The following is a 144,179-nucleotide window of genomic DNA, read 5'->3' on the forward strand; positions in this document are numbered from 1 at the left end:
TCTGGTCAAACACACCTCATCCAGGATTAATTGGTGTTTGGTAGGATAACCTGAGGGTGCGGTAAGAAGGGAGAAGAAGGGAAGGTGTCTAGAAGAAATGTGGTTGAGGCCAAAGCAAATCCAGAGAAGGTAACTGCCTTCTGCCGAGGGTGTTTACTGACCTGGATCTACCTGTGAGTGGAAATCTCACCTGGGGCCTCAAGCTGTGAAATCAATTTACAGTTTATTTCCTCTAGTCATGAAGCCAAAACAGAAAATGGAGGGGCAATAGCCAGAAGGCCCATCCATGCTGATGATTCATCCACTCTGGAAAGTCTTATAGGCAGAAATAGTATTTTCTCTGTCTGCCCAGACTCACACTGCCCATCACCTACCCTGGTGATGATGATCACTACCATTTAATGAGTATCCACCATGTGCCAGGCATTGACTAAGGAAATTTACATTTAGTTAATGCTCACAGCAGCCCCGTGAAGGAGACATTGTGCTCTCCCTGTCCTCATGCTGTAGATAAGGAAAATGAGGATTAGGGACAATGACATTGTACCACCTGTACTTGTCCAAACTGAGATTAGAACCCAGGTATGTCTGACTCCAATTGCATTAGCTTTTCACTATACCTGCCTCTGCCTCATGTAGTTACTGGGAGCTGTGGGCTCTGGTCCTAGCCTCCCTTTTTGACCTTATCAATCCCCATGCCTGCCCTCCCAGGTGCTATGCTCTGTGGCACTAAACTTCCTGCTGCTCCCTTACACACCATCTTCTTCATCATGCTTCTCAACTTGAATGCCAATGCTGTGGGTCCACAGACCACATTTTGAATAATAAGGACCTAGAAACTCACTGCAAATGCAGAATCTCATTTCTGCCCCACCTCAGACCTACTGAATCAGAATCTTTAACAAGATCCCCAGGGGCTTTATATGTGCATTATAATTTAAGAAGCATTGGTCTCAAACTGAAATACCCTTTCCTTTGTTCTGCACCAGACCACCCTTTACTCTTTTGAGCATTTACTATGTGCTAGGCACTGTGCTTAGAACTGAAGACACAAAGTCAAATTAAATATGAGGCACAAACTTAAGATGATGATAATGTATCCATGAGAAAGACATGTAAATAAATAGTATTTTTTAAAGGGTGAGTGCTATGAACAAGGTAAGGGTAAGAACAGGATGTAGTATTTTCCATACCTCACTATCTCTAAGCACCACCATAATACCAGATACCAAGAAAAGGTCAATGATATTTCTGTAAGAAAGTAAAGGGGGGAAGGTAAGACATAGAAAGGGAAGGAAAGAGAAATGATAGAAGGAATTGCACTAAACTATAATTTCTAGGGACTTCCCTGGAGGTCCAGTGGTTAGGACTCTGTACTTCCACTGCAGGGGGCACGGGTTTGATCCCTGGTCTGGAAGATCCAGCAAGCCACTCAGCGCGGCCTAAAAAAGACAAATAAATAAAATAAACTATAATTTCTAAAATAACAACTCAAACAAGATATACCCATCAGTGACTTCCCCAAGGGGCATCTTCACTTGGACACTTGGATACCCTGATAACGAGATCACTGTAGCCCCCAATCCACCAAACTCTCCTTTACTCATGTGATTCATTTGGACAATGGTGTTATCATTCAGTAAACAATTAGCCTAGAAATCTGGATTTATCCTTGACTCTTCCTTCTCCTTTGATCTTTCTATAAAGCTATTAAAAACTGCTATTATTCTATTCATTCATGTATTAGTTACTCAGTGTCCAAGGAATGTTCTGAGTAGGAGGTCAGGGGTTGAAAAGATCATTTCTAGATGAAGTGCTTACAGAATTTCTCATGAGAGTCAGGAGGTCAGAGCGTGTGGTCAGACAGAGATCTGAATCCTGGCCCAGCCACTTGCTAGTTGTGACGTTAGGGCAGTCCCCTACTCTCTTTGCACCACTGTCTGTAAAAGAGGATAACGATATTACCTCACAGACTTAGGTAAGGAATCAATGAGACATACATCATTGCTATTATTATCATTGTCATGGAGCAGGGTGGGATATGAACATGCAGTTGACGACATAGCTTAAACAAAGAGAAGAGGAAAGGATGGAGACCTGTTAAGGGAATGGTGAGCCATCTGCTTGGCCTGAGGCCCAGGGTATAATAGAAGCAGAGGGAAAAAAGGCTAGAACAGCTGCTTGGGGTCCAATCATGGTGTACTTCACTACCAAGTCAAGAGATCTGTGGTGAATTTGATAGTAACAAAAAAACCCTGAACGTTTCTACAATAGGGGGAATCATGATAAAAATTTGCCCTGCCTTGATGTGTGGGAGGAGAGTGGCAAAGATAGAGATGGAAGAACCTTCAGGTAGAAACAGGGTAGTTGAGATTGGTTCAAAATGGTGGAGTAGAAGGACATGTGCTCACTCCCTCTTGCGAGAGCACCAGAATCACAATGAACTGCTGAACAATCATTGACAGGAAGACATAGGAACTCACAGAAAAGATACCCCACATCCAAAGACAAAGGAGAAGCCACAATGAGATGGTAGGAGGGGTGCAATCACAATAAAATCAAATCCCATAACTGCTGGGTGGGTGACTCACAAACTGGAGAACACTTACACCACAGAAGTCCAACCACTGGAGTGAAGGTTCTGAGCCCCATGTCAGGCTTCCCAACCTGGGGGTCCAGCAACAGGAGGAGGAATTCCTAGAGCATCAGATTTTGAAGGCTAGTGGGATTTGATTGCAGGACTTTGACAGGACTGGGAGAAAGAGAAACTCCACTCTTGGAGAGCACACACAAAGTAAGTGTGCACATCAGGACACAGGGGAAGGAGAAGTGACCCACATAGGAGACTGAACCAGACCTACCTGCTAGTGTTGGAGGGTCTCCTGCAGAGGCAGGGGGTGGCTGTGGCTCACCGCAGGAACAAGGACACTGGCAGCAGAAGTTCTGGGAAGTACTCCTTGTCATGAGCCCTCCCAGAGTCCCCCATTAGCCCAACCAAAGAGCCAAATAGGCTCCAGTGCTGGGTCACCTCAGGGCAAACAACCAAATGGGAGGGAACCCAGCCCCACCCATCAGCAGTCAAGTGGATTAAAGTTTTACTGAGCTCTGCCCAACAGAGCAACACCCAGCTCTACCCACCACCAGTCCCTCCCATCACGAAGCTTGCACAAGCCTCTCAGATAGCCTCATCCACCAGAGGGCAGACAGCAGAAGCAAGAAGAACTACAATTCTGCAGCCTGTGGAATGAAAACCACATTCACAGAAAGATAGACAGAATGAAAAGGCAGAGGACTATGTACCAGATGAAGGAAAAAACTAAAACCCCAGAAAAACAACTAAATGAAGTGGAGATAGGCAACCTTGTAGAAAAAGAATTCAGAATAATGATAGTGAAGATGACCCAGGACCTTGGAAAAAGAATGGAGGCAAAGATTGAGACGATGCAACAAATGTTTAACAAAGACCTAGAAGAATTAAAGAACAAATACCTAGAAGAATTAAAGAACAAACAAACAGAGATGAATAATACAATAACTGAAACAAAAAATACACTAGAAGGAATCAATAGCAGAATAACTGAGGCAGAAGAGCGGATAAGTGACCTGGAAGACAGAATGGTGGAATTCTCTGCCATGGAACAGAATAAAGAAAAAAGAATGAAAAGAAATGAAGAAAGCCTAAGAGACCTCTGGGACAACATTAAATGCACCAGCATTTGCACTATAGGGGTCCCAGAAGGAAAAGAGAGAGATAAAGTACCCAAGAAAATATTTGAAGGGATTATAGTTGAAAACTTCCCTAACATGGGAAAGGAAATAGCCACCCAAGTCCAGGAAGTACAGAGAGTCCCAGGCAGGATAAACCCAATGAGAAACACGCTGAGACACATAGTAATCAAACCGACAAAAATTAAAGACAAAGAAAAATTACTGAAAGCAACAAGGGGAAAAAAACAAATAACATACAAGGGAACTCCCATAAGGTTAACAGCTGATTTCTCAGCAGAATCTCTACAAGCCAGAAGGGACTGGCATGATATGTTTAAAGTGATGAAAGGGAGAACCTACAACCAAAATTACTCTACCCAACAAGAATCTCATTCAGATTTGAAGGAGAAATCAAAAGCTTTACAGGCAAGCAAAACCTAGGAGAATTCAACACCACGAAACCAGCTCTACAACAAATGCTAAAGGAACTTCTCTAAGTGGGAAACACAAGAGAAGAAAAGGACCTACAAAAACAAACCCATAGCAATTAAGAAAATGGTAATAGGAATATACATATCGATAATTACCTTAAATGTGGATGGGTTAAATGCTCCAACCAAAAGACACAGGCTCACTGAATGGATACAAAAACAAGACTCATATATATGCTGTCTACAAGAGACCCACTTTAGACCTGGGGACACATACAGACTGAAAGTGAGGGGATGGAAAAAGATATTCCATGCAAATGGAAATCAAAAGAAAGCTGGAGTAGCTATACTCATATCAGATAAAATAGACTTTAAAATAAAGAATGTTACAAGAGACAAGGAAGGACACTACATAATGATCAAGGGATCAATCCAAGAAGAAGATATAACAATTATAAATATATATGCACCCAACATAGGAGCACCTCAATACATAAGGCAACTGCTAACAGCCATAAAAGAGGAAATTGACAGTAACACAATAATAGTGGGGGACTTTAACACCTCACTTACACCAATGGACAGATCATCCAAAATGAAAATAAATAAGGAAACAGAAGCTTTAAATGACACAATAGACCAGATCGATTTAATTGATATTTATAGGACATTCCATCCCAAAACAGCAGATTACACGTTCTTCTCAAGTGCGCATGGAACATTCTCCAGGATAGATCACATCTTGGGTCACAAATCAAGCCTCAGTAAATTTAAGAAAATTGAAATCATATCAAGCATCTTTTCTGACCACAACGCTATGAGATTAGAAATGAATTACAGGGAAAAAAAATGTAAAAAACACAAACACATGGAGGCTAAACAATATGCTACTAAATAACCAAGAGATCACTGAAGAAATCAAAGAGAAAATCAAAAATTACCTAGAGACAAATTACAGTGAAAACACGATGATCCAAAACCTATGGGATGCAGCAAAAGCAGTTCTAAGAGGGAAGTTTATAGCTATACAAGCCTACCTCAAGAAACAAGAAAAATCTCAAATACACAATCTAACTTTACACCTAAAGGAACTAGAGAAAGAAGAACAAACAAAACCCAAAGTTAGTAGAAGGAAAGAAATCATAAAGATCAGAGTGGAAATAAATGAAATAGAAACAAAGAAAACAATAGCAAAGATCAATAAAACTAAAAGGCGGTTCTTTGAGAAGATAAACAAAATTGATCAACCTTTAGCCAGACTCATGAAGAAAAAGAGGGAGAGGACTCAAATCAATAAAACTAGAAATGAAAAAGGAGAAGTTACAATGGACACTGCAGAAATACAAAACATCATAAGAGACTACTACAAGCAACTCTACGCCAATAAAATGGACAACCTGGAAGAAATGGACAAATTCTTAGAAAGGGATAAACTTCCAAGACTGAACCAGGAAGAAATAGAAAATATGAACAGACCAATCACAAGTAATGAAATTGAAACTGTGATTAAAAATCTTCCAACAAACAAAAGTCCAGGACCAGATGGCTTCACAGGTGAATTCTATCAAACATTTAGAGAAGAGCTAACACCCATCCTTCTCAAACTCTTCCAAAAATTTGTAGAGGAAGGAACACTCCCAATCTCATTCTATGGGGCCACCATCACCCTGATACCAAAACCAGAAAGAGATACTACAAAAAAAGAAAATTACAGACCAATAACACTGATGAATATAGATGCAAAAATCCTCATCAAAATACTAGCAAACAGAATCCAACAGCACATTAAAAGGATCATACACCATGATCAAGTGGGATTTACCCCAGGGATGCAAGGATTCTTCAATACATGCAAATCAATCAATGTGGTACACCATATTAACAAATTGAAGGAGAAAAACCATATGATCATCTCAATAGATGCAGAAAAAGCTTTTGACAAAATTCAACACCCATTTATGATAAATACTTTCCAGAAAGTGGGCACAGAGGGAACCTACCTCAACATAATAAAGACCATATATGACAACCCAACAGCAAACATCATTCTCAATGGTGAAAAACTGAAAGCATTTCCTCTAAGATCAGGAACGAGACAAGGATGTCCACTCTTGCCACTATTATTCAACATAGTTTTGGAAGTCCTAGCCACGGCAATCTGAGAAGAAAAAGAAAGAAAAGGAATACAAATTGGAAAAGAAGAATTAAAACTCTCACTTTTTACATATGATATGATACTATACATAGATAATCCTAAAGATGTCACCAGAAAACTACTAGAGCTAATCAATGAATTTGGTAAAGTTGCAGGATACAAAATTAATGTACAGAAATCTCTTGTATTCCTATACACTAACAACAAAAGATCAGAAAGAGAAGTTAAGGAAACAATTCCATTCACCATTGCAATAAAAAGAATAAAATACCTAGGAGTAAACCTACCTAAGGAGGTAAAAGACCTATACTCAGAAACATATAAGACACTGGTGAAAGAAATCAAAGATGACACAAACAGATGGAGAGATATACCATATGCTTGGACTGGAAGAATTAATATTGTGAAAATGACTATACTACCCAAAGCAATCTACAGATTCAATGCAATCCCTATCAAATTACCAATGGCATTTTTTACAGAACTAGAACAAAAAATCTTAAAAATTTGTATGGAGACACAAAAGACCCCGAATAGCTAAAGCAGTCTTGAGGGAAAAAAACGGAGCTGGAGGAATCAGACTCCCTGACTTCAGACTATGCTACAAAGCTACAGTAATGAAGAGAATATGGTACTGGCACAAAAACAGAAATGTAGATCAATGGAACAGGATAGAATGCCTAGAGATAAACCCATGCACCTACGGTCAACTAATCTATGACAAAGGAGCCAAGGATATACAGTGGAGAAAAGACAGCCTCTTCAATAAGTGGTGCTGGGAAAACTGGACAGCTACATGTAAAAGAATGAAATTAGAACACTCCCTAACACCATACAAAAAAATAAACTCAAAATGGATTAAAGACTTAAATATAAGACCAGACACTATAAAACTCTTAGAGGAAAACATAGGAAGAACACTCTTTGACATAAATCATAGCAAGATCTTTTTTGACCCACCTCCTAGAGTAATGGAAATAAAAACAAAAATAAACAAATGAGACCTAATGAAACTTAAAAGCTTTTGCACAGCAAAGGAAATTATAAACAAAACAAAAAGACAACCCTCAGAATGGGAGAAAGTATTTGCAAATGGATCAACAGACAAAGGATTAATCTCCAAAATATATAAACAGTTCATGCAGCTCAATATTAAAAAAACAAACAATGCAATCAAAAAATGAGCAGAAAAATAGAACTACCATACGACCCAGCAATCCCACTACTGGGCATATACCCTGAGAAAACCATAATTCAAAAAGAGTCATGTACCAAAATGTTCATTGCAGCTCTATTCACAATAGCCAGGACATGGAAGCAACCTAAGTGTCCATCATCGGATGAATGGATAAAGAAGATGTGGCACATATATACAATGGAATGTTACTCAGCCATAAAAAGAAATGAAATGGAGGTATTTGTAGTGAGGTGGATGGAGTTAGAGTCTGTCATACAGAGTGAAGTAAGTCAGAAAGAGAAAAACAAAGTATGCTAACACATATATATGGAATCTAAGGGAAAAAAAAAAAAGGTCATGAAGAACCTAGTGGCAAGACGGGAATAAAGATACAGACCTATTAGAGAATGGACTTGAGGATATGGGGAGGGGGAGGGGTGAGATGTGACAGGGTGAGAGAGTGGCATGGACATATATACACTACCAAATGTAAAATAGATAGCTAGTGGGAAGCAGCCGCATAGCACAGGGAGATCAGCTCGGTGCTTTGTGACCACCTAGAGGGGTGGGATAGGGAGGGTGGGAGGGAGGGAGATGCAAGAGGGAAGAGATATGGGAACATATGTATATGTATAACTGATTCACTTTGTTATAAAGCAGAAACTAACACACCATTGTAAAGCAATTATACTCCAATAAAGATGTTTAAAAAAAAAAAAAAAAAAGAATCCGCCTGCCAATGCAGGGGACACGGCTTCAAGCCCTGGTTGGGGAAGAGCCCACAAAAAAAAAAAAAAAAAAAATGAGCAGAAGACCTAAATAGACATCTCTCCAAAGAAGGCATACAGATGGCCAAGAGGCACATGAAAAGCTGCTCAACATCACTAATTATTAGAGAAATGCAGATCAAAACTACAATGAGGTATCACTTCACACCGGTTAGAATGGGCATCATCAGAAAATCTATAAACAACATATGCTGGAGAGGGTGTGGTGAAAAGGGAACCCTCTTGCACTGTTGGTGGGAATGTAAATTGATACAGCCACTATGGAGAACAGTATGGAGGTTCCTTAAAAAACTAAAAATAGAACTACCATATGACCCAGCAATCCCACTGCTGAGCATATACCCAGAAAAAACCATAATTCAAAAAGACACATGCATCCCAATGTTCATTGCGGTACTAGTTACAATAGCCAGATCATGGAAGCAACATAAATGTCCATCGACAGATGAATGGATAAAGAAGATGTGGTACATATATACAATGGAAGATTACTCAGGTATAAAAACGAACAAAATTGGGTCATTTGTAGAGATGTGGATGGACCTAGAGACTGTCATACAGAGTGAAGTAAGTGAAAGAGGAAAACAAATATCATATATTAACAAATATATGTGGAATCTAGAAAAATGGTACAGATGAACTGGTTTGCAAGTCAGAAAGAGAGACACAGATGTAGAGAACAAACATATGGACACCAAGGGTGGAAAGTGGGGGTGGGCGTAGGATTAATTGGGAGATTGGGATTGACATATATACACTAATAAGTATAAAATAGATAGCTGATAAGAACCTGCTGTATAAAGTAAGTCAGAAAGAGAAAAACAAATACCGTACACTAACACATATATATGGAATCTAAAAAAAAAAAAAATTGGTCATGAAGAACCTAGGGGCAGGATGGGAATAAAAACGCAGACCTACTAGAGAATGGACTTGAGGACATGGGGAGGGGGAAGGGTAAGCTGGGGCAAAGTGAAAGAGTGGCATATACATATATACACTACCAAATGTAAAACCAATAGCTAGTGGGAAGCAGCCGCATAGCACAGGGAGATCAGCTCGGTGCTTTGTGACCATCTAGAGGGGTGGGATAGGGAGGGTGGGAGGGAGGGAGATGCAAGAGGGAAGAGATATGGGGATATATGTATATGCATAGCTGATTTGCTTTGTTATAAAGCAGAAACTAACACACCAGTGTAAAGCAATTTTACTCCAATAAAGATGTTAAAAAAAAAAAAGAACCTGAACCTGCTGTATAAAAAATAAATAAATAAAATAAAATTCAAAAATTCAAAAAAATACTGAACACAAAAAATGAAATAAAAAGAAACAGGGTAGTCAGGGGGCTACATTGGATTGCTGGAAGAGAGGTGTCAACTCACTGAGATGAAGAAACTGGCAGTATGTCTGAACGGAAACATCTAGTAGTAGGCAGATGGACACGCTAGCCTTGAGTTCAGGAAATGTTTGGGCTGGAGGGACAGACTTGGAAGACATCATAGAAAATAATAGTTAAAACCAATATCAACAGTTTATGCCCTGCAGGAGTTCAGACAGGGGAGGAGGGACCCTCAGAAAATACTACCCTGGGGGAACCAGGGAAAGCAAGAGGAATCAGAGAAGCCAACAGGAGAATTAGGATTTGCAGAATCATGGAATAAAAAGAAGAGCATCAAGTCCTGCAGATAAAGACTAAGAAAAGGGGGGGCTTCCCTGGTGGTGCAGTGGTTGAGAATCTGCCTGCCAATGCAGGGCACATGGGTTCGAGCCCTGGTCTGGGAAGATCCCACATGCTGCGGAGCAACTGGGCCCGTGAGCCACAACTACTGAGCCTGCGCATCTGGAGCCTGTGCTCCGCAACAAGAGAGGCCGCGATAGTGAGAGGCCCGCGCACCGCGATGAAGAGTGACCCCCGCTCGCCACAACTAGAGAGAGCCCGTGCACAGAAACGAAGACCCAACACAGCCAAAAATAAATAAATAAATTAATTAATTAATTAAAAAAAAAAGACCAAGAAAAGGACTCTGTGGCAGAGACAGGCACGAGTGACCTTCAACAGGACAGCTCACAGACTAGGGCATTCTTGGTAGTCTCTGCAGCCTACTGTAATGTGAGGCTGGTGGGAAAAGCTTGATAAATATTGGCTACCTGAAGCAGCTGCCATACCTTGGGCTCAACGCATTTAGCAAAGCAGTCAGAGTCCATTGCCAGGGTCCACCTCCTGTGGAGCTTCTTAGCCTAGCCTGGAAGGGAAATTGGTTACTCTGACTTGATGTGATCGTAGGAGGAGTTCACCCCAAAAAGAGTTGTTTCTTTAATCCTGTTCTCTTGGACATTGAGGATTCATTTAACCCGTTGCCTGCCTTCAGACCATATAAGCGAGATAGAAATTATCTCCCTTTTTAGCAGTTCCAGAGGTAATTTCCCAGCAAATTTGGTAGTCTGTTCTACAGTTTCTGAAAACCCTTGCCAAGGTCAACTAGAAAATAGGCCTTTGTGGCCCAAAGTTTCTAAAAAGATCACTTGACAAATTGAGTAATGAGTCAACTGATAGGAAAAATAAAGTCAGAGATTGTCCTGCTTCTGGAAAGATGGAGCATGGGGTCATTGGAGGCTGAGGGAATGGATTGTAAAGGGGGTGCAGAGGCCAGCATCCTGGAGAGTGTGCTCTAGGGCTCTGACTCAGGGATCTGAGGGGCTCTGTCATGCTCAAGAATATCACAAGCATGAAGTACAAAGGAGTATTTGTGCTGTGCCCTGAGAATAAACTCAAATGAAGTTATTCACAAGGAATGATTGTCATCCAGGTCCTGTCATTGAAGTTTTTCCATTTCTTGGTGCCTAGAACTGATAACCCTTGAGAGGAGATTTAGTGCTCAAAGACAAACGGCATCACTTTTACATCTAGGAGGGACGCTGGGGGGAAAGACGGTGGGAAGACAAAGAGGTACCATGCAGAAAGAAGTAGATTAAAAAAATATGCTCATTGTAGGTAAGGAGACAGAGCTTATAGTTAAGTTATGGAAAATAGTATTTTACCAGATTAAAAAAATAAATTTAGTCATTCATATATTTACTGAGTGGCTCCTAGGTGCCAGGCACTAGGCTGGACAACAGGGCATGATGACACATCCCCTTGAGGAGTGTACAGCCTATTGAGGGAGACAAGTGTGAGCAAACAACTGTGAAACAGCTGGAAAGGTGCTCACAGAGGCAGGTACAGGATGCTAATAGAGGCAGGGGAGATTTACTTCACCAGGAGAGAAAGAAACTTAAAAGAGCAGCACAGAGACATTGTTGTACTTCTGAAGACTTTGGTTTGAGCTACATGTAGCGGCCCATTGGCATTTGCAGACTGAATGTTCATGGATGAAAATAGTCTCCATTGAGTGATCTGAAAGGTCCCTGTAGTGAGGTAATTTGCTGAGACACAAATCTGAATGGCCTGCTAGGAGGCCAGAGTGTACTTGCCAGCCACTTAGTTAGTGAATGAACCACACCCAACAGCTGGCATTTGTGCCCCAGCACAGCTTAGCTCTTCTCATTGACATCTATGTAGTAATTCTCATACTTTGACTGACTTTTTTTTTTCTTTGCAGAGTCAGAGGAATATGGAGTTAATAAGGTACAGATGTAATGAAGTAAAGAGTTTATTTTAATGGTAAAATTTATTTAAGTAGCTTTTGAAATTACCTTGGCGCCATATTTATAGAACCATTAAGAGTCTAAAAATGATCCCTTACATTTTTCAGTTACACTTTACTGCTTTTTATAGTGAAAATTATATGTCATGGTGACATTCATGATTCTGGATACTCATGAAGGTCATGGATGAACCCTTTGAGAATGTCAAGGGTCCACGTCTGTGAATGATGAGTTGTATTTTATTGGCACTCTACTGGACATAACATGGTCTCATTTTAAGTTTGAAAAGTAAGATATATTTTCCTTTATATGATTTTCCTACAATTTGGAGAAGGCTACTATTGCCCTTCCCTATTTATGCAGGCATACCATGTATTACCAGAAGACAAAGGATAATATTTATCCACAAAATTGCAGCCTGACAAGCAACTCAAATCAACAAAGATAACTAAATTCCCCCAGTTAAATGCTTTTCTCTTGGTCTATTTCTTGGAACTTAATAACCACTGAAACTCAAACTCTGGCTCCCTACCCAAAATACACTCCATGTACCTCAAACTTAACATGACAACACACAACCTCAATCTGCTTCCACTTTTGTCACCTTGTTTTGGCTATTAGGATCACATGTATTTAATTGAAGCTGGAAAACTCAGAGTTGACCAGACTCTTCCCCCAGCATCTCCTCAGTTACCAAGTAAATCAGTTTTACCTCTTAAATGACTCTCAGAAGCAGTCAGGCCTCTCCAGTCCCATGGCACTGCTCTAGCTCAGGGCCAAATCATCTGTCATCACAATATCCTGACACAGTGCCTCTAACCTGTCCTTCCTCTATCCTCCAAATTGATAGAGAGTAATTTTTCTCAAAATGCAAATCTTGCATTCATTAGTTTCCACTGAAGATCAAAATATGGTCCCATCAATAGCTGGTTCCTGGCCAGTGAGTCTGATGCCAATGGTCTACACATAACACTTTGAGAACTGCATTGACTTGAGCTGTTTATGTCCCTAAACATGCTGTGTTCTTTCATACTTCTGTGCATTTTTGCATTTGTCCAACTCTCGTCCTGCACTGCCCTTTCACTCTTCTACTCTTAGTGAGCCTCTTCTCGGACCTTCCAGATCCAGTTCAAATGCCACTACTTCAAGAGAGCCACATGTAAATCTCTCAGTGGCTCTCCTATCTGGGCTCCTGTGGCCCTGAATACACACTATTAAAGCATGTGTCATAGTTTACAGCGACAAACTGTTCACAAGGTTATCTTCTCCAGTGATCCACAAGCTCTTGTCTTTGAATCCTAGTACTCAGCACAATGCTTGACTGCTTGGCTCCTGCCAGGCGGTCATTGTTTGCTGAATGAAAGGATCAGTGATTGAGATCGGTGGCTAAAATGGTAAAATGAGAAAAGCATGTTATCAAAGGGCAAAACTGCTTTTTTGTTAACTCTAAAGTGAATCAAGGTACCAGGAAAGTTAAAATAAGGATGAAGAGTGCTTTTAGATCTCAACTGACTTTTAAATTACTCATCACATCTGTCCTAGCTAAAGACTAACTCTAGCCAGCCTCCTGTGCAGCCTGTTAAGTCAGAATATTTCACACTTGGACACCAGATCCAGCAAATGCTCAATGATCATGGAAGAAATACTTAAAGAGAAGCTATTGGCTTTGAAAATACAAATGTTAAAAATAACTGCCCAATAAGACCATTTGCTAATTTTTTTTCTTTTTGGCATTTTAAACCACAATATTAGACACAAGGAATCATATTTGTGGTGGCAGTTTCTACAGGACAATTACAGTGAGGCTTTTTCTGTTCACTCATTCATTCATTCACAGACAACTGTTGCACAGCTACTATGTGCCAGTCACCATGCTGTGCCCTGGACAAGCAAAGAAAAGAATAGGTCCTAAGATTCCAGGCTTTCTGTAGGCCATATGGATTACTACAAACGGGCACCCTGGACATGTATCATTAAGCAGTTACTATTTAAATCCAGCCCGGTTCCAAAAATGTTCTCAAGTTCTCCTTGTACTTAACAGGTCACAGGTTACCTTGGGTAACCTCAAGAAGGCTGCTAAGCATTCTAATCCAGCTAGTCGGTTCTGCAAGGCACAACCTGTCTCGGGATGCAGCTACATTCAAAAGGCAGTGTTTAGGGTAAGTCCCTTCCTGCTCTAATTCCCCAATGTGCGGGGGTTTGCTGAAAGAGCGTTTTCTAAGAAGGAAAAGATTTGGATGAAGGCAGGCGATGAGTAAAACTGAGCTCGAGCTTCAGTCAAAACTCTTGGGAGTTTTGGTGACTTGGTGTTAGGGCACGGAAGGATTCTTTGGGTACCTTCCCCATATACAGTGGTGGAAAGAAAAGCTTCCAGAGCAAACCCAGTCAGGGAAAGACGGAAATCCACTGCATGTAGCAACATACTGGAGCCCAGACCTCAGCCTAACTCTAATCTAACAAACTACATTATAAATAACGGGCCCATCTCAGATATAGCTGCTCCCCTAACCCCCAGGCTGCCCCAAAGACTCACTGCCGGGTTCCTTCCTCGACCCTGGACAGCGCCGCACCCTTCTCGGCCCCACCCACCCACCCACCCAATCCACGAGGGGTCCCCACAGCCCCCCACGCCCACCCCCGGAACACCACCCACCGCGGCCCCGCCCCTCCCGGTCCCCACGTGTCGGGCCCCACCCCTGAGCTGGCTGCCCTTTAAACACCCCCACCCTTACACAGTACCCCCCCACGGCAGCCGGACGGCAGCCGGAGAGGGACAAAACTGATGGCGTACAGCCAGTTTCCTCCGCGGATCTCGTCTGGGGTTGCCCAGCCCGTGGGGCCCTCCACCCTGGGCCAGAGTCCCCTGGCGCCCCCCCCAACCCGCGGCGGCCGGGCAGAGGAGTGTCGCCGCGGCCCAGCTGCGGGGCGGGGCCGGCGGGAGCGCAGGTCTCCGCCGCCGCCACTGCTGCCTCCGCCTGCCGCTCGGGCCGCCCGCTCGCCAGCCTCTGGGCGCGCTGCACGCGGGGGGCAGCCGCGGTGCAGAGGTTCATGCAGCGGCGGCGGCGGCGGCGGCTGCTGCTGCTGCTGCTACCGCGGAGGCAGACAGACCCGGCGCTGCCGCCGCCGCCGCCCTCCCCCGGCTACATGCCGCCGCCGCTGCCGCCTCCTCCTCTCCGGCGAGGGGCGGGGGGCTCCGGCCCGGGGTGGGCACCACTCCTCGCAGTGCCGCTCCCTTCCCTGCCCTCCGCGCCGGCCCTGGAGCCGGCGGGGGCGCCCGCCGCCTCCTAGGAGCGCACGCTCCGCGCGCCCTGCCGGAGAGAGGGGGCGGGCGTGGGCAGGGGCGGGCGGGCGTCGGGGCAGCGGAGACCCGGCACGGCGGCGAGAGGAGGGGGCTGCCTCGGAGAATGCCCGGCGCCGGCTCACCGGTCCTAGGCACGGGCTGAGCCGGACCCGAAGCGGGCGGCGCGTCGCCATGCCGGTGTGACGGGCGCCCCCGGCTGCCCGCGCGGTCCCCCGCGCTGCCCCACGCCGCGCCGCGCCGGCGCCGGGCGGCAGGATGGGCTGTATCCAAAGCATTACCTGCAAGGCGCGGATCCGACGCGAGAACATCGTGGTGTACGATGTGTGCGCCACCATCGACCAGTGCCCCACGCGCATCGAGGAGACCTCGCCCATCGTCCTGCGCTACAAGACCCCCTACTTCAAAGCTTCGGCCCGCGTGGTCATGCCCCCCATCCCCCGCCACGAGACCTGGGTGGTGGGCTGGATCCAGGCGTGCAACCAGATGGAGTTCTTCAACACCTACAGCGACCTGGGCATGTAAGCGACCGGCCGCGCGGAGTCGGAACGGGGTCCCTGGCCCCGGTCTCTTCTCCTGATCCCGACCCTCCTCCCCAGCTCCTTCTTACTGCTCTCCCCATCCTCTTTCTAAACCTTCCTCCCGCCTCCTCTTCCATCTCCCTCCTCCCTACGCTTTTGTTTCAGTGACAGGGCGGGTGTGTGTAGGGAGGCTCCTCGCGAAGGCATTTTCTCGTGGTTTGCTTCTGACTCCCCATGAACGCGAGAACGGTGCGATAAGGAGGGTTCGAGAGACGGAGGTGGGGGTGGCTGGCTAGTGCCCTGGGAGTTTCGGGGCGCCGTCTGTGCTTTGTGGGGCTTCCCGGGAAGAGTTTGGGGGGGGACCTGTAGAGAGGAGTGGAGTGGAGTGCCGGGGGCGCGTGGGCTGTGCCGCGCGCGTCCTTTGGAGAAACCCGAGCGGGCTTGGAGGAGAAGGTCCCGGGTGTCCTAGCTGGACTTGGTGGTTCTGCCCTTGTTCCCTCGACAGTTGACTTCGAGCCCTTGTCCCCCGGGCCGGGAAGCCTGGAGGTATTTGCATCCGGAACCGCAAACCCGGGAGAGCCTCTTTTCTGGCTCGGCTCCCTCTAGACGAGTACTGGGGTGGTGGGAACTGGAAGGCACCGGGCGCGTCCCGGTGGAGCAGGGCTGATGGCCTTGTGTGAGCAGCCTCTGGCTGGCGTGGTGCGGTGTGGGTCTTATGCTCAAGGAAAGTATGGGTCTCTTGTCGGTCTAAAGTCTTTACTTACTCCAAAACTTTACTGATTGCGACGCTGGAAGTGATTCCCCAGCGCCCACCGCCGAATTCTGTTGGCGATCTGGGAGCTCTCCAACTTCTTTCAGCAGCGCCGCTCGGTGCGCGCCGGGCTCGGCCGCTGCGGTGGAGACCCGAAATCGCGGCGACTCCTCTGCCGCCAGGGGCCGACAGCCTGCCCCGGAACCACAGGCTACTGACAGTCGCGTCCAGGACTTTTTTATTTACTAAATTTTCATGACTCCCTGCCAGCCTCCTTTCAGAGGTAGACTATGGGCAGTTGGCAACTACAATGGCTAAAAGGTTTGGGGCCTGCGTGCTACCTGCTGTTACAATGTAGGTCTAGAGCACCCTAATTAGCTTGCAGCCTGTAGGGAAACCCTGTTTTGGAAAGGCAGCCTCATTTCATTATTAATATAAAACTCTAGAGTTCCCAAGGTTCATCTTTTGAATATGGATATAAGGTGGGAGAGTTTCCATTTTAAAAGGTCAAACTATCTCTTTAACAGCAGTTTGGAGGCTTTTTATTGCACTCTGAGAGCATGTAAGTTAACACTAGTCGTAGGTGCTAAAAGGAATTTTGACAGGTCGCTTTGTTTCTCCCCCCTCCCATCCCCACCCCAAAGAGTTTGAACTTTTCTCTTTAACCATAAAAGCTAAATGCTGGAGAAAGTTCCTTCCTAGGGAAGATGTGTGACAGCCCAGTTTCTTCTGTGCCTCTGCACATAGAGTGTTCTTGTCTTTCTGTATGGCAGCTGGATATGAGAAATAGGGGACATACTATTTGGGGTGAATCATGCCATTTAAAAACAGACACACCCTCGAAAGAATGATTATATCTGAACACATGTGTCTCTTAAAGATGTTTTTTTAAGAAACTTATTATTTCCAGCCAAGTCAGAGAAAGCCTCAGACAGGGCAAGGGCACCCTCCCTTTTGTCCTGTTGGCCTGGCCCTAATGGCAGTGTGCAGCCTTGCTGGGGGGCTGTAATTGAAGCCTGGGGCCCCTCTGGAGGAGGCTAGGAGGTAGTGAGCCGAAACAGCCTTACCTTTCCCAAGACTGCACAGCCAAGGCTCTCTGTTGCCTCACATCTCTTGTAAATTAGTAATCGGAAAGCAAATAAATCATTCTTTCCATAAAAGAAAATATATTCTACCTCAGGAGAAGCCGAGGTGAGGTATAAACACACATGGTAGTTGAACTTCCTTGACTATGAGAGGATATGCCCTCATGGGAACCTGCTTTAATGGGCATGAGTTGGTGCCCGCCCAGAGGGACACATCTTCCCTGACCCTTCCTTGCTGAATTCTTGCCTTTGGGATTTGGGAAAAAAGTTTTGCCTTTAAACTACCACTTTCTGTATTTTAAGATTCTTGGTTTTCCTGTTGTTGATGCCAGGGAGCAAAAATAGTCCCCAAGAAATCACAAAGCATATTATTTTAGAAATGGGTCAGGGGTCTACCTGTCTCTTCATGGCTGCAATAATTGCTATGTGTCTAAGGCCGCTTTGGAGCCCAGATTTGATTGAACCAATTTCCACAAAATGTTTCTGCCCTGAAAACTTCATCAGTGTAAACTTTTTGATGGAAACTCATATTGCATGAAAGTCACTGAAGTCTATTAGTTACTATGTCCACTTTAGCCAGTACCTTGAGTGGAAAAAACACTGCAGGCTGAATTTTCACCCCTGTGCAATGCTCTTGTTACATGAAGCATGACACGATGAGAGAGTGTAGGTTAGAAAGCTACCTTTTCAACATTTAAAAGGGACTATGCCAGAGGAAACCCGCAACTTAAAATGCCAAGAAACTTCTATCTATAGCTTTAAAAGAAAACATGAGCTTTTGTGGTTTAAATTCGCAACATTTCCAAAAACGAGTAGGCTTCTACAGGAGCATTTGAAATAGTTGATGGTCAGGATGGCCGGAGCTTAATTTGAACTTGAACTCAAATGACTTGGAACTTCCTTCAATAATTCTACAGGAAACAGGCTATAAATGCTTGTGGAATCCACTTATTTCTCATTTGGCCCTGATGAGCCCCGGTCATGCAGCCCTGCTGAGACCACTGCAAGGCTTCATCCTTCAGGGAGGAAGGGCTACTGTATTTTCTCAATCAACCCATCAATAAACAAATATTTACCAAGCGCCTCTGATGTACCAGCGCCAGCAAAGAAAACAAAGGAATAAGCACACAGCGTCACTGATCCTCAGTGTAGGAGGTAGGGGCACACGCAGAAAAAGCCAGTGCTCCCAAGCAGTGTAGGAGGAAGGCCAGAGGGAGGGGCAGGGGACCAGGCCGGGTTTTCTACATGTGTAAGGACTCAAGCTGAATGTGAGAGGTGGATAAGATTCAGTGAGGCAAGGAGGAGGGACTAGTTAGTTCTAAAGGGGAAAAACAGCAAAGGTATGGAGGTAGGAAAATATAAGGTGTCTTAAGGGGGCATGCGTAGGTAGTAGAGGAGCTTTCAGGGGGAAGAACAGTGGGAGATGAGGTCAGAAAGGGTCTGTTGGGGAAGGCCTAGGACAATATGATCTGGAAAAGAGAAGGTTAAGGTCAGGTCTTCTTAACCAGAAGAGTATAAGGAAGCTCTTCATACCTTCTCCATGCCTCTTGGGCATGCAGGAGCTTTTCAGTAGAGGCATGAGACCTTTATGATGGAACAGTTTCTTTTTTTTAATTTATTTTATTGAAGTATAGTTGATTTACAATATTTTGTTAATTTCTGCTGTACAGCAAAGTGATTCGGTTATACATATATATGCATTCTTTTTCATATTCTTTTCTATTATGGTTTATCACAGGATATTGAATATAGTTCCCTGTGCTCTACAGTAAGACTGTTGTTTATCCATTCTATATGTAATACTTTGCATCTGCTAATCTCAGACTCCCAATCCATCCCTCCCCCACCCCATGATGGAACAGTTTTGCATGCTAGAGTACAATACCCAAGAACAAAGAGTGAGGTTCACGTGCCAAGGATGAAGGTGAAGCTGAGGTCAAGGGGAGAGCCGGCAATGGCTGGCTGGAGGCCCTTCCCACTCCCTTTGAGCCCATGTGCGTTGTCTTCTAGAGCCGTAGGGAGCTCTCTGGTCAGCTTAGGGCTGATGGTATAGAATTTGGAGAACCTTGTCCTGGGTGAAGCTTGAGGAGGTCAGAGCTTACTCCTCTCAGGAGACAGCTCCTGCCTGTCTCTCTACTCCTCCTTCAGAGCCAACACTGTTGAGGCTTTGACTTTACCCACCCACCTCTGTTGACTGTTCAGTTCAATCCAAGCTGGTTTCTATCTGTTCCAGATTTGTTCTTGCTCAGTTCGTCTGGGCTTTTCCATGTTGCCAGATCCAGCAGGCACTTTGAGACGCACTCACCTTTTCATCAATATGCCACATAGTTGACAGCTTCCTGTGTCTTGACTCCTTCCATCATTTAGCTTTCATGCTATTTTTCTGGCTGTTCCTCTATCTGACCTCCTAGGACAGTTCATCAGGACATTTCTCATTCCATACTGGAGGGATGGTAATTTCATCCATCCCAATAGCAGCAGATGGTCTCTGTGCTACACAGTCACCTGCAGTGTAGGTGTGTGTGCCTACATACAATTTCTACTTGGCTGTCTGAGAGACATCTTGAACTTAATGTATCCAAACCTGCACTCTTGATCTCTGCTGTAGCTCCCACCCAAAAGCTGCACCTCCACCGTTCTTTCCCATCTTAATAAATAACACCTCCAGTCCCTGGATTGCTCCAGCTGAAAATCTGGGTGTCACTCTGGATACTTCCCCAGACGTCCAGTCCATCATCAAATCCTGCTGATTGCATCTCACAGATAGCTCTAATCCAGCCACCACGTCCACCCCTTCCATCTTAGGACATGTCACCATCACCTATCACTTGCTCCGACGGAGCATTTCTGACCAAACTTGCCACCTCTGTTCTTGCCCTCCCTCTAGTCTATCCCCCATACGATAGCCAGAGTGATATTTTAAAAACATAAATGCTGTCACTTTCCTGCTTAAACCCTTTAATGACTTTCCATTGCAATCAAGATAAAACTTGAAAATCTCTTCCCACTCTTTGGATTTCTGTTCTTAAGCCCCATCAGCCTTTTTCCATTTCTTCAAAGGAACCAGCTTCATCCCAGTTCAGAACTTCTCCATGTGCTGCTCTCTGTCTGAAATGCTCTTCTCGCCCACCCTTGTCTAGCAAATGCCTACTCCTTATTCAGGTCTCAACTGTTACCTGCTCAGAGAGGCAGCCCTGAGTTCATAGTTTAAATTAGGGTTCTCCTGTTCTCTTGAGTAATACACTATTCTTTTAGTTGTTGCAAGTAATTGTTGCAAGTAAGCAAGTAATTATATGTTTATTTAACATCTGACTTATCTACAAGAATATGAGCCCCATTAAAGCAGGTATTACATCCATTTTATTCTCTGTGAACAGTGCTTGACCCATAGCAGATGTTCAATAAACATTGGATAAAAATAAATAAAGGAGACATTTTTCTGACCTCAAATAGTCTGTGTCCTCTTCAACAAATCATGCCTCTGCAGAATTAGCTTTTCATATAAAACCTACGGCAACCCCACAAAGCTGTCCAACTCTTGACATTCCAGCAGTCACTTAGCACATACAGTTTAACTCCGCTGTGCTTCTGTGTCATTTTGACCTGCATCGTCCCACCAGATCCGCTGCTTCTCAGCCCAGGGCTCGTGTCCATCACTTCTTCTGTCGCCCTGAGGTGTTCTGAACACCACGAGTGAGGTTCAGCAAACACTGAAGCCTCACTGTCACGTCACCTACTACAAAGTGGCATTCACTGTCTGCCCAAGGAGATGGGACATAGAAACCTTGTCATAGCACAGTTCCACCTGCATCATTAACTCGCGGCCTGAACCCCAGGACTTCTGGAGGTGATGGCCCTAGCAATCACTTAAGCACCTTGCCTGATAGGGTCATTGCCCACAAAGTGAACACCTCTGCCCTTGTTCACGGCTGCATGTGCGGCATGGCTGTGAGTGTGGCTCTCACTGGTCATAGAGGTGCCTCCTTCGGGCATTTTGCTCTTGAGGGCCAGCTCGGCTTATCTGTCCAGGGAGCCTGATGAGTCTCCAGGTGCATTGTCCTACCAGGTCCAATGCGCCTCAGCACAGGGCTCACATCTGTTACTTCCTCTGTCTCCCCGCGGAGACTTGCATCAACACCCATCCCCCATTCCCATTACACCCCCCAGTCAGGGGCCTCGTGATCTGGAAGTAGCGAGAGCTGCTCCTCATCAGAAACGATGGGGACCCTCAGTCCCAGAGCATCAGATGGGAAAGCAGGATCCAATTCCCTTATTAAAGTCCTGAGTGCCCTTGAAGGGGAGGCGGCCTGACCCTTTGCCTCTAATCTTCTCCATCTCCGCAAAAGAGGAGCAGCAGAGGATTAGCTGGTCTTATCAGGAAGCATTAAGCTCTCTGGAGATAAAGCACAACTCTGGAGCTGGAGGGGAGGTGTAGGAGGAACAGGGGAGGAAACAAATGATTCAGGAAAGAGAAGGGGAGAAATAAATGGGAGTTAACAACGAGATGTGGCTTGTGTAGCCTGGGATGCTGAAATACAGCTGCACGGGATGGAGAAAGCAGGGACGGGTGAGCTGGAAGGTGTTGGACTGCAGGATGTCAGCGACCTTCCACATGACAGCAGAGGCAAATGCTGTTTGCAGGGTTAGGTCTGCAGATGCTTCATGTTCCAGGTTAAAGAAGGCTAGCGATTGAGTAAGGAAATGCAGAATCTGGTGTAAGACGCAAGATCCCAAATATCCCCTTTCCCTCTGATTTGTGTAGCACTCTGATCTTGTCTGACCCTCTCTATTATGGCCCTGGGAGCTAGAAGCTGCTATTATACCTGATGAGGAAACTAAGGCTCAGGGGGGTCAGATGAGACCATACATCTAGTAAGTGGCTGAGCTGAATCTTTGTGAGAGGGTGGAGCCAAGAGGGCAAGGGACCAGGTCCATCCATTGCTGAGAAGCTCATTCCCTGGGAGCAGGGGGATGCCTCCTCAGCTCTCAGGGACCCCAAGCTGGCCAGTCTGGACTGCAGGTTTTAGCCCCGTGCTGTCTTCTCCAGAATCTTCCCTGGGGATCACATGTCAGCTCAGATGGACAGCCCTGGACCCCAGCTGACAGTCACCCAGACCACTCAGTTACTGGACTTGTGAGTCTGTTCATCCCTCCAACTCTCCAGACAATTGCTGTTTGGACAGATGATTAGGAAGAAAAGAGGACCCCCTTCTGGTGGTGGGAAGGACCCCTGGCTCTACCATCAGCTCATCGGACATTCCGCTGGCTCCCAGGAATTCTTATACTATTATTCCTTTTCCAAGGCCCCCTCAGGCCAGTGTGTTAGCTATGTGGACCCTGCTCCCTCGGTGGCTCTGATACAAGCCAGTTGGAACTGTTCACTGTGCCAGTTGAAGGTATAGCAGCTGGCTCCCCAGCACAGGGATTCGAGTCAGAAAACCTGGGTTCGATTTTCAGCCGTGTGACCTTTGGCAGGTTCCTTAACAATCCAGTGTCTAGTTTGTATGCATGTAAATAGACAATGAAAAGATCTGTCTTGTCTCCTTGGCTGGGGGTCAGGAATCAAGTGAGATGAAAAGTGTGAAAGTGCTCTCCAAACTGTAGTGTATTGTGCACATGTTGCTTTTTTATTATTATAGAGTGTGGCTGTTATTATTACTAGAGGTTGTGACCCTGTGGCTTCCCCTGGCAGAGAGAAGCATTCACACTCTGGAGAGGGGTCCCTCATGCATCAGCCACTGCTCTCCCGCAGCCCCACTCAGAGCCAGAGGGGAGGAGAGAGACTCGCTTTGTAGATCCTTCCAAGCCAGGGCTGTTTTCCATTCATACTCAGCGGAGGGTGGTAGCTACTACCTCTTGCCCCGCCCAGAGGTCGCCCTCCCGGATCTGCCCCGGGCTGTGAACTCTGAGCGTCATGCAGGGCCCTGGCCGCTCCCAGTCCTTGGTGCAATGCCTGCAACTCGGCCATGTCCTCATGGGGACTGCCTGCCCCGCCCCCAGGTCCTCCTGAGGTGTACCAGTCAGGCCCCAGATGAGGAGCCGAGGACTTGGGGCTGGGGGGATACTAGAGCGTGTCAGCCATGCTGTCCAGGCTCAGGAAGGTCTGGACTTTCCAGCCTGGGTGGACGATGAGACCCACACCTGAAATAATTTGTGTCCGAAACTATTTCTAATATATTCTTTCCAATATATCTTTAGTATATCTTTAACATATACTTCCATGATTTTGTTTCCTTATAAGAAGAAACCATGAAGAAGAAACCCTTTATAAGGGGACCTCACATAATCCCAAAATAATCATGAAACCTATTTAGGGTAAACATTTTTCCCATTTTAGATAAGCAAGCTGATTAGATAAGTAATGTGCTCAAGGTCACTTGAGGTCACGAGGGCAGGCGCTGGTAGAATCAGGGCTCCCAGCTCCTGCCCTAGTGCCCTCCTGAGCCAAGTGCATGGTCAGCGCCAACCCGGGATAGGAGGTGGGGATGCGAGAGGTCATCTTCAGAGTCACGTGCTCAGAGCCATTGAGCACCCCAGGGTCAGTCGGCACACAGGCACTTTGTGGGGCATCATTTATGGCCTCTGAAGACAAGAGAAGGTAGATAGAAACATCTAAATATGTTCAACAGAAGCAAAGAGAAATTTTCAGGCTGTCTGATTAAGACAAAATAAATAAGGCCATGTGCCACGTGATGGCACCTTGGTGGCTGGCTTCCTCTCTTGAGACCTGACCTTTCCAAGCTGGCTTGTGGGCTGTGTCAGGCCGGGGTGCTCAGAGGCTGTCAGAGGTCTGGCTAATGGGAAGCAATAAATCAGCATCCTCAGTCAGCAAGCTCTGCAGCATCCTGAGGGGGCATGCAGGCCAAGGAGGTCATGGCTTGAGGGCATGAGTGGTGACAGGGACAGCCTTTGGCAAGCCTGGGAACTGCCAGAAACAGACAAATGAGATGTTCCTTTGCCCTAGGCATGGGTGGGAGGAAGGATTCAGGAGCTGGTATGTGTGGGGAGGGAGCGGCTTGAAAGAGAACAGGATGTGGCCTTCTCATTCTTCCCCCTCCCAAGAGCCACCAGCTGAGCCTCCATTCCAAAATGGCAGCCTCCACGGCTGAGCCTGGGGCACTCACTTCAAGACCAGGTTTTAAGTGACTCAAATATTTGAGACTCCCTTTCAAACTTCCATAAATAGCCTTCACCTTGTTTAAGGATGGAGAAGAGATTTGTGCCAAAAAACTAAACCCAAACTCCTGTTGAAGATTTCTTCTTGGCCTTCAGAGCCAGGAGTCTGTCTTGCTGGGACATGTGTACACTTTAAGGAGTGGGCAGGTATCTGCTTATTGTCTGTCTCCCCACGAGGCCATGAACAACATACTCAACTTAATGATGATCAACTTAATGTTGAACACTTATCCAGTGCTAAATGCTTCGTATGCACTGTCTGAGAGACAGGTGCCATGCTTTCCCCATATTAGAGATGATGAAACAGAGGCCCAGAGAGGGTAGGTAACTTGCCAGCATTACCCAGCTCGTAAGTGACAGAGCCAGGATCAGAAACCAGAATTCCAGTGATTCCTTATGATGTTTCACTGCCACATTAAGAACGAATGATTGCACGATAGAGTGATTGAATGAACAAATGGATGAGCAGGGAGCATTCAGGATATTTCCTGAGTGCTTGCTTTTGTCCTTGATGTGGGGACCTGGGGAACAAAGGGTTGAAATCACTTTGGAAACAGCCAGCCTCCTCACCTCCCAGCCGGTTTGCTCAGCTGGTCAGGGCATGTTAATGAGATCAGGGTCTCAGGGTCAGACCCAGGAGACCATCCCAGCACCCAGGTCAGCACTCTGCCCTTCCAGCTGCCTTGCATGTGACTGCTTCCAGCTGCCAGTCATAGCAGAGTCTAGATTACAGGGCAGAGGAACAGCCGGAAAAATGCAAGTGGTGGGTCAGCAGAGCCCTCCTTGACTTGGGGGTGTCAGGGCCCTGTGGGCAATCGTCTGGCCCAGCTGCTCATTTTACAGATGAGGACACTGAAGCCCAGAGAGGACACTGAACTCCAGCGAGGGAGTGCTGGAACTGGGCCTCAGACCCAGGTCCCTCCGACTTCACAGCCAGTGTTCTTCACCACCGGGCCACACCAGACCTGAGGGGGAGCAGGTGGCTCACTCCGTGGGTCAAGGCTGGGGGCACCCCTGGTCTGTAAAGCAGTCACCAGGGGTCACCACCGCCTGTTTTTCCACACACCCCCCCCCCGCCCCCCGTTTGCTGAGGGGCCAAGTCTGTGGGCAGAGATGGCCACGGGCCCAAGGGAGGAAGCAGCACAGCCCTGGGCCGCACAGAGAGGAACTCAGATGGGCCCAGGGGATGTCTACACAGTTGCCAGGAGCAGAGAAACCAGCCTTTTCCCAGTGTCCATAGGCAGTGATTAGCAAGCCAGAAAACAGAGGGGCTCCCCAGAGACGCCCATCACAGATGGCAGGAAATGGGAGGGCTTGGCAGCCCAGGGGAGGAGGGGTTTATGGAAAAATTGGAAATTGAGTTTCAGCATGGATGCCCAACAACCCAGAAATCCTTTTCTTCACCCCTCAACACCACCACCCACCCCAGGCCAGGCGCTGATGCCATCCCTGGTCCCCTGGGCCCTGCCCACAGACAGGCAGGATAGCTCCATGGCCCCTGGCAGCTCCAGAAGAAACGGGATCCAAGTGGTATCAGAGATGACAGATTGTGAGGGGGCCAGGGCCCGCCCCTGACAGCAGGGCTCAGCTGCGCGGCCCCTGTGGAGCAGAGCAGATGGGGGAGTCTGAGAGGGAGATCCTAGCAGCCTGGAGACTCTGTTTCTGTTGTGGCTTTTAGTTGGGTTTTCTCCATTTTTCCCCCCCTTTTATTTTTTGTGAACTCGATACATTTTAGCATAGGGGCATGATCCAATTGTCCTGTGTCTGCTTACTCTAGAGGGGGTGGGAGGTGGGGAGGAGCAGGAGCCAGCGGATCGGGGCTACAATACAATCTGCTTTGCCCTTGTTGGGATCTGAAGGGGCCGAGTTTGTGCCTCCGAGCAGCCTGTCACCTCTGCCTGTCTGGCTGAACCCAAGATCTTTGCACCACTCCAGACTGCCTTTCACGAGGAAGACTCTGGAAATCCAGTGCGATGTCAGGGGGTCTGCCTTCCCCACACACGGTCCCATTCCAGCTTTGGCCCTCCCTCTCAAAACTTGCACTTGGGACCTACCCCTGGCCCTCCCTGGAGGCCTCCCTGGAGGAGGAGGCACCTTTAGGTCTCCTGGCCTCCTTGGGACTCTCCCCATTGTCCCACCAACCTGGCTTGGCCTTTTCAAGTCCTGTAACTCTCAGGGCTCCCTGTACCTGTCTGATCAGCCCTGCTGCCTGATTTTTCAGTATTTGAAGTATATGAAGTATATTTTTCAGTATATGAAGGCTCTGCCTGCCTTTGTCCCTGTCCACCACTTGTGCTGTCTCTGTGTCCATCTCAGTGTCTCCCTGCTTGCTCTCTGACCCTCTGGTTTCCCTGCTCGGGCCAGGCACTCTTCAAGCTGCTGGACCTCAGCCGGACGCCTGCCCCCAGGCCCCCTGTACTCCTGGGTCCTCCCTGTCGGGCTTACCCTCTCCCTCTGAGGTAGGAGACACAAATGCAGAGGGGGCTGCCGCCGGGGGAGCCCATGAGATCCTCTGTCTTCCTTGGACCCTCTGAGACTGCACTGGGCTTCCACTCTCATCTCATGAGTGGGGATGATCTTTATGAGGAAAATTGCTTGTAACTTAAAGGGGCAACTAAACTAGAGTTCCAGAGGTCTGGTGAGGAAGCTGAAACAGCTAGGACCAGAGCGCTGTGGACATCCCCAGAGCGGGTGGGGGCAGGGAGGAGGGGATTCATTGGACAAGCATTCAGGGCTGGTCAGCGCACGGTCTGGAGCAGAGAGACGGAGCACGAAAGGGGGTTCAGAACATGCTCTACTGCCCTTGTCTTCTCAGCAGACATCAGAAAGGCCTGGGTGTCGAGAGCAGACCCTAAGATAAAGAGGACAATTGATGGGGGGTGGATAGGGCCCAGGGAAGCCACATGCAGCCTAGTTCCTGCCCGACAAGTCGGGACAAACTCTTGACCTTTTGTCCTGCTGGGTGTGAAGCTGGGGGCGGGGGAGGTGGGGTCCAAGCAAGGGTGGCAGCTGCTCTCACCGCCCCCCCGCCCCAATGCCAGAGAACAGCCACCCTCCAGAGTCTTCTCTGCAGAAAAGCCCCCTAAGGTAACCATCTCCAGGCAGGTGGCCAAGCTGAGTGGCCCCAGCTGAGAGACTTCTGAGACACAAGGGAGGGTAGGAGCTGGGAATGCCAAAGCGGCCCCTCTGTGGTCGAGGCAGGCATCCTCCTGCGCTGGCCAGTGCCGGCTCCTCTCAAATGTCTCTGGAGAGCTTGTCTTTTCAGGACCTGAATCCCACAGGGAATCTAGAGCAGCTGCGTACCGGTGGGGTTGCTTAGTCACTGTGGAAAAGACTTTCAGAGATGGACCTGCTGCATACTCATACCGAGAGTTGGACCTGGAGAAAGGCTGACGGAAAAGGGTCACGGTGCAGATGTAGCGCTGAGGGCCCGTTTCTCCCGCAGTAACCACCAGGCCTCAGCGCCGAATGGAAGGGGGGAATTTGTCCACATGAGGAAGGTGCATTTGCCGACATGAGAAAGTTTTCTTGGAAACCCTGTCTGTCGACCTTAGGATCTGTGCACCGTTACTTTTTTATTAAGCGGCCAATCTCTTTCGCCAAATGGATGAATAGTGGCGTGGGTCCAGCACTGAAGCCGAGACACTCGGGCACAGCCCCCATGGGGGACTGTTTGTGACCACTTAGCGTTTAAGACAGTTTCCTCTCCACTCACATGGGGCCACAGTTTCTGCGGTTTGTATCAATGTCTTCAGACTCAGGATTGAGGAGTCATAGGCCAGGTACCCCACAACTGGACAAACAACCACCATCGAGCCCAGAAGAGTAGGGATGCTTCTAGGTCAGAACACAGGCATGTTTAGGTGGTTATTCTGAGAAGGAAATCCCCTACTTGGATGCCGAGAGGTTTTTTTTCAAGATTTTCCCTCAGCATCTGGTGCTTCCTGGAATGTCTGGGCATCAGGATTGGGATCTAGAATTACACGCTAGTGTTGATGACTTTCCACGAAAAGGAAAAGCATCTTGGAGTGTTGTCATGCCATTTTGAAAGAACAAAGACATTGAAAAAGTATTCTCTTAGAAACACCTCTGGTTAAATGGAAGCAGAGTAGCCAGAGAAAAAGAAGTGGGTGGAATGGTCGGGCTGTCTTCTCTGGGACAGGTCAAGGGCTAAGTATATATCCAGAGTTCAAGAGCGCAGACCAATTTACAAGGTAACAATGAACTCCTGAGCTGTTACAACTCTACATGCAATCATTTCCAGTCTCAGGTGTTCATTTTCTTCGGGTGCCATACCCGTTTGTCAGCGGTGTGATATATGCATGACCCAGGACAGAACTGAGATGGGTCCCCCTGCGGGAAATCACTTTCCACGTGAGTTCAAAATCCCAGTTCCGGGTCACTCCATCCAACTTCTGAACATTTCTGATTGGCTTCTATGTATGCTTTAAATGAATGTGTTTTCACTATTTCTTATGTCCATAAGCTCAAGTTTGTTAGCTGTGTTATACAAATGTTCTGTATTCTTGCCAAGTTTTATCTGCTTGATCTATCAATTACTGAGAAAGCCTGCTGAAATTTCTCCCTCTTGCTTGTGTGTTCGTGACTCTTCCTGCAGGGCTGTCCACTGTTTCTTTAAACATTTTGAGGCTGAGCCTGTTTACCTCTTTGGTTTTCAGTTTCCTCTTCTTTTCTGACCCCTGGGGGTTTATTTTGCAAAGCTCAACTGTGGATTCAGTAAGAAATTTGTAAAGGAGGGTTTTTCAAGATATTTAGTCTACCACATTACGATTCGCTTGCTAGACCCTTCTGTTCCTCAACCATACACAGAGCTTTCAGTGGCTACTTTTTCTGGTTTGAATGAATGTCTTTCAAAGCAAGTTGTCTGCCTAGGCAAGGCGCGTTGATAAAAAGAGCTGAGGTTTCTTAGCACTCTGGCGCTGGGGGTGAGGAGGGGAGCCAAGGCACTCTCAGGATCTTGGGTCCACAGCTAAGGACGAGAGAGTCCGTCAGACCCCCACTGGGCGCTGGGCACGGCTGACAGGCGCAAACTGCTCTCTCCGCGGACCCAGTGTCTCTGCGGTGTGGTAAGAGACTGCTGAATGACTACTGCATTTGCCACCCATCTGTACACACTTCAGGGCCCCGAGTTGGCCTTGACAAGCCAGAATGTCCTGCTGGAAAAGAAGCTGCTTTCCTGGAGAGCCTCAGGACCCCGCTCGAGCACAGCCATCCTCAGTGTCTCTCTGTAGCATCAGAGGCTCGAGTTGGCTCCAGGATTCCACACTTTTCTTCCTTGGGCCTTACCCCTGAGGCTCATTTTGCACTGGCATTTGGCTTCTGGCAGTTCGTGAGCTTGTTTTGCCTCCTTCTCTTCCAGATGGCTCTGAGAAAGACCAACGGGAGGCGGGAGGGTGGGAGGGAGGCGGGGTATGCCTTCCAATAGCTGTCTGCTCTTTGGAAGGCATACCCAGGGACCCCTGAGAAGGCGCGCATGCCTGGCATGGCCCTGGCACTCAGCAGGCTGATTCTCTCCAGAGGTGGAGGCAGGAGGGGGGGATTCCCTGCGTTGAGCTATTCAGGGCTGTGGAGATCTCAAAGTGGTTGGGACCACGTAAAGCTAGACTCCAATGACAAAAGACTAGGCTAGCACTTCCGCATTTACAAAAATGCTTTCGTGTATGTTACTTCTGTTGAACTTCATGCTCACTCTTAGAGATGATATTATTGTCCATGTAGCAAGGGGAAAACCAAGGCTCCACAAGCTTAAGCGATTTGGCAGGTTAAGTGAGGAAGTGGCCACACTTGCCATCTGATTCCAAATTGATTGCTCCCTTTAGGTAGCTGATGCTGGTAAAAGAAAAAGTGATAGAACTTTGGAAGCTGAAAAGATGCTGGAGTTCCTGGGTCTGACTCCTTTATTTTTTTTTACAGGTTTAAAAAAAAAAAAAAGCCCAGATGTTAAAAGAGGTAAAAGGAATTGTCCAAGGTCATACAAAGAGTTAAGTGGCAGACCAGTTGAGATCCTCGAAGGATTGCGTTTATTTTAAAAATTTTGTCTGTGTTTTTGATAGCAATTCAATTCAGTGAATTTAATTTTTTTTATGAAATCTTGTCATTTCTCTGGGAAACACACTCCAAAATGGAACGACAGTCTACAGGAATGGCCTAGCCTAATAGACAACTGTATTGGGAAGAAAGGGTCTGAACCACGATTGTCAGCTGGGCCTCCTGACTCCAAGTGGTAGAATGAATTGTCTCGTCCCTCATGTCCATTTAGTACCCATCAGAAATCTGAGCTGTGTCTCACCCACTTGACTGTCAGGGTAAGTCCTTTCCTAACCCAGATAACCATCATTGTTTCATCACCTAATAGGGACAAGACAAACATGAGATGCTAGGTGTTTTACACAAATTATACCTCATTTAAAGTTCATTTAAATTCATCTTATCTCTATTTCACTCGTAAAGAAACTGAGGCTTTTGAAAGATCTTGTAACAGTGCTAGAACCAGAATTTAACACCAGGTTCAAAGGACTCCAAATCTATGCCCTGACCACCATTATTAGTACATTATTGCTTCACCTAAAAGAGAAAAGTTAACTTCAGATTCCAAGCAGGGCTTGAGAATGGTGGGAACAGCAAGTAGTTTGAACATCTGATAACAAAACTATTGCAAGCACTCTTACCAAACTGCACGCATATGAAAGGTATTTCAGGATTTATCTGTAAGCCAAAAAAACCACTCTTGAAAGAATAGTATCAAAGATTTGAATTCTTTGTGTTACCAGCTCTCTAGACCCCTCACATCTTCCCTTGTGTTCATCTGGGGCTTCTACGTGGGTGGACCACAGAGTTAGAGAATCATTGTTGTAGTTGGTATTGTTAAAGATGAAGCCTTAGATTAACAGGAAGAGTGTGCCACAGTGGAGAAGGGCATGGCTTTCAGAGCCACTGGTCACTGAAAATCGCCCTTCGTTCCTCTTTGACTGAAGGCAATGTAGTGTTAAAAAGCATGGACCTTGCAGCCTCTGCACATAGGTTCAAATCCTGCCTCCACCACTTGCTTGCTGTGTAGCTTCAGGTAGCTTAACCTCTCTGTGCCTCTGCTTCCCCATTCATAAAAGGGGGTAATAATAGTTCCTACATCATGAAGTTGTTAGGAAGATGAAATGAGTTTATAAAGTGCTTAGTTATAGCGCCTGAGGCATTGCAGGCACTATGTTTTTGTTACATGTTTTTTAAATGGGTGAACAAATAACTAGATGAACAAAAATTTACTGAATACCTGGTATGTGCCAGGAACTGTGCTGGGAAGTGTTTCATACTGTGAAGAAAAACCTTCTGTGGTTGTGTAAAAGCCCTTTATCCAGCTGGATCAGCCAGCTGGTGTTTTGAGCACCTTGGTACTTGGCATTGTGCTGGGTCCAGCATAAGCTTCGTGGTCAAGGAGCTCACCCAGAGAAGGGAGAACCCTATAGATGCATAAAGACCAGTTGACAACCACCATTAAGTCGCCTTTTCACCCAGCCTTCTCCGGGCAGAATTGTGCCAGTTCCCTCAAGCATCCTTACTGGGTCTAACTTGCTCACCCCTGGACTCTGTTCTCAGATAAGATCTGGCCTGAGCGGGCAGCAGCCACGAGCGGACTTCCCCAGGCCTCCTGCTCACTGATTCCCATCTGGGTGTTATTTTGTCGGCATTGTACCTGCTTCTTATCTCTGGAACCACAGCATTCCAGTAAGAGACGCCAGCTGTTACCTTCAGCAACCCCTAGGACTTTGCTGGCTGTCCTCACCTCACACACAGCCTTCCCCGTGTCCATTGATGGCTTGCAAAGCTGCACTTTGTTCTTTCCTGACCACCTCTCTGCTCATCTCCCCCTAGATGTGGTCTCGCTTAAACCCCAGGCGGGTGAGAACCAGACTCAGAGCTCAAAGGCCTGGAATTAGGTTATGAGCTCAGAATTTCTAGGAACGCTGATGGCTTTGTGTGTGTGCTTGGTGGCAGGGGATGAAACCTGCAAAGAGGAACTGTAGGTCATTATCACAAAGTCGTAAACTGAGCCTGAGCACTGAATACTGGGGAAGGCTAAGGAGCTAATGCTTCTAGAAAAGGAAGCCCAGGAAAATTCCAGGCCCCACGAGCCAAAATGAAATGAACACCAATGCTCAGGAGGCCCTTTGCCTCTGCTGAGAGGTTGACGGAGATGTCCCCCGAGACTCACTCCCCGCTGTTTGTCCACTTTGCCATCCTATTGGCCTTATGGGTTCTGAATGTGAGTGCCAGCTTAATGTGCCACCCCTGACCCAATAATCAATAAGGTTAATTCAGAGGTAGAAAAAGTGACTCAGACAGGATCCTCAATAAACCCAATGCTTTGTGGTCCCAGATGCCATAAAACCCTGAATGAAGAAGGTAGAAATTGGCCCTTGAGGTCAAAAGCCTTGTCAACAAAATGGCAGTGGCAGTAACTCTGAGACATTAGTCCATTGAACTGAAGGCCTAAAGCACTCCCCTGAATTGTCCTCAGGGAGGATTCTGGCCCTTCCAAGCCATGTTACTAATAACCATCCTTCATTTTGGTAATAAAAGCTTACAAAGTGCTTTGGCTCATAACATTTGTTTTGCTTCTCAGAGTAACTATGAGACTAAAGGTAGAGAAGGTATCATTTCTCTTGCAAATGAAGAAACAAAGACTCAGAAGTGGTGTGAGTTGTCCAAGGCCAGAAGGATGCAGGCGTAGGCTAACAAAGTGTCCTCTGACTCATTATGCACTGTTTGTCCACTTTACCATCCCACTGGCCTTCTGGGTCCTGAATTTGAGCATCAGCTTAATGTGCAACCAACCAAGAAAAAGAGTCAATCCCTTTTCATTTGGAAAACTTGCATAGATGGGCCCCATTGGGTGCCACAAATGTGTCAGACTTGAGCTTGTCTTGGATCATATACAGACCCAGGACTGGACAGTCTGCTGACTTTTGCTAAGATAATGCTTTGTGGCCTCTCTTAAACTCATGAAGCAGCTGGAAGGGAATTGGGGGAGACATCTGACTCTTCCTCCACACAGCGCAGAGCAGGTGAATGTCCTGTACCACACAGGCCCTTCCACACACCCCCTTTGCCCATTGAGAAGCCCTCTTTTCCTTTGAAAGCCCAGGCAAAGCGCTGATGCCAAGCTGGCATCTGGTACCAACCTGCAGGATGCCCTGGAAGGCAGGATGCCAGATGTGTTCTGGAATGATATTTTTTGCCATTCAGACAGGTTGGGCAGGTGGAAAATCATCCAGAACGTAAAATCTTGCCTCAGTTCCATGTCTAGGAGGCACCTATGACTTGGAGAGATGAGCATGATAGGAACAACCTTGATGGAAGAGATGAGAGTCTGAGGCAGGGATGGTGATGACCGCAGTCCTTGGCATCCTGGGGATGTCAGACAACGGTTCGGATTTTTTTGTCCCAGGGCCATTTGGGGGGCACATCCTTCACTTTGACTAGAATGGACTCAACCTAACCTGAGGGCCTCCTCCCACCTGTCTTCTCTGGCAAAGTTTGAGATCCAAGGAACTGGGGGCTGATGTGTACCTTTCAAATGATAGTCAAGCCTGGCAGGTGTTGAGTCCCCCTAACACACAACCCATCTCTGGCTCTTGCAAAGAAACCCCAAACTTCTTCTTTTCCTAGGCAGGGGGTTGGAAGAGGGAGTTGCTTTTTTTATGGAAAGATGAATGAATTCCTAGGGGAGCCTCTGGGTGAGGTACCATTGTGGAGAACAGAGAAGGGGCCTCCCTGGAAGGTCCCTCCTTCCCCTGTGGGCTCTATACCTTTGAAGTGATTTTTCCCCTTTGCAGCAGAAGATTTTGCCCTGAGCAGAGTTAGTTTACACCTTGTTGCTGAAGAAAATAGCTGAGGTTTGAGAAATAAACAGCCACTCACTCCCTGTCTGTCAAGAGCCAGTACAGCTTAAGATGAATGGGAGACCTCTCTCTGCTCCCGTCTCCGCCCGCCCCATTACTCTCTGATTCTTCCTGCTCCATCATGAGGACAGCCAGCCTCCTCCTCCCTGTCCCTGCCTCCCACCTTTCAGAACTGAGCTAATCCTTCAGGAAATATTTAATGTTCATATGCCTCCCTTGCATAGAAGCAGTTTAAGGGTTCCTGTGATCCTGGATTTAAATCTGTCTCTTTCATTTCCTACAAATTTATTGCCATCTGTTGATTTCATTCCTGTGACACCCACATCAAGATCATTCATAAGAAGGATGAGACCCATTCCTAGACCCCCTCTTACACACAGCTCTTTCTTCCCATCCAAATGCCGGAGCATGCGTGGATCTGTGAAAACATATTCTCTCTCTCTCTCTCTCTCTCTCTCCCTCCCTCCCTCTCTCTCTCTCTCTCACACACACACACACACACACACACACACACACACGCATTTGACAGACTGCAGACTGTCGGGCAATTTTACGTTTTGGTATTCATTTCCTGAATACTTAACAGTAGAGACCTGCCAATCCCTTTATTCCTTGGGAACCCTGGTTACTGGACCCACTGATTCGGGTTCAGATTTCACTGGTGACTTTTGTCAGCTGTTTTGGCTGCCTTATCGTTACTTACTCTTTGATAAAATCTCCTTTTTTATTTTCATCAGAGGTAGGCTAGTAGGTTGTGTCTTATCTGTCCTCCAGTCCCTGTAGACATCTGTTCTTTCCCCATCCCTCCACCACCCCGCACCCCTATGAGGTTTGTAGGATGTGGGTAAGGACTAAATGAGATGATCCATGCCAACTGTTTAGCATGGGGCCTGGTTAAGGGCTCCATACATATTATTATTGTTGGTGTTTTAGTATCTGCCAGTCTTGTTGTTTAACATGACTTACTTAACTCATCTTTCTCAGATCTGTCTGCCCTCTTCTCTCCATCCCCACTCCTTTAGTGCAAGCCTCAGCTTCTCACCTGCCTTAACGCCATGACCTCCTTACTGGCCTCCCTGCCTCCCATCTCCACACTCTTCCCCTCTACCAGCCATCCTCTGCATCACGGTCAGAGCGAGAACCTCAGACTATCAATCTGATCAGGTCACCCCCTCCTACTTAAAAGTCTCCTACAGTTCCCCATGCCCTTCGAGATAAAATTCAAACTCCTTAGCAAGTTACGCTAAACCTTCCCTGCTTAGGGGACCAGAGGCGTCTCTTATCCACCTCATCTGCCTGTCCCTCCTTGGTCCCTCAGCCAGAGCCACACCAAATTACATGCAGTTCCCAGCCAGGATGTATCTCCCCAGAGAGCCTTCCCTGGCACCCTCCCCCAGCCTGGATTCAGTGTCCCTCCCTTCCACTGACCCAGCCTCTTCCATGTGTTAATAGCTAGCACTTATGTGTTGCCAGATACTTCATATCTCTTAACACATTTAATCCTCACAACAACCCTATGAACTAGGCACTGTTATTATGGCCACTAACAGATGAGGAAATTCAGACATAAAGAAATTAACTGATTTGTCTAAGATCTCACAGCACTTTTGAGCTTGGCTTTGAACCCAAATGATCTTGGCTCCAGAGTCTACACCTTAACCGCTGGGCTCTTTGGCCTCTGGTGCTGTTGGCCAAACCATGTCCCTCTTGGACTGAGCTCCTTGACCTGAGAAGCCCTGTGCTATGCATGTTTGATCCTGGAGCCTGTCTCCCTGCCTCACTCAGGGTATAAGCACAATTCCTTTCCAGGTAACCCTTCTGTCAATCCATTGTTCTAGGCCTGTGGGACTCAGTAGATTTAAGATTAACCTACTTTATGCAACTAGTTGCCCATACATCATTCCATAGAAAAAGGCCTAGAATGCCTTCATGTGTTAGAACTCTGGGGTCAGAGACTTAGAAGACAAGGCTGCACCCTTGGGGAACTTACAATTTGGTTGAAATAAACAAGATTATACACAAACCTAAAGGAATGATAGTGATGCTTCAAATCACAAACAAAACCAGTTTCTTTGTCTTATGGTCAGTCCTCATATAAAAATAGTCTCCCACTTGTGCCAGCTAGACCCCAGTTCCCTTGAAGAGAGGGCCGGTGTACTGTAGCTCAGTACCCGGTACTCAGCAAGTGCCTCTCCATGGACTTAAGGCTTCTGCTGCTGCCCCGTGTCCTAGCCTCAGTTATGCAGTCTTCCCAGGCCTGGGTGAGGTCACGCAAAAGACCCAGACATCTGGGAAATTCCAGTTTGGAAGTGGGTTTCTGGGGACATAGTCCCAAGCTGAAATAGACCCAAGTTGTTCAGGACTCTAGAGCCTCATTTCAGTGCAGTCTGACCCCTCCACCCACTACCAATTATTTTCCATTGCACAGCATCCCCTAGTGACCTACCTGGGTATAGACCTCTACAAGGCAGCAGTCCCCTTCCATGCAGACATGCCCCAGGACAGAGCAGGGCCGTCTGCCACTGTGCCAATCACCCTCGTAGCCAGTCTGCTCACAGGGAGACTGTGCTCAGAGCAGGGAAACCCAGGACCTCTCACAGTCGGCACGTCTTGCCAGGAGTGCAGAGAGCACCACATTTTTGTGGAACCAGCTCAGCACCTGTCAGCCTGCCCCCTCCCCTTCTCCACCCCATCCGGCCCGGAGCAGTCTCCCTCCAACAGAGTGGGGGGCACTTGCAGTCTGCCCCTGGCTTGTACGGCTTCGCATGCATCAATGTGGATGCAAAAGACAATGCACGCTGTCATGGACTGCCTCTAGAAGCAGCTAGGACAACCAGAGGTGGCTGCCACTCATCTGTAGGTCACCCCTTGCCAGGCCCCACATGGATGAGCACCTCCCATCACCTCCTCGTAGGAACACGCTTTCCTCTTCTGTAAAATGGGGAGAAATATGCCTTCCTTGCAGAGTGTTTGTGAAGATCCTACATCTATTTGTTTAACAAACTTTTTAAGTACCTGTAGGGGCCCAGCCTCCAGCACATAGTAAACACTCAATTGAAAGAGTTTTAAGAAACTCTGTCTTAGACAAAGTGGTTTCAAAGCTACATGGAAAATGCACAGGTAGCAGTATTCCAACTCCTTTCCTTCAGTTGTTTGATGCTGTTAGGATATGCAGGGAAATGGGGTGTCTTGCTCAATAACTGGAGTAAAACTCATGGAGATTTCCATGTCCCCAAACCTCTGCTTGTGATGGGGCACTTGCCCCATCAACTATTTGTCTGACTGTGATGTAATTGCATGTTGACTTATCTCTCTGTTGCACTAGAGACCATGAGGGCAGAGACTGTCTCTGTGCACCTTATATGTCATTGCCCCAGTGGGCGTATCATACATATCTGTTGGACCACGGTGGGTGAGCCCTTTGTGACCATTCTGCCTGCTCACTGGCCCAGCCTTCGATGTCAAGGGAGCATTGCTAATACATGAAGATTTCCGCTTTGTAGACACTTAATGCGCCTCTAATTTAGCTACTTTCACTTACAGAGGTAGCCTGGGCTTTAGTGTCCGAAGGCCAGATTGTAGCCACAGCTCTGCTGTGGGTTAGCCATGAACTTTGAGCAGGTCAAGTTGCCTAGTATCTCTAAGCCATCGTCTCTTCATCTGGAAAATGGAGGCATTAATAATGATACCTGCCTCACAGGGCTGTTTTGAGAGCGAATAGGATGATGGGAAACCATTTTGTAAACTTCAGGACACTTCCCCTCCTCTCCATGCTACAGACCAGTGGTCAGGACTCATACAAATCTTGCCAAAAAAAAAAAGTCTTCTTTGTTGTGTTTTATCATCAAGTATTTTCTTAGAAACCTCAGCTGTTTCCTAACAATCGGCAACTTCGCCCACTGTTTGCAATAAGGGAAACTGAGGCATACCCTATGACTTATTCAGCATCAGCATCCTAGCAAAGGACAGAGGCCCTCTGCAGGTCAGTTTCCTCAGCCCACCCTGGAGCAGAGATGATGGCGCCTCTCTCCCTCCTCTGGTCAGATTTATTAGTTGTCCTATCATTTCCTGAAGGCCCAAAGCTCTGTAATGCTGCTCTCTGGCTTCCCAGATTTATAATCACAGTCTCTAGGCACTAACAATGTCTGGAGTCTAATTTGCATATTCACTTTCACTGTCCAATCCAAATCCTCCCAGGCGGCAATCCAGCTGGGGCCAGTTCTCTCACCTGATTGTGGTCTCTGCTCTTTCCCAGCAAGTCAGCCTTCTCTCTCCAGGACAGGGGCAACTCTTAGGAGTCTCATGCTGGCAGTGGATTGTGCAGTGGATGAAAGAATGAACATGGGATCTGCCCACTTGAAGGTTTGGTGGGGAGGCGGATGCAGTGGGTAGGTAGCAATTCTGCTCCTGGAATATCCTAGTCACTACTAGAAAGGTTATTTTCTAGCTAAGAAGAGTGTGGCTCTGCTGTAGGGTGTCAGACACGTGTGTGCTCTACACCTCTCTTTCCTGCTCATTTAAAGCAGTCTTCCAAAAGGGTTTGGAGAAATCTGCCTCCACCCTGCCCCACATCCTGCATGGCCTTCATCACATCCTGCCTTCGAGGGGGCCCTGGCAGTGGTGGTAGGGAGGCTGCCGCCCTGCTCTGCATCGTGGAAGAGTCCAGCCTCTTAACCTTCATCTCCAAAGTAGGACAGCCCAACTTGGAGCTGCATGAGAAAGCAACAGGGCTGTTCAACTCTTTGGCTGAAAGAACATACTGTGCTATTTCTGGGGCAACACAAGCCTGGCTGATGGTGTCCACAGGAAGAGTAGCCCAGGGGATTTGCTAGTCTGGTTAAGACGAGCCCTACAGCCCCCTCTGCCAGCTGCTCGTCTTATATGTATCAGGGTTCAATCTGAAACCAGTGGCAAACCCAGACCAGGCACGTGTTGGTGGTGCTTGTTGGTGCTCAAATGCTACCTCCTCCTCCAGGAAGCCTTCCCCATCTCCCTGACAATGACTTAGGGGCTCCTCCCTCTCTGTTCCCTGTCAACTCTGCCCCTCTATCACTGTGGCCATCTTGTTTGTTTGCTCGGGTTTCTCCACTAGACTGTAAGTGTCAAGTGTGTAGAAACTTATTTTTCCCAACTTTGTAGCCTCAAAGCCCAGCACAGTTCATAGCACACACTGACCTGTCAGCAGTGCTTGTTGAATGAATAAAAAGTCTGATTGCATGGAAAGCCATAGTGGTTGGTTTCTTTTTGGAGACGCCTGTTTTTGCTACTCACAGGAATAGCATCAAAAAGATGGGAAATACATTGGTGTGGGATTGTTTTTACCTACAAAGTTTCTGCATCATGGAGCTTATCTCAGCTGTTTCTGATGTTGGCCTACCTGCTACTGAATAAAGCTCTGAGCCCAGGCCTCTCCTTCTAACATAGCCACTGTACCTTTATGGGCTTCCAAATTCTTGTCTGTAAAATGAGAACAGGGGCTAGCTAGGAAAATTTTCAGGTGTTCCCCCTTGGTGTTTTGTGATTCTGGAGCACTTCAGAGAACACCCCAAGATGGCAAAAGGTCTGGATATTCTTCATATAATGTTCAAGGGACTGTCAGTACTTAGGGAGGGAGGAAGAAGACTCAGGGACATGCCAGCTGTCTTGAATCTTGAGGTGCTATCATATAGACGATGAAGAGAATCAGACTCTCAAAAGGCCCCAAGGGCTAGAAAGAAGACCAATTATTAATTTGTTCAATGAATATTTATTGAGCACCTGCCATTTGCGAGCACTATTCTAGGTAATAGGGACACAGTAATGAACAAAACAGACAAAAATCCTCACCCTCATGGAGTTTACTTTCTAGTGGGCAGAGACAATCCAAAAATAAAATAAATGTATTGGGTCAGAGCTTCTTGGACTTCCAAAGTGGGCTGCCTGGGAGCTATTGTTTCCTATGTTCAGGGATACTTTTCTAAATGAGTCACAGGGGATTCATTTATCCATAGTTATGGAGCTAGAACTAAGTATTCGGACCAGGATAGTATGACATAGTGAAAAAGTACTGGACCAGTAGTCAAGAGTCCTGGCTTCAAATTTCACCTCTGCTACTGTCCAGCTGCGTGACTTCAGATACGTTAATTTTAATACTTAGAATTTGTTTCCAGTGGCTGGTTAGACTAGACCTTGTTAGTTCCTTTTAGCTCTGCAGTCTTATGAATCTGAGGCTGGTTAAGATGAGTGATCTCTCTGTATTCTAACGCCTCTAGGCTTAATCATGGTCTCCACTCTATGGCAACTCTCATTCTAAGAGAGACAAGGTAGATGCAGTGGCTGTTGTTATGAAAGGTACCAAAACCCAGTACTTCACAAATGTGCATGGCGAGGGGTGGTTGCCTTTTCTTGAGATCACTGTGATACTGAGGCTGAAGAAGGAGGACCTCAGAGGATAGGCAACTTGGTTGAAGGACCAATGAGAGTGAGTCAGGAGGAAGAGGAGGAGGAGACAGCAAGCAGGGGAGGTGGAGATGGAACCTTTGATGAGGAGAGTGCAGAAGTAGGAGACAGACAGAGGAAACCCCTCAGTGCAAGACCCAGGAATCCCAGCCTCACTCCCATGTAAGCCATACTGCTGAGAAACTGGGAGGCTACCTGCAGTATCCCAGGTTCCGATCGCACAGCTCATGTTCATTGACTAGGTCTGGGACACGTACTCTGGAGAGCAGGCTAGAAGGGATGAGTGGAATATAAGAGGATGGAGCGTCCACCTCCAGTCTCATGCTTTCCTCTGCAACATACATGGGACCAACTGCCTCCCAGGGGACTGGGGTCTGCTTCCCCTGTTAGCCTTGATTCTCTCCCATTCAGACTCTTCCTGAGCTCCTGCGCGCAGGGCTATAGAGAGGAAGCCTGCAGGTGTGGAGCAGATGCAACTGAAGCAGAATCTAGGGCTCCAGACTCCTCACTTCCAATAATACTGCTCTACGTTTTTAGGGCTGCTTACGCCTTTCAATGTTTTCGTGTCTATTGATAGCATCATGGTGCAGTAGCAAGAACGTGGGCCTGGGAGCTTCAAGTTCTGGGATTCTGGCATTTCATTTGGTTTTCAGTAATTCTATGAGAAAGATAAAACAGGAATTATCTCCTCTAATCTGCAAGTGAGGAAACAGAGTCATAGGGGACTCATTTATCCATATTTAGGGAGCTAGAACTAAGTATTGGAACCAGAATAGTATGACAGTGAAAACATACTGCACTAGCAGTCAAGAGTCCTGGCTTCAAATTTCCCTTCTGCTACTGTCTAGCTGTGTGACTTCAAATACATTAATTTTCTGATAGACTTAATTTTATTATCTATGAAATAAGAAAGTAAACTAGAAAAAGAAAATATGACAAATAGGTAACATCTTTGGTCCTATTAGCCCTTTCCATACCTGTGGCAGACATGGCTAATCGATCACAGCACACTGCTCCCCTGAGCAGCCCCAGAGTCCTCAGTACCATGCTCCCCAGCGGCCCACAGCCACTGCTGAAAATCAGAGTTAGCACATAAAATGAAACTGCTTGTCGTCCCCCAACTAGCTCTCCAGGTTCTTTTCCAGTCTAACATTCTGGGCATAGAAACCTGGTCTCCTCCCTTCCAGCCCATGCTGTTTCCACTAGGTCAGCCTGGAACATTCCTTTTCTACAGATATTTAGAAAAAGTAATAGAATGAGACCATCTGGGTTCAGGCGCTTTCTTTTTGCCTTACAGGCTTAGTTTAATTCGAGGGTAATAACACCTACCACACATGGTAGTTACGAGGAGTGAGGGAGTTAAGGTGAGCAAGCACTTTACTAAACTGTAGAGTGCAGTACATGTACATTCACTTAGCAGACACTCAGTGAACACCTGCTGTGTGCCAGGCACTGCACTAGCACGTGGGGTAGAGCCTTATTTGTACTGGGTCAGGCCAGGAACTTGAGCACCCCACCAGGCATCTAGATCTTCTTTCTGCTCAGGGACAGAGAGCCTAGACTCTTGGTCTGGAGCAAGCACACCCCCAAATGTGGGTGAGGTAACCCAGGACCTTGGACAGAAGGTGGACTTGTCCATCCTATAGCGTTACTTTCCATAAGTTCATTGCTTTTTTCTTTTGGCAAATCTTCCTGTTACCCCCTTCACTCACTTATCTGCTCTTCAGCTCTTTTATTTTGGGTTATTACTTATCAATGAAGTTCTGCTGCTATAAAGAAAGTGAGAAGTAAGGGGTCACAGTTTGCAATAACACTGGGAGTGAGAGTTGGCAGCCCTGGCAGCAGCAGTCAGGGCAAAAAGATGAGGCGTCTGGATACGGCTGTCCTGTTACCCACGTCACCGATCCGCTCTCGGGGGCCAGCACACAGCTAGAAGTCTGCTAGAAGTCTGCTTCCCCAACCTCACACCCTGTCCCTGCAGGCTCAGGCTTTCCATTACCCAGGCTCTGGGAAGATTAACGTGTCATCCTTAAAGCACTTGGCACTTCTTGGGAAAAGCCATGCTGTGAATTCAGACATTGGTATAAGATTGAACTCATTAAATCTCTGACACCCTCCATGCATTAGAATTCTTAGAGCCTTGTTCTGTTACATCTTCCGTGTCCTTTGCTAGTTCCCAGCTGGTCTCATAGACAAGCAAATTACTGGCAGGGTTTGGTTAAGACACTGTACTTAGCCCATCTTAAAATACTGGTGAGTGACAAGTCCCCCTCAAAGGGGCTCCTTGAAAAGATTTAGTGTTGAGGCTTGCAACGTTTATACTTTCCTTCTGCTCCATCTTGCAAATGCAGGAACCCCTGGGGATTTCCTGGGTCTTGGGAGACTACATCTCTTCTTAACACATCGAAAACCAGCTTTTGGAAAGGGGGTTTGGTCTGTACTGATTCTAAAATACCTCAGATTATTAACCTTTGCACTATCTCTGTGGAATGCATACAGATTGTGAATCTATTTAGAGGAGAGAGAAACACATTTGGGCACCAGCCTCCCCTCTCCACTGGACAGACGCCATGCTGTTGAGTTAGAAGCACTCTGTGCCTGTGTCATATGGGGCTGGTAACCCAAGAACCCTGACACCTCCATGGAAACTGTTCCATTTGGAATTCTTTCTGGCCTGATTGCCTCTCCATCCCTTTCCTCCCCTGGCCACAGAAGGAGACTCAGAGAGTGCCATCTATCTGCCCTTTCTTTGACTCTTCAAGGAGAATGTCTGCACCCAACAGGTCTCATGCTATCAGGCTGAATAGAAAAGCAACGGAAGCTTTTTCCTTACTGTTAGTGAAACAGACAAGGGGCAATGCATGCTTTCGATATAAATCGTGATCTGGAAGGATTCAGGTAATGAAACCTGAATCTTCATCGAGATGGTGTTTCCTGCTATCCCGTCTCCCAGCTTTAGATATTGGAGTCAGTTAACCATTCCCAACATACCTTTGTTTAGAAAGGAGTTGTTTTCAGAGTTTTGGACTTTGGAAACAAAAGTGCATTTTCACGATGTTATTGCTGTAATACTGTAGTTATAGATTATATATTTCTGCCCCTTGGACTCACTATTTTCATTTTTCTTCTGGGACAGACACAAACCATGTCCACACAGGTGTGTAAAGAAAATTCCTACTGAAGTAGGTTCTACCTGGAAGACATCTGGAGAAGATAAAGCCCTGTAGGTGGATTGAACTCTTTCAGGAAACTTGTAGGAAGCTCAAAATTGTCCTAATTAATGTTTTTGCATAGTAAATATACCTATTTTCATTGTAGACTTAATTAGCTTCTTTAAAAATAATTCTTCAGATGAAAGATGTTAATGACTTCTCATCCTGACCTGCTGAGCACAGCCAGAGAGCTTGATAGTTTTAGGCCAAATAGAAGGAAGTAGTGCTTTACGCTGCAGGTAGTAAATGTGTAAAAATTGTGACTCCTAGAAACAGTATGGACTGAAATTATAAATAGATTCCAGGAATGAACTTTCAGAGAGTCATGGATGACAGATATAAATGGGGTTATTAAAGGGAAGTTAGGTAACGTTTTCTAAATGCTTAAAGTTAACATTACAGATGGGTCTCCCATATTTTCCCATGACCTTTGGTGACACCACCATCAGGGGCTCTGGGTAAGGTGGGGTGAATGCTGATCTGACCTACTGAGGTGTTTTAAATTCTCATGCTCCATTCTTTTTAAGCCAGTTTAACTAGTTTAACCTCTAGTCTTTCTTTCTTTCTTTCTCTTTTTCTTTTGTTGTTGATGATAATGCTGATGTTCTGATCTCTTTCGATTGGCCACTTCTTCAGAACTCTCTGAAATGATTTGGAAAAACCTACAGGGTACTATAGTCCAACCATAAGACAGAACTCCTGAGCTCCAATCCTGCCTCTGCCACTAACCAGTTGCTTGACCCTGGGGTGTCACTGCAGCTCTCCTCCCTAGTTTTTCATATCTGAAAGAAAGGGAGTTTGATTAAACCCCCTCTGAGGTCCCATTGGTGGCAAAATTCTATGAATCTATAAATAAATACGATATGCACACTCATTCAGGGAATACCTAGAATAAAAGAATAGTGGAGTGGAGAGACTGTTTTGTCTTATTTTTCAAAAAGGATAAAGTAGACAATTTCCCCCTTCTGACAGGAAATGAACATTATAGGGGCAGTGCAAGGAAACCCGTGTCAGCATCAGGAAACTCCCCATAATTTCCTTTTCTTTGAATTTGGTAGAGGAAGTGAGAGAGAGAGAGTGGGGAGCTCACAGTGTGTGTGAGAGTGAGGCAAAATCTGAGTTCAGATGTGGCTCAGTCACCAGCAGATCCCAGTCGTTCAATGGTAAAATGGAAATAATAACATGGAACTTGTGGGGTTGTGGTGAGGCAGAAAGGAGATTACTGGCATAAAGTGTTCTGTCCAGTTTCTGGTATAGAGTCAGTGCTCAATAAATAATAATGTTTAGAGAAAGGAGAGAGGTGTTCCAGAACAGGGCAATTATAATGGCAAGCTCCTCGTAAGTAGCCATCAGGGAAAGAGAAGCTGGTGCAGCTGAAGGAAGCAGCCTGGGAAAGGTTACAGCCTGCAGCCCACGGCTATGCAAAGTCTGCTGCAATTAACTGGGTGTGAAATTAGCGGTAGAAAACATTCCTAACCAGTAAAAATCAGGTTGAGTGTTCCACATTGTATCTATATTTTTTCTTTCTTTAAGGTTGCTCAATTTTGCTGATTAATATTGTTTGAAAGTTGTATACATTTTAATAAATCAGTGGACATAGCAGTTATACACTTGCAGGGACTTCCCTGGTGGCTCAGTGGTTAAGACTCACGCTCCCAATGCAGGAGGCCCGGGTTTGATCCCTGGTCAGGGAACTAGATCCCACATGCATGCTGCAACCAAGAGTTTGCATGCCACAACTAAGGAGCCGGAGAGCCACAACTAAGGAGCCAGAGAGCCGCAACTAAGACCCAGCACAACCAAATAAATAAATAAATAAAATATTTTTTAAAAAAGACATTACCAAGAAAACCTGTTAAAAAAAAAAAAAAAACAGTTTTACACTTGTGGAGTTTGGGGAGAGATTCCCCACATGAACCAGATATCTTGTAGTTTGGTTCACATCACTGCCACCTGCTGGAAGAGTATTCAAATTGCAGGTTCTTTTGTTTAAGAAATTGTACGTTCTGCATACGTCTTTGGGAAAGATAACTCTAAACCTAAAGTTATACAGGAACAAGCATCCTCTGCTAGAGGTCTTGTAACCTGCTCTTGAGAAAGACCAAAGGGGGCATTATTAGGAGTTTCAAGCAATGCATGCAGCTACTGGATCAGGACATTCAGTTCTGCAAAGCTCAGCCCTTGTTCACCATACACGAAGCTAAGAGAAGAACACTGGGATCCATACTCTAGCGGAAATCCTGTTCTCAAAGATAAGAAGAGAGCCACTCTGTCATTCCCAGAGTCAGCAATGTCCCTTTCCTGCCAAGATCCTGCCAATTTAATAAACATTTAATAAACTACCCATACCTTCCCTCATTGTTGGAAGCACAAGTTGCCCAGCAAATCCCCAGCACTGCTGAAGCCCTTGGACTGGCCCCAGAGATTGTTCCCGTATCCCTGAAGAGATAAATAGGACAATGGACACCCCTACAAACTGCCCTACTGCTTTCATCATGGTTCATCTTGGGAAGCCAGCAGATATTATGAAGCATTGTTTCATCACACCAATGAGCTGGTATTATAGCTCAAGTCACTGTTTATCTAATAATACTTTGGGGCCATTAGCAACAAAGCTGACCTTACTGGTTCACATAGTTGATGAATATACTACACTTTATAGTGGTTCCTTCACAGAACATAACTGGAAGCAAGTGGCTTTTGAACTTGGTGCCTTCATCCTAACATGAGAATCTTTGTCTAATTAGGCAGAACAATTTGGCAAGAGGGAACAACTGTTTGTTAGGTGGAGAATGATGCACTGGAGGGATGGGGGAAGCTCTCTCTGCAGCACCTTATGGTGGTAGAAGGAGAAGGGAGATGACATGGGAAAGCCCTTGTAATGACGGCTGACATTTAGCAGCCACTTGCTGTGCCCACACTTCCTGTGCCCTGTACAAACATCTCATTGAATCCTCAACAGTTACCCTATAAAGGTAAGTAGTAGTATCATCCCCATTTTACAGATTAGGGAACTACAACATGAAAATTACATGACTTGCATACTGTTAAGTTGCAGTGCCAGAATTTGAAATCAGACAATGGCAGTCAACCTCAGTGTGTCATTTTCTTCATACTGTGAGTGTTGGGGGAGAGGAGATTTGGAACCACCCCTCTAAGTAACAAAGTGAGAACAGAAAAACCAAACAAACACCTTTCAGTTGTTTATGTGAACTGCTTAATCCCCGTGTTACAGAATAGTAATGATAAGATATTGCTGAACATAGCATATTCACTTTATTACAAGTTTTATTTCATAATGGCGGCTAATACATGCCCAGTCTTCATAGACTATTGTGCTTACTGTAGAGACATCTCCTAACAAATTTTTTTTAATTGATGAAAAGTGTACTTAGGTGAGCTTTTATGACCTTCCTGACTTTCAGCCTTAGACTGAAGCAGAAGTCTTTCTCAACTGAAGTCAACAGCTTTGAACAAAGTGAAAGCAATGCATATGTGTCACTGTCACTGCAAAATTTAAGACCTAGGCCTTCTGCGTTCAGCTGAACATCTCCTGCTATTTGGGGCAGGGCTTTTTCAAGTCACATGTCCCATGCTAGATGGGTCATAAGCTTAGGCCCTACAGTTGGCACATTGCCACATAACCTTGCTTTTTCTTTCATAAAACATGCAGGTTATTGGAGGTATCCAATTGGGAACTTCTTCAACATCCCTTGGAGATCATCCAGCTTACTCTGAATCCCAACGACATGGAACCTCATACAGTTTTATACAGTTATCCCTATTCTTCCTCATATTGGGCCCACACCTGTCAAATTTTATGCTGTCCATGAGTTCCAGTTCTGTCCATGAAAGCCCCTAAGATACGCCTTTTCACAGATCCACATGGCTGCCCTGAAGATACTTGAGGAAGAGCTCTTGCCCCGCAAGTCTCCTGCTCTCCCCATCAGTCTTCCTCAGCCCTTTTCCATCCCACCACTCTCCTGTAGGTGGTGGATTTCAGGTCATGGGCCCAAATGCTCAGAAAAAGTGACATCTGTGTCTGTCAAGCCCTCTATGTCAACATGCTGCCCCTCTGCTCTCTTGAGTCAAGAAATTCAGTAAGCGAGGTTTTGTGTAGGGTTTCCCAGCTGGCATTCCCATCACTGGATATCAACTCTCCTTGGGCTGCTTCCCAGGCTGCATACAGCACTTGGAGTAAGGAAAACTGACCTTGATGCTATTTGGTCTCTGCAAAGCCACTGTCTGCTGGAGGGTTCAATTATCCATTGATGGGAGGGGGAATTATTTTCCTCTCCCTGGCACCCTTTCCAACATGGTCCAGTGGAGTTGCTTCAACCCTAGAGCAGTCTGGCCCTGCCTACTGGGATAGGGGTCAGCCTCACTCTGGGCTGCTGGCATTGCCTCCCACTGTCTTGTTCAATTAGGAGGAGCTATAGAAAAGCATCCTGGAGCAGGACTGGCTGGTAGACCAAGTTATCCAACCTGGGCCCACACCCTTGTGGTCACTTTGGCATCTACCAGGCTTAATAATAGCATCTTGGTCCAGTCTGGTGCTTCTGAGTTCCTGCCATGGTGTCTGGCTATGCAGATGGATGCATAATCTAGGAGAAAGAGCACAGTGCTGGGAATCAGGGAACCTGGAGTTAAGGCCTATTTCTGCCACTTAAAGTGCTGTGTTATCTTGGGGAAGCCACCTGACTTGTCTGTGCCCCAGTTTCTTCATTTGAATTGTGGGGTTAATAATGTCTTTTTTACATTAATCCAGGGCTTGTCAACAGTAGCACTATTGACATTTTGGTCCAAATAATTTTTTTGTGGGGGGCTGGGAGGGGGCCTGTCGTGTGAATCGTAGCATGTTTAGCAGCACGCCGGGCCTCTACCAGTAGCGTGTCTGCCTTGTGATAACAAAATGTGTCTCCAGACATTGCTGAGTGTCCCGTGGTGGGAAAATTGCCTCAGTTGAGAAGCACTGCTTTAACTGATAGGATTATCCAGATACATTAAATAACAATGTGTGCAAATACAGGACATCAGAGTTGTCATCATCATCCTTTAGCATTTTGGTCTTCTCTGATTTGACTATAATTCTGTAGAAGCAGAAAGTAGAAACAGCACATTCTATAACAGACCCCTACATGGCCCAGCAAGTAACTTGATAAGTCTGTGCTTTACTTCATGCAATTCAAGTAAGTTTCCTTCTTCTAACGTGTTTAGTGTCGACTGTATGTGAAGTGAAGAGCCAGAGAGATGAGTAGCCATGCCTATTTTCGTGGATGATAAATTCCAGTGGGAGGAATATTTAAGCATGGAAATGACTGGAATGCAGAGTGTACATACCTAAGACCAGAAAGAGACACTCAGGTAGCAGAGAGAAAACGCTTCATGAAAGAGGTGCTGTTTGGGATAGGGCCTGAGGGTCGAATGGGATTTCAGTAGGGAGCAGTGTGATTAAGGGCAGAGAAGCACACAGGACTAGAGGACAAGGTAGCAGGAGATAAGGCCTTGTGGCCAGTTTATGAAGGCTCTGAATGCCGGGTTTGCAAGTTGTCCTTAGCTTGGTGGGCAATGGAGAGCCATGGAAGGTTTCTGAGTAATGGGATGGCATGGCCAGAACGGTGTTTAAGGGGTTTGGAAGTAGTGTCTGGGGTGGATGGGAGTGAGGAGAGGCCAAGTACAAGATGACTGGGGGACCAGACTAGAGTGATAGTGGTTGGAGTGGAGGAACGAGGAAATGGAGAAGAAAGTACAAGGGGAGAAACAACAGGAATTGGGGGCGGGGGGCAGGGAGGAAGGGAAGGAGGCAGAGGGGACTACAGCTTTGAATCTGATCCCTGAGAAAGAGGTTTCCATTAATAGAACAGGAGGAAACGGAGGAAGAACCAGAAATCAGGAACTCTGGGCACCGAGCAGGGGCCAGGGAAAAGCATTAAATGTGTGGGTTTCCCGAATCCTTCCGCATCCATGCCTGTACACAGTCTCGCACACTTCCTGTGGGAAAAAGTACACAGTCGTTTGCTCAGTGCTTTGTTTTTTCAATAGAGATGGGCTTCTCAAATCCATTTATCATTTTTTAGGGACTATTTATCTCAAAAAATAACATTCAGTGAAAAAAAGAAAAGAAGCTCAGCCTGGGGCCTGAGTCCCTGCGCAAAGCACCTTTTATAAGCAGAAAGAATCAGAGTATGGGATTAACTAATTTAACAGCAGGAACCGAATTGCACACAGAGCATATGGCATATGCTGCTTTTTCCTAATATTCTAACAATACACCGGGACGCTCTAAATCTATATACACAGGAGTGTGCCCACAGCAGGGGCTCTGAGCCCAAACTGGTCCAGCTGGACTTCCTGCTCACACACCCAGGCAGGAAAACAGAGGCTGGACCCTTGAGTGTGTGAGCAGATATCTCCATGTTTATGTTCCCACAAAAGGCTTCCATCCTTCCCAGGGACACCTCTATCACATTCTCATCTTGTCCCCTCAGCAGGTGATTCAGCTTTGGTTTATTTTTCCTCCCATGAACCTTCCTTTACCTCCCCTGCCCCCCTGCCACCCTTTTTATTATTTTATTCCAGCACATTCTGCAATTATGATGTTGAGATCCTTAAATGCATCTAAGAAGGGACAATCAAAGGGATGGCTCCCAAGACACCTGTCCATCTTCCACCCTACATACATGTTTAGTCATTAATATTTATCTGCTAACCAGCTAAAGGGATGCTCCATGCATCTGTGGGGCTGACACAGGAAAGAAGGCCATCCTACCTCAGCCACTCTCGCTGACAACCAGGTTTGCTCTCAGGGGGAGAGTGGGAGGAGAGGTCCAAGGATCAGGTCTCCTGATTCTGGTTTATAGATGTTGGCAGAGGGATCCATCTGTGAACCCTTCTCTCCTCTATTCTCCAGCTGATGATCAAAAAACTGAGCCTTACTTGTGGATAGCTTTTCACAATTTCATCCATGTTAGCCAAGCCAGCTGTCACGATGGAAACCAACACAGGTATTAAGCCCCCGTTTTGTGGGGGACTGAGGTGCAGAGAAGTGCGTGACTCATCCAGGGCCACACAGCTCCTGTGTGCCAGAGCAAGGACTGGAACCCCAGTCCTCTGTCCAGGCTCCTGCCACGTGGCAACTTCTGTCAAGTCCATCACCTTTGCTTCCTTTCCTCCAGCTGCAGGCTTCCTCTGGTCCATCTCACTGCTGATTAGGGCCGCCGTGGAGTGAGGAACAGCTAGGGAGGAAGAAAATAAATGCATAAAATAAGTGACTAGGGTATGAATAAAATAGTGAGGAGAAAATAAATAAATGAGGAATGAATTAACTAGAGGAATAAACAAAGGAATGAAAGGTGACGAGCAAAGAAGAAAAGGTTAGATCCTGGGAATATGTCTAACTAGGGTGTCAAAATGGTATTTGTTGGCTGAGCTCTCCTATTTCTTGGTTTACACATTTCCTTTAGCTCCTGTGTCCTAGGCTTTTATTTTATACAAGTTTTCTGATATCCCTACAATAAAGCTTATATTAATGAGGCCAACTTCACAGATTGTTTTTATCTGATAGCAAGATGCCTTGTCTGGTATGATGGCTCTGCATTTTATACTGGTTATTTCGAAGATAATCACAGGTGCATGCTCAGTAATTCTGTGCAGATCCATTTGCCACCTGACCCACCAGCGCTGCCGCAGGTGAGGTGTGATCTTGATACCATCCTCAGCCTGCAGGTTAACCCCGGCAGGCCGTCTGTGTGATCTCGCATCTTGGTGCAGCTGTTTCACTGGCTTCCCCACATGTGCAATGGCTGTTCAGACAGATTGGTGAACTAAATTTATCTTTCTCTTTCCATCATCAAGTTTTCCTTTGCCAATGTCTGTTCAAACTGGCAAGATATTTTTGTGGCAGTGAGTTCCATTTCTACTAGTAATAACAATAACAACCATTTAATAAGCACCTATTATGTATCTAACACTTTAAACAGAGCTGTAAGCACATACAGTAGGGCCCCAGCTGATGGGAGACGGAGTGAGGAGACTCAAGGTTGGGGACCCCTGGAGCACCAGATGAGAGTTTGAGGACAGTGGACTCACCATGTGTGGAGACAGATAAGGGGGATGATGCTCCCCAGTCCCAGGGAAACTCCAAGCTCCCCACTGGATTGGTGGTGACTGGGGACAGGGGAGGCTATCAGTACATATCCTGTCTCTCCATATTGCTGCAAATGACATTATTTTGTTTTTTTTATGGCTGAGTAAAATTCCATTGTATATATGTACCACATCTTCTTTATCCATTCCTCTGTCAATAACAAGGACCTATGGTATAGCACAGGGAACTCTACTCTGTATTCTGTAATAACCTATATGGGAAAAGAATCTGAAAAAGAATGGAGATATATATATATATATATATATATATATGTATATGTATATATATATATAACTGATTCACTTCGCTGTACACCTGAAACTAACACAGCATTGTAAATCAACTATATGCCAATAAATTTTTTTAAAAAAATACATATCCTGTCTCTGTCTGAGGCAGGGTTGAACTTGGAGATGGATTGTCACTGACTGCAGCTCCAAGAAGCTGGGGAAGGAGATAGGGAAAAAAAAAAAAAAAGAGGAACTGCCAGCATTTTTCAGAGCCCTGGTACATACATCATTTCATTTAATCTGCACAACCATATGAGGCAGGAGTGATTGTCTCCATTTTGCAGGTAAGGATACCTGTCATATGTCATAAGTCTTGTCACCCAGCAAGAGAGAACACCCAGGCTTCAGCCTCAAAATCTGTTGTTCCTTCCACAATGCCAGAATTGGGCAAGAAGATCTCTAGGATTCCTTCCAAGTTCAGAAACTTCTGAGTCTTGGGTCCCACCTAGCCTAACTTGGTTGACATGGGAGGATATCAAGAAACTTCCTGTTTTTCCATGTGTGGAGAGGGGGAGTATATAGTATTAGGATATGCACATGGACTGTGGATGTGGTTAGAGCTGGTTAATTCCCAGCTCTAATACCTACAGGTCATGGCGTAAGCTTGCTCTGCCTCAGTTTCCTCATCTGTAAAATGAGGATAATAATGGTACTCGTCTTATGGCCTACAAGGCCCTACCTTATATGGGCCCTCATCGTCTCTCATCCTCATCTGTCCTGGCCTCACTCCTTCCCAGCCTCACTGGCCTCCTCACCACTCCCTGAACACCCCCATCACATTCCCACCTTCAGGCCTTCACACTGGCTGTTCTCTTTGTCCAGAACGATCTTCCCCCAGATATCCACATGGCCTATTCCCTCACTTCCAACAAATTTTTGCTCAAATGTCATCTTCTCAATGAGACCTCCCTGGACCATCCCCCAGCACTCTCAGTCCCTCTTACCTGTGCTACTATTTTACCCATAGTATTTTTCCCTAACCTACTACCTATTGACCTTGTTGTTTATTACTTGTTTATTATGTTTATTGCTTGCTATCTGTATTCAAGTCAAAGTTCTTTGTCTGTTTTGTTCGGTGCTGTGTTCCAGGTGCCCAATACAGAGCGTGGTGTATACTGGTACTCAGTCATAGTGTTGAAAAGATTAACACAGATTTGTAAGGATTAAAGTAGACAGTATTTGTTAATAGCCTAGCTCAAAGCCTGACCCATAGCAAAGACTCAATAAAAGGCTGCTCTCATTGTATCTGACTTTCATATCGATTAATTTGCTGTTGGGTTGTATTGGGTTGACGTTTCACTGGAGGGAAACACGGGCCGTGTTCCGTGGTCTGTCCATTATGGGTGCAGTCCCCCCTTGCCACCCACCTTCCTCGTGGACACAAATAGACTATTTCATGGAGCTCTATGACCCACTGGGGCAGGTGATCAGAGTCAGCTTCAATATGCAACTGGAGAAACCAAGTCAGGGAGCATTTGGTAGCTTGTTTAAGGAAAGACAACTGTAGTAAAGTGCAGCTAAATTGAGGAATACCTCAGCTCTGGGAGAGAATCCCCCCAGCGCAGCACACCCTGACACTGGCCTTACCAAGTTATGTACAGAAAGGAACTGCGGTTGTGAGAGCTCAATGCAGAAGCCTTCTTTTTTGTGCAGCTAAGGAAGTCTCAGCGAACCATAGGAGAAGTCAAATTTGCTTAAAGAATATGGAGACAAGTTGGAGAGAAAGAAAGTGAGGCCGAGTCAGCCAGAGACATTCCACAGAAATGGCCTGGTGGGCAGCAGGGCTCTGGCAAGATTCTTTGGTGTCTGTGCCCACACCCCGCCTCCCGCCCGCCCAATACCGTGACCTCCAGGACACAGGCATTGTGGGCCTGGACGTCTCTGACCCCATTCCTTCCACGGCCCTGCAAAATCCAGCTCCCAGGGGCCCAAGTAGCCTTCTCTCCTTCCATCCTCCTCCTTCTATCACCTAACAGAGAAAGTTCTATTGAGTTATATCAGGCAGTATTTCGTGAGTGCCAGCTCAGCCATCACTAGGTGTGTGAGGATGGCTGTCACCATCCCTGCCCTTGAGGGCTCACAACCCAGCAAGGCCGACTGAGGCTCTTCAAGCCATTTCTAGAAGCAGTAGTTAGGAGCACAGACCCAGAGCCACCAGTCCTGTGTTTGAACTTGGCCCTGCTATTTATTAGGTCTGTGATCTTGGGGAAGTTACATAAACCACCTGTATCTCGGTTTCTTTGCTTCATAAAATGAGGACTAATAATTGTGCCTACCTCATCGGGTTTTTGTGAGGAGCAAATGAATTAAAGTATGTCAAATACCTAGAACAGTGCCAGGCATACAGTAAATGTTATATATGTTTGTTTTTATTGTCATTATTATTGTTTAGTGTTATTCTGTAATAAGTGATATAAAGATGCACGGGAGTGCTAGGAGCCCAAAAAGAGACTTTAATCTGGGAAGGATTCCTGGAGGAAGTGACAATGTACTGAGTCTGGAAAGATGAGTAGGCATTACCCAAGCCAAGAAGGTGGAAGATGGTCCAGGAAAGGGGTGTTGGAAACCATATGACATACCCAAGTGTGTTAGGAGCTGCACGGAGGCTAGTGTTGCTACCGTGTAAAGTTCCAGGCAGGATGCTGAGGGATGAAGCTGAAGCAGGGTCAGATCATGGGGGGTTTCATCAGCTCAGCACCCTTCTCCTGACTTCTTTTAGCTCAGATTCCAATCTACTTCCCACTCCATCTAGGCCCAGGTACCAGTCACCTTCCCAGTTTTACTGGCCACGAGAGTTACGGGGGGAAGGGCATGTGCCCCAAGCTGGCCAATCATAATGGTCCCCTGGAATTTCCGCTGGGGCCTGGGTGGACCAGTCCACTGCCCCTCGTGGCATGTTGCTGGAGGAGTGTGGTTCTGGGTGACTAAAGACCTCTTCCCCACTGTGGCATGGTCCCCAGTCCTGGCCCCTCAGGTCCAGGAACTGCCCAGGTTCCTGCAGGCCTGCCTTCTGTGCTGTGAACTTTCTCACTGTCCTACCAGCAAACCTGTTTTTAGAATCTCGGCTTCTTTTTTTTTTTTTTTTTTAACATCTTTATTGGAGTATAATTGCTTTGCAATGGTGTGTTAGTTTCTGCTGTATAACAAAGTGAATCAGCTATACGTATACATATATCCCCATATCTCCTCCCTCTTGCGTCTCCCTCCCACCCTCCTTATCCCACACTTCTAGGTGGTCACAAAGCCCCGAGCTGATCTCCCTGTGCTATGCGGCTGCTTCCCACTAGCCATCTATTTTATATTTGGTAGTATATATAAGTCCACGCCACTCTCTCACTTCGTCCCAGCTTACCCTTCCCCCTTCCCATGTGCTCAAGTCCACTCTCTAGGTCTGCGTCTTTATTCCTATCCTGCCTCTAAGTTCTTCAGAACCTTTTTTTTTTTAGATTCCATATATATGTTAGCATATGGTATTTGTTTTTCTCTTTCTGACTTACTTCACTCTGTATGACAGTCTCTAGGTCCATCACCTCACCGCAAATAACTCAATTTCATTTCTTTTTATGGCTGAGTAATACTCCATTGTATATATGTGGCACATCTTCTTTATCCATTCATCATTCGACGGGCACTTAGGTTGCTTCCATGTCCTGGCTATTGTAAATAGTGCTGCAGTGAACATTGTGGTACATGACTCTTTTTGAATTATGGTGTTCTCAGGGTATATGCCCAGTAGTGGGATTGCTGGGTCATATGGTAGTTCTATTTTTAGTTTTTTAAGGAACCTCCATACTGTTCTCCATAGTGGCTGTATCAATTTACATTCCCACCAACAGTGCAAGAGGGTTCCCTTTTCTCCACACCCTCTCTAGCATTTATTGTTTGTAGATTTTTTGATGATGGCTATTCTGACTGGTGTGAGGTGATACCTCATTGTAGTTTTGATTTGCATTTCTCTAATGATTAGTGATGTTGAGCATCCTTCCATATGTTTGTTGGCAATCTGTATATCTTCTTTGGAGAAATGACTATTTGGGTCTTCTGCCCATTTTTGGATTTGGTTGTTTGTTTTTTTGATATTGAGCTGCTTGTAAATTTTGGAGATTAATCCTTTTTGAGTTGCTTCATTTGCAAATATTTTCTCCATTTCTGAGGGTTGTCTTTTTTTTTTTAACATCTTTATTGGAATATAATTGCTTTACAATGGTGTGTTAGTTTCTGCTGTATAACAAAGTGAATCAGCTATACGTATACATATATCCCCATATCTCCTCCCTCTTGCGTCTCCCTCCCAATCCTGACTTCTTCAAGTGGGTTTCTGATATTTGCAAATGAAAAAGGCCTGACTAATAAACGACGCCAAGGAGCTGGGATTTCCTCCACTGAGCAGTGAGGAGCTATTAAAGGGTGTTAAACAGGGGTCACTTGAGCCTTTCAGGGATGTCACCCTGACAGCAGTATGGAGGATGAATTAGAGAGAAAGGTTGGAGATGGGGACACCAGTGACGGGCTATCATCCTCATCTAGGAGAGAAGTGGCGAGGGCTTGACCTGAAAGAATTGATGTAGGAATGGAGATGACAGGCTGATCTGAGAAACCAGAGGCGGCCCAGAGCAGGAGGAGCCAGGCGCTGACTGACCATCAGCTGTGTCTCAGCCCATGAGGCCCAGGGCCTAACGATCCCTGGACCAGCTACAGGTGGCCTGGCTTGGAAGGTCAAGGCCAGGAAGTGGCAAGCAGCAGAGGCAGCAAGAAATTCTGTTCTCCCCTTGCAGCAAACCCTTTCTGCTCAGCATGCTGTCACCTTGCCGTGTCAGGTCTGCCCCCCAGTGCTCTGCTGTCTGTCACTGCCGAGGGATTTCTTTTAAATGTGTTTGTCTGTTTTCCCATCTTCCTTAGAGTGGTTCCTCATCAAAAGCAGGCCCTGCCCTCTGCTGCTTTTGTACCTTCCTCCTGGGCCTCCCAGCCTGACCATGTTTCCCCCACGCAGAAGAGGCCTCCCATAGCTGTGAACAACCCGCTCCATGGGATCCTAAAGACAGCATGAGGACCGAGGCTCCCAGGAGGGAGGAGTGGAAGGGGAAATGGCCTGAGGGTGGGGGAAATAGCATTTTAAAAGTACATTCTATGGACCTGAGGACATGGGGAGGGGGAAGGGTAAGCTGGGACAAAGTGAGAGAGTGCCATGGACTTATATACACTACCAAATATAAAATAGATAGCTAGTGGGAAGCAGCCGCATAGCACAGGGAGATCAGCTCGGTGCTTTGTGACCATCTAGAGAGGTGGGATAGGGAGTGTGGGAGAGAGATGCAAGAGGGAAGAGATATGGGGATATATGTATATGTATAGCTGATTCACTTTGTTATAAAGCAGAAACTAACACACCATTGTAAAGCAATTATACTCCAATAAAGATGTTAAAAAAAAAACTACATTCTAAAAAAAAAAAAACTACATTCTATGGAATCAACTTAAGTGTCCATCAACAGATAAATGAATAAAGAAGATGTGGCGTATGTATATATATACACACACACACACACACACACACATACATACACACAATGGAATACTATTTAGTCATAAAAAAGATTGAAACTTTTTCATTTGCAGCAGCATGGATGGACTTGGAGGGCATTATGCTAAGTGAAAAAAGTCAGAGAAAGACAAATACTGTATGACATCACTTATATGTGGAACCTAAAAAGTACAACAAACTAGTGAATAAAACAAAAAAGAAGCAGACTCACAGATACAGAGAACAAACTAGTGGTTTCCAGTGGGGAGAGGAAATATAGGGGCAGAGGGAAAAAGACAAAAGGGTTACTATGGGATTATATGAAATCATGCATGTGAAACTTTTGAAAATTGTAAAGCACTATAGAATTTGAAGAATCATGCAATAAAAAAATTTAAAAAGAAAAATTTTTAAAAGGAAAAAAAGTACATTCTATATACCAGAGACTTTACAAGCATCATTTCATTTAATTCTCACAATAATCCTGGTAAATACTTTCTATCCCCATTTTACAGGTGAGAAAGCCAAGGTTCAGGAAGATCAAATGACATACACAACACCATGCAGCTGCTAAGGGAATAAATGAGGATTTGAGCCCAGCTCCCTGGTGATTCTCACCTTTAGACTGATTTTTTTAACCATTTAAGAGTGGGTTGCTGTTATCTCTAGTCCAACATCTATGATTATCTAAGATGTGAGTTGGCTGACATAGCGTTGGATAATAAACTTTACAAACATATGTAAATATCGAGCTGATGGTATCTTCCTTCACATTTGTTATCTGATTTAGGTAGAGGTGGGTTGCACTTTTAAGAGAACCAAGATGAGGTACAAAAGTTTTCTTTCCTTTGGTTTGTACTTTCCCTCAATTCAAGAGCAGCTACCATCACTGCCTGTTAGAAACCTTGCTCATCTGGGCTGTTTGTTTTCCACCTCTTACACTTTAGGCAGATCTGTGTCCTGGGTAGAGCAGCAGTCTTCTGGTTACCAGCTATGGCATCACACCACACGTGCCCTCAGACCATGCTTGTCCCCTCCCTTAAGGAAGATTCTATTCCTTATCTTGTCTGAGACAAGAAAAAAATCCATCTTCCAAGTCACTTCCAACTCCTCAAAATGATACAAGTCCAGCACACAGATCTGGGAATTAATCTGTGATTCAGCAAAACAGTCAGAGATGCAGGGATATGACAAAGAGTTGTTCCAAACATTCAGGAATATAGGCAATGAGTATACAGTAGGAGCTCCATAGTGCCTGATTGGGAGTTGTCTTGAGGGCTGTGTATCCCTCTGGGAGGCTGCCATGTGAGCCTTATGTGCCCCGAAGGTGGGCTCTCCCATGTGAAGAGGGGCATGGGGTGATGGATAGGAGTCAGGACCTGCAGCCAGACAGCCTGCTCCATCAAGTGTAACTGTGGGCAAGTGTCTTATCTGCTCTGGTCTCAGGTTCCTCATCTGAGAAATGGCAATAACGGTACCCAGCTCATGGAGTTGTGAGAATTACCTAAGTTAACCCACATAGAATGCTTAGGACAACTATTAGTATGTGATGCTCAATGGGTATCAGTGAAGATCATTACCACTCTTAGACCCTTGTCCTGGGCCCCATGCCTTAGAGGGCCCTGCACTCCACAGAGTATGGAGTTCTGAAGGGCCAAGGAGACATGTCTGGACTCCTCCATCTAGACCATATTTCAGGTACCAGGACCTCAGAATTCCCTATTGAAACAGCCTCATGCCTGCTTCCGGGACCCTTGTAGACCTTTTCCCCAGGTCTACCTCCTGACGGTGGACTCCACTGCCTTGGGAACCCCCAGAGACCCCAGGTGACCAAAGGTGGTGGTGTGGATGGAACCTGGACCTGTGGACTTTGGTGTCCACACCCAGGTGTGATCAGCCCCCTGTGGGCCACAGTGTCTGCACCTGTTTGTACGGGGCCCCTTATGGCCTTACGTGATGTGGGTGTCGCTCCTCTTGGATCATGGTATCCACATCCGTGTGACTGCCGTCCCTCACCACCATGGTCCAGCAGAACTCGGTGGAGTCCGAGAATTCTAAATTTGAATCTAGCCTTCCAGACCTGAAGCTTGTCAAGGTCAGAGAAGAGCACATATTTTATTTAGTAATCTGTAGGATTGATTTATAACTTTTAAATACTTAGTCATATGGTATGTGGGCTTTTTAAAAAAATTATTGTGCCAGACCCTGAAAATTTTAGGGGAATTGGGGGAATGTGGTGATGAAGTTGGTGGTAAAGAGGGAGATGGAGAGCGATTGATTGCTGAGCTGATGCCCTGGGGACCAACACCTGAAGCTGATGGCAGGACTGTATTGATTTGCTTTCCCACTTCCTCCTTCTGCTAACTGTGGCCAAGTAGAGAGAAGGCAGAGGTGTTGGAAACTTAGGTGCAAAGGACAAAACAAATGGTGTGTGCAGATGCGGCCAGGGGTTCTGGAGTCAGACCGACCCCTCCCGCCTCAAGCATTCAGCCTTTCACCCTGGTTAACTGCGAGCTCTCGGTAGAGGTCCCCTGCTCCCCACCCTCCCTTCTCTTGGAAACAACTCTCAGCTCCTCCTGTTTTCTCCACCCACCTCACTCCAGATTCAGCTGGAATCTGGTGTTTTTACTATCTTCAGCATCCCTGACAGTGGCCCTGAGGGACCCCTCTTCAGGAGCCCCTGGGGCCTGACTGAGCACAGTTGTCTGTACATCTGGCACTCACAGCAGCCAAGATCAATCCATATAATTCACACCAACATAAACAATTGTATTTCCACGCAAATCGGGTTTGTTCTTCCCTCCTCTGGCTCCTCTGCCTCTCTTCTCCAAATGACCTTCAGCGTTTCCTCTGGCTCTCGTTTCAACATGACACGCAGCACACCCCATGCATCTCTTCCTCGACCCGTGTTCCTGCAGCTGCTGGGCACCTTAAGTGGGTGAGGCACAGTCAGCCAGCAACAGCGGTAAAAGAAAGTCCCCAGGTTTTGCGGTGGCACGGAGTAATAGAAAGCACCCAGATGCACACGAGTTCAAAGCACAGCTCCACCACTTAATTCCTGTACATCTTTGGACCAGTTACTTAACTTCTCTGAGTTGTGGGTGCTACATGTATAAAATGAGGATAATAATGTTGAGCTTAGTGCTGTGCAAGGATTTAGAGAGACGGCACATGTAAAACCCCTAGCACAGGATCTGGCACAGATAGATTCTCAATAAATGTAAAGACAAGGACCTTATTTACCGTTGATTCCCAGCACCCCACCCAGTGCCTGACATAATATATGTTGGTTCTCATCTTTGCTCTGTGAGGACCTGACTCTGCTGAGAGGGGCAGGCTGAGTTCAAAGGTCCAAGTGACAGTAGATCCACTTGCTGAGCCCCAAGCAGAGCTGCCTCTGTGGATCTGTCTTCTCTCTCATCCTTAGCTTTCCTCCCTTGGCTGGGAAACGTCACCCTTGGAATTCGAGCTTGTGTCAGAGCTGGGCAGGAGTCCTGTGGCCCCAGGGAACCACACACATGTCAAAAGTATCGCCTTGGCAAGGCTTGAGGAGTCTCATGTGGCCACTTACAAACCTCGTCCTTTATTCTCTTGACCACTTATGTTAGGACTGCTGATGTGCTTTAGTCTCCTGCATGAATATTCATTCTTATCTGTCTAAGAGAGATGTGTAAGAGAAGTGGAAATGCAGAAAATTTAAAGGCTTATAAAGGGCAAGGAGGAGGAAAACAGCCCTTTTAGGGAGGCAGCTGGAAGAAGGGTGAAAGTGGGTGTTGGCTTTCAATTTATACTCTCCTGGACAAATACAGATCATTCTAATGGTCTGATTGGTTCTCATCCCTCTGGGAAATCTCCCACATGGAAAGTGGAGGCCCGACCTGGGCCTCAGATTGGCTGTTTTTTCCTTTAAATATGACTGTGGGTAGATAGGGCTTGGTTTTGTTTTGTTTTGTTTACCCTTTGCATTGTCTCCTTTGGAATCTCTTACTGCAAAAGAAGGTAAATATCAGGTACTCATATGTTTTGCTGTTTGTAGCAGATGCCACCAAAGTAATTGAAGGCAACTGGGTGTGTTAAAATCATTTTAACCCATCAGGGCTGCTTGGAGTAATTTCCCTGGAAACCTGTGAAAAGGGTTTTCAGGTTGAATTTGAGACAGTTGTAAATGTGTCCTTTTGTTGGATAACAGAAGGTGAATGCTAATGCTGAGAGGGACTCAGGGAGCTGGAAGCTCTTAGAAGCTCTTAGAAGCTCTCACTGCCTCCCAAGGCCTCAGCTTTCCTGGAGTAGTGGTTTGGAGCCAGCTCTGTAGGGTCGGAACTCGCAAGCGTGAGGCCCGTCATGTGGCTGGCGGGTGGGTGGAGTGACCGTGGGCCGGTCTGTTCACCTCTGCCCCTTGGACCCTGGGTCTGTGAAACGTGAATGTGGCAGGACATTAAGAGGTGCTTGTACACAGACCAGCCAGCGTTGGGACACTAGGGGCTGAGGCAGAGAAATACAGGCCTGAGTATCAGATGCCATGGTTCTTGTCCCGACTCAGTCACCAACTAACTCAACCTAAAGGATGTCACTTAACTATGTCAGCCTCCGTTTTCTTACCTATAAAATGGGGGACTGGATTAGATTGAAGGGTGGCAAACTTTTTCTCTAAAGGGCCAGAAAATAAGCATTTTAGGCTTCACAATCCATTTGGTCACTGTTGCAACTACTCACCTCTGCCATTATAGCACGGAAACAGCCAAGACAATATGTAAATGAATGGACGTGGCTGTTCCAATAAAACTTTATTTGTAAAAACAGACAGCAGGTCATAATTGGCCAACCATGGATTAGATGACCAATAAGGTTCTTGTTTTTTAATTCACAATTTTTTTATTAAGAGCTTTGTTGAAGTATAATTGATAACCAAAAACCTGTACATATTTAATATTTAATTTGATGAGTTTAAAATTAAACTCATATGCATACACCCATGAAACCATCACCTCAGTCAAGGTAATAAACATATCCAGTAAGGCTCTTCCTAACAGTTAAGTTACACGTTTATCTTGTGAAGTTACAAAACCCATTAGAGTGTGAAATTACTGCTGATTTTATTTGCTATGTGATTAACTGAAGTTACATATTAGATGGCTGCCTTGGTATATACTTTTTAAAAACCTCATAGAATGTCAGACTCTTAGAGCTAAAAGGGTCTTAGGGACCACCACCTGCTCCATCCTGGAAGCCCCTCTACGAGTTCCTGACTCCTGGTTACCCGCAGTCTGCACTGAGCTTCTCATCTCAGGAGACAGCCCACTCCATCCAGGCCCCTCCCGCTGTCAACAAGTTCTCAACGAAGGCAGACTCTGCTTCCTTGTGACTTCCCCCCTTGGTTCCACTTGTGCATGCTCCTTGCTTCTACCATCTCCTTCTACCCTCATCTCCCACAGATGAGTCGCACTTCCCCTGTCGAGTCCAGGAGGTTTGCCTCAAAGGACCACTTCAGCGCTGCCTCCTTGCTTCCAGTTGAAACCTGGCCCACCGCTCCTGGGCCCCCCACCTCCTCCCCAGCTGCCTCATGTCAGGCTGGCTCCGTGCAGGCCCAGACTTTTGGAGAGAGCACTCTCACTCCAGGAGGACTGCATGTTAGCTTTCCATCCCAGCTGCACTCCCAACTCTGCGTCTCAGACTGCACTTGGTTCAGCCCCTGTGCCCTTCCCAGATATCCAGAAGCTCTGCTTGTGTCCAGCCCCTGGGCCCCAATTATCTAAGAATGTTTAGAATACATGATAACTCTTTAGGTATTTAAAGTCCACTCTCTTCCAGGCCAATCAGACCCCCATTGCTTTCAGCCTACCTATATACCCACAGTTCAGCCATTCCTACCATGAATAAAACAGCTAACTGCCTTCTCAACAGAAATCTATGCTAATGAAAGCATATATCCATAGAAAAATAAGTGCCATTAAAACTGGAATGAAACAGTGGCCCTAGAAACTATGCTTCTCAGATGGGAATAAATGGATGCTTAGGTTGTTAGCCTATCAGAGAAGCAGTAGCTTGTGCTGACGAGGAAACGAGGGTAACAGCTGATCATCTAAATGAACAAAGAAAAACTTGCTATTTGGGGTCTGTTATTCTGCTGTTGTGTCTATTGAACACCAACAGCAAACTACATGCTCCACACCATGCCATATTAGGCAAGAATCCTCCCCAGGGACTTGTGTCTTTCCCTAAACTGTCGGGGGAAGCAGAAAGAGACCACAGAAAGGGAACAGTCAAGATAAAAGTCAAGGGACATGGTGACTCCTCAGCCAGGACAAGATGGCAGGGTGGTGCCATTAAAAACGAAGGGTCCCTCGGGGTAAAAAAAAAGACTTCTAAGTCTCGGACTCTTATCAATGATGATGATCTGATATGTTTGGATGACTTTTTCTCAATTGCTTACAGCCTTGGTTCCCAGTATCTGGAGTAGAAAAATGTGAGGGAAGATGGGATTTGGTTAGCTAATCTAAAGAGTTGCTACCTCTCTATTCTTCTGTACCTCAGACTCCAGTCATTCTGTGTTTGGATTAAAAGCCAAATTTGTTTTCTGATTCATATTCAGATAGGTATTGAGTGAGTAAATGGTTTGGCTCTTTCTTGAAGGGAGTCAGATCTCTTCTTGTGTGAGTTCTGGCTGGCCCCATCCTTGGCTACATCCTATGTAGCTGTTTCCTGTTCCTCCCAGGCTGCCAATTAAAAGTGTTGCTCATACTAGTCTTCCAGGAGTAGCCGTACCAGAGAACCAAGGTTATGCTCCTTAAGTAACTCGTGACTCAACATAATTTTTAAATCATGGAAATTAATTCCACTACGTATTAATGGGATATTTTTTCTTGAAAAACACATCAAAAAATTCCTGTGGAATAATTAAGTCAATGAAAATAGTCAAGAATGTTTTGAAAATGAGGGACTTGCCCTATCAAATACTGAAATACACTTTTATTAAATAGTTTTAATTGACAAAAAAATAAATGGACAGATGAATGGCACAGAATATAACGCAGAAGTAGACTATTATATAGTTACAATTTAGCTTGTGATGAATGGGAGTCACATATATTTGGGGGAAGAGAGTTTAAAGAAATACTAGTAGGATGATTGATTAACTATTCTTATTGTTAAATATGTAGACCTTCACTTTATACCAAAAAATTATAGAAGGAAACACACGAAACAAGTCAAACTAGCACAGGTAACGTGGTATTGAATCTCAGAGCGGAGGAGTTTCTAAACATAGAGCAGTAGTTGAAATCATATATTTTAAGCATAGAATTTAAAACAGGAGTGGAGAGGAGGGAAAGAAGGAATAGGCGGAGCACAGAGGATTTTTAGGGCAGTGAAACTACTCTGCATACTATAATTGTGCCTACATGTGATGCATTTGTCATACATTTGTCCAAACTCATAGAATATACAACACCAAGAGTGAACTCTAATGTAAACTATGGGTGATAATGATGTGTCAGTGTAGGTTCATCCATTGTAACAAATGTACCACTCTGGTGGGGATGTTAATCATGTGGGAAGCTATGTATGAGTAGGGACAGGGCATATATGGGAAATCTCCTTATCTCCCACTTAATTTTGCTGTGAACCTAAAATTGCTCTAAAAATAAAGTCCATTTTATAAAAACTAAAAAACAAAAACAAAGGGTCCTGAGACCTTGGAGTCATCTGTTCTCATCCCCCCCATTTTACAGATAGTTATTGAGGCCCAAGGGGTGCTCGGGGTCACAGAACCAGTACCTGAACCCAGCCAGTGTTCCCCTAGGAATTGAGAGTGGGTGTTTCAGCTGAGGAGGGTGAGTTTTCCATAGGACAATTCTGATTGGAGAAAATACCCTGGAAAATGAAATACATAAAGCCTAAGATTATTGAAAGGAAACTCTCTTCTTCCTGAAGGGACCTAGGAAAAAGAGCTTCTTAACCATGGAATAAGATTTGTGGAAAGCACTTCATTCTACGTTCGTTGGGGATTGTTTGGTGTTAAACTATGACTTTGCCAATCTGCAGATGGAAATTTACTCCCCAGATGGACCTTGTTTATAGAGAGAGCATGCTCTTCTCTTTCCCTGGCTGAATGCCCCTTGCTACAGAGAAATGCAGCTCTGGACAGAGCCAAGCCTGGTGTATGTGGCAACAATGTCGCCCTCCCGGATGCAGAAAAATGGCAGTGCAGGGTGGCCGCCTCTCATCTGGGGCTTGGGGAGCAGGGTCAGGGTCCCATCTCTGGCTCTGGTTGGAGAAGACGAAGAGCCCAGAAGCAAACAGGTGTTTACACACACGTTTGAGCAATTCCAGTTACCACTGGAGCAGATGCCATGAGTGTGGCTCCAGCAGCCCTACTGGTGGCCACGGTATGCATGGAGTCCACACGATGCAACCAGGCCTCTGGCCGAGAAGCCTGGCTTAGATCTTCACAGACTGAGCCACCAGCTCCGGTTGGCTCCAGGGGGAAGGAGGGAGGCTGTGAGCCTGTGCGCTCAAACCCAGAGTAACAAAATACGTAGGAAGAGAAAACAGTGCAGTGAGCTAATAGCAGTGTTTTACATCTGTCTGAGGCTTTACAGTTTTCAAAGCACTTTCACACCTATGACCCTGTTTTTTCTTTACAGAACATTTATTATTATTGTTCCCATTCTATGCACAGTGAAGTCGAGGCTCAGAGACATCAAGGGACTTGACTGAGATAACAAGTGAGCAAAACTGGGTCCATAACACAGCTGACTTCTGGCTTATTTCACAACTCTTCCTGCCAACTTTGGTGACATGTCCTCTGGAAGCCCTTTCCTGAGCCCTCAGCTCCTCCAAGTGCCCCCTTAGCACTGACCATGGGGTCCTGGACTCCCTCTCTTTGTCCGTCATCCTTCCCTAGATCATAAGCTGCATGAAAGCAGGGGGTCATGACTGTTCGTCGGAGTATCCACAGGTCCCAGGACATGTCTGGCACATAGAAGGTGCACAGCAGACACCCAGAGTCTGTTCAACATGGCTTCCAGGGCCCATAGGATCTGCATCACCCCTGGGCCCACAGCCCCTTTGACCTCACCTCTACCCACCTTCCCCAAGCCGACCTCAAATGCAAGAAGTACTTCCCCACTCCAGGGCCTTTGCTGGCCCCTCTGCCCGGAACCCTCCACCTCCACGCATTCAAGCAGCTCCCTCCATCACTTCATTCCGGTATTTGCTTAATATGACAATGGGACAACATTCCCAAAGAGACCTTCCCTGCACCTCTGTCTTAAAAAGCAGCCCCATCCTTCATTACCTCTATCCTGTTTGTTTGTTTGCTTGTTGTCTTTTTCTCCTACCATGTAAGCTCCCTGAGGGCAGGAGCTTTGTTTTGTTTGCTGCTGTGACTCCAAGAGCTTAGAGCAGTCCCTGCCACTCGGCAAACATTTATCGAATGAATGAACAAACCATGCTGTTCCATGTTAAGGCATCAAAAGCTGCTTTCCTGTTACATCTGGAGAGCATAGTGGTACCACATGCCCCTCCTATTCCCTCATTCCTCATCCTCTGCCCTCCCCAAAAAAATATTTGAGACTCTCCGTCTCTATGCTAACAATTAGAGAAGGCTGAGGGGAACCTTTTGTACATGATCAGACTGTCTCCCTGAGAGTCGAGAGCCCTGAGGTTGATGTGGGTCAGACACAGTCTAACTCTGCAAAGATATTGGCTAGCACAGCTATGGTTTCTGAGTTTTGGTGGGGGGAAAACAGAGAACCTAAGCTACACTGTTGTCTCTTTTGAAATAAGGAATCCACATTGTTATACTGTGCTGGGCAGGCTCCACATCTTCCTCTTCTGTGTCCTCTGAGGTGACTAGCACAGGGCTGGGGAAAGGGGTGTAAAGGCCACCCCCACCCCCAGCCTGTTACAGTGCGGGATGGACTACATTTTTTCAAGTCCTGCTGGAAATCTCCTGGCTAGAAACCTTCCCAGATGCCCAATTTTCTTGCTTGAAGTGCATTTCTTTTCTCCCTGAAAATTAGCACAGGAGAATTTGTCTCCGTTATAAACCCCATCCTGGTGGCAAGAGTAGAGTGTTCAGTATTCACACAGAACTCCCTAAATGCTTGATGTGTACAGAGCACTGTGCGAGGGGCTGCGGCTCCTAGCGATGGGATGCAGAGAACCGGGGGAAGGGACAGGTCACCCAAAGGAACTTCCATGCACTCTGACATGGGGGATGTGTAAACTGACCCAGGACTCCTCTGTGTCAAGACTTAGGAAGAACTCGCCGTAGGGCTGAGATCAGGAAATTGGGGTGCAGAGCTACATCCCAGAAGAGTCACATGCCCCATTCCTTATTAAACTTCTCTTCTCCCCTCAGTGACCAAAATTGCAGGGGGCTTGGACCATTCCTACCAGGAGACCCAAGGGAAGGCAGAATTGGCCTTCTCTTTGGGGACAAGGGCTCAGACCTCAGGAATGTATTCATTATTTTAATAAGTCCATCACGCCTAAATATATAGCAGCCCTGTTCTGGGCCGTGGATACAGAGAACTAAACTGAACATAGGCCCCGCGTCCAAGATGCTTCCATTCTGGAGGAGACAACCATGTAGATACGTTGGGACATGGTGGGAGATGAGGTCAGAACCTGGAGAACTTTGGGAGCCTCACTAAGGAGCCTGTCCTTCATTCTGTGGATGATAGGGAGCCACTGAAGGGTTTTGAGAAGAGGAGTGGTTTGCTTAGGTTTTCATTTTCAGAAGGACTCTCAAAGGGGGTTCTTAGGAAGATGGTTGACTTGGATGCATCACGGAGGTCCCCAACCTCCCTTGACCATGAGCACCACCTGCCCTCACCTCCCCCAGCTGGACTGGGTGCATCTGCCACACACTCATGCTGCACCTGGACTTCTCCCTGCTGCAGCACTCATTCTCATTTAGGGTTGCCTGTTCTCTTGTCGTGTCCCTCACTAGAACGGCAGGCACTAACTTATGCGCATCATTCTATCCCAGTGCCCAGCATTGACACTGCCGGAGCTCACTAAGTATATACATATTTTTTTTAAATGAATGTCAAATGGAATTATTGCAGTAGTGCAAGAGAGAGAAAATCAGGGTCTGGGTAAACTAGAGCCATGACAGCAGGAGGATGGAAGGAAGGGAAGGACGTGCAAGGTGGTGGACAGCCCTGTAGCGGTCAGCGTTCCTGGCGACCTGCAGAGCAGCAGGAGGATGCAGCAGCCCTCTGCCTCCTATCCCTCTCCTGCTTTTCTCGTTTGTAAAGTGGGGTTTTAACACCTCCCAGGGATGTTGTGGAGATGAAACGAGGTGTAAAGTGGCAGCTGACCGCCTGTGTGATTGGTGGATGCTGGGCTGCCTGTTTCCCCAATGTGATCCATCTCTGGACTCGTAGGAGCTGAGCAGAAGAGAGGCACAGTTTGAAGGAGGTAAAAGTTCACTTTTCTACCTGTTACTCCCCCCTCTGTGTCCAAGAGAGCACCCACTGTCCTGGGGAGACCACATCAACCAAACAGACGTACCTGCCTCTCACAAGCTCCTGGATTCTCTGGCCTCAGCAGCCAGTCTTTTCTTAAAGTCTACACCAAAATCAATTCGGAAGAATCCTGGTCACTCTGTGACTGAATGAACGAATGAATGAACCAATGGCCTTTAGCCTGAGCTCTGCCATTTACTATGACTCAGGACACCCTCCCTGAGCCTCAGTTTCCCGACCTCAAAATGGGCATTAGACTATGTTCTGCACAGTTTGTTTCAAGAATTCAGTTAGATAGTGCATGTGTGAGCACCTCAGAAATCTTAATGTGCGATAAAAATGTCTTTTTATCATCATACATTGTATCCCCCAGCAGTGCCTGACATAGTGTGTACACAGAGGGGGCCTTTGGCTGAATATTAAGAGCATAAATGGTGTCTATTTGATTTACTTACTGTCCTGCATCTTGTTATGTAAAGAATTTGCATGCCAACAAGTACCTGCAGGGTGGTGGATCCCAGCATGGTAGGGGGTGTTACTGGTTCTGATGGTCTGCCTCCTTTTGCCCTGTGTTTGACCTTAATGGTTTATGCGTTTGGATCCTGACACTACTCCTGCCAGAAGTGGCATCTTCCCCCGACCTCCCCATCCTACACGGCAGAGCTGAGATCTCACAGCTGCTCCCATCTGCATGCAGACCCCACCTCCTTACCCTCCCTTCAGCAACCCATATGTACCAGGAAGCACCAACTCATTTCTGTGCAGGGCCGTTCAAGGAAACACACTCAAGTGTGAATGCACGGGAGGCCAGCTAGAACAACACAGCAGGGCCAGAGCCTCTTTGAAGGGAGGGACAGCACGATTCCTGTCCTCCAGGCCTGCCAGAGGAAGTAAGTGGGATTCCTGGATTTCTGATGTCACATCAACAACCCACTGCTTTGAGTGTCATTTGTTTTATCAGATTCCTCTTTTAAAATGCAAGTATTCTTTAAAATGCAAAACTCCTAATGGTCATTCACACCCTGATGAAAATGAACTTTGTTGTATATTTAATTGCTAATGTTTATAAAGCTTTCCCTGTGTTCCCTCACCACACATTTAATTTAATCTTTATAACATTGTTGGAGTGATTAGCTCTGCTTCACAGTTGAGGAAACCGAAGCTGGAGTGGTAAAGTCATCTGAACATACAGCTACAAATAAGAGAGATGGAATTTCAAATCCAGCTTTTTCCCCTTGCAAAGAGTCTCTTTTCACTAAACCACATTGTTTCCGAGGAAGCCTGTAGGGGGCAGGACCCTGATGGGGACAGGCTGTGAGTCCGGAGCCCGCAGGAGGGGAATCCTGGCTGAGGACAGCTAACTGGTCCAGAGGGCCGTAATGAGAGTCAGCTTGCTCATCTGCTGCCCATCCCCACACATCCACCCCCAACCTGGGCCAGGACAGTGCATGCGGAGTCTGGGGGGCCAGTGACCATCTTCAGGCTGAATGACCATCAGATGGGGCACAGCCAAGCCTGATTCATGATAGGAAGTTTCTGTGGTTTTATTTTTTTAATTAGAAAACAGATTTGTTTTTAACCTCTCATCTCTCTAATTTAGCCAATTTAACAATGTATTTTAAGTGGGTTTCCCAAGAATACAGAGTCTAATGGGTTCATATCCCAGCTCTGGCACCTGTTAGTGACTTTGGCTGAATTACATAACCTCTCTGGGCCTCAGTTTGCACATCTGTAAAATGGGGGTCACCTAGTATGTGCTTCATAGGATTGTTGCAAAGATGAAAAGAGGTGAATGTATAGAGTACTTAGCATGGAGCCTGGCATATAGAAAGTACTCCCAGAATTGTAGGTGGTCCAGGGCCTTGTTGTCAGATCCCCATCCTCCTTGGTTTGAGGGCAGGAGCTGAGACAACACCTGCCTCTTGGAGTAACAGAGCACCCAGCTGCTCCTTGAATAGTGGGGCGTCTGCAGAAAGGAATGGCCAGAGTGGGACGTCAGTGTGTACTCTGCTCTTCATCAGGGAAATCCGTGAATTAATGTCTCCCTCAAGGCCTTTCCTCAGGTATCTTGTCTGAGGCAGTGCCATGAGGGCTGAGGGCCCAGAGCTTGGTCTGGCAGCATTTGGAGGATGATTCTAAGGGAAAGTACTCTTTCAGGCTCCAGAGGTTTCTCTCCAAGGTAATTCAGACTGTTGACCTAAGAACCTGATTAGTGCTTTTTTATAAATTGGGTGAAGCGAACAGACACAGAGAACAGACTTGTGGTTGCCAAGGGGGGGGGGGTGGTGCAGGAGAAATGGATCAGGAGTTTGGGATTAGCAGATATAAACTATTATATATAGGATGGATAAACAACAAGGTCCTACTGTATAGCACAGGGAACTATATTCAATATCCTGTGATAAACCATAATGGAAAAGAAACAAATAAAAAGTAAATAAATTGGGTGAAGCGAGGTGAAGATTGGAAGAGAAGAACTAGGCTGGACTCCATAGAAGCCTACTTTGGGCTTGGACCTATATTTTCTCTCGACCTTTCTCTCTGTTTTGTGTCTATCCAGGGACTGGGGTCCTGAGTATGATTATAATAGAAATGTGATAAATGAATAAGAAAGCTAATCCCTAGTAAATCCGTTCTGAAGAGGGAATGACTAAGCTGAAAGAGAATTGCAGACAGAGCCAGTGGGGAGATACACCCCAAGAATTTAGACAGAAACAGCAATGCCAGAGAGACCTGGCTGCTTCTGGAGACGAGATTGCAGAATTATAGCCAGGGAAGGCCATGGTGCTGACTAATGTCTCCTGATGCTAATCAAGTCTTTGAGAACCTGGATCATGCAACTTACTGAACTCAATTTATATTATCTTAGGCAAAATCACTATGACCTGGATGGAAACTTAGCCAGAGAGCAATAAAGAATGGAAAGCCACAGGTAATGAACTAGCCCCTGGGAAGCCAGGAGCCCTAGTTTCTGGCTGGTTATATTTCAAATATTACAGAAAATTAGATAACATTGAACATTTACCAAGTACTTATTAAGTGCTTCGAACTTTGATGACCTGCACGCATTGGATCCCCTCAAAAGCCCTGTGCAGAAGGCATCCTGGTCTAGTAACCACTTGACAATTTTCTGTTATAAAGACATATTTTGGGACCTTGTGGATTTGACTTTTCTCCCATTTCAGGTGGCCAAAAGGAAGTGGTAATTCCCAGTTATTTGTAACTAAAGTAAGAGACTTATTACATTTCCAGAACAGACTGTAGGTACAGCACAGGCGCTGTACGTGAACCATAGTCAATGTGTCCTTGCCGGATGACAGCTGTTCTAGCCTGTGTTGCAAGTTGTCCTGGACTCGTCTGAGACTTCTAGCTTTCTCTCTGCATTGGTGCGATCATCATATTAGGCGTCTTGACTTGACAACCAAGCTCTGAAAGTAGAGGCCCATTTATTGGGGTGCAGAGAACAAACGTGAAACCCAGTATAACCTTATCCTTCCTATTCCTGCCCATGAGTCCTGGAGAGAGTACCTATTTTTAACAAGCCATACATTTGGGGTCTCCTTGATGCAGAAAAGAGCAGATGCACTGAAAAATGTGTTCCTTGGACTGATCTCAGCCACCTAAATTCCATAGTTGCTTGATCCGGGGAACATATGAAAGAGAAGGGTCAGGTTCAGGCCAGCATTTGTGGGATGGTCAGGAGACCCCTGTCTACAGTGGTCCCATCAGTTGTCTTCACGCAGAGGCCTAATGCTTTCCACCCTCCAACTTTGGTCATCAAAGACAGTTCATACTGGTCACTTGGTTTTTCACAACTGTGGTGTCCTTCATTTTTGCTCAACAGGGACCTTTCAGGTTTCTCGGTCATTCCTGTCAACATTTACAGGGCATAGGAACTCCCAAAGCTTGATGGTATAGTGCCAGCCCATGCTCACACTTGTAACTTCTTAATTCTCAGTATTACATGCAGAGAAGCTGGAGGTTCAGAGCTTGTGTCCTAAGCCGTCATCCCATTATATCTTCTGTCTCACTCCTCACAGGTCCAGATGTGCTCAGCTTCCCGGAGCTCTGCCTGATGAGATAGCAGAAGCTGAGTCTTTCATAGTTGAGGGCCACAAACTCTACTCTCCCAAAGCTGAGGACTAGCCAGCAGCCAGCATGCACATGACATGTGCTCATGGCATCAGTGACCGGCAAGCAAGAAAGAAGCAGGGAAGTTAACTATTAGCTGGGCTTTGGGGAGCAGCTCACAGGATGAAAAGCCAGGATTGCTCACCACTTGCCTTGGCCTCAGCCAGAGGAAGAAAAGATAATGAATAACAACATCCAAAACAGCGGAAGTAAGAGAGCAGTTACAGTCTCTTACTGTCTGACTCTTCAAAGGTGCCCACCTGTGCAGAGGGAGGATGTGAAGTCAGGGTTTCATGATACCCAGGGTCAGGGCCAGTGATAAATCCTGTTCTTTTCCTTTTGAAGACAACTGTTCATCATCACTTGATCCTAGGACTCCAGCCTTGTTTCCCTGGCAATTAGGTTGGCATCCAGAGGCAAAGGTCAGGGTGCGATGAGATGCAGGCAGACCTGCCATGATGGGTGTTCAGGGCAGGAAGGCCAACTGGGTGAAGAGAAGATGAGAGCATTGAAGCAGACCTCTCTGATGACTTCAGGGCAGTCAGAGACATTCCTTTCCTTAGTCCCTATCTTGGACGATGAAACTGAGGCATAAAGCAGCGAGGTAACCCACCCTAGGTCACATGGCCAGGACATTATAGAACCAGGAATTAGATCCTGAGTTTTCCTTCCTTCCAAAGGAAATGCTGCCACTGACCAGCCACCAGGAAGTTGTGTGCTTAAAGTTGTTTCTCTTGGAGAAGAGACGGGGGTATAGTGATGTGCGTGGGGGGCTCTTTGGGCTGGCCAGCGGGGTGAGCTTCCAGCCCACGGGTGGAAGCAGACCCAGCTCACCGCCCTTGCCAGAGCCGCAGCCCACATGCTGACCAGTGACGGCCCGTTCTCAGCAGTGGCTCCTGGCTAACAAATGACAGGGCCCCAAAGGGGAGCTGGAGGTCCAAACTTGTGTTCTTCCCACCAGTCAGAACAAGTCAGGATGAAAACTTGCTGAGAGCAGCAGAGAGGCTCCTGGGATGACTGGCAATCTGAGTTTCTTAGAGACAGACACTCTGTTGGTACCAGATGTCATCTTAAGCTAAAAACCTATGGTTATGTCGCTTAGATGATCTTCTTTATTTACCCTAACCCATAATCCAGAAGCCGCTCTAGATGGAATGTGGGCCATTAAGCATTCCTGTGAGAACCACAGTTCAGTATTTTTAGGTGTTGCCATTGCCAGATGGGGAATTACCTTGCTGTCTGCAGCTTGCTGCACTTAGGATCTGATTATCTCCGTGTTTATTCTGACCGTCACCAGTCCTCGGGCATCAGCACCTTACTCCTCTCTGCCATCGGAGTGTCTCCACCCACAAGAGTTCCTGATTCCATCCCCTGCTCCAGCCCCAGAGACCTTCTGGGAGGTGGCGGGGGAGGGTCTGAGCCTCACTCACTGTATCTATCACTTGGGCAATGCCCTGCCCATTTCCCCCAGCCCCTTTCTTGGCAGGGGTTAAGAGAGGGATGACTGAGGAGGCCTAGGGGTCCCTGGGGTGCAAGAGTTCTGGGGCAGAGACAGGGAGTGAAGATTCTCTGCCAGGGCAGTGCCTGGCAGTCTGTGCCCAGAGGCTCTGGCTGTACTGCTCCTATTGAAAACGGTCATGGTGGCCTTCCTTCCAGGGTAGTCCTTAACCTCCCCTCCCCGGTGGCTCCTGACAGCCCATGCTGCAGAATCGAGAAGCTGTGAAGCTGTGTGCCCACGCCCCCAGATGTGCCCGAAACTCGGGCGAGCACCAGGCCTGCCTCCGTGTCTTCTGACCACTCCACCTCCGTGAGCTCTCCTGCCTGCCTGCCTGCCTGCCTGCCCCGGTTCCTGGCCCACTGGCCACCTTGACCGCTGCCTCTACCTGCCCCTCTACCTTCTTTTTTACCTGCCCAGATTGCTCCCCACACCCCTGGTCTCACCTGGGATGCCTGTGCACTCCTCTGCCCAAGTCCTCCTGGGCCTGGCCTGCCACCACAGTGGGACTGGGGAGCGGGAGGGGCCTGCCTGCTGAGTTTTCCATGCTCAAAGGAAGGAGGGGAGGGATGGGAAGCTGCCACCACAGGGCCTGGCAAGCCCTTGGGCAATGGGAAAATGCAGCCACCTGAGGCGGGGCCTCCTGAACCCGCACGTGTGCCCGCAACCCTGCTCCTGCAGGGGCCCGAGGACAGAGCTCCCCCTGCCTAAAGAGGGGGCACAGGAGCATCTTAAGTGTCAGAGCAGCCTGCCAGCTGGGCCACCTCTGACTCCCCACCTTGGACAAGCTGCTTCAGCTCCCTGAACTTGTGTTCTTATATATTAAATGGGTCTAATAATATCCACTGTGCAGAAGCATGGTACTAAGGATTAAGGGAAGAAATGTACATAAAATCCTCTATCCTGTCTGGCATGTCATAGGTGCATAAACCACAGTAACTAGTACTACTCCTGTATTGCTGTCACTACAACAGAAGCCCCAGCTTGTTCCTCCCCTGCACATCTCAGCCTCAGTTGGCCCCAACCATCCTCTGCTCCTCCCAGGGCTCCTTCCAGAATATGTGGCCATTTTGATTCATGGCAGCATCCATACGGGGCCAGAATGTTCACTGCAAAAGAATTAAGTCACATTCTGTCCCTGCATCTATAGGACTGTCTTGCACTGTCAGCCTCCTAAGTACACACTGTTTGAAGCAGAGGGAAATCTGCTGTGACAGAACATGACAGCAGGAATCCACACACTCATTGCAGTCCTGATGCAGCATGGCCAAGGGCAGCGCTGGGTCCACCTTGACTGCAGAATGCCCACTGCAGCATTCTGGCAGACAGCAGATGTCAGCGTGGCACACACACCTCCGGGGAGAGAGGCTTGGAGACTGATTTCACAGGGAGCACAGGATACTTCCTCCTTCCATAGTGGAGTGACAGCCTTCCACTTCTGCGCCCCCCTCCTGGCTGCAGCCTCCCGCTCCATCGGGACCGAGACTTTCATTCCCACCATCTCTGTGTGCTCTTCAGTTACCACCATTTTTCTTTTGGCTGTGGGTACGGACACTCCCCTAGGTGCATTCCCCCTCAGATGACTTCTGCTCTGGGGCTGCATTCAGCACTTGCTGTCTGAGATCATCCCTGCATCCCAGCCTCCTGCTTCCCCTCCCTGTGCCGGACCTCTGGCTCTATAAAGCATGGACTCCAGAACACACACACACACACACACACACACACACACACACTCACTCACTCATTCACACTCCCTGTGTGCCCCCCTTCCCTGTTCCCCACATCCCCACCTCTCCCCTGTGCACAGTCATTGATCCCAAGATATGCAGTCCCCTCCTAGCAGCCCTATCCTTATATCATCCGAGCCAATCAGGAGGTATCAAGTCTTTCCTGAAAATCAATGCCTGCCTTACCTTCAGTGCCTAATCTACATCTGCTCATTTTCTCATTTTCTTTAAAAAAATAATAAAGAGCCCTTTCCATGTGACCTGCTTGCCTGCCGTTGCCAGGCCCTTGAGAAGCCTCTGCTGATCAGGATTCTTTTATTCTGCAGAGAACCGCTCTTTGACACACTTTTCTCTCATGAGTTTGTCGTCCGTTCGTGTAGCACAGGTTCGATCTCTTAGAGCCTTTACACTTGGGAAGGGCCCCGAAAGATATCTGATGGCAAAGAAGGCAAGCACCCTGCTTTCAAAGGGGTTCTGTGAACTCTGGGTCCCATAGTACCTGGCAGGGAGTGACATTTCAGCCTATTTCCTTCTGCTTTTGGCCCAGGGGAAAAGGAAATAAAAGGTAACAAATGCCCCCCCAAGACTCCTTTTTTAAAAAAATCTATTTTATTGCAGTATAGTTGATTTACAATGTTGTGCTAATTTCTGCAAAGTGATTCAGTTATACATACATATATATATGTATATATATGTATATATATGTATACACATACATACATTCTTTTTCATATTCTTTTCCATTATGGTTTATCACAGGATATTGAATATAGTTCCCTGTGCTATACAGTAGGACCTTGTTGCTTATCCATTCTATATATAATAGTTTGCATCTGTTAACCCCAAAGTCCCAATCCATCCCTCCTCCAACCCCCTCCCCCTTGGCAATCACAGGTCTCTATAAGACCCCTTTTTTCTTGGTAAAAGTAGTGGGAAGGGCAGGGACTTAGAATAGCTGCTTGAAAATTAGAATTTATTATCAGCTGCCTATTTTTCCTGCTGTTCACAACCACCATTCACAACTAGACTTGAGACACAACTTGGCCACTTTTCTGGGTTATTTCTCACAAACTGACATGCCCCACTTTAAGGAACTGGAGATATATATATATACATATATATATATATATTTAGAGAAACTTATAAAACCAGAAAACTAATGGGTGCTTATTTATGTTACATAAAGATTTTTCTGTTCCAAAATGCTTCTCTGTGAGGCTCCTTTAAGGAGTAGCTGCCCCAATATATTTGTTTCTTTACATATCCTTAACTACTGCTGAAGTTCCAAGTGGATTTGAAAGAGTGTAGGTTTGGGGCTCAGATAGGCCCAGGTTTAATTCTGGCCTGGCCACTTAGTGGCAAGTTAGAAGGTCTCTGAGATCCAGTGTGCTCCTCTGTAAAATGGACATTGTTGGGAGGATTAAACAAGTTCCTTATTGCTTCATTCATCAAAAATGTAGATCAGAATAACATTTCTGAGAGCCTCTTTTACTCTTACCATATCACACAAAAAGAACGGCGCAGATGTCACCAAATTTAAGAGACTATGTTTGGGGTGGTTGGACCTAAGATAAAAACTGTGCCATGTACACAAAATTCACTTTGTGGGGCTCACACCTAGGGCTCCCAAGGGTCAGGACTGGAGTTCTGGGTGGGCAAGGCTGGCTTGTAACTGAGGAGTATGGAATAAAGGAGAAGCCAGGTCTGCATCCTGGATGACAAGAACGGGCTAAGGAAGTTTGAAGCACGAAGACTAATGGGCAGAGATTAGGCAGAGAACCAGAAGTGAATCCAAGGCAAAAGGTCTGTGGAAGAGAAGAAACCGAGCAGGACTAACTGGGGGCAGGAGGAGGAGGAGTGGGGTTGAGACCACTGACCACCTGGAGGGGTCCCTTTAGACAAGCCCCCAGAGTGGGTAGGGTCAGGAACACCAGGCAGGTTTGGAATTCAGGCTATGCAGAAGGCAGGTCAGCCCGGGACCCCCTGCTGGGGAGCAGGGCCCGGGTCCCACCATCCAAAAGACAGTTTCCCATGGCTTTTTATCTCCCTCACCAGTGCTCGCCTCCTTTGGCACAGATGATTAACGTTGATGGTAGCTCATTAGCTAATTGTTTCTTGTTCATGTTTACTAAGTTTACTAATTGTTTCTTGTTCATGTTTACTAAGATCTGTTTGGACAGATCTTCTTCCTGAGAGTCAAGTTCTGGAAAATTCTTCAGAAAAATGGGCTCTTCATACCTAAACCTCCCACCCATTCTGTATTTCAGAGAAATGATAGCTCAACTGTGTCAACCACTAAGTTTCCAGGTTCTCAGGCCCTCCTGCCTCAGTGACGGCAGTGGGGCATGTGGTAGGAAACATACAGAATGTGGATATAGGCTCAAGACCTGTCTCCATCGCTTACTAACTGCTGGACCTTGAGAAGAATCAGTTAGCCTTTCTGAGCTTTGGTTTCCTTGTCTATAAAATGGAGGACATACCGTCTGTTTCACAGGATTAGCATGAAGGTTAAACGAGATCATTTATAAGGGGAGGATGTTGTGAAAAGCAGAATGTTAAGCCAGCATTTGGCTGTGGTGGTTTCCCATTCATTCAACCGCCGAACATTGTGGAGCATCTCCGTAGCAGCAGGAGGTGGCAGGACCCACAAGGAACCACTCTTGAGACCCCACCTCCTTGCACCAACCTGACCAGACAGCCCTGGGGCAGTTGTCAAGGCCACCACCTCCCCTTCAGCCTCGTCCTCCCTCGCTCTTAGCCCAACATTATGTTCAGGCGATTCAGAAATTACTTCTTCTACCCTTTCTGCCCACACCACTCGTTAAGGCCTTTGCCCATGCTGCTTCCTCTTCTGCTATTCATTCTTTATCCAGATTCTGCTTAGGAGCCAGCTGGCCTGCATTCAAATCCTGCGTTACCCTAGGCTAGTTTCTTTACCTCCCCAAACCTCAGTTCCTCCCATGTAAAATGGGGACAAGGCTAGTTCCAGCCTCACCGAGTGGCTGTGAGGATCAATCAGCTAATGCATGTGAAGGGCCGTGAACGATGCCCGCACAGAGCAGGCACTCCATCAGTGCTGGCTGTCCTTATTACCACCACCATCCTCTCCCCAGCAAAAGCACTGCTGCCCTCATGATGACATGTCTCTGTCCCCAAATATCCCACATTGTACTGAAGTAATCTGCCTCTAAGTCCTCCCCAAATAATGTCAACATTCCCTGAGGGCAGGGACCCTGTTTTATGAGTCTTGAGGTCCTCTGCACCCAGGACAGAGCCAGGCACATGGTAAGGGTTCAAGAAATAGGGAACTGATTTAAAATGAGCCATATCTCTGGGGTGGTTTTTCTTTTTTCTTTTTTTTTTTAAATACCATTTTTTATTATACAAGTAATTCATACATAAGAGTATAAGGCAGAAAATAAAATCACCCACAATGCCACTCTCAGAGATAACATCATATTTCAGTACACACTTTAGATGATTTCTGTCCTGTCTAATGGCATTTGAGCTAGACCTGGGGTCTGGAATACAGACACTGTAGTTGGGTGAGACTTCAATGTAACTTCTTCCCACAATTTATCTAATTATGTTTGGGAGCAGGTTGCTGCTAAGAGGAATTTGGCAAACTTCCCTGCCTCCACATCCATTTCATCATGATTTTTTTTTAATTGAAGTATAATTGACCTACAACGCTATGTTAGTTCCAGGTGTACAACATAGTGATTCAATATTTCTATGCATTACAAAATGACCACCATGATAAGTCTAGTTACCATCTGTCACCATGGGGCGGTTTTTCTTTATTATCGATTTTGATTGGGACAACATTCCCTTCGGTGGGTCTAGTCTTAGCCACAGAAGGATGGACTTAACCTATGATCTTGGATGGCTCTTACCTGTTGTTGTCATCAAAGTGGCCTCCTCCTTCAGCTCATGGCACCTACTTCTCCTGATGACTTCTGCTTTTCCAGCCCAGTCTTCCTGTTGCATAAGGGTCAGTTTCAGTGGCTGGGGCATTGGTCTGCCCGTCCATCCAGGGGCTGGGCTAGTGAATGAGCAGGTGGTATCATGGTCCTGGCTTGGAAAACAAAGAGTTACCCCCATGGTTGTGTGCTCAAGAGCCCCGAAAAGTGACACATATGAGACAGGGCTTCCTGTTTCCCAGTTTTCATGTTGACATCTTTCAACCCACATGAGAGCAAAGGGTCAGAAAGTGAACACTGGGAAGAATTGTAGGCGTGGGCGGGACAGGAGGAGTATTGTATATCTGACCTTGGTATGAACCTTTCTATTATAAAAGAGCTACATCTGCAAGAGGCTATTACCAGCTTCCTGTTTAGTTTTCCATCCCTGCCTCTGCTGTTCAGCTTTTTCATTGCTTACAGAGGACTAAGAGCCCCAGTGTGGCCCAGGGAAGGTGTAATCTGAGTCTCACAGAGTCCATGCAGCGTTTTTGGCCACAGGGCTCCAGACCACGAGGGAAAGCTGCTATTTAACCCCCACTGCAGTTGTGTTCACAGAGCCCCTGCCTCCCAAAGAGAGTTCCCTCCTGCTGAGTCCAAGGGATACACGTGAAGTCCCAACTCCCTCAGACACCTGCAGGGCAGGGCTTCCCCATACCACAGGGTCACGGCAACATGGGCCTGTCCATGGAGCCCTCTCCTACTTCCCGATCCATTTCCCAGCTCCCGGGGCCCTCTGGATGCCCCGACTGCACAAAACCCCATCAGGAGGCAGCATGTACCCTTTCTGGGAGCCTCAAAACAGACCATCCTTCAAGGCTGCTCCTGTGAAATCTTAAATTCAAACAGCCACCCTCAGGCCTTCCACTGGACTCATCTTCCGTCTCATAGAGCCCTCTGCCTTCTCCCTGCCTCCTTACCTCTCAGGCACATCATCACCATCACTCTTTTTCGGACACCCTCCATCCTCTTGCCTCTTCTGCAGACATTCACCCTTCCACACGTTCATGAAATACCACCGTGCGGCAGACAGTGGCAGGTGCCGGGTCTATAACAGGGATCAGAGTTGAGCTGTCCCAGTCCGCATGAAGAGACAGATGTTAAACCATAAACACACTCATATGTAACTGCAAACAGTGATATGTTCTATGAATCAGAAAAAGAACAGGGTTCAATAAGAGAGACCTAATTTTGTTCAGCGTTGGGGGAGGGTGTGTGCAGACTAGAGAAGGTCCCAGAGGAAGTAATACTTGCACTGAGAGCTAAGGATTATTCAGTTACCCATGCAAACAGTGGGAAAAGTGCTTTCCCAACAGCATGTGCCAAGCCCCTGAGGCAGGGAAGAGCAGGCATGTTTCAGGACTGTAAGGGAAGCTGGTGGGGATAGAGCCCTGAGAGCACGGGGAGTGTAGTGTGAGATGAAGCTGGAGAGAGAGTCAGAGGCCAGATTAAGCGGGGCCGTGTGGAGCAAGTTAGGGCTCCAGGTTTGATTCTACCTGTGATAGGAAGCCTTTGAAGAGTCGTAGAGTGGAGAGGCCACCAACCCAGCAAAACCCAAACCCCGGATTAATCCAGCATCTGCTTCCTCTGCCCCTACTCCTGGGAAGAAGTCACACAGCCCTCCGCAAGTCAGGTGGGCTAGACTGATCAAGAAGCCCTTCACATAGGATCACAGGGTAGAAATGGCTTGGCCATAGCTGGAAGTTACTCAATGAAGCCTGGAAGTTGTAATGGGCATAAAACCTAACATTGCACTTACTTCTCGTGTAACCCACATGGTGAATCCATAAGGGGGCATTATGATCTCCATTTTACAGCTCAGACAACTGAGGCCTAAGAGAGTCATAATGTAACCCATGCGAGTCATGTGGCTGAGTGACAGTCAGGAAAGCGGTCCTGGATCTTCTGCCTCCCAGTGCTTTTTCTGCCCCACCCAGCAGGGTCTGCAGAAGAAAGAAAATTCCCTTGGAAAGAGAGTGAGGACAGAGTGGAACATGGTGGGGCTGAAGGGCCATGCAGGTGTGATGCTGGTGTTCCTTCTGAATCCACGGCAGCTCCCACATTGGCTTTGATGGGCTTCTGAATAAAGGAAGAGTCATAAAGCTCCTGATTTCAACTGAACATCTAAAAAGCATGAGTTTCCAGAGGCCTCTGCTGAAAACCAGCTCCCCTGCTGGCTCTCAGGCTGATGCCAGAATCATCAGAGCAGAGATGATCCATCCAGGGGCAAAAGGCAGTCCCCTGAGTGTTTGATGGAGGTGACCAACAGCTTGAGCAGAATTGGCTCAAAGCATCCAAGCCTGGACTTCATGTTGGGGAAGGCTGACTCCTGAGCCACCGCCCCTGGGGTGCGGAAGGAAACAGCAGCAGACACAGAGCTTCCTGAAATCAGTTGCATTTCAGTACACTGATAATGACTATCTGAAAAGGAAATTAGTAAAACAATCCCATTCAAAATACTGAGAACAAGTGCCCTCTGCCATCCCAGCACCCCCAGAATGTTCTTTGGTTGAGTGGCACTCCTCACCTTCCTCCTTGCATCAAGGTCATCAAACCCACCAGGAGCCAGGTCACGGCCAGCTTTGTGTCCCCTCCCTCATATTGCCTTGGACACAAAAGGACTTCAAGAATTACGTGCTAAAGGAATTAATTAAACAACCAACAAACAAAACAGATTGGGGCAGGCAGTGTCAAAAATACAGTTGTCCCTCAGTATTCATGGGGGATTGGTTTCAGGACCCCCCGAGTATACCAAAATCCGGGAATGCCCAAGTCCATTATATAAAATGGCATAGTATTTGCATATAACCTACACACATCCTCCCATATACTTTAAATCATCCCCAGGTTACTTATAATACCTAAGACAATATAAATGTTATGTAAATGGTTGTAAATACAATGTAAATGCTATGTAAATAGTTGCCAGGGCACATGGCAAATTCAAGTTTTGCTTTTCGGAACTTTCTGGAATTCTTTTTCCCAATATTTTCAATCCGCCAATGGTTGAATCTGTGGATGCAGAACCCTTGGATACCGAGGGTCAGCTGTAGTGTAACTTTTTAAAATTGAAAACACAATACCGTCATGTAGGAGGCACCCAGTTTAGGAGAAAGGGTGCGGCGTCTCTCTTGGGCTAAATCTCAGCTCTGCACTTACTAGCTGGGAGAATGTACACAGGTTACCTAACTTCTCTCAATCTAAGTTGCTGCATTTCTAAATCAGGGTTTTGCCTCCTTCACAAAGACAGTTACGAAGACCAAATGAGTTGACAAAAGACCTAGCATGGTGCCTGAAGCATAGTAGGAGCTCAAGAAAAGGTACTTTCCTTCTGTCTCTGGAGAGCCGAGTGCTTATATATGGGCCATGGAGGCAACTGCTTGGGTGTGAATCCTGGCTCCACGACTTACCAGCCACGTGATCCCAGGTACCTCTTAATCTTTCTGAGTCTCAGTTTCCTCCTTTGCAAAATGGGATGGTGGTAATAGAAGCCACCTGGTAGTGTTGGCACAGATTCAAGAGAGCAAGTGTGTGAAGCATTTACCTCGACCGTCGCCCAGAGGGGCATCCCGCCTGGACATGCTGTACGGGGGGAAAACTTAGAAGCCCCTACGTGCTTTGGAATCTCTCTGCCCTCTAGTGTAATAACACCCACGTGAAGTCCTCTGTGCTCACATATGTGCGCGACTCCCTGCACACAGGCGCCCCTTCTGTGTGCTAAACAGGGACCTGTCTAATAAATCATTTTCACAGCCCTGTCGCCAGGACACACACTGAGCCGCCGGCATCCTCACATGGTCTGCTCCCAGCTTCGCTGCTGCCGGTAACTCCCCACATCTGCTGCCCCGCTCAGCGGGCAGTGAAACGTGGCCTGTGATGAACACGCAGTGGAAAGTTAATGAAAACAGTAGACTCTGATTTTAAAAGTCTGTGCCGCTGCATAACTCCACCTCCATCCTCAGCCTGGTCCCTCCTGTGAGCCTGTGTCTGCCTCTCTCCTTGGCTTAGACTAATGAACCTGACCCTTCCCCACCCTTCCCCTTCTCTCCTTGGCCATTATTTGGTGGGAAATGGGAGCTCCCTAAAGAAGCAGCAGAAGGACTTGGCAGCTGGGAGAAGGGGAACTGGCATATCCACATTCTGCGAGGGCAGCTTCCATCTTCCCGGCCACACCTGGCCCAGTGCTGGTGAGAGAGGACTGGTCCCAGCAGCTCCTGGCAGTCTTGTCCCTCTGCCACCATGCTTCCCCTGGGGACTCACCTTAGCTGTAGTTTCACCTGTACAGAGAACCACTGTTTGGGGAATCAAGTTAGGGGACCCAGGTCAGTACCTTTGGTTCTGGGCAACAGGTGGGCACAGGTGCTAGAGAGTTAGGTTCATACCAGCTCAGCCACCTACTTGCTTTGTGACTTTGCCAAGTGACTTAACCTGAGCCTCAGGTCCCTTATGTGGGGGAAGAAAAAAGTCGAGGGAGTAACAGTGCCTCCTTTGAGGTTGATGTGTCAAGCATTTAGTCGAATGCTTGGCACGTGGTGAGCCCCCGGTATATATTAGCGGTTCTTATGAGTAGTAGCAGTATTAATAATACCTGACTTCTGAGAGTCTCCCCTCTGTCTGCCTTAATCTTCTCAACCCTGTCACCATGGCTGTTTTGCCCAATCTGATTTCCCTGGTATTGTTCTTGCTCCAATGAACAGATCTTTGACTTTGACTTTATTTCCTGGTTTCCAGACTTTAGGCTCCTCTAGACACTGAGGCCAAGGACCCCCCTCCCCAGACCCTGCATCAACCCTCCCCCCTCCCCCCCAGTACCCAGATCCTTGAGCCGCAGCCCTGTGGGACGTTCCTCACGGCCAGCCGATGGGGTGGGCAGGAGTGGAAGGAGGCCACCTTCTCTCTTCCCCAGGCTGGGATCAGTGAGCCTCGGGCAGCTCTGGTCGGAGGAGCTAGGTTTAAACAAGGTGACAGCAGACATGTCCAAATCCTGGTCACTTCTCCCTGGGTCCCTGAGACCTCTGTAACCAGAGGCAGGGGAAGGGTAAGAATGCTCTCTGATACCAGAGGGTGGGCAGTGCCCCTTCACTCCTGCTCAGACACTGTGCCCAGGAGTCCTGCTGTGGTTCATTCATTCATTCATTCATTCATTCAGATGGTATATATCTAGTGACTTCCTGTTCATCTTGGGGAAGATTTGGCAATCGTGTCATTACCAATATCTCCTTGCCCTTGAAGAATCTTTGCCCTTAATCGTTCCCAAATTGGATGGGAAGAAATCACAACAACTGCTGTCCAGGCCAAGAAATAGGAAGACTTCTGAGTTCTGGCCCCAGCCCCCATCCACGTTAGGTCCAGATGGCAGAGTGGGGTTGGCAGAGTGGCTCTCTTCTCCTCAGGGGGGCCCCCAGCCAACCTTCCTCACATCGTCTTCATCAGATACATGTGCCACCATTGGATTCAGCCCACAGAAAACTAGCTGTATCTTTATAAATAACAGTTAAAGCTGCAGATGTTCTGGGCTAAAAGAGTCAATGAGACTACAGGGCACGCAGTGCCAGACTGTGTCAGCTCACCAAGATGGGGTAATTGGGAGGACCCCAACATGTCCTCCTCCAGGGATCACCAGAAGATTCCTACTAGGAATCCCACTTGAATAACAAAAAAAAAGAAATAAGTGAACCACACCTCCTCCCAGTCAGGGACAAGGAGCAAGAGGAAAAATGCAAAGAAAGAAAGAGGTTGGGTGTTGACAGTGTCAAAAGTCTTTCATCATCACAGGAGCTCCCAGATTCTAGGCTCCAGTGGGAGCTGTAGGAGAGGCCTGGCTTGGGGCTGGGATCCAGGTGGTGTGAAGGCAGGAGCAGTGTCTCCTTCCACCACCCAAGGCACAGACTGGAAGCCTGACAACCAGCAAGTCAGAGACCCCATCAGGGCTCAAGAGCTGCAGTGGCTCCCCAGCTGCAGGTAGTGCAGGAGACTCAATCAGGACGGTGCCAGACCCTGGAGTGGAATGTCAATGGGGACCCTGTCCCAGTGCAGACCCAGGGGAGCTACCCTGAGTCCCCAGTGGCCTTGGATCTCAAGGAGAACCAGTTGTGTAGGATCCTGTGTTCTGGGGAGAGCAGCCCATCCCTGGGGAGTACCCACTACAGTTCTCTTCTGAAAGCAGAACTTCTTCCTCTATGGCCCTGAAAATCCCACTGGCCATCAGTACAAGGACTGAGGTCTTTGGTCAAAGAACATAGGACTACACATGGCCTTATTCATGAGATTATTGTGTATTCCACCCTCTCAGTTTTATAGATGAAAAAAATTGAAGGTGAAAGGGCTTGCGTTGGAGAAGGTAGCCCAAAAGTCATCCCAGAAGAGCATGAGAGAGTGGTCTCTGGCCAAGCTAGTAGCTTCCAAAGCAGGACCCTTCTCCCATGAAATCGCATGCAAAATTTGAGAGGGTTGGTGTCCTAGGTCCTCTCTGTTAACTACGAAGTCTGACTCAATGTTGAGAAGAAAATCTCAAAAATCTTTGTGAAATGAACATGTGGATGTGTGTCTTTCTTGGTGAGTGTCATGAATGGATCATCTCTCTCTCTCTCCTTCAGTGTCCCCATCATGTAAATGAAGGGTGGCCATCTACCCTCCTGTAACCTTGTCAGTATGGGAGGGAAATACTCAGGTGCCCACATCACCTGCATTAAAGGAGGAAATACCTCTTACCCTTTGAGGATGCTTGAGTCCCAACCAGTCAACATTCTCCTTAAATGAGTAGTATCTGTAATAACAGTTCCCATTCGTGAAGCACCTACTCTGTGCCAGGCACTGCAGAGATTGCTTTGCATAGGTTTCTCATTTATTTCTAAAAGCAACCTATAAGGTGGGTTTTATTATTATTTCCATAATACTTGGAAACTGAAGACCCAAGAGGCCTAGCTGTTTGCCCAAGTCTGCATGGCCCTGCAGGCAGTGCTGTCCAGGGCTGCACACAGGTCAGCGTGAGTCCTGCTCGCTGCCTCTCCATGTCACCTCCAGCTGCCCCTCGGCCTGCCCAGCTCAATTCAACCTACATTATGTTGCCACTCCTCTTCCTCTTTTTTTCCCCAAAATGCTTCACCCTCATGATACACAATTCTGTGAAGCAATTCATCTCTTTTGATTACAGAATAAATACAAATTAATTATTTTTTATATGAGGATATATACAAAATAAAAATAAAAGGAAAATATCCATAATCTTATCATCATACTTTTAACATTTTGAAGTCTCCATCCAATAATGTCTTTTTAAAATTTTAACTGAGGTTCTACCTGTAGTAGCAGAATTCCAAAATAAGAAGAAAAAAAACACATGTCCACTTTCCCTCTTCTCTTGTCCACTATTTGTCTGCTTAGAGGGATGGAAGTAGAGGATACAGCTGACTGCCATGGCCAGATCATGGCCCCCACCACCTGGTGCCTCCGGCCTCTCCCAGCACCTGGGGGGGGCCGGGCTCATGGTCAATGCTGAATGTCAGAAGGACATTCAACTCGAGCTCCAAGCCGGGAACCTTAAGACGCTCCTCCCAATGTGTCTTCATCCAATCCCTTCGCATTCCTTTGGTCGTCACATCAGGCCTGTTACCCTGGTCTCTTGAAGACCCTTCCCCATAGCATTCCCTCTACTGCCCTCTGGAACTAACCTCAATAGCCGGCCCTGCCTGCTCTGCCGGAAACACTGGGCCCGCTCATTGCAGAAGCTTGAAGGAAGCTCCTGCTCTGGGCTCGCTGGAGGTGCAGTGAGGCCTGTCCTCGAGATGCCTGCAGTCTGGTGGGGAGACTGGCACCGTCGGGCAGCCCCTCTCAGGAGGCGACTTGGAGCTGCAAATTGAAGATGAAAAGGAGCCAAGCATTGAAAGAGCTGGGGGAAGAGGGTTCTGGGCAAAGGGAACAGCAAGTCCAAAGGCTCAGAGGTGGGAAGGAGTTTGTCTTGTCCCAGGATGAAAAAGGTCAGTGTTGGGGCTGTATAAGGAGCCAGGGGAAGGTGGTGGAGATGAGACTGGACAACTGGCAGGGGCCAAATAATGCAGCGTGGATGTGCAGTGCAAGAGAAGCCGTCATCGGAGTTTTCAGAGAGGTGAGGCATTTTCTGACGTACATTTCTTAAAAACCACATTCGTGGCTTGTGGGGGCAGGGCAAGCTTAGACATGGGGGCCCAGCAAGGAGGTCATTGCAGTGTCCTGGAGAGAGGAAAAATGATGAGGAGCGGGATGGTGGCCATGCACATAGAGCAAAAAGACAAATTCTGGCGTCTGACCCATCAGGAGGTCTGGCCGGTCACCTCAGGCTGGCTGTGATCTCCTTGAGGCCAAGCACAGACCCTCACATGCCCAGCAGAGTGCCCATGCCTGGCTGGCTCTGTAAGGGACACAGCCTGGGTCCGCATTCCCGCCCTGCAGGCACGCATGAGGATGCTCCGTGGATAAGGCTACCGAGGCCCACAGCTCTCTCTGTGGGGAAAGGCACTTTGCTCCAAGAAGCTCAGAATTGGAGTCAGAGGCAAACCATACTCAGACATGACCCAGAAAACTGGCCGCCGATCCAAGACCTCAGGGCTGTCAACTAGGACGAAGCAACAGAGGTCTCTGAGAACCCAGCCAGGACAAGGGCTTCGAGACAGTAACTGACCTCTAAGTGGTGAAGAGTAAATACATTTTTTTTTTAATTTATTTATTTATTTATTTTTGGCTGCATTGGGTCTTTGTTGCTGCACGCGGGCTTTCTCTAGTTGTGACGAGCGGAGGCTACTCTTCGATGCGGTGCGTGGGCTTCTCATTGCGGTGGCTTCTCTTGTTGCGGAGCACGAGCTCTAGGCGCGTGGGGTTCAGTAGTTGTGGCTCGCGGGCTCTAGAGCACAGGCTCAGTAGTTGTGGCGCATGGGCTTAGTCGCTCTGCGGCATGTGGGATCTTCCCAGATCAGGGCTCGAACCCGTGTCCCCTGCACTGGCAGGCGGATTCTTAACCACTGCGCCACCAGGGAAGCCCAAGAGTAAATACATACTGAGAAGGTGTCTCCATTGGTAGAGAAATGCAGTCTAAACAGAACATGAGGGTGGCTGACAAAAGAAGCCTTTCAGTTAAACATGGAGCCTCGCCCAACACTGATGACTCTTTAAAAACACTGGAAATTGTCTTTTCTGCTGTGGGGGGGAAAAAAAATGCCTCTCTGTGTGCCAGAAAGAAAAGGATGTGGTCAGGAAGGAAGGGGGCGGAGGCAGAGGTGGGAGGGTGGTATTTACAGGCTTCTCAGAGTCTGACATAAACAGTGCAGAATGAGGAAAAGCCTAATTTTAAAACTTACTCTGTAATCATGGTGCAGACCATCTGAGAATCGGGATGTGTGCCAGTGCCGGGGCTGGGATTGGTGCCTGAGTGGGCTGGGAGGCTACCCAGGGGCCATGGGCTTCGTGACTCCCTGGGTGATACAGGGTATTGGCTTCCCCCCAGCCCCACCTCCGCCCTCTCCCAGCCCTGAGCTCTGCTCCTTCCAAAGGGTCTTATCTCAACCCTCTCCCTCTCGACCTCCCTGCCCACCATGGACTGATGTCTCCAGAGCCTCCTGTGCAGGGGTGTGGGGGGGAGGAAAGATGCTGGGCACTGCCTCTGCTGAGTCAGAAGTGACACTGAGCAGGAGGCTTCCCAGGACGTAGGCACATGACTCTTCTCAGCGCTGGATGGAGAAGAAACGCTGAATTCTCAGAAAGCGTAGTGTTCTCTTTAACTAAACTTTCCACGTTCCTGACTGGTAACTCTATTGGTTTGAGCCATGACATAAAGAAACAAGGTAGAGACCTCTTTTCCACCCTCTAAGTGCAGTAAAGTTTACACGGAGGTCAGTCTTCTTTAAGAGCAGATGTGCTGAGGCGGTTAGACCACAGACTCTCAGAACAGCGCCTGGCATGTGACCAGGACTGATACCCAGCTACAGAACTGCCTCTGCTCTGCCTACACTAACCCTATAGTTGCTGGATTTGGGACAGAACCAGGGCCCGAGAAGGAACCTGGGTAGCCAGGGGGGACGCTCTTGGGGAGAGCGGAGTCTCTTTAGCCATTGTTCCAAAACTGTTTTAATATTTTAACAACAGATATGGTGAAAGCAATGCCAGCTAATATCATCCATGACTGTTATTATTTTTCAGAGCCTTTGGAGCACTAATTTAGTACCAGGGAGTCACTTTAGGGAACACGTGTGATTTAGAATAAGATCTTGTGTTCGCAACTCACTTCTGCCCAGCACTAGCTGTGTGACCTTGAGCAGGTTCCTTATTGTGTAATGGAAATGGAATGATGCCCATGTCATGCGATCAATGTAAGAAGTAGGTGCAATGCTGTTTCCAAGAGTAAATGTTAATACTAAACAGATGTGAATAAAACTCACATACCCAAAGAAAATTCAGGGTTGGAACTGTCCATGGTTCCAGAGCTGTGGATACAGATCTTCCACCTGTTACCCATCCCTAATATTTGTAGGGTCCAGAGGAAGAATGAAGGCCCACGTACCATATTTTAAAATATTAATATTAATTTTAAGCCGAACTAACAAAATGCTGAATGTATAATTCAGACTAACAGAACACTAAGTTCTATCCTCTGACCTTGACAGATGTATCTTTATAACAACCTGAAAGCCAGGTTCAGGTTTAGAATTCTTGGATTCCAAAAGTTCTGTGCCAGATGTAGCAGCGTAGGAGTAGCCAACCTTCAGCCCCTGGTTGCATTTCTCTTCCTTCCCCTTGCTCTGTACCATATCGAGACATGGACCATCACACATATGCATGTGGACATTTAACATGTGTATGTCCAAACTCCATGCATACCCCCAACAAACAGCCTTGGGGCCAGGGGTGTACACACAGGTGGAGTGGACCCCTTAGGAAAACAGACCAGGAAAAAGGCCTGTGTAGACCCTGAAGGCAAGTTTGGGGCCATCTGAGCTGGATCCCAGACACCCGGAGGGTGGTCTAGAAGGAGGGGCACAGGTTCTAGGTGGGCATGCCCTCTTAGCCCCACAAACTCCTTGCCCAATGTGTAAGGACATAGCCAGAAGATACTAGAGTGGGTACCTTTAAAGTGTTAGGCCAGGCAGGGACTTCTCTTACCTAGGCCTAGGGGCAGTACCATCCTGGATGGCCTCCCCTGGGAGCTCTACAAGCTTGAAACCATCAGTCCTCTCCATGTGTGGTTCCTCTGACTCCCATTCCAGTCTCCGTCAGGGGACAGTAGTCTCAGCAGTGCCCCTGCACACCTGCCCACTCCCTGCCTTCAAGAATGCTGCTGCTGGCCCCCCATCCCCTTGATGACCACAGGGCTTTGGCAAGAGCAAAGCAAGGCTCCTTCAGAGAGGTTGCTCTGGCCCTCATGGACACTGGGAGAACTGGCTGGGTCTGGGTGGAGACCCAGACCTCAACCCGGGGACCACTTATTTGAATGAAATGCTTCACACGAGCTTGTTTGATTGAGATTTGTCTCTTTCTTCTAAAAATGGAATGCAGAAAGCATGTAGGTTGCAATAATCGATGTTTTCATTATTAGCTCCATTGGCGAGTCCAGAACCTGTGAGCTTTGGGTCAATAGCTGATTGTCTGAAAGGAAAACACTGTGTTTATCACAGTGAGGAGAAGGGTGGTTGGAGAAGGAGAGGAATGAGATGATAAGAACTAATATTGACCAGGTGTGTTACAGTTTACAAAGCAGTTGCTCACAGATCATCACTTCATTTGAGCCTGGTAATAGCCCTGAGATTAAGGAGGCGGGGTTATTTTTCTTCCCATTTCACACATGAGCAGCCTGAGGCTGATTTGCTGAGGTCAGCCAGCTGTCACCTTGGGATTGACATCCAAGACTCCTGAGGGCAGTCTTGGTTGCTTCCTCCATTCACCACACCAAAGACTTCAAGGAAAGAGATATGAAATTTAGAACTCAAAGGAGCTCTTCCCAGAGTGTGATGCAGTAGAAAAGGCAGAGTTTGGGGCCAGGGAGTCTTGCCTTTACACCCTGGCACCGCCCCTTACCATCTATATGACTTTGCTTAGTCCACTTTTCCTCGTGGATGAACAGCGTATAATAATCCCTGCCTCATATAGTTACTATTAAGTGCTTGTAAGTGGAAGGGTTCAGTGGCTGTTCATTTCCTTTTTCTCTAACTCTGCCCCATCTCTGTTCCTTACTGATACCTAACCTTCAATGTAACGTACTTTGTGCCACACTGTGTTAAGTATTTCCCTTCATTATGTCATTTAATTCTCACACCAAGTACATCAAGTAAGTCCTGTTCTTATGTCTATTTGATAAATGGGGAAACCAGTATAGAAATGGCAAGTAACTTGTCTAGTAAGTGGTAGCTACTAAGTGATAGCACTAGGTTTACAAGCCTAGACAGTCTGGCTCCAGAAATCCTGCCTTCAGCTTCTTTGCTTGATCAGCTCTCTACTTTATCTTTCTTGTCCCCTTCATTGCCCAACTTCTTGAAGGAACTCCCTGAACTCTCCATTTTTTCTTGTGTTTATTCATTCCCTCCATAACCCCTTACAGAATGGCCTCCACCAGCATATCTTTACTGCTGTCTTGATAGTAAATCTAATGGCTTTTTCTTAACCCCACTCTCTTCCATTTGTGTGGCTTTTGACAGTGATGACTCCCTGAAATTCTCCTGACTTTGGAAACAAGTTCTACCCCCCTTCACTGGCTATTCTGCTTTTCAGATTCCTCTTTGTCTTCTGGCCATCTAACAAGCCCCCTAAGATCTCTGTTTCACCCCCAGAGATCTCACGCATCCTCATCACATCAACCAATTCTCTCCATGCAGATAGTTGCCAAATTGACATCTCTAGCCCTGATTTTCTCCTAAGCTCTAGACCCAACTTTGCAACTTCATGAAAGCAGCAACATCCCAACTGAAAATAGTCTCCTCCCATCTTTCACTTCAGATCAATTCAATGCTTATTTATTTAACAAATAATGTTGAACTCCTGTGTGTCAGGCACTGTTGTCGGTACTGTAGATATAGCAGTGAATAAATTGTCAGTACTGGAGATATGGCAGTGAATAAAACATAGGAAATCCCTGCCTTCTTTGGGGTTATATTTGGGGAGTGAGATGAGGAGAGATAGACCATTATTAGCTAAGCAAATTATATAGTATATTAGACAGTGCTATAAAGAAAAATGAATCAGGGATGGGGAGGGCTGGGTCAGGAAGTTGCCATTTTGAATATGGCTGTCAGGAACTATTGCACTGAGAACATGATATTTGAGCCAGGAAGGATGGAGGCAAGGGAGCAAGCCTTTCAGATAATTACAATATAATCTGGGACCTGTAAAGATCTGGATATATCCATGGGAGCACAGAAGAGAAGGCTTCCTGGAGGAGGTGATGCATGCAATGATTCTCAAATGTCAACTAGTTAAACACAGTGAGACTTTAGGAGAGGAAAGAGCAGTGCAGGCAGACGGCACAGAGTGGGCAAAGGGGCAGAGGTGAGAAACAGCATGGTATGTGGAGACAGGGAGGCCAGACGGCAGAGGGCCACATATGTCCTATTAAGGAACTTGAATTTTATCCTGTAGGTGATGCCAGTGATGTCCAGGTAAAGGGGACTTTGAAGGGTTTTAGGTAGAGAAAAGACATAATCAGATCTGCATATTTGTACATGAGTGCAGCCTAAAAGATGAATTTGAGAGGGATCAGGATTGGATGCAGAGAGACCAGTTATGGACCATTACAGTAGACCAGGTAAGAGATGCTGAAGACTCGGATTAAACAAGGGCAGTGAGAGTTGAATGGAGAAAGGGAGATAAATTCAAGCATCACTTATGGGGCAAATTCACAAGATGCAGTAACAACAGCTTTGGCAGTCTAGGAGAAGGCAGAGGAAGAGCCAAAGATGACCCTCACTTCTGTCCTGGAAGACAGGGTGAGCAGTGGGCCAATGCCTGCAGCAGAGACAGGGGAAAGGGCCAAGTTTACGGTGGATGTGGTGAGTTTGGTTTGGGCTATGTGGAATTTGAAGTGATTTTGGCATCCCATTCAAAGTAGTCATAATGGTCATAGAGTGATTCCAATGGTGCTGTTATTCTTGGAACTTATCAGGAACTATTTGAAAACTATTATGAAAGCCAATTTATCAGCTACATAAACCAGCCATGCATTTTACAGGCAAAACTCTTTTTGCAAAAATAAAAAATAAAAAAGCCACTACCTTTGAATGCACATTAATAGCTATTTTTCATAAAAGAAATAGAAATGATATGGTACTTTTCAAAAAGAAACCTACTCCCTGTTCACTAGGCTTAAGTCCCTATTCACTACGCTTAAGTCATAATGAATTTTGGCTGCTTCCAAAATCAAACCCTCCATTAATCATGTAGTCCTGGGGCCCCTGGGGCTATGGAAAAGAACATGCCTCAGACCTGAGGGACTTCCAATAGAGCAGTGGCCAAAGTCACAGAAATGGATGGAACGAGTGTGTAGCCTCCCAAGGTCACCATGCTCATTAGCTACACTCACCAGGTGCCTTTGTTTTTTTGTTTTTGTTTCTGTTTTACATCTTTATTGGAGTATAATTGCTTTACAATGTTGTGTTAGTTTCTGTTGTATAACAAAGTGAATCAGCTATATGTATATATGTGTGTGTGTATATATATATATATATATATATATATCTCCCCATATCCCCTCCCTCTTGAGCATCCCTCCCACCCTCCCAATCCCACCCCTCTAGGTGGTCACAAAGCACCGAGCTGATCTCCCTGTGCTATGTGGCTGCTTCCCACTAGCTATTTATTTTACATTTGGTAGTGTATATATGTCCATGCCACTCTCTCAATTCATCCCAGCTTCCCCTTCCCCCCAACCGTGTCCTCAAGTCCATTCTCTACATCTGCGTCTTTATTCCTGTCCTGCCCCTAGGTTCATCAGAACCATTTTTTTAGATTCCATATATATGTGTTAGCATATGTTATTTGTTTTTCTCTTTCTGACTTACTTCACTCTGTATGACAGACTCTAGGTCCATCCACCTCACTACAAATAACTATTTCATTTCTTTTTATGGCTGAGTAATATTCCATTGTATATGTGGCACATCTTCTTTATCCATTCATCTGTCAATGGACACTTAGGTTGCTTCCATGTCCTGGCTATTGTAACTAGCACTGCAATGAACATTGTGGTACATGTCTCTTTTTGAATTATGGTTTTCTCAGGGTATATGCCCTGAGAAAGTAGTGGGATTGCTGGGTCATATGGTAGATCTGTTTTTAGTTTTTAAGGAACCTCCATACTTTTCTCCATAGTGGCTGTATAAATTTACATTCCCACCAACAGTGCAAGAGGGTTCCCTTTTCTCCACACCTTCTCCAGCATTTATTGTTTGTAGATTTTTTGATGATGGCCATTCTGACCCGTGTGAGGTGATACCTCATTGTAGTTTGGATTTGCACTTCTCTAATGATTAGTGATGTTGAGCATTCTTTCATATGTTTGTTGGCAAACTGTATATCTACTTTGGAGAAATGTCTATTTAGGTCTTACGCCCATTTTTGGATTGGGTAATTTGTTCTTTTGATATTGAGCTGCATGAGCTGCTTGTATATTTTGGAGATTAATCCTTTGTCAGTTGCTTCGCTTGCAAATACTTTCTCCCATTCTAAGTGTTGTCTTTTCATCTTGTTTATGGTTTCCTTTGCTGTGCAAAAGCTTTTAAGTTTCATTAGGTCCCATTTGTTTATTTTTGTGTTTATTTCCATTACTCTAGAGGGTGGGTCAAAAAGGATCCGGCTGTGATTTATGTCATAGAGTTCTGCCTATGTTTTCCTCTAAGAGTTTGATAGTGTCTGGCCTTACATTTAGGTCTATAATCCATTTTGAGTTTATTTTTGTGTATAGTGTTAGGAAGTGTTCTAATTTCAATTTTTTACATGTAGCTGTCCAGTTTTCCCAGCACAACTTATTGAAGAGGCTGCCTTTTCTCCATTCTTGCCATATACTCTTGCCTCCTTTGTCAAAGATAAGGTGACCATATGTGCGTGGGTTTATCTCTGGGCTTCCTATCCTGCTCCATTGATCTATATTTCTCTTTTTGTGCCAGTACCATACTGTCTTGATTACTGTAGCTTTGTAGTATAGTCTGAAGTCAGGGATCCTGATTCCTCTAGCTCCGTTTTTCTTTCTCAATATTGCTTTTGCTATTCGGGGTCTTTTGTGTTTCCATACAAATTGTAAACTTTTTGTTCTAGGTCTGTGAAAAATGCCCTTGGTAGTTTGATAAGGATTGCATTGAATCTGTAGATTGCTTTGGGTATAGTCAAAGCAAGTATAATCATTTTCACAATGTTGATTCTTCCTATCCAGGAACATAGTATATCTCTCCATCTGTTTGTATCATCTTTAATTTCTTTCATTAGTGTCTTATAGTTTTCTGCATACAGGTCTTTTGTCTCCTTAGGTAGGTTTATTCCTAGGTATTTTATTCTTTTTGTTGCAATGGTAAATGGGAGTGTTTCCTTAATTTCTCTTTCAGATTTTTCATCATTAGTTTATAGGAATGCAAGAGATTTCTGTGCATTAATTTTATATCCTGCTACTTTACCAAATTCATTGATTAGCTCTAGTAGCTTTCTGGTAGCATCTTTAGGATTCTCTATGTATAGTATCATGTCATCTGAAAACAGTGACAGCTTTACTTCTTCTTTTCTGATTTGGATTTCTTTTGTTTCTTTTTCTTCTCTGACTGCTGTGGCTAAAACTTCCAAAACTTTGTTGAATAATAGTGGTGAGAGTGGACACCCTTGTCTTTTCCCTGATCTTAGAGGAAATGGTTTCAGTTTTTCACCATTGAGAACGATGTTGGCTGTAGGTTTGTCATATATGGCCTTTATTATGTTGAGGTAGGTTCCCTCTCTGCCCACTTTCTGGAGAGTTTTTATCATAAATGGGTGTTGAATTTTGTTGAAAGCTTTTTCTGCATCTGTTGAGATTATCATATGGTTTTTATCCTTCTATTTGTTAATATGGTGTATCACATTGATTGATTTGCATATATTGAAGAATCCTTGCATTCCTGGAATAAACCCCACTTGATCATCGTGTACGATCCTTTTAATGTGCTGTTGGATTCTGTTTACTAGGATTTTGTTGAGGATTTTTGCATCTATGTTCATCAGTGATATTGGCCTGTAGTTTTCCTTTTTGTGACATCTTTGTCTGGTTTTGGTATCAGGGTGATGGTGGTCTCGTAGAATGAATTTGGGAGTGTTCCTCCCTCTGCTATATTTTGGAAGAGTTTGAGAAGGATGGGTGTTAGCTCTTCTCTAAATGTTTGATAGAATTCACCTGTGAAGCCATCTGGTCCTGGGCTTTTGTTTGTTGGAAGATTTTAATCACAGTTTCAATTTCAGTGCTTGTGATTGGTCTGTTCATATTTTCTGTTTCTTCCTGGTTCAGTCTTGGAAGGTTGTACTTTCCTAAGAATTTCTCCATTTCTTCCAGGTTGTCCATTTTATTGGCATGTAGTTGCTTGTAGTAGTCTCTCATTATCCTTTGTATTTCTGGTGCCTTTGTTTTGGTGTGATGATTAAGAAGTCTGTTTTATTTCTCTCTTCCAGAGAATCATCCAAGACATGGGTAGCTTCCTTCTTTCTCTTTCAAGACAGGCACAAGAGTGCAACTTTATTGTATTATCTCTGTTTTCAGAAAATCTGGGACCAAACTAAGTTTTGTGATTTTCCCACAAAACTGACCTCTAGACCCTGGGCCCGAGTCATTGCTCACATAGCTCTGGACAGGAAAATGGAGAAAAACCATGAATGTAAAGACTCTATAGACAAAGTAATTGAATAGAATGCCAAGCTAGCCAGTCCTGAAAAGGACAGTTTTATAACAAGCCAAACTCCCCAGGCAACATGCCACAGCTGGCCCGGTGTTTAAGACAGGAGGGCAAGTACAATTTTACACTATTGGGAATACTTGTCCTCCAGTCCCACAGAGGAAACCAAAGGCCAGTAGAGCCTGATCACTGTAAGTAAAATGAAGAACAGGGTTGAAGCAACACAGAAAATGAATGCCTGGTGACTGAATAATTGTCACAACACTTTGACTCGGGGAACAAAACTGCCTCCAGTGTGACCATTTCATCAACCCAGCAGGCAGATTGGTTCTCACTTGACCTGACCTTGTATGATTATATCCCACTCAAACAACACTTATTCCCTTTTGTAGAGTAAGAAGTGGCTACAGAATTATCTGGGAGCTACTCCTTGGCCAAGCTACAACTAGCATGGGTAATAAAATGGTAACTGAAGTCTCCAACTTTATGCATCAAGTCAATTCCTCTTACTTAGTTTCTGCCAACCATTATACACTGCAGTTTTTCCCAGCGGTTATCAAGGGCATGGAGGCAAGAGAAAAGGTTCTTGCAGCTGTGGGCTCACCTCCTCTCCAGGCAATCCAGCCTTCCCCTCCCTTCAGGCTGGGGCTGCCTAGCATAGGGAGTACTGTGGGGGGCAGCAGGGGGCAGCAGTCAGTTTCTCCATGTCCCTGTGTGAAGGACTCTGAGACAGTTCAGTATTAACCTGGCAACGCAACTCCCTTTTAGGCCATTTGTATAAAGTCCGGCAGTGACAGTGGCACCCGCTGGCACCAGCTTATCACGTTGGAACAAGCTTCTAAATATTTCTGCCCCAGCATGAGCCGAAGCTGCCCTCTGCCTCTTTAGGAGACTCTCCAAGACCAACACACAAGGAAGCAAAACTGGTGAGGGGTTAAATAACCTACCCAAGATCATACAACTGCAGTGTGGCTGACAGGGTTTTGGTGCTCTGGCCGGGTGTCAGGCCTCTGAGGGGGGAGAGCCGAGTTCAGGACATTGGTCCACCAGAGACCTCCCAGCTCCACATAATATCAAATGGCGAAAGCTCTCCCAGAGATCTCCTGCTCAATGCTAAGACTCAGCTCCACTCAACAACCAGCAAGCTACAGTGCTGGACACCCTATGCCAAACAACTAGCAAGACAGGAACATAACCCCACCCATTAGCAGAGAGGCTGCCTGAAATCACAATAAGGTAACAGACACCCCAAAACACACCACCGGACGCGATCCTGCCCACCAGAAAGACAACATCCAGCCTCATCCACCAGAACACAGGCACCAGTCCCCTCCACCAGGAAGCCTACACAACCCACTGAACCAACCTTAGCCACCGGGGGCAGACACCAAAAACAATGGGAACTACAAACCTGCAGCCTCTGAAAAGGAGATCCCAAACACAGTGAGTTAAGCACAATGGGAAAACAGAGAAATATGTAGCAGATGAAGGAGCAAGGTAAAAACCCATCAGACCAAACAAATGAAGAGGAAATAGGCAGTCTACCTGAAAAAGAATTCAGAGTAATGATTGTAAAGATGATCCAAAATCTTGAAAATAGAATGGAGAAAATACAAGAAACTTTTAACAAGGACCTAGAAGAACTAAAGAGCAAACAAACAATGATGAATAACACAATAAATGAAATTACAAATTCTCTAGAAGGAATCAATAGCAGAATAACTGAGGCAGAAGAACGGATAAGTGACCTGGAAGATAAAATAGTGGAAATAACTACCGCAGAGCAGAATAGAGAAAAAAGAACAAAAAGAACTGAGGACAGTCTCAGAGACCTCTGGGACAACATTAAACGCACCAACATTCGAATTATAGGGATCCCAGGAGAAGAAGAGAAAAAGAAAGTATCTGAGAAAATATTTGAAGAGATTATAGTTGAAAACTTCCCTAACATGGGAAAAGAAATAGTCAATCAAGTCCAGGAAGCACAGAGAGTCCCATACAGGATAAATCCAAGGAGAAACATGCCAAGACACATGTTAATCAAACTATCAAAAATTAAATACAAAGAAAAAATATTAAAAGCAGCAAGGGAAAAGCAACAAATACCATACAAGCGAATCCCCATAAGGTTAACAGCTGATCTTTCAGCAGAAGCTCTGCAAGCCAGAAGGGACTGGCAAGACATATTTAAAGTGATGAAATGGAAAAACCTACAACCAAGATTACTCTACCAAGCAAGGATCTCATTCAGATTTGACGGAGTAATTAAAACCTTTACAGACAAGCAAAAGCTAAGAGAATTCAGCACCATGAAACCAGCTTTACAACAAATGCTAAAGGAACTTCTCTAGGCAGGAAATACAAGAGAAAGAAAAGACCTACAATAACAAACCCGAAACAACAAAATGGTAATAGGAACATACATATCGATAACTACCTTAAATGTAAATGGATTAAATGCTCCAACCAAAAGACATACACTGGCTGAATGGATACAAAAACAAGACCCATATATATGCTGTCTACAAGAGACCCACTTCAGACCTAGGGACACATACAGACTGAAAGTGAGGGGATGGAATAAGATATTCCATGCAAATGGAAATCAAAAGAAACTTGGCATAGCAATTCTCATATCAGACAAAATAGACTTTAAAATAAATACTATTACAAGAGACAAAGAAGGACACTACATAATGATCAAGGGATCAATCCAAAAAGAAGATGTAACAATTGTAAATATTTAGGCACCCAAAATAGGAGCACCTCAATACATAGGCAAATGCTAATAGCCATAAAACGGGAAATCAACAGTAAGACAATCATAGTAGGGGACTTTAACACCCCACTTTCACCAATGGACAGATCATCCAAAATGAAAATAAATAAGGAAACACAAGCTTTAAATGATACATTAAACAAGATGGACTTAATTGATATTTATAGGACATACCATCCAGAAACAACAGAATACACTTTCTTCTCAAGCACTCATGGAACATTCTCCAAGATAGAGCATATCTTGGGTCACAAATTAAGCCTTGGTAAATTTAAGAAAACTTGTAATTGTATCAAGTATCTTTTCCAACCACAATGCTATGAGACTAGATATCAATTACAGGAAAAAATCTGTAAAAAATACACACACATGGAGGCTAAACAATACACTACTAAATAACCAAGAGATCACTGAAGAAATCAAGGAGGAAATCAAAAATTACCTAGAAACAAATGACAAAACATGACAACCCAAAACCTATGGGATGCAGCAAAAGCCTTTCTAAGAGGGAAGTTTGTAGCAATACAATCCTACCTCAAGAAACAAGAAACATCTCAAATAAACAACCTAACCTTACACCTAAAGCAATTAGAGAAAGAAGAATGAAAAAACCCCAAAGTTAACAGAAGGAAAGAAATCATAAAGCTCAGATCAGAAATAAATGAAAAGGAAACAAAGGAAACAGTAGCAAAGATCAATAAAACTAAAAGCTGGTTCTTTGAGAAGATAAACAAAATTGATAAACCAATAGCCAGACTCATCAAGAAGAAAAGGGAGAAGACTCAAAACAATAGAATTAGAAATGAAAAAGGAGAATTAACAACTGATACTGCAGAAATACAAAGGATCATGAGAGATTACTACAAACAACTATATGCCAATAAAATGGACAATCTGGAAGAAATGGACAAATTCTTAGAAAAGTACAACCTTCCAAGTCTGAACCAGGAAGAAACAGAAAATATGAACAGACCAATCACAAACACTGAAACTGTGATTAAAAATCTTCCAACAAAAGCCCAGGACCAGATGGCTTCACAGGTGAATTCTATCAAACATTTAGAGGAGAGCTAACACCCATCCTTCTCAAACTCTTCCAAAATATAGCAGAGGGAGAAACACTCCCAAATTCATTCTATGAGACCACCATCACCCTGATACCAAAACCAGACAAAGATGTCACAAAGAAAGAAAACTACAGGCCAATATCACTGAAGAACATAGATGCAAAAATCCTCAACAAAATCTTAGCAAACAGAATCCAACAGCACATTAAAAGGATCGTACACGATGATCAAGTGGGGTTTATTCCAGGAATGCAAGGATTCTTCAATATATGCAAATCAATCAATGTGATACACCATATTAACAAATAGAAGGATAAAAACCATATGATAATCTCAACAGATGCAGAAAAAGCTTTCAACAAAATTCAACACCCATTTATGATAAAAACTCTCCAGAAAGTGGGCAGAGAGGGAACCTACCTCAACATAATAAAGGCCATATATGACAAACCCACAGCCAACATCGTTCTCAATGGTGAAAAACTGAAACCATTTCCTCTAAGATCAGGGAAAAGACAAGGGTGTCCACTCTCACCACTATTATTCAACAACGTTTTGGAAGTTTTAGCCACAGCAGTCAGAGAAGAAAAAGAAATAAACGGAATCCAAATCAGAAAAGAAGTAAAGCTGTCACTGTTTTCAGATGACATGATACTATACATAGAGAATCCTAAAGATGCTACCAGAAAGCTACTAGAGCTAATCAATGAATTTGGTAGAGTAGCAGGATATAAAATTAAAGCACAGAAATCTCTTGCATTCCTATACACTAATGATGAAATATCTGAAAGAGAAATTAAGGAAACACTCCCATTTACCATTGCAACAAAAAGAATAAAATACCTAGGAATAAACCTACCTAAGGAGACAAAAGACCAGTATGCTGAAAACTATAAGACACTGATGAGAGAAATTAAAGATGATACCAACAGATGGAGAGATATACTATGTTCTTGGACAGGAAGAAATAACAATGTGAAAATGACTATACAACCCAAAGCAATCTACAGATTCAATGCAATCCCTATCAAACTACCAAGGGCATTTTTCACAGAACTAGAATAAAAAATTTTACAATTTGTATGGAAACACAAACGACCCCAAATAGCCATAGCAATCTTGAGAAAGAAAAAAGGAGCTGGAGGAATCAGGCTCCCTGACTTCAGACTATACTTCAAAGCTACAGTAATCAAGACAGTATGGTACTGGCACAAAAAGAGAAATATAGATTAATTGAACAGGATAGGAATCCCAGAGATAAACCCATGCACATATGGTCACCTTATTTTCATAATGGAAGCAAGAATATTCAGTGGAGGAAAGACAGCCTCTTCAATAAGTTGTACTGGGAAAACTGGACAGCTACATGTAAAAGAATTAAATTAGAACACTTCCAACATCATACACAAAAATAAACTCAAAATGGATTAAAGATTTAAAGGTAAGGCCAGACATTATAAAACTCTTAGAGGAAAACATAGGCAGAACACTCTGTGACATAAATCACTGCAAGATCCTTTTTGACCCACCTCCTAGAGAAATGGAAATAAAAACAAAATTAAACAAATGGGACCTAATGAAACTTAAAAGCTTTTGCACAGCAAAGGAAACCATAAACAAGATGAAAAGACCCTCAGAAAGAGAGAAAATATTTGCAAATGAAGCAACTGACAAGGGATTAATCTCCAAAATTTACAAGCAGCTAATGCAGCTCAATATCAAAAAAACAACCCAATCCAAAACTGGGCAGAAGACCTAAATATACATTTCTCCAGAGAAGATATACAGATTGCCAACAAACACATGAAAGGATGCTCAACATCACTAATCATTAGAGAAATGCAAGTCAAAACCACGAGGTATCACCTCACACCAGTCAGAATGGCCATTATCAAAAAATCTACAAACAATAAATGCTGGAGAGGGTGTGGAGAAAAGGGAACCCTCTTGCACTGTTGGTGGGAATGTAAATTGATATAGCCACTATGGAGAGCAGTATGGGGGTTCCTTAAAAAACTAAAAATAGAACTACCGTACGACCTAGCAATCCCACTACTGGGCATATACCCTGAGAAAACCATAATTCAAAAAGAGTCGTGTACCACAATGTTCATTGCAACTCTATTTACAATAGCCAGGACATGGAAGCAACCTAAATGCCCATCGACAGATGAATGGATAAAGAAGATGTGGCACATATATACAATGGAATATTACTCAGCCATAAAAAGAAACGAAATTTAGTTATTTGTAGTGAGGCGGGTTGACCTAGAGTCTGTCATACAGAGTGAAGTAAGTCAGAAAGAGAAAAACAAATACCGTGTGCTAACACATATATATGGAATCTAAAAAAAACGGTCCCAATGAACCTAGCGGCAGGACAGGAATAAAGATGCAGACGTAGGGAATGGACTTGAGGACATGGAGAGGGGGAAGGGTAAGCTGGGACGAAGTGAGAGAGTGGCATGGACATATATACACTACCAAATGTAAAATAGAAAGCTAGTGGGAAGCAACCGCATAGCACAGGGAGGTCAGCTCAGTGGTTTGTGACCACCTAGAAGTGTGGGATAAGGAGGGTGGGAGGGAGACGCAAGATGGAGGAGATATGGGGATATATGTATATGTATAGCTGATTCACTTTGTTATAAAGCAGAAACTAACACGCCATTGTAAAGCAATTATACTCCAATAAAGATGTTAGAAAATAAATAAATAAATAAGTAAATAATAAAATAAGCTACAAGGATATATTGTACAACACAGGGAATATGGCCAATATTTTATAATAACTAAATGGAGTATAAGCTTTAAAAATCGTGAATCATTATATTACACACATGTAACATATTTTGTTCAACTATATTTCAATAAAAATATTTAAAAAGAAAAAAAATAAAGTCGTAGGATCTTCTGTCACTTCCTAAGAGAAGAACTTCATTTTGAACAAAACTGCCACCTCTTAGCTGATGAGTGGAGCAGTCTCATTTCTTTCCTTAATTATTAATTTCTCATGCAACATTGCTGAGAGTCATTCTTGGTCCCAGGAAAGGATTTATGGAGGATGCATAGCCAGGTTCTGCTGACTAAATGTCTGCTCCTAGGAGGACCCAGTCCATCTTCCCATGGCAGCTCTGGGAGCTGCTAGCCCACTGGATAGCCTGAATGCCCTCCACTCTGGCTTCCTCCAGCACCCTGTAAGGACATTTCAGAAAGAAGTGTAGCACGGAGGTCAAAAACATAGACTTTGGAGTCAGACAACTCCAAGCTCCACGTCTTACAATCTGTAGAACCCTTGGCATGTACCTTAACATCTTTAAGCCTCCACCCGCTCATGTGTAAATGGAAATAAAAATGTATTTATTTTGTGGGATATTTTGAGCATTAACTGAGATGACATAATTAAAGTACTCAGCACGGTGGTCGGAATAGTGCAAGCATTCAGTAAGTATCAGCTATGATGATGATGATGAGTAATCCATAGCACTGGGGGAGAAACATGGGCTAAGAGTAGGGCACATATCCTCCTCCTTCCCTCTGTTCAAGGTTGGGAGCAGCCAGGAGTAACAAAGTACCCAGAATGGCAAGCTTGCTAAACTAAGCAATTAGACTTCCAGGCTGGACTTAAAGTTGATGGGAGAACAGCATAGTAGAGACTATGTATGCCAGCCTACGGCACAACTTGCGCATTGAGGTGTTTTCCTAAAGGTGACCATTGTCTCCTATGTTATCAGTTTCTATGTCTGTTTTCTAAATGCTGGATTGGCCAATGACTAGAATTTCAACAACTTTCTTTGTTGAGTAGAAATTCTACTACTTTGATTTCCTAGGAAATCAGTATAACCTTTAACCTTACCTCCCTTTGCCCTCCTTTCCACCTGATACTTCCTTCCAAGTATGTCAGATTTCAACCACCACCTTTTCTTAACAAAACTTAGAGATGCGCCTACTTCCTGAAAAAGTGGTTTTTGCAATTGAATGCCTCTAGGTCGTTCATTACAATTGCACCATTCCAGCTAATTGATGCCTCTTTGTGGGTCTCATAAATGCTTCTTTGAGCTTTTAGCTTCTAGTTGGACCAGCTATGGCTTAATTTAACTTGTTCTGGTATTGCTTTTTTATTTTTGTTTTGTTTTGATTTGTTCTCATTTAATCCCGAAACAGCACAGCATAGAACTTTTTGACCTGAATTCCCCTCTGAACTTCCCATTTTGCCCAAGTTGACTGTGATAGTAAGTGGTGGGCATCTCTCCAGCTTTTGAAAAATTCATTCAGCCTCTTCTTTTCTTGTGCATCTCTTCTGCTTTGCCAGGTCAAGCTGGGAACTGCCTGACTTGAGGGAAGGGAGAGTAAAAGCCATCAGTGACTCAGATGGGGTGAGCTACCCTTGGTACGGGAACACCACAGAAACTGTGACCCTGGTTGGCCCCACCAACAAGATCTCCAGGTTCTCCGTCAGCATGAATGACAATTTCTACCCCAGTGTGACATGGGCAGTGCCAGTGAGTGACAGCAATGTGCCACTGCTCACAAGGATCAAGAGGGACCAAAGTTTCACTACCTGGCTGGTGGCCATGAACACCACCACAAAAGAGAAGATCATTCTGCAGACTATCAAGTGGAGGATGAGGGTGGACATTGAGGTGGACCCTCTTCAGCTCTTGGGGCAACGGGCCCGGCTGGTGGGCAGGACTCAGCAGGAGCAGCCCCGGATCCTGAGCCGGATGGAACCTATCCCTCCCAACGCACTAGTGAAACCCAATGCCAACGATGCCCAGGTCCTCATGTGGAGGCCCAAGCGGGGGCCACCTCTGGTTGTGATCCCTCCTAAGTAGAAGCAGACTGGCCTGACTGTGTGTGGAGCACACGCCACTGAGACACACAGTGAGGTTGCCGGGGGTGGCAGGAGCCAAACTGAGTTTCTGAGCCAAAGCAGACCTCGTGGTTTGCCAGCCTTTGCAGCCACTTGTGAAGAGTAGAGCTGCTCCTTGGGTGGTAGAACCATAATCCTTAGGAAAACTCCCTTCCTTTTAGGAATAAAGAAATCACTGATTTGACAGACTTGCTGTGATTACCATGCAAGTAGCCATATTTTGGAGCTGACCAGGATGATTCTTTGAACTATTGACCATTTCTTTCCTGTGAGATGCAGGGGATGGAAACAAAATTAAACAGTGCCTGTGGCAAATGCTGCTTCCCAACCAATTAGAAGTGGGAGTGAAAACATCCACACCAGGTGTTTGTAAGACATACAATTCCACTGCCCAACTGGAGGGTGCTGGGGAAAGGGGTGGAAGGAAAGTCAGGTGGTGAAGAGAATGGGCAATGGAAGGAGGAGGGAATAATTTGTTATTGCAAAATAATACCTGTGCATGTCTTAGTTAATCATCAGATCGTCAACACACTCACTGGAATGAAAGAAACGCTAAGAAAACTGGAGACATGATGTTGGTTCCATTCTGAGGGAGAGCCTCCTAGGAACTGTCCAAGTTGCTGACCGTAGTTCTAATTGATGGTGACTCTCAATGGTTCCATCTACCCACCTCTTTCCAAAAACTGCTTATTTAAAGTATCCTCAATCACAGTATTTGGATAGATAGTTTCTGTATTCTGCAATAACTGTGATATTTGGGGCCTTCACCAAGTTTTTAGTGAAACCCGAAATGTGATTTTGTTTACAGCTGCTTATTCTGTTCCCATTACCAGCCCTAAATTTACAAAAAGATAATTGTTTATAAGCCATGAACCCATGTAGAGTTTCAAGAACATTTTTACAAGTAAGAATAGTATTTTTACTGTTACACATTCACACATGCAAGCACACATGCCAGGATATATATAGCATAATTACTAGCAGATTTGCCAGCTGTACCTGCATGTGTGCTTATAGCCTTTATGCATACCCAGTACATATACTGTGTACCTATGTATGTTTATTTTAGCTCAGTTTCACAGAAGCTCAACTCTAACTGCTTGAGCATTTGTGAGAAAGTGCTTCATAAGTCTTAACTTCAGACTCTTAATGAAAATCTGAGTTACTCACAGTAAGCAAACCTGTATTGAGGAGATCTTTAGTCAGGCCAATATAAACTTTTAGAAGTATCCAGTCTTTACCATATGGATCACCACAGAAAGAGCTTTTAAATCACTACAAAAAGAACTTTTCCTTTTATTCTCCATAGTGCTAATTTTGATTGATAGATAGATAGATGATAGATAGATAGATAGATAGATAGATAGATAGATAGATAGATGATAGATAGATAGATCCTTTTTCAAACCCCCCCATGCAAAATAATTATAAAACTCTCGTAATATCATCGTGGATTTTATGGGTGGATACTGCCAGCCTAATTTCAGAGATGAGAGAGTTACAATTCAACACAATTATTACAATCCCATGGTTGGCTCCAGTGACCTGTCTTTTATCAGAGTTTGAAAATGGAGAAGAAAAAACAGGAGGACTTGTTTATTACTTTTATTAAAAATGCAATTCAGTCTAATTTATTTCAGGTCACTTCAGGTCCCAGGAGATGGTGCTTATTTACATGAGAGGGTTAACAGATCCACTCCAAATTATGCAGTGTTAATCTCACACCCCAACCAACAGCTACGCTCTTATAGATCAGTTATTGATGGCAAGCTGAGCTATTTATAACACCACATTAATGACACATCGGTGACTCACAGAAGACCTGGAGACATTCCATTTAGAAATAATTCAGCTATTACATTTGGATTCCTCTGTCCCTTCCCATGTTATGCCTCCTTATTTTATGGGCGAGGTAGTCCCAGAGAGCTCCATGGTTTAAATATAAAACTGCTTAATTTCCACGCTGATCTCAGAAACAGGACTCTCTCCCTGTGATTGAATTAGATGCTACCCTTATGGAATTCTGGCGTATCCTGAAATCCAATCCCTGTTGGCCCTAATTTAAGAAAACCTGATATTTAAAAATCTAAAATTTTAACAAACAGAAGGTTAATGAGGAAGAATTTTTTACATTGCAAAATACTACACAAGATTTCTGCCCATTAAAATAATATATTATTACACAATTATGTTTATAGCATAACTTTAATTGTATTTATAAAGCAAGGTGCTACATACTTAGCTAGACTTGTTCCTACTGAAAACCACACTTTTCAGAGTTTTAAAAGAAATGACCCCCCACAAGTTTTCTGGAAAATTATGTAACAACAAAAATGAGAAAAGTAGATGGGAAAGTGCTTATGAAAGTTAAAGGCACTGTGCAAATATACATTATGATTATTGTCGGTGATACTGTTGTGAACTCCATAGTTGGGTCTCTCAATTCTGAAATCAGCCTGGCAGAATGCTCTATTGCCCTGCAGCCTATTATTTTAAAGTTATAGTTGCTTTACAAGGAAATGATCCCGTTTCTTTCTGTCATCTTTAGATCATTACCTTTCAGCTAATCAGGATATTGCCAAATGAAACTCTCCAACAAGAGAGAATTCACCTTGAAATCTCTGTTGGGGTCACCTCTATCCTCCTATGAGGCCTTTCTTCCCCTGACAGTCCCTGGGTCTGATGCCAGATACCATCAGCTTAAAGGGGCTCCTGTGGTGCCTTGATTAGATTTTAGTTGGGTGGTCTTAGTACTATATTTGGATTCCAAACACATATACACACAACAGTTGGCACAAGAGTTTTTAATTCCTGTGTGGAAAAGAGCATTTCATTAGGTCATAGATTCTGTAGTCACCTTTGAGATTTTTTTATTCCATGATCTCAAGGAAATTGAGGTCGAGCTATATTAGCTCATCTATTCAGGGTCACATCATTCAAGGGGTCACAATTAGCAGCAGAGCCAAGAGAAGACCCTGGGTCTCCCATATCTCATATCACAGCATGGTCACACTTACCTAAGACCCACAGTTTTCCCCTTGTCTCCAGCCAAAGCATTGTCACCATCCTTGAGCCATTCACCCTTTTAGCACTAGAGACAATTGAATCCATCCTTTAAAGAATAGGGGGAAATCCTTGTCACAAGTATGTTCAAAAAAATGAATGTTTCTGGTTTCCTTTTATCTATGCAAGCTGTTCTGAGATTGAACTCTTAATCTGGGCCCTTTGCAGCATCCTACATTCCCAGTTCATTGCTTTGGTCCACAGCACCCGGGAAGGTTAGAGGCGAGTTCCTTCTCTGCCTCCCCTTCCATGGGCCTTTTTGCAACTCCCTCTTTCCTGGTGCTAGGAATATCTCACAGGTCAAAATCATGTTCTCAGCAGTAGTTCTGAGCAGTAAAATAAAAAAACTACAATTTATGGAGTATTTTACAAAAGGCTTCCACATGCATTTTCTCATCCCCAGACAGTCTTATGAGTGTAATATTGTTGTTGATATTGCTATTATTATCCCCTTTTTACAGACAATAAATTGAGATCCAAAGGGGTTAAGTGACTTATCCATAGGCACACAAATAGCAAATGTCATGAGTTAGGATTCAAACTGAGCCACTTGGCTCCAAATCCCATGCTATTACACTATACTGTGGTGCCTCCCGCGTTGTTCCCTGCCTAGAGAGCACAAAAGAGAACGAAGGAAAGGAGAAAGCAAGTCACTTTCACCCACACAGTCATGTAGTCCCTACCAGTCTACTAAGTGGACATATTAAAATAGGAGAAGTAGCACTGTTTTCTTATGCAGAAAACTGTGTAATCCCCAGGGAGATTTGCCCAGAAAAAAGCCTGTCGGGGGCTGCGGTGTGGGTGAGCTGGCTGTCACTCGGCATCTCTTAACACAGTACTGGTAATTAGTGGAGTAGGAAATCTGCTCTCCTGGTCTGAGAATCCCTGAAACACCATGAGCACAAAAGGAGGAGGAAAGCATGCGTCCCACAGCTGAGGTCCCAGCTGAGCAAAGCCCTGCCACCCGCCATCCCTCAGTGCGTCAGGAGCAGCATGTGGGGCAGAGACATTGGAAACAATGGCTTTCCAAGCTCCGGTTGGCACCTTGAATGTTCTTGCTAGAACTGAGGGCACAATTAAACATTGCCAGAGCCAGCTCCCGACTGAGTTGCAAAGAAAGATGTAAACACACACACACACACACACACACACACAGACCCGCTACACTCACACATGCTTCAAGCTGAAAAGAAAATTAATTAAAACCCCAATGAACGCCTGAACTCTATAATTAAGCCTAAAAGATCCTTAGATAGAAAGGGAGTGGAGTGAGCAAGCTCGGTGCCCAGAGATATTTTTACCCCAGAGTCTCATTGTCACTAATTTCTTCTGAGATCTTGAGTACATCTGGTTCCAGTTTCCCTGGTAGGACATCTGCCTATGGAAGGCCTTCAGAAGAGTTGCCAGCTCAGTGGCCAGAGGACAGCCAAGGTTGTTTGGCCATCCTTAAACACTCTTATAGGAATGCCTCTAGGGAGATGGAGTGCTGTCGCTCACCTTGGTCAGCCATGCCCCCTCCCATGATGGATCCCATCACTAACTAACCTCAGTCCTCCTAATAATTCTTTTGAGGTCTGCAGTGCTTTACAGTTTACAAAGGGTTTTTACCTTCCTCTGTGTGGAGTAAAAAACATCTCTATTCAAGATAAAAAATCTTAGTATTGGTCTAATCTTTCTCTTCTTATTGTTATTAATAACAATAACTCCCATTTGATTAGTATGTTGCAGTTTGCATAGCACAGACACAAAAATTTTGTCATTTGATTCTCAACAATCTTATAAGGTCTGCTTTATATCCCCACTTTACTGACGAGGGATTTGAAAGTCAAGTGACCTGTCCAAGGTCACACTAATATCAGTGGTGCTCTTAAGATTTGAATTTCAGTCTTCTGGCACCACACTTTTACTCCATTCTCACAGAGCATTTTCTCCCTAGTTAAATGCAGGCATCCTTCTCTGCCTGTCCAGCCACTGCTATTCCTCAGGCAGGGCTGACTGACTAGCAGAGGGAGTCTTTGCAGGGTCACCCTAATTGATCTCTGGGTGCACTTTGTCCAGACAGAATAAGCTGTCCTGAAGAGTCTGGGTTCAGCTGTCTCAGGGTCTGTGCTCTCAGGTGATTTCTCTCCTCTTCCACCTTGGAAGAGTACTCTGAGACAGGAGGTCAGAGCCCAAGACCTCAGCATGACTTGAATTTTCTAAACGCAGCTGATGAACTAGACCTTTAGCAAATCACGTAATTCATCTCAGCCTCAGTTTTCTCCTTTATTAATTGAGCCACTAATACAGCCCAGCCAACATCATAGTCAGGAAGACACAGCAGGATGATGTCTGGAAACACTCCAAAATTTCTAAAGTGCTGCCTGATGTAAGGTTTTGTCACTTCAGTAGAATCATGGGGCCCAGGGTTAGTTGCAGGTCCTCAAGTGCCATCGACTTGGAAGCCCAAGACCATCTCAGGGAAACCCACTGTCCCTGCCAAGGGAGGCATGGCCTTGGGGGAAGGTGGGGTTTTTGAGCTCCCCCTGCCCCCAGCCACCTTGATGGAGAGAACTGGACCCTGGCAGTCAAGAAAAGAAAGGAGACCACTGCATAGCCCTGTAGAAAGCAGCTCTGAGCAGAATTTATAGCTGGAATTCCAAGAGTTCCTTGCCTTTTGGAAAGGAAAAGAGGTTGATCAGATCTGGGCCGGACTTGAAATCCCAGCACAATTTGCCTAGTTTAAGCCTCCTGGAGAAGCCAGCCAGGGACAGCTATGTTTTTCCTGTCACTGGCTCAGGCAAGAGATACAGAGGGAAAAATTATTAGCATTATATGTATATATAATTTTATGTGGGTCTCCACTGGCCTGTCTGTCCCTAGACAGTTTTTGATGCCCCAAATCTTGGCTGGGATGCCACAGTTTGTAGGTAACATTACAGATTTGGTCACGTGGGTGCACATAAAAGGAGGAAATACTTCTTCCAACGCTGCCTCCACCCCCAAGCTGTCTCACCACCGTGGAGGCATATTTGGCCATGGCCCCTCTCTCTGCCGGCCTTGCCTGCTATAGCCCTATTCCACATGGCCCCATCTGGACCAGCCACATAGCCTGCTTCAGGGCTACTTCCCAAGGCTCCCTGCCCCAAACCCCAATCTGTGCCTCACTGCCAGGTGGGCCCCACCACAGACTTTCTGGGGAGAAAGGTAATTTTGCCCAGCTGGAGAGTGGTCCTGAAGAGAGCCTACTATCTTCTCACCAAGACAAATGTGAAAACAGGCCTTTGGGTAGCAGGCCACGTGTGGCCTTGCAAAGGAGGCTCTTCTCTGCCTCTGGGCTCCTATTTGTCCTTCACTAACCCAGAAAACGTGGCCTGACCCTTAAAACAGCTGAATGCTGGGTCAGAAATGCCCGGGAGAAGGGAATATAGACATTCGAATTACAGCAGTGAGGGGAGAAGGCCAAGACACAGAGCAGCAGCCCAGCTGCAGTCAAACCTCCCTGGAGATCGTGAGGGGCTCTGATAGTGCACGTGAAGCATTTGAATGGAGAGATGGCTGAGTTTGGGGCTGACCTCAGGCTGGCTGAGACCCAGCATCACTAGGAGCAGGGAGGAGACAGGAGGGAGGACAGAATGCTTTGCTTCAGGCCAGACCCGGGACTAGCGTGAACCAACCAAGGTGCCTGGGCTGGAAAATCTAAGAAGGTGCCAACTCCTGTTTGCGAGCTGTGATTCTGTATCTGCTGAGAGGGAGCCCCCTTCAGTGTGGGCCCTCGGCACCTGGCTTGCCTCACCCCAGCCCCAGCCCCAACCCTGCTTCGTGCCATCTTCTATGCATTGTTCTCTTCACAAGAAGAGCAGATATGGGAGGGTGTTGTGAGACCCCTCTGGACACTCACTCTTACAAGTATTTGTAGGGGGTGTCTCCTATGTTCCAGGCTAAACAGAGTCTGCAGGTAGACAGTGCCCACAGGAAACTTTGGAAGCCACTCATTTTCCCCTTTGGAGTCACACATCACAAAAGGAAGCCCAGAATCTTGGCAAGTGCTCCCTTAGTCTGCCTGTCTGGCCCAAGAGCTCAGTGAGGATGGCTAAGGTGACAAGGCAGCACTCTGTCAAGCTCTTTGAGCTCTTCCAAAGAAACGCACTGGGGAAAACCTACAGCCACATCAGTACATACACGGCTCTGGTGATGAAGGGAACAGCTGGTTCTCTCTCCAGCTGCTCTCGTCCCATCACCCCCACCCTTCAAACCATTTAGAATATCCCACACAGACGTGATCCAATGAAACGTTAATTGGAAAAATAACAGGAAAGATAATACATGCACTTCAGGCTAAGAACTATTTCATTAAACTGGGCTTTGAAAGCAAGACAGCCAATTAGATTATTTCCCACTTCATTCCCTCACGTACCAGAAACTATAGAAAGCTATTACTTCTAATTAATTAGGAAAGAAAGAAGGACTCTGCGTATGCATATCAGATGAACAGGGACTGAGGCGCTACCCCACTTACATCTTCATGCACAGTACACATGCATGCATGCGTATACACACACACACACACACACACACATCAGGGACTAAAGACTCATCTACTATCTCACCTGGAGAATTTCATGGGTCTTCTGAAACAGCAAGAAAATACCTGTTCCTAAGAGCCACTCACAAAATCAAAAAAGAGAAATTCCTTCTTTGGGCATGTTTATCAGAAAGGAAATGTGGCATTTCTTATGAGAGAATAAGCAACTCTAAATTCACCTGGATTCCAAACTTTCTGCAGCCAAAACAATGTCTTTTCCTCTTCAGTAAAGAAGGAAGCATCTCCCAAGCCTATTTCAAATGCTCAGGTGGGTCTAGTGGACCAGGAAATCTGAGACCCCTGAGGCCTGATTTTTGAATTGACTTTATTATACAGGTCCTCTCATGCAGATCACCTGCACTTTTCCATCTGTGAAATGGGAAGAAGACCTGTCTTCAGTGCCACAGTCACCCCTTTAAAGGTTTTAGGCTTGTGGGAGCACACTGACATAGAGCTCTGACCTTCTTGTGCCTTGCCTTGGGGAAAACTGGTAGACAGAACTTGACCATGCAGTTAAAATATTTTTTGTACAAAAATTATGCTAACCCAAAGGCATCTTTATTGTATAATTAATATAATATGAATAATATGATAATGAATATAATAGTCATGTAAAGCAGTCATCATGATGATATGACTTCTGCACACAGACAGTGTGGTCCATCAGCAACAGAGAGACTCCGAGGTTGTCTCAAAGCCTCTGCACACCTGTACCCACTTGGTACTCTACTCTCCCCCATCACCCACCATGTCTTTCACTCTGTGCCATGCACGACATCAAGGGCTGGCAGAGCCTAGCACGATCAGTGCCTCTGACCAATCGCTCACTGCAGGAAGAGGAACTGGCATTCATTGACACTAGAGCATGGTAGCTATTCCAGAGCACAAGGTGTAGGGAGGGACAGTTTCTAGAATGGCTTCTAGGCTACTAAGTCCCCATTTGCATGTATAATGGGGTTATCTGCAAACTTCAAACAATTGGAACAAGTTGATTTGACCATCTCTACAAGAACTTGGAATTTGGTTTCTTTCTGAAACTGAAACCATGCATAAAATTTGAAAATGCAACAGTGTTCATTTAGAATCATAAAAACTAGTTATGCCATATAGCAGTACATCCCTGTAAGCAAACCCAGCATGTCAATAATCCAACGATACAAAGCATACAAATATGATCAGGGAAGAAAGAGGAAGACGTCCAATGCTTGGATTTACCTCAGAGCAACTCCTTTCATACGTTCAAAAATACCCTTTTTATTTTAAAAATTCAGTTCACCACTTCTTCTTTAGGACCACCACTATTACATGAAGCAATATATACAAGTATCCCAAAAAATAGTGGCAAAATTTTTTCTTTTTTTAAAGAAAAACTGATTGACAACTTCAAGTTGAATAATACAGGCATATTCAAAAAGTTTTAGCACAGTTGGAATATGTGGCCATGCACAGGTATACTGGGTGAGCCATAGGGTTCTGGTGAATCAGCGATTCTTGCAAATTACCTTGTGCCTTTGGATGCTGAGAACCAAGGCCATGGAGGGTCTGGAATTCCCACCCATTTCTGTAGATCCTTTTGTGCCTTGCTGATGGGTTACCTCTATAAACGATCTAGAATCCCTTAATATTATTTTAGTTTTTAATCATTTTTAAAGAACCACATAAATGCTACAGACCATCTTGACAGAGCAATGCATATGTAAATAAGTACCCATAATTTTGCATAAAAATCTCAGGGTCATTGTCCCCTTGCAATCTATTTATGGAGCCCAGATTATGAACATCTGCTTTTAAGGAATGGCATTCTTTGGTCACTGTCTTAATGTCCATTTTATTTACATGTCTCCATGTCCACATACAGGTCACCTAGTAGGACAAGGCACACCCAGGAGCAGAACCACATGGCAGAGACTAAAGAGGACGAAATGAGCGATGGCTGGTGGCTCCAGAAGCTGAAGCCCTGGACAGCTGATTTCCCATTAAAATGGGTGCCATCCTACCTGTCTTCTCGCCATCCTCCCATCCCCTCATCCCATGACCTGTACCCCCTCCCACCCCACCATGCGCCATGCAGCAGTCTCCATGGGCTAACTGGCTGGCAGGTTGGCTCCTGGGGAGCTGTGTTAAAGTGAGAGTTGTGCCTGCTGTATCTTTTTGTGTGGAAAGAGTGGGTCCATCCAGATCTCAAGTCCATGCCCATCCCTCTAAGTGAAGCTGGGATGAAGCACTGGTCAGCTTGGACTTCAGATACCTAAAATGTTCCAGCGTTGGTTCCCAAACCTGCCTGCCTTCCCTACACTTTTGGGTGAAAAACAGAGGGAGTACGTATCTCCCCTCTTTCTCCCTTCTCCACATGGGTGGCCAGTGTTAATACTCTCTCTAGATTTCTCTGATCCTTGGAGAGCCAGGGCCAAAGCAGTCTTATTTCCCCTACATGGCCAGGCTGGGTACCTTCGGGTAACCAAGGGCAAAGTGTATGTCACTAGGATCAGGGAGGTGAGGGGAGAACCACCCTAAGAAGGCAAAAACTGTGTGCATTATTTTATTTATTGCCTTGCTTATTGATTTATTTATTTATGAAATATGTATTTATTATACAGCAGAAAATCTACTGCCATCTTTGAAGCACCCAGTCCCAGAATTTGTCTTCTTGGCCCCAAGGGGCACAGTGAATTATTCCTCTTTTAAATGACAGAAAACAAGGGGGGAAATTCTCTCCCTCTGCCCAAACACCTCCACCTGAAGCAGATTTTAACCAGAAGTGGGGTTAGAAACCACCAGCTAGTGAGGCTGTAAAGCCACGCACATCAGCAGAGGCTTGACTGTCCAAATAGAAGCTCTCAGAAGCCCCTACCCCTACCCCATCGGATCAGTCCTCCCCTTCTCCTTCTTCATATGCATGACGGGGACTAGCCACTCAGCTCCAGCCTGACCATCTCAGAACTAGACTTCTCAATTGCTCTGGTACTGTCTTCTTAACTAATGCCACATGCACATTAGAGACACCTGAGGAGCTTACAGAAAACCCAGTTCTGGTCCCCTCCCCAGCTCATTCCAGCAGAATCTCTGGGGGTAGCCTGGCCCTGGTATTTTTAAAAGGTTATGCAGAGGATTCTAATGTGAGACTAGAGTTGAGAAGCACTTCTAGTGTCTTCTCTCCTTTGCTTCTTCCCACCACCCACATCCTTCATCCTTTATTTCCCAAGCTTTCTTCAGCACCAAGAATAGGAAAAGGCCATTGAGGAATGATGAGTTCTCTTCCCATTCCTCCAGCCCTGAACCTTCCCCATCTCTGACCCTTCCCACTGAACTTTCCCCATCAGGTCAACCAACCTGAGCAGATCCCTGGAGAGCTGGCAGGTCCCTCCAGTTGTACATAGAGGCTGGTACCTGCACCCAGCCTGGGGGCTGCTCTCAGACAACTTCCAGCTTTTCTCAGAGCAGAAACCTACCCTTTCCCAGATTCTTTCTCTATTTGCCCTTCCCCCAGGCTCCCAAACTCCAAAGCTGGAGACATTTATTCTCCAAATCCCAATCCAGATGGGAAGGCCCTTGCCCAGTCTTTATAACCCAAGCCTTGGCCATTTCCGCAGAGCCACCTGAATTGAATGCAGGTCTACTGATAACAGAGAAAGGAGTCACATTGCCCCAAGCCAGTCCTTTCCCCAAGAAATGGACCATCCATACCCCAGATGGCTAAGAAGAGACACCTCACATTTCACACTTACAAGATCTCCACTGCTGAGTGTGAGTAAATATGTGTGTGTGTGTGTGTACACATGTGCATACACTATATACAAATCATAGAGATATACTACATTCATAATAGACCCAAGTGAATTCTATATTGGATATATACACAGAATGTTGTAATATCTACAAACTGTTAGACACCACACACACACACACACACACACACACACACACACACACACACACACACACACACACACACAGCCTAGGGAAACCTGTGATGTGGGAAGAGTTGTTTTTGCTACCCCATCTCCCTCAAAGGTTACTCTCTTGCCCCCAAGTAACCTCCCGGGGCAACTACTATGTCAAGCACACCCTCAGCTGCCCAGCTGGTCCCTCTCCTGTATCCCATATCACCAAGCCTTGCTTCCCAATTAGTCAGAATGTCCCTGCCCTACGTCCCATCTCTCAGGGTCCTACTCTCTGATAGGTGACAGACAGTTCAGTCAGTGGGTGCTAAAGAGTTGAGTGTTACCCCTCCCAGGTGACATTTATGTTTTAATAGGGGCTACAGATAATGCCTTAATCTGAAGGAGTGGCCCTCATGGTGGGAATTTCAGGCACAGTAGTGGGCCAGTAGGGGAGATTATTTTTTATCAGAGGGGGACTTTTTACAACCCCTCAAATCATACCTATCTCTAAAATCAAACCTTCATCAGTGCATGAGCACAAGCAAACACACTTAACCTATATACACTTTCCACAATTTTGAGACACCTCTCCTATACTTTCCCTATGTTTAAAAATGAAAAAAAAAAAAAAGGAACCAGCTAAATTAATTGAAACCTCACTGGGAAATGTAGCCTATTTTTCACCGGCCACCAGCCATCTGGCCCACGCTACCCTGTTCCATTTCCCTTCTGCTCCTTCTCTTTTCTTCTCCTACCACATCAGTTCATCGACTTGGATGTTCTCTCCGTGCTCTCCTCACCCATCTCCCCACATGTATTTCCTTCCTTTCCTGTTTCTCAATTGGAATTGTGCTGTTTATCGGTGTCATCCGGACAAAGAGCAGGTTAAAAGCATGAGCATGTGTGTATCACTTTGAAGAAAGAGAACCCAGGTATTCTGCTACAGTTTGGAGAAAAACCCAACGAAGGAAGAGATGAAAGCTGGCTCTGCAGAGTGCCTTAAAAATGACTTTAATTAGGAAATTCTGAGTCGTCAGTCTTTGGATGTTACATAAACTCAAACAGATGTTGCATTTCACTTCTCTGGGATTAAAAAAAATGTTAAATACAGTATGTATTCAACAACAACAACAACGTCTCTTTTCTTTTTAATTTGGTCCTTAAAGATGCAGTGCCTGGTTTTCCAAAAAGCCCAGGGAAGGCCCCAGGGACATACTGAGGGCAGATGCAGGAGTCCTGCCCAGCTAGGAAAACTTGCAGACTAAGGCAGAGCGCTGCAATCACTGTTGGTCCAGAAGGCAAGTCTCAGATGAGAAAGAAGCTGGATGACGTTGAGTAAGGAACAGAAAGGGGTCCTCATCCTTCTCCCTGATAATGCACTATCTTAGTCTGTGACTCAGTGCTGTGAAATTGGGGGAAGAAGAAATTCTAGAAACACAGAGGGCAAATCTTGCCCTTCCATCCTCTCCCCACCTCCACTCCTCCCTAGAGCACCCTTTGATCAGTTTCTGTTTTGCTTTTGCTAAATGATTTTCCTTTAGCTTAACACTTGCTACCCAAGGTCAGACTAAAACAAGATATTTGGACGAGTCTGAGCTCCCGAAGGCAGTTAAGGCTTCTGGGATATTGCCTTCTCTCCCACAGAGCTGCATTTTTAAATGATTAGACCGCAGCTAGGCAAGAGTGGGAAGTATAGTGGGGATGGAGCTCTTGACCTGTACTCGTATTCTGAAAACCCGATGGAGGTAGGAGGAACTGGGGACCCAGCCCATCAGAACCCCGCCCCCTGCCTCTCCCGACCGCCTCACCCCGACCTGCTTTTCTGCTTTGGAAGCCAGTGCCTGACTGGTAAGTGCCTGGTGTCCTCTAGGTACCAGCTGTTCTCTCTACTGCACCTATTATTCAAATCTGTCATGGCTATTTTAAATAAGAGATGTGACCATTCTGTGGGATCAGCAGTTTTAAGAGGGCTGAGAGTCACTAGTTCATATTCTCTCTCTCTCCTCTCTCTTTCATTCTCTTTCTCTCTCTCTGTCTCTGTCTCTCTCTCACACTCAGACACACACACACACACACACACCACCACCACCACCACCACTCAAAAGAGGTAAAGCAAGAAAGGAGACCCAGATACTGAAATAGAGAGTGGTAAATAGTGGTTTCCACTCTTGGAAAAAAATATTTCTCTATCATACATGTCATGAGGTGAGGGAAGTATATTTTTAAGCATATGTATTTATAATCTAAGACATCCCCAACCTTCACCAACTCAGCCAAGCAACACATGCTCAATTCTATGGGAAGCAGCTTTGTAGACACATTTTAGGCAAGGAATTTCCGCATCTTCTCCATTAGAAAGTGTGATCTGAGGTACACTCTCTGGGAAAGGGCAATTTGCACTTTTTTCCCAGTTCATTTATTTTAAGAAATAAACCATGCGTTGGTGGTGGCTGAACACACCAAGTGTGAATGCATGTATATATACAGGTCTCCCCCACTATCTGATAAAACCTTGCATTAACCGAAGTGGTGTAAAGCAAAGAAGCAATTACCTCAGGACACATCTTGCTAACGGATGCACAAAACAAATTGAGACAAAGCACAGATGCTTACAGACACAAGTCAAAGTCATGGCGGCTTGGTGCTAAGACGCTGAGTGTAATTCCTGGGGAAGGAGCTTGGCAGGGCCACTGTCACTGCTCCAGATGCCTGCTGCCTCTATAAGGGCTCCTGCAAAAGAAACACTGAACTTTCGCTTTTCACCTTGTAAAGCAAAAATCTTCTTCGGATTTCTTTCCGTCAGCAAAAACAGGTACTAATGTAGGTCTTTCATAAAAACGAAGTTTCATAAAACAAACTTACAAAAAGTGGGGGATACCTGTACAGTTCAAATGTACAGATGAGGTTTGGGGAACGTAAGTGACAGTTGAGGCAAACTGAAATTATAAGTGGTATTTCTTTTTCACTTAAAAATAAAACTGTGAAGTTCTATGTTAAACTCTGTAATGGTTTGGAAAAGGAAACAGGGATGTGTTTGATTTTTTAAAACCTAACTAATTATATACACATACACTTAAAGAAGAGATTTGGGGGAGCAAAGACAGAATATTCAAACAAAAACTATGTATTTATTGCTATTTCTGTGAAAAGAATGTCACAACTTAATCAACTTGGAGTACAAATATGGTCGTCTTTCTTTTCTTTTTCAAATTCATTACTTGAACTTTCTTAGGTCCTGTTAGCAGAGAGCTCAGCAGTCCCTTCTTGAGGCTCCCCAACCACCCCCCCCCCCATTTCTCAGGGACCCTGGATCCTGAACTCATACCAAAAAGAGTCAAAACACCAAGCAGAAAGAACAGGGTCATATTAACCCATTCCTGCCCTGCCTTCCTCCTGCCTTCCCTGCCCAGTACCTGAGAGAAGACATCCAGGATGCCCAGGACACAAGCTGTCCCCTTGATACAGCTTTGAGCACCATGCTTTGCTCAGTCTCTATTCTCAAAGGACGCCAATGAGGCTGGGACTGGAGGCGCTTCCAGAATCAGTCCTACGGTGTGCTGAAATCACCTTACTGACGAATTTCTACACCTCTGCATTATACCCAGGCCGATGACCTGAGCCCTTTCCTCCCCAGGTCAGCGATCTCAAATCATCCTGCTCTTAGCCTGGTTCTGGGCCCCCTTAAGATCCCAACTTCCAGCCTGGGAAGGAGGAGTTGGCTTTCTTTGTCTTACAGAAAGGCCCAGGTTACCTTTGCAAGTTGCTGCGTTTCTTCCATGCCCCCTCCCTGAAAGCCCACATTTGCATAAGTGAAGGAAATCACTGGATTGACCCACAGAGCAAAAAGATTTTTTATTTCAACAAATACTTATTAAGTGACCAACATGTGCCAGATACTAAATTCTAGATGTTGGGCATTCCTCAATGAACCAAACAGACAAAAATCCATCCCTCCTGGAGCTTCCATTCTGGTGGGAGGAAAGACAGACAATAGGCACAATAAATAAGGAAATTGTATAGTGTGTTAGATGGTGAGAAGTACTATGGGAGGCGGTAAAAAGAACAGGTAAGAGGGATCAAGAGTTCTAGAAGATCTGCTTCCAGGTGAATTTCTGTGTAGGCTATATACAAAGAAGCAGTTGTCAATTGCACTTACTAATAACAACAACATGAATAATTATGGCCTCTCCAGGCACCCCATTTAATCTCTGCATTAACAGGCATCCTTTTCCATGTAAGGCTTGAGATCTACACTTTATGCATTCCAAAGCAGTCTCAGGTTTATTGTCTCCTATTTTAACCTATGAGGACTTCATTTACTGCAGCTGAGAGAAGTTAAGTGACCTTCCCTAGGTCACATGGCTACCAAGTGTCAGAGTGAGAATTCCAATAAGGCTCTCTTGACTCCATTGTGTGATTTTTCTCAATGCATTTGTAAACAGCACAAGACATGAAGCCAGAAGATCCAAAACTGAGATCCAGCATTGTATCTTACTAGGTGTACAAAACCTTGAAAAATTCCCTGCAAATGTAAGATAAGACTGGATTTGAAATTACATTATAAATCATAAGGCACGGTACAAATGTGATGCTTTGGGGCAAATCTGCAGGCTGCCTCAACATTCCACTTACCTACTATCTGTGTGATTCATTAAGTAAATAAACATAATTAAAAGGAGTTATTTTTATAACATGCTGCACACAACTCCCAAAGCAGTTCTTACTAAAGTTGGACAAATTAAAACAGTATATATTTTCTGTCTGTAAACTAATTATCTGATTCAAGTAAATTCAAAGCAAGCCCACTTCAAAGGTGTTCTGTAACAGCAGGTGCATAATCACACTAAATGTATTGAAGAAGCACTGGTACACGGGCCTTGTTAGGAAGTTCTGAGCATCAGTGTGGAGAAAAGGACACTCCTGTGACAGATCCCAGGGGTTCAGTTGTGGCTGTGAGCAACCAGTTGGATTTCTTGTCCTATTCCAGACCTCTGCATCCTCTTTGTTAACTTTGTCATCTCAGCAGTTGGAGAATGCCCACCAGTGAAGAAAAAAAACTGTCACATTGGCCTGAAAGGCAGCTGGTACTGACCCCATTAGTTTAAGCTAGGAAATAAGACTGAATATGGCTTCTGTGAAAGCTTAGAAGATGCAAGCTACAGGAGGAGAGGTGCTATGGACTGGATATTTGTGTACCCCCCCAAATTCATATGTTGAAGCCTTAATCCCCAAAGTGATGGTATTTGGACATGGGGTCTTTGGGAGGTAATTAGGTTTGGATGAGGTTGTGTGTGGCAGGAACCTCCATGATGGGTTTGGTACCCTTAATGAAAAGATCCCAGCTTGTTCTCTCTCTCCCCCCTACCATCCCCCATCTGAAGAAACCAGGAAGAGGGCCCTCACTAGAACCCAATCATGCTGGTACCCTGCTCTTGGGTTTCCAGCCTCCAGAACTGTGAGAAATAAATGTTCGTGGTTATTTAAGCAATCCAGTTTATGGTGTTCTTGTTACAGCAGCCCAAACTAAGACAAGAGGCATACTCTATTTTCTGAAATGGTTCTTAAATATAACTGCCCAATCCCTGTGCTTCTACAAAGGGAATGTACTTGCCCTCGGGAAAAAATTTGAAAGTTCTACAAAAATAAAGTGCACCTTTATAGAGCTGCCAAATGTTGCCTGCTTTCTTCTCCCCATGGTCAGGGTGGGAGGCTTTAGAGCAACCAGGAAAGACAGTAACCTCTCCATCCACCCTCCCAGCCTGGAGGATGTATAAAAAGTATCCTCACCCTGCTTCTGCAGCTCCTACCATCAAGATTCCAAGAGAAGTTGGATAAAACCACCCAAAAGACAGAGAAACCTTGATGAACCCAGGTTCAAGACGAAGGAAGTAGGCAAATCTCATTTTCATGTGTAAGAATAGCGAATGAACCAAGATAGATGATAAAAGAACTTTGGGAAGAAATAAAAAGGATGTGGGAAAAGCTAAAATCATGATGATCATAGTTTTCAAACCAAAAATTCATGTCACAGATGAGACAGAGACACAAAATAAATCAAATCTATCTGCAAAATTCTGGAATTTACCTTTGTCTCAGCCCCACAGCCCAATCTGTGGTGTAGCAATTGTTCACCCTAGTGAGATTATCTACATTGAAGATGATGGGAACCAATTATTTTCCTTTCACTGAGGAAAGACAAAGAGAAATGGGCTCCAACTGAAGCTGTAGAGATCCCTAGTTAAATTTCTGAGCGAGTTAAAAATGGTATCTGGTGGAGAATTTTTCTTCTCTTCCTAACATCCCTCTCCCATCCCAAATAGAGGGGTCCATCTGGCAGCAGCAAACACAGCAGACTGGAGAGTTTGTCCTGGGCAGTTCTGAGTTGACTCTGGCTCTTTCTTCCAAATACCAAATACCAAACTGATGGCTAGAAGGACCCCCCAAATGCCACTTCTTTAAGAGAGCCCACCTCCAGGACAAGCAGCCCAGTGGAAAGCAGGGCAACTTGGGATGCCCATGGCCAGGTTGCATTTTAAAGTTGTCAAGAGGTCTCAGTTCGTCTGACTCTCTGGAGTGTTTAATGATATTCAAATGTCTCTTCAAGGTCAAATAAAGAGCTACCTCAGGGCTGCTGTCCATTTGTAGTGATAATTTAGTCTGAGAGAGAAGTGAGCCAGCCCCCTGAGAGTTAAGGTCCCATATGCCCCCTGACTTGCAGGCTCCTCTCATTCCCAGATTCAGAGATTTCTAAGCACTTTCCATTGTATAAAACCTAGAAGTTTATAAAGTTTTGTCCCATATAATATCTCACTTTACCCTACCAGTAACCTTGTGGGGTGTTATGAGCCCATATTTGCATAGGAAGAAAAAAAGAGATTCAGTGAGGCTGAAAGACAGCTAATAAATGTTGAGCTGGAGCTGTAATTGGAGTTTCCTGGTCTCTGGTCTATGCAGTGCCCATTGCAAGGCTCCAGCTTGGGAGTTTAGAAGGAAGAAAAAGCCCACTTATCATCAGTCAGGCCATTTTAGAGACGAGAACACTGAGGTCCAAAAAGTCATTGCATTTTTTGCTTGGCCGCAGGACTTACCCGAAGCGCAGGGAATAGGTCCCCGGATCCCCAGCACACGGCTGGTCAGGGTCTAGCCCCGGGTTCAGGGATGGAGAGGTGACCAATCCAGGGAAAGTTCCCTCGAGAGGTGACTCAGCGGGCAGTCACTCTCAGCCCAGGCTTCTCTCTCCCCTGTCAGGTTGGGACAGGCAGGGAAAGCCGCAACTTATTTCCCATGGATTTGTGCTCTCCTGGAAAGCTACTGGTGTATCTCTTCCACCAGAGATCGACCCTCCAGGCACAATCTGCCTCCATCACAAGAACAGGCCCCAGAAGTAGAATTCTCCCTCTGAACCCTGCAGCAGGGGAGGGCTGAGGGCCCTCTTGGGGATAACAGCAAGTAACGTACTTCATGTATAGCATCAGTTCTGTGTCTAAAGCTACAGAAGCAATGGGAGGACCGGGGAAACCACCTGCCTTTGGATGAGAGCCCCAAACATCACTGAAGCTCACAGAGGGCTGGCCCATGCCAGAGCTGGCCCGTCCACCAACTCATCCAGAGTTGGCACTCACGTGCCTGCTCAGTCCAGCACTGGGTCCCGACTCCCACTCGAGCTCCTTTCTAGCTGAAGGCTCCCGGAGGACCAAGGTTCCTTCTGCTGTGGGAAGGGGCAGCAGAGACAGCTGTGTCTGGGAGCCCTGCTAAGGCCCCGCGAAGGCTGGGCTATTCCAGCCCTGAGGAAATCCCCCTCACCTGGCCCCATTCTAGGAAGGGTGATTTTAAGGGAATTCTGGTCTGACCCACCTCTGTGAGGGAACGATGGGATTTCCCTCCAATCTCTCCCCTCATGATTGGCTCCTGTGTCACCTTCCTATCGCACAATCCCCATCTCCCCTAAAGACAGGGGAGGGGTGCTGGGAGGTCTCAGGGTGGAAGGAACGAAGACCAGCATCACTGCAGTGATGGTGTACGCATGGCGAGGCTGGGGAGCTGAGTTACTCAGTAACCAGACAGCCTGGGATCCGAAGGGCAGAGAGGCCACTGCAAAGGCAGCAGGAGAAACAGCAAGAAAGCTAACCAGGGCCCCCGGCTCTGCATTCCCTCCTCCCCGCCGCCCCCCCCACCCTCAATAAAAGATCTTCCTGCTAGTGAGTTCAGGTAGGCAGACACCAGAAGCCGTGAACAAGGACATTCTTATATCTCTGTTTCACACCTTTGTTGCCAAGTTACGCTAAGAAAATACTGCCTGTGGTGAGAGCAGGGAGGGGGTGGCCCATTCAGTTGAACAAACATCTGAGCAGCATCTGCTGTGTGGAGGATGGGAAGAGGGGCCGCCACTGTCTTCCTAGTCCCAATGCCCCAATGAGATCGTGAAGATGCTGTGACAGGATCTGGTAGAGGGGCATGAGGCCTCTCTGAAAGAAATCGGTGGGCCTCCGAGTCAAGGGAGCAGGGGTTTGGAAAACAGGCAGAGGAATTTCCCAGCGATTTCTCTTGCAATGCACAACCACCCCTCAGCAGAGGTACAAGATGGGCCCAGCCACGTCTCTTCAGTCCCATTATTCAGTCCTCGGAAATATCCATGTCTCTATTATTTATTCAACACACATGTAGGGCACACCTGCTACGTGCTAGGCACTGTTCTAGGGTTGAGGGACCCAGGAGCGAGCAAGGCAGGCAAAGCTCTGCCCTCAGGAGCTTACATTCTAATTGCAGGCTGGGGAGTGATAGATAATAAAGACAATTTGTAAGCAAAATATAAGCTATGTTAATAAATGCTCTGGAGGAAAATAGAGCAGGAAATGAAGATGTAGATTGATGAGGGGTTGAAGATACGATGGCCAGGGAAGGTTCACTGAGAAGGGAGCATTTAAAAATAGACTTAAAAGAAGTGGGTGGGGAAAAAAAAAAAAAGAAAGCAACAGGAACAGAGCACAGACATTGAAACTTGATAAACCTGGACACACACAGAGCCTTTTACTTCCTAGCAGAGGAGACCTGGGCAAGTCACTCAATCTCTGCGACCTCCAGTTCTTAAAAAGTGAATGATGATACCTACTTCATGGGCTTATTGTGAGGATTAAATGAGATAATGTATAAAATGCTAGATCAGCCCCTGTCACATGGTAGGCACTTAATAAATGGCAGCTACATTAAAAAAAAAAAAAAAAAAAGTGGGTGAGTCATGCAGATACCTAGGGAAGGAGGCTTACCAGGAAGAGGAAACAGGCAGTGCAAAGGCCCTGTGCCTGGAGCAGGCCGGATGTGGATGCAATTGAGGAAGAGCAGAGGCCCAGTGGGGTGAGAGGAGAATGAGCCTCGTCTTTAAGACCCAGCATGCCAGGAGCTCATTCGAGAGCCCTACTGAGTCTGAACTGACACTGCCCACTGGTCTTCATCAGAGGTAAGGATGTCCTGGCCGGATGGCCAAGTTCCCCATGAAGACTCTGCAGTAGTTCCTAGGTCTTTGACAGGGGATGGAGGTGATTTCAGAACTCTGAATGGAGAAAGGAAGGAAGAAAATAAAATGAGGAGAAGCAAGTATAGGACACTTAGGAACAGAACTTTGCGAACATGTCATGCTGTTCTCTTGGTGTCTTTGAACAAGCTGTCCCCTCTACGAATGCCCCTTGCTCCCTGCCCCAACTCATGATGCAGTGCCCAGTCATTCCATCTACCCACACATACCTCTGTACTCACGTCAGCTGTTCTGCAGTTTGTTTGTTGTGAGCTTCTCGAGGTCAAGAGCAATGCCGTACACCCAGGGCCTCAGAATAGATGTTTGTTGAGTGAACGGATATGAAATTCTAGGATCACAGAGCTTTCTTTAGAATCTAGTGCTCTGAGGTTATTGCAGCCAGTGGAGGGAGCATCTACATTGGAGCAAAACACTTCCTTTTTGTAGTTCCTTTCCCACTGCATCTGTGGGAAGATGCATTAGGCCCTTGAAACAGTCCATCTGTCGTGTTCCCCATGGGCCTGAGACTTGACACCCTTGGTGTTGGGCCGGGCCTCCCCAGAGCTGGAATCGACTGAACACAACCCTGTCTCCATGAAGACTTGGAAAGGTGATGGAGGTGAGTGGGGATGCAGGATGGGGTTGGGGGATCCCATCACTGCTACTAAGTGCTTATACGATAAACCCAAGCAGGAATCTACATCGGTGCCATTTTTAGGGGCCCAGCAGGAAAAAGAAAACTTTCATTGGTTTTGGTTGCTTATCTTTTGCCAAAGTGAGATTTCAGCCATGGTATTTGCTACTTCAAGAGTGCAGGGCTTACTCTCAAATGCTCCTATCACAAAAGACCGTTTTGCAGGAGCCAGTAACCAGTGGAAGTCACACTTCAGTGAGAAGAAGCAGTGGCCCAGGTGCAACCACAGCCTTCCCCCAAATGCCCATGAAAGCGCACTCCCAAATGACATTTGTCTTTCACACCTTATGCACTCACGGCACTGCCCCTGCCTCTTAGCCATCACACAGAAGCACACCAGTTGCCATTGAAGGTGCCAGTGAGGCAGATGTATTTGTCTGGGGCACCAAGGTGTGAGAAAACAAATCCTTTGTAGAACAAATGCGTAGAATGCTTATTTATTTGTTAGACATTTCAAATCATGTTTTCTGTAAAACTGGCTCCCAGGCAAGAGAAGCTGCATAAAAAATCTTGGGGGTTGAGATGATTAAAGCACAAGCATGAAATAAAGGAGAGCCTGAAACACAGCCCTTCAAACAGGAGGAAAAAACCTTCATCTCTTGGTAGAAGGGGCTTAGAAACTAAGAATAGGGTAAGAAGGAGACATACAGAATACCCTTGTGCCATATGTGATTTGTTTCCATGTATGTGTAATAAAGTTGTTAATTCATCATATTTAATATATATACCTGTCCCACATCTTACAGTGATAGTCTTACCATTCCTATGTACTTTCTTTTCAAGAAGCATTGACACTACACTTACCGAGCTTACTAAGTGCCAAGGCTTAAACACCCTCATTTCACCTTCACGATAACCCTACAAGGTCATGCGTGGAATGACTACTTTACAGGTTTTTAGGTGAGGAAGCTGAGGCTCACCAGTGCTAACTCTCCCCAGACCACCCGGTCGGGAAGTGGCAGTATTATCCTAAAATCCCAGCCATCTGGCTGCAGAGTCCCTGTCAGGCCACCTTCTTGTCCCCTGTGTCAATCCTGAACAAAGGGATCTGGATGAAATTAGGGAAAATGTTCCAGAGAAAGGATGCTCTGTTTAATACAGACTGAGAGGCAGAAGAGGAAATAGAAGCAATCTCCTCCCTCCTCTGGCCTGGACACATTTCCTGTTTCCTCACTTGCCTTTTCTAGGGTATTTGCTTCCCCTGAGTCTCAGCAATACCTTACTCTGCGTTGTCTCCCAGACTGTGTGGACAAGACAGCAATTAGCTGTTCTCACCTCCTGTGAGCTCCTTAGTTTCTCCTAATCAAGCCTCCATCCACAGCCCCTCTCTCTCCTTCCCTCTCTCTCTCTCTCATACACACACACACACACACACACACACACACACACACACATTTCTGATCCGCTTTCAAATCTGTCAAACTAACATTCTTATACCAGAATATTGACTCTACACTAAGTTAGACTTAATTCCAGAGACTGGAATAAACCCTTGATCCAAGTATGAATAGGAGTAGAATGAATGAACTGGATGAACAGTGAAGATCTTTGTACCCAAGGCTGTATTCTCATGCTGGGGGACGTAATGACATAAGCATGATCTTCTTTTAGGAGCCTCAGAGAACCCCAGTGCCAGTACCCTCCGTGCTGTATACTGAGTGTTTGTGTCCTCCCAGAATCCATATGTTTATCCCAATGGTATTAAGGGCTAGGGCCTTTGGGAGGTGATTAGGTCATGAGGGTGGAGCCTCATGAATGGGATCAATGCTCTTATAAAAGAGACTCCAGAGAGCTCCTTTGTCCCTCCCATCCTGTGAGGACACAGCGAGAAGATGGCCATCTACAAACCAGGAATCGGCCCTCACGAGACACGGAATCTGCTGACACCTTGATCTTGGACTTACCAGCCTCCAGAACATGAGAGACAAATACTGCTCTTTATAAGCCAAACAATCTATGGTAATTCATTATAGCAGCCCAAAAGTACTAAGACACTCCCTGAAAAATACCTATCCCCACCCCTGGTGGGCAATGCCATGAGTTCCTTTCGCAGGAGGCTTTGATGCTATTAAATGCACTTGCCCCTGAAGGGCAGCCTGGGGTGATGATGAGAGAGCCCCTTCCCCCCACCCCGCCCAGGGCTGCTGTGTGTGACTCTGCAGACTGTACGCTCCACAACTCTAGGGATGTCATTTACATCATAATGGGCGGATATATTTTGGCGACAACTTTTTGGCAGATGGTGGTCAAAGGTCTAGTCCTGGTGCTGCCTGCCCCCAACGGGACAGAACCCACTTTATGCAGACTGTCTTGCTGCCCTCGATCCCTGGAGGGGGTGCAGGCATGCTGAACTGTGTCTTCCGGGGTCTTTTCTTTCCACCAGGCTTGTGCTTCCTGATGGCTTCAATCTGCCTCCACCCCATGACCTCCTTCTGCATCTTGACCAGGACCCGTGTCCTACTCTCCATAGGAGACCTTGCCTGGGGACTCTAGCCCAGGACTTGAGGGTCAGTTGCAGAGAGGGGAGAAGGGGTTGGAGTGGGCAGTCAGGGTCCAAGGGAGCTCACACTGTTTCCCAGCGGACCACTGTAGTCTCTAGCTGTCGAGGAGCTCCTGCTCCCCAGCCTGAATGCCTTCAGCTGCTCTGCCATGGTCCCTTGTGGCCCTGGGCTCCTCTCGTCACCCCAGACTTGGTGGGGTCCTCTTTGGAACCACAGCAATGTTGGAGCTACCAACACTGACCGGACTGGGGTTCTGAAGGGCTCTGTTCCCACCTGTCTGCTTTCCATTCCCGGCTTCTTAGGAAGCAGTAAAATGGGAGACACACTTGCACCTGCCCCAAATACTCACCTTGCTGCAAACAATGGCTTCTGGTGATTTAGGTTCCACGCTCTCAGTGGGGCCGGGCAGAGGTTCCCACAGCCCTGTAATTACACTTCTTGTTCCGAAGGAATCTGAAGCAACTCTTTTGAACTGTCTAAAACAGGCTGGTGTATTTATGTGTAAGCAAGCCAGCCAGCCAGTGAGAGCAAGCCCACCTACCCGGGAGGGTCGAGGGCTCGATCACATGAATTAATCCAGGAGCCTGGCAGCACTCAGGGCAGGCGAGCCATCAATAAAACATCAAAAACCAGCGCCGTTAGAGGAAGCAAAGCAGGATATTTTATTCATGACTGTATTTTGAAGGGGCTTGCTCATGACTCACAAATTATTCATGAGCTTCTATTTTTAAATGCAAATTACAAGGGTGTTTAAAGGGGTAGAACTGCTACACCCTACCTTTGGTACCCCTCTGGGCTATTTTGGGGAAAGACTGTCCCATTCCAGGTACAGAGCCTCTTTCCTCTCAGAGTTCTGTCCCACAGCACGGTCATCATTGGTCCCTCCCGAGGGCCTCTCCTGGCCAATCAGAAGGTAGGCCAAGCACCTGCCTCTCAGGCCCACCTTTCTGCCACTCATTGTACCAACAGCTCAGCTCCTAGTCAATCAGAACCAGAGGCTGGCTGCTGCAACAGGGGCTTCAGTGATCACCTCCTGCAGTGTTGATGAACTCAGTGTAGGATCTGGAGATGGATTCTGAATCTCCCAGCGCTCTTGTTTAAGGTTCAGATTCCTGGGCCTCTCTGACTTTCCAAATCAGACTTCTGTGATGGGGTCTAGGGATCATCATTCTAAATAAGTTACCCCAAGTGTTTCTTACACAGAGTGCAATTTAAGAAGCACTGAGCGAGCCCAGAGGTTGTCCAACTTTAGCATCTAACAGAGTCACCTAGACGACTTGTTAAGACACATAGTTAAGTCCCAGTCCCAAAGTTTCTGATTCAGTAGGTCTAGGGCGGGGCCTGAGAATTTGAATTTCCAACAAGTTCCCAGGTGATGCTGATGCTGCTGGTCTGGGGACCACACCTGGAGAACCCCTGACCTCCTGAAGACTGTTGAGGCCTGGGTTTGACAAAGGCCACACATGTGGGTAAAAGAAGAGTCTTAGCCAGAAAGTCCCCAATCCCCAGGCCTGTAGGCCACTCTAGACTATTGCCTCCCATCACATCCTATAAGCCTTTCCCACTTTTGAATGTGTTCCCAGGGCCTTCTGGCTTGCCAGAATATGGCCAGAGCAGTGAGATAATTTAAATATCATGACAACTTTAAGAAAAATTTGCAAAGTCCTTCTCTTCAATCCCTCATCCTAGAATTCGTCACATAGATTGCAGAGGCATCTGCTTTACAGAGTACCCTGCCTGCATTTCTTGACCCAGCAAACACCAATTAAGCACTTACTATGTATGCACCGTGATGGGAAAATACAGAGTTGCTGCCCTCAGAGAACACAGTACACAGAACACAGGGACTCACAGAACACAGCACACAGGTTCAAATACAAACAGGTAATTTTAATTTATTGTGGTTATGGGAAACAGTGGTGTTTAGGGGAACACTGAGAGGGGCACGTATTCCAGCCTGGGTTGTGAGGCAGAGGCAACACTTACATCCTTCCAGAGCTGAGTCTGGAAGGATGTAAGGAGTCAGCCTGTCAAGAGGAGTGAGGAGAAGGGAAGATCAGCTTAAACAAAGGCACAAAGATGAGAAATAGCATTGGTCCAGGGGCAGTGGAGGTGGGCTTCTGCAAGTCTTCAGTTTGTGTGACAGCATCTTTGACATTTTAGAGTGATTCATCCAGTACTCGGAGAAGATGCAATGGAGAGTGAAGAGGTGGGAGAAGTTGGAAGCGGGGAGCTTCCTCAGCTTTTATGCGATGAGCCAGAAAGAAGAAAGTGGAGCTATGAGCCTGTGACACTGCATGAACGTGACCTTGACCATCAGCCTCCAGAGGATCACTGCTCCATTTGGGAGAGAGTAAGGAGAGAGAGTAAGGACTGGGGCTGGCAGACAGGCGGTTGGCAAGGTTTCTGACGAGACCCTGCAGCTGGCCTTGGGGAAGCCAGGATCCTGACTGGCTTTCAGAAAGGTCCTGCAGACTCACTCACTCACGGGCTTCTTCCACCTCCTGCTTCCCAGTGTCCAGATTAAATCCATTCTTCAGGTCCAGCTTAACCATATCCTTTCCCAAGAACATTTCCCTGCTCTCCCATTTAAATGTAAATTTCCTCTCCTGTCCTAGGAGCTTTGGGAGCATTTGATCTCTGCACCCTTTATAGTTTATAAGATTACCTTGTGTACTTGTCATTTCCTCAACTAGACCAGGTCTCTTGAGGGCAGAGGTCATAGCTTATTCATTTTCAAATCAGACACATAGCACCTGGCATAATGTCTAGCACACAGCTGGGTCTCAAAAGATGTTGAAGAGATGAAGGAATGAGTTGAATAAATAATTGAATGAAATTATTTCCCAGGGTGGCCTCATTCCCAGGAAGCAGGCCAGCTACCACGTGGTTGGAATGAAGAGCCAGGAGGAGCTAACTGGTGATCACTGGGTGTTAGTAACAGACAACCAGCCTCAATAAAGGATGGGGCCCTTACTGAACCTCCCACAGGCCAAAACTCTGAATGAGTGATGCAAAGCCCTCCAGCCAGGACACCCAGCACCCAACCAACAGACAAGGGCCGCAGAGCCCCAGATCCATCAGAAGCTGACAGATCACTCTGTGAATGCTCTACAGATAATTAGCTGTGTGCACTGGGGACTGAAGGCATTTTGGGAAAATAATTATAACAGGTCAAGGACTCAGCCAAAGCAAAATCAAAATGAAATCATACGGACTGCTGAGGTCCGGAGAAAAGATGCTCTGTTCTTTGAAATCCCATCAAAATAATTAGGAAAGGAAGGTGAGGCTGAGAAGGGGGATGAGAGAAGAGGAGAAAAGTCAAATGCCTGCCCCTGATTCACTGGAGAATCACAGACCCAGCCTGCCAGACGGCCTTCTAGCTCTGCCTTATCATGCAGCTGAGGGTGGCAGGTGTGCGAGGGGTAGGGCGGGTTACCCTGTGGGCACCACTTTTCTTTCTTCACATATGTACAAAAGCTCAGTCACCCCAGTCTCTCTCCTCCTTGAGACAGATCTGAAGGGAGAGTTTCAAAGGAAAAGTTTAAAATCACAATGCCCTGCTCTGGAGTTGCTGGGAACAGGGAACCACTCCAATTATTCACTCACAAGATCAGGGAGTCACGTTTAAAGCAGTGATTGTGTGCCCAGGTCTGCGCCGGGCTAAGAAGAGGTGGGTAAAAACAGTCAGACTCCTCCCAGGCATCAACAGCTTATCCCTGGGCTTGGGGAGAAAACCAAGGCTCATAAAACCATTAGAGAAACCACAGGGCAAGCTGCGAGTCACTATCAAGCAGAGACATACCAAGGTGGCTGGGCTGGAGTGTCCATCCCAGTGCAAGCGATAAGCAGGTAGACTGTGCAAAGAGAATTTAGAAACAAAAGACTCACTAAAGGCAGATCTGCTTTCTATTATCACCGTTGCCGCAGCTAAACAATATCTGTGATAGAATATTCCTCCTCACAGGCAAAGAAGGCTCCCACCCATATGCCACTGATGTTAAGGTAAAGATTCCCAAGAAAGGGGAGGTTAACGTAGGTTAGAGTACATGAGAAGACTTCTCAGGTGAACAGAGTTTGAGGTTGAGCCTTGATGGGTGGGAAGAATTTGAATAGTGAGGGGATAAGTATAAGGATTCCAGTCAAGATTCCACAGCTGTGTCCACGACATTGAGGAGCATCCCCCCCGCCCCACAAAGACTTCCTATTGGTTGTCGATCAACGATTTGGTGGGGGAGCGACCTCTGATTGGGGCTTGGTGCCCTGGAGCTCCTTGTTGGGCTTTAAAGGAGCAGGGAGGAGCTTTTCTCTTGCAAGCAGGCCCTGTGGTGTGCCTGGGCATATGAGAGGGTGCAGGCAACATTCTTGGAAGAGAAATGAGGTGTACTAGACAGCTTTGATTGGGGTCCCAGGGCACCGAAATGAAAAAAGAAGGCATTTTTCAGAAATAGAAAATGGAATAGACAGCAGAATTTATTTCCTGGATTCCACAAAGCAGGTAACAAAAATTGAGCTCTCAAGAGAATCAGTCCTCCAAGCTCCAGGGTGAGGCCTCTGCTCTGGGGACAGGCTCAGACACAGCATCACTTCTCAACAGGGGGTACTGAGAGGCGGCTCCAAGTTTCTGAAAGGCTGTCAGGAAGGAGAGGGATGAGTCTAAGTGTATAGCTTCAGAGGCAGAATTAGGCTCAGTGGGTAGAAATTATAGGGAGGCAGATTTCAACCCAGCATTAGCCTGATGTTTTCTTGCCATTAAAAATGTCCCCCAGTAGGGTACACTGCTTGAGAGGTGGCCAGCCCCCAGTCACTGCACGCAATCAGAAAGTAGCTGGACAATCACTCATTGGAGGACTGTACGATGCCTTGGCGAATAGTCTAGCATTGAGCATGGGTCTTGAGAACCACCAGGAGGGGCCTCTTTAAGTCTGAGATTCCGTGATTTTGAGTCCCTTCTTTGGCCAAGCTCTTGGATTTAAATCATGATACCCAATATTCGGACTCACCCAAACCAATGTGGAATAGCAGTGACCATCCCCAGGGACACGCCCTCCCTGTTAGCCCAGCAGAGCCCAGCCAAGCGTCACTGGAGGGAGACAGAAGAACCATTTGCTCTCCTGTTTATGAACAGTCAGGGTGAGTAAAAAGAACACTGGCTTAGGAACCAGGAGACCTCGGTTTTGCTCTTAAACCTGTCACTAACTAGCTGTGGAACCTTGGGCAAATCTCTTCTCGGGGCCTTGCTCTCCTTATCTGTCAAATGAAGGTTATTCAGAGTAGTCCTCAGATTCTCCCCAGCTCAAAGCAAATCTCATACTCTTCACACCTAACTGAGAAAATAGAAGCAACCAGCTAAGAATCACCTCGCCTTCCTGCCTACCTTCCTTTGAAGCCACACCCCCTGCCTCTCCTCCTTTGTTCAGATGGGAAAGTATCTTCACCCTTCTCTAATGTCAACTTTTCTACTTGTGCGCTGGACCCTGCATCTACTGGAGCATTTTGGTCCTGAAATTATCCTCTCACTGTCCTGCATCAACAACTTTCCCCTCCCTAGTAGATTATTCCCATCAGCACACACACGTGCCAAAATAGCTACAACATACATCCTGTGGACCCTGTTCAGACTCCAGTTTAAAGAAATTTACTCCATATAAACATTTTTGGGACAATCAGGGAAAAGTGAACTCCTACTAAATGTTTGCTAATATTAAGAAATTTGTTTTTAATTTTTAGGTGTGATAGTGGTATTGTGATTGTGGGTTTTAAAAGTGCTTTCCAGGGGCAAGATGGCGGAAGAGTAAGACGCGGAGATCACCTTCCTCCCCACAGATACATGAGAAATACATCTACACGTGGAACTGCTCCTACAGAACACCCACTGAACGCTGGCAGAAGACGTCAGACCTCCCAAAAGGCAAGAAAATCCCCACGTACTTGGGTAGGGCAAAAGAAAAAAGAAATAACAGAGACAAAAGAATAGGGACGGGACCTGCACCAGTGGGAGGGAGCTGTGAAGGAGGAAAGGTTTCCACACACTAGGAAGCCCCTTCGTGGGCAGAGACTGCGGGTAGCAGAGGGGGGAAGCTTCGGAGCCACGGAGGAGAGCGCAGCCACAGTGGTGCGGAGGGCAAAGCGGAGATTCCCGCACAGAGGATCGGCGCCGACCAGCACTCACCAGCCCGAGAGGCTTGTCTGCTCAGCCGCCGGGGCGGGCGGGGCCTGGGAGCTGGGGCTCGGGCTTCGGTGCTAGCCGGGAGGGAGTCCGGGAAAAAGACTGCAGCTGCCAAAGAGGCAAGAGAATTTTTCTTGCCTCTTTGTTTCGCGGCGCGCAAGGAGAGGGGATTCAGAGCGCCGCCTAAATGAGCTCCAGAGACGGGCGCGAGCCGCGGCTATCAGCGCAGATCCCACAGCAACAGGGACGCAGAGGGAAAAACGGAGAGATTCCCGCACAGAGGCTCGGCGCCGAGCAGCACTCACCAGCCCGAGAGGCTTGTCTGCTCACCCGCCGGGGCGGGCGGGGGCTGGGAGCTGAGGCGCGGGCTTCGGTCGGATCCCAGGGAGAGGATTGGGGTTGGCTGCGTGAACACAGCCTGAAGGGTCTAGCGCACCACAACTAGCCGGGAGGGTGCACGAGAAAAAGTCTGCAGCTGCCGAAGAGGCAGGAGACTTTTTCTTGCCTCTTTGTTTCGCGGCGTGCAAGGAGAGGGGATTCAGAGCGCCACTTAAACGAACTCCAGAGACGGGCGCGAGCCGAGGCTATCAGCGCGGACCCCAGAGACGGGCATGAGACGCTAAGGCTGCTGCTGCCGCCACCAAACAGCCTGTGGGCGAGCACAGGTCATTCTCCACACCGCCCCTCCCGGGAGCCTGTGCAGCCCGCCACGGCCAGGCTCCCGTAATCCGGGGACAACTTCCCCGGGAGAGCGCACGGCGCGCCTCAGGCTGCTGCAACGTCACGCCGGCTTCTGCCGCCGCAGGCTCGCCCCGCCTCCTCCGTACCGCTCCCTCCCCCCGGCCTGACTGAGCCAGAGCCCCCGAATCAGCTGCTCCTTTAACCCCGTTCTGTCTGGGCGGGGGAACAAATGCCCTCAGGGGACCTACATGCAGAGGTGGGTCCAAATCCAAAGCTGAACCCCGGGAGCTGTACGAACAAAGAAGAGAAAGGGAAATCTCTCCCAGCAGCCTCAGAAGCAGCGGATTAAAGCTCCACAAACAACTTGATGTGCCTGCATCTGTTGAATACCTGAATAGACAACGAATCATCCCAAATTTAGGAGATGGACTTTGGGAGCAGGATATATTAACTTTTCCCCTTTTCCTTTTTTTTGTGAGTGTAGATGTGTATGCTTCTGGGTGAGATTTTGTCTGTATAGCTTTGCTCTCACCGTTAGTCCTAGGGTTAGGTCCGTCCGTTTTTTTTTTTTTTTTTTTTTTTGGCTTAAAAATTTTTTTTTTCCCTAATAAATGTTTTCTTAATAATTTTTTCCTTATTTTCTATTTTTAAAAAAAATTTTTAATAAGTTTTTTCATATTTTTTATTTTAAAAAATTAAAAAAATTTTTTTCTTAATAAATTTTTTCTAAATAATTTTTTTCTTATTTTTAGTATAAAAAATTAATAAATCTATTTTTAAAAATTAAAAAAAATTTTTTTTTCTTAATAAATTTACTCTTAATAATTTTTTTCTTATTTTTTATTATAATTGCTTTATTTTATTTTATTTTATCCTCTTTTTCTCTTTCTTTCCATTTTTTCTCCCTTTTATTCTGAGCCGTGTGGATGAAAGGCTCTTGGTGCTCCAGCCAGGCATCAGGGCTGTGCCTCTGAGGTGGGAGAGCCAACTTCAAGACACTGGTCCACAAGAGACCTCCCAGCTCCACGTAATACCAAACGGCGAAAATCTCTCACAGATCTCCATCTCAACATCAAGACCCAGCTTCACTCAACGACCAGCAAGCTACAGTGCTGGACACCCTATGCCAAACAACTAGCAAGAGAGGAACACAGCCCCATCCATTAACAGAGAGGCTGCCTAAAATCATAATAAGGCCACAGACACCCCAAAACACACCACCAGACGTGGACGAACCCACCAGAAAGACAACATCCAGCCTCATCCACCAGAACACAGGCACTAGTTCCCTCCACCAGGAAACCTACACAACCCACTGAACCAACCTTAGCCACTGGGGACAGATACCAAAAACAACGGGAACTACGAACCTGCAGCCTGTGAAAAGGAGACCCCAAAAACAGTAAGATAAGCAAAATGAGAAGACAGAAAAACACACAGCAGATGAAGGAGCAGGGTCAAAACACACCAGACCTAACAAATGAAGAGGAAATAGGTAGTCTACCTGAAAAAGAATTCAGAATAATGATAGTAAGGATGATCCAAAGTCTTGGAAATAGAATAGACAAAATGCAAGAAACATTTAACAAGGACGTAGAAGAACTAAAGAGGAACCAAGAAATGATGACAAGCACAATAAATGAAATTAAAAATACTCTAGATGGGATCAATAGCAGAATAACTGAGGCAAAAGAACGGATAAGTGACCTGGAAGATAAAATGGTGGAAATAACTACTGCAGACCAGAATAAAGAAAAAAGAATGAAAAGAACTGAGGACAGTCTCAGAGACCTCTGGGACAACATTAAACGCACCAACATTCGAATTATAGGGGTCCCAGAAGAAGAAGAGAAAAAGAAAGGGACTGAGAAAATATTTGAAGAGATTATAGTTGAAAACTTCCCTAATATGGGAAAGGAAATATTTAATCAAGTCCTGGAAGCACAGAGAGTCCCATACAGGATAAATCCAAGGAGAAACACACCAAGACACATATTAATCAAACTATCAAAAATTAAATATAAAGAAAACATATTAAAAGCAGCAAGGGAAAAACAACAGATAACACACAAGGGCATCCCCATAAGGTTAACAGCTGATCTTTCAGCAGAAACACTGCAAGCCAGAAGGGAGTGGGAGGATATACTTAAAGTGATGAAGGAGAAAAACCTACAACCAAGATTACTCTACCCAGCAAGGATCTCATTCAGATTTGATGGAGAAATTAAAACCTTTCCAGACAAGCAAAAGCTGAGAGAGTTCAGCACCACCAAACCAGCTTTACAACAAATGCTAAAGGAACTTCTCTAGGCAAGAAACACAAGAGAAGGAAAACACCTACAATAACAAACCCAAAACATTTAAGAAAATGGGAATAGGAACATACATATCGATAATTACCTTAAATGTAAATGGATTAAATGCTCCCACCAAAAGACACAGACTGGCTGAATGGATACAAAAACAAGACCCATATATATGCTGTCTACAAGAGACCCACTTCAGACCTAGAGACACATACAGACTGAAAGTGAGGGGATGGAAAAAGATATTCCATGCAAATGGAAATCAAAAGAAAGCTGGAGTAGCAATTCTCATATCAGACAAAATAGACTTTAAAATAAAGACAATTACAAGAGACAAAGATGGACACTATATAATGATCAAGGGATCGATCCAAGAGGAAGGTATAACAATTGTAAATATTTATGCACCCAACATAGGAGCACCTCAATACATAAGGCAAATACTAACAGCCATAAAAGGGGAAATCGACAGTAACACAATCATAGTAGGGGACTTTAACACCCCACTTTCACCAATGGACAGATCATCCAAAATGAAAATAAATAAGGAAACACAAGCTTTAAATGATACATTAAACAAGATGGACTTAATTGATATTTATAGGACATTCCACCCAAAAACAACAGAATACACATTTTTCTCAAGTGCTCATGGAATATTCTCCAGGATAGATCATATCTTGGGTCACAAATCAAGCCTTGGTAAATTTAAAAAAATTGAAATCGTATCAAGTATCTTTTCCGACCACAACGCTATGAGACTAGATATCAATTACAGGAAAAGATCTGTAAAAAATACAAACACATGGAGGCTACACAATACACTACTTAATAACGAAGTGATCACTGAAGAAATCAAAGGGGAAATCAAAAAATACCTAGAAACAAATGACAATGGAGACACGACGATCCAAAACCTATGGGATGCAGCAAAAGCAGTTCTAAGAGGGAAGTTTATAGCAATACAAGCCTACATCAAGAAACAGGAAACATCTCGAATAAACAACCTAACCTTGCACCTAAAGCAATTAGAGAAAGAAGAACAAAAAAACCCCAAAGCTAGCAGAAGGAAAGAAATCATAAAGATCAGATCAGAAATAAATGAAAAAGAAATGAAGGAAACAATAGCAAAAATCAATGAAACTAAAAGCTGGTTCTTTGAGAAGATAAACAAAATTGATAAACCATTAGCCAGACTCATCAAGAGAAAAAAGGAGAAGACTCAAATTAATAGAATTAGAAATGAAAAAGGAGAAGTAACCACTGACACTGCAGAAATACAAACGATCATAAGAGATTACTACAAGCAACTCTATGCTAATAAAATGGACAACCTGGAAGAAATGGACAGATTCTTAGAAATGCACAACCTGCCGAGACTGAACCAGGAAGAAATAGAAAATATGAACAGACCAATCACTAGCACTGAAATTGAAACTGTGATTAAAAATCTTCCAACACACAAAAGCCCAGGACCAGATGGCTTCACAGGCGAATTCTATCAAACATTTAGAGAAGAGCTAACACCTATCCTTCTCAAACTCTTCCAAAATATTGCAGAGGGAGGAACACTCCCCAACTCATTCTACGAGGCCACCATCACCCTGATACCAAAACCAGGCAAAGATGTCACAAAGAAAGAAAACTACAGGCCAATATCACTGATGAACATAGATGCAAAAATCCTCAACAAAATACTAGCAAACAGAATCCAACAGCACATTAAAAGGATCATACACCATGATCAAGTGGGGTTTATTCCAGGAATGCAAGGATTCTTCAATATATGCAAATCAATCAACGTGATACATCATATTAACAAATTGAAGGAGAAAAACCATATGATCATCTCAATAGATGCAGAGAAAGCTTTCGACAAAATTCAACACCCATTTATGATAAAAGTCCTGCAGAAAGTAGGCATAGAGGGAACTTTCCTCAACATAATAAAGGCCGTATATGACAAACCCACAGCCAACATTGTCCTCAATGGTGAAAAACTGAAACCATTTCCACTAAGATCAGGAACAAGACAAGGTTGCCCACTCTCACCACTATTATTCAACATAGTTTTGGAAGTGTTAGCCACAGCAATCAGAGACGAAAAAGAAATAAAAGGAATCCAAATCGGAAAAGAAGAAGTAAAGCTGTCACTGTTTGCAGATGACATGATACTATACATAGAGAATCCAAAAGATGCTACCAGAAAACTACTAGAGCTAATCAATGAATTTGGTAAAGTAGCAGGATACAAAATTAATGCACAGAAATCTCTTGCATTCCTGTATACTAATGATGAAAAATCTGAAAGTGAAATTAAGAAAACACTCCCGTTTACCATTGCAACAAAAAGAATAAAATACCTAGGAATAAACCTACCTAAGGAGACAAAAGACCTGTATGCAGAAAATTATAGGACACTGATGAAAGAAATTAAAGATGATACAAATAGATGGAGAGATATACCATGTTCTTGGATTGGAAGAATCAACATTGTGAAAATGACTCTGCTACCCAAAGCAATCTACAGATTCAATGCAATCCCTATCAAACTACCACTGGCATTTTTCACAGAACTAGAACAAAAAATTTCACAATTTGTATGGAAACACAAAAGACCCCGAATAGCCAAAGCAATCTTGAGAACGAAAAATGGAACTGGAGGAATCAGGCTCCCTGACTTCAGACTATATTACAAAGCTACAGTAATCAAGACAGTTTGGTACTGGCACAAAAACAGAAATATAGATCAATGGAACAGGATAGAAAGCCCAGAGATAAGCCCACGCACATATGGTCACCTTATCTTTGATAAAGGAGGCAAGCATATACAGTGGAGAAAAGACAGCCTCTTCAATAAGTGGTGCTGGGAAAATTGGACAGGTACATGTAAAAGTATGAAATTAGAACACTCCCTAACACCATACACAAAAATAAACTCAAAATGGATTAAAGACCTAAGTGTAAGGCCAGACACTATCAAACTCTTAGAGGAAAACATAGGCAGAACACTGTATGACATAAGTCACAGCAAGATCCTTTTTGACCCAGGTCCTAGAGAAATGGAAATAAAAACACAAATAAACAAATGGGACCTAATGAAACTTAAAAGCTTTTGCACAGCAAAGGAAACCATAAACAAGACCAAAAGACAACCCTCAGAATGGGAGAAAATATTTGCAAATGAAGC

The 144,179-nt window shown here is 45.7% G+C and overlaps 1 protein-coding gene across 1 annotated transcript; it reads left to right on the top strand.

The window, feature by feature from the left end:
• The first annotated feature begins 15,307 nt into the window (after positions 1-15,307).
• Positions 15,308-107,759, top strand: FAM78B (family with sequence similarity 78 member B). The gene is made up of 2 exons (XM_061185776.1): positions 15,308-15,723; positions 107,062-107,759. Exons 1-2 carry the CDS (start codon positions 15,461-15,463, stop codon positions 107,582-107,584), a joined length of 786 nt encoding a protein of 261 aa, XP_061041759.1. The 5' UTR covers positions 15,308-15,460; the 3' UTR covers positions 107,585-107,759.
• The last annotated feature ends 36,420 nt before the right edge of the window (positions 107,760-144,179 follow it).

This window comes from Eubalaena glacialis, chromosome 3 (genome assembly GCF_028564815.1).
Source record: "Eubalaena glacialis isolate mEubGla1 chromosome 3, mEubGla1.1.hap2.+ XY, whole genome shotgun sequence".
Classification (NCBI taxonomy): Eukaryota; Metazoa; Chordata; class Mammalia; order Artiodactyla; family Balaenidae; genus Eubalaena; species Eubalaena glacialis.

Bases quoted from the DNA above. Each gene is read 5' to 3' on its own strand.
- FAM78B (XM_061185776.1), top strand. From the start codon at position 15,461: ATGGGCTGTATCCAAAGCATTACCTGCAAGGCGCGGATCCGACGCGAG. The intron at 15,724-107,061 runs GTAAGCGACCGG...CTGCTTTGCCAG, and splicing joins ACCTACAGCGACCTGGGCAT to GTCAAGCTGGGAACTGCCTG.